Below are 144179 nucleotides of genomic sequence, written 5' to 3' on the forward strand. Positions count from 1 at the left end.
ACATTTGTCAAAACCCACAGAATATTTCTCTTAAAAAAAGGTGAATTTTACTCTATGTAAATCCTACCTGATGAAACAAAAGGAAAGATATCAACATATTATTATACTATTTAAAATATATGGTAAATCTTACATTGAATTTAATTCTAGAAGGAAAATTGAAGGAAGACAGAAAGAAAGCAGAAATTCTGCTTTATTAATCCATGCAGCAGATAGATTTATCATTTTCTAAAAGATAATTTTAAGAATAAGAAAGTAATCTATGAAAAATTGAGAAACAAGTATCAGTATTGTTTTTGGTTATGTTTTCACTGGACACCTTGCAGACTGACTCCCAGCAGTGAAAGATGAGAATATTAATGCTCGTGCCACTTTCTTCATTTACCTCCTCTTCCTCCTCCTGATTTTGTTAATTATTTGTTTCATATTTTCAAATTTTCCTTTGTTTTCATTCTATAACAATAAGCTGCAAGATTTTTAGAGTTAATTCAGTATTAAAGAAGATTCTATACACAAACTCTCTAAATCTTATCTGCCTCAATTCTTTATTCAGTAATTTCACCCCTCGTTTAAATTTTGTCCTCATATGAATGGGTTTGGCTCTGTTTTGCTGTTTTTAAGTTACTATGAGCACTGGACTGGGTTCTGTAGTGGTAATCCCTGAATTTCTTTCACATTCTTGAATGCAGCCTTTTGCCTTTAGATTTGAATTGCATCATTCTGGGGCTTCATTTTCTTTGTCACAGTTTCTTTCATCCAGAACTTTGTTGAAAAATATCTGACTCTCCTCACTGAACATGGCTGAAGAGAAATCTGTTCTTTCTTCTTGGAGGTCACTCATTTTTTTCTGTCAGGGTTACAGAGGAATTCTTTCTTTTTCCTTGAAGTCCAATACAGTAAGAGGTGTCTTGACTTATAGTGTGCCTTTTTAATTTGCAAACTTAGAAATTTTTTCCAAAAGAAGACTTCTCTTAATACTTTTGAATGCATTTTCTTCTCAATTTGTTGAGTTCTAAAAATCATGGATGCTTAATTACTATACTTAGGATCATTCTTCTCTGTCTTCCATTCCTATTAGCTTTTCTCTGTTGCCTTCATTTCTACATTTTTTTTCTATGAGCCTTCACTGTACTTACCTCAGACATTTCTCTTTGTAATTGACAATTATGTAGGTTGTGGTTCTTGCTGTTTCTAATTTATTTGTTAGTTCTTTAATGATATTATTTTTGTCCCTCATTTGTTTTTGTAGGCCTGGAATCTCTTTCCCTTTCCATGCTGTATATATTAAGTTTGTCTTCTTGGGAAGATTTTTTTATGGAACAAAATAGTATATGGAATTATGTAATGTGAGTAAATCTTCTGAGGTAATTTATCAAATGCCAGAGTTCACACCATCTACTGGGAGGTGTGACCCATTCCCACGAGAAGGATATTCTCAGCATCTAGATATCTCCCTTAGATGGACATAAGGCCCTGAAGCCTTGACATCTTTCTTGCAGTCCCTTTGGACCCTTCCCACTTCATTTCTATCTCCTCAGCAGCTGTTGCTACCACTTTCTAGGAAGAGAAGGGAAGTCATAAATAAGAATATCTACTCAGCATAAATCTTTCAGACTTGAGATTACTGGTGACAATGCTCAGATTGAGCTGATTCATCAGTACAATGTTTGCAGGTGAATATAGAAATTACTGGTGCTAAGCTCTTTTGCATTGTGCCTCTATGCCAAGTTCCTCCATTTGTTTCCTTGGTTTTTGCTCCTTGACATTTATGACATTAAGTCATCCTTTCATAATGGGTCAATGTGAGGGATTCCTGCAGTACTGCTTTTAGAACACCATCATTGCACTGGATCCTGCTCCCCAGTCTAGTGAAGCCTGACTCTTTGAAAGACAAAAACAAAACCAAATGAACTGCACAGTCATTTCAAGTGCAAACCATGAGCTTTAATTACAAAATATCTTTCCTCAACAAGTCTCTGGCCCCAACATGAGAAATTGCCCTAAAAAAAAAATCTGTTCATTCACTCCAGTACATAAAATGAATGTGTGGTAGAGGGAACTATTAAAAAATGATTTCTGGTGAAATTTAGAATGGCACTCTGAAAAATGTGCTTTATTGTTGCTGATTCTTATAAATGTCTGGGGACGATGAGCACACCACAAGTAGGTCTTTAATCTAGGAGGTTGTCTGCACCTTAGCTCAGCTCACTACATAAACACATTAGCCAGATGCTTTCTCAGATATTCTCTGCTTTTGCTGTTTTGACATGACCACTGACAAAGTGCTTCTGGCTTCCAGTGTTGGGCCAAAACTTATACTGCTAAACCCTCTTGCAGCTGTATTTCTCCATAGTTGTGATGCAATGTACTTTGAGAAGGCCATATAAATACAGTCTTGTCACAGATTTGGAGGTTACTGGTTGATCTGCATAAGGATCCCATGAGAGGTGCTGAGCCTTGAAGATTAATCTTGTAGAAAACTTGAGAACCCTGAAGATTACATTGGAAGCTGCTGGTCTAGTGTTGCACAGTGTCAGTACTCCGTCTATACTCCATAATTGATTAATTTTCCTTCTGAAACCTTACAAAGGCCTATGGCAAAAACAAATAACAGGATCATTTCCCTTAACCTCACCCTAGTGTGCTTTTCTATTAAGTTTAGAGAAATGAAAACAAACCAATTTATTATTCTTGGAATGAAAAATTCACATTTTTGTTTGATTTTGCTTCTGTGACAAACCAAATTTAAGAGGGTACTTATAATCATAAACAAAACCTGAAATGGATTTTTCAGAGAGAATTACTTTGCTCCTGTCATTATCATTCCTGTCCAAAACAGACTTACAAAATAAAAATTTCAAATAATTTGTTGAAGTTCTTCCTGGTTTTTGAAGATGAAAGAAGAGTTCATTATCATATCTAGAAAGTGTTCTTAAAATCAGCTTGATTTTGTCCAACTTTCTCCTAAGGTAATGGATTTCCAGAGTTGCAGATAGGACAGCTTCGTGTGTGGCAAGCAGCTGCCCATGGAGATGTTGGTGTTAACAAAATGGGTTTATAGCAATAGTTTCTCCTGTCCTTCAGCCTTCTGTCCCCTTCATAACCACCTGATGCTCCTCTACTGGGATTACAAAGAGCAATTGTTGTGGTCAGCAAGATAAGTATTGCGATTTTTTGTTTGGCCGACCTCATAATGTTAACCAAGTTGAAGCTGGATGGAAGTGAGAGAAGAGAAAACAAGAAAAGAATTGCTTCTTCAAGGTCATGCTATGTAGCCATTATCTAAGTTATAGGCTGTATCCACCTGCTTCCTTGGGAAAATTATACCTAATCTCTTTGCATTGTGCTTAGGTCTGCAAACTCTGAGAGAATGGAGATGCATCTTTCAACTAGAAAAAAAAAATGTAGAGGAGAGCTTTTCTTCCCACTAAACAGGAAAGGTCCAAGCATGCCCCAGTCCCTCCCTAGTTTGCGGTGTTCACTGGAATCGTGGGCCATTCGCAGCATCTGGGTTGAGGTAACATAAGAGGGCTGGGCCTGCCTATAAACCTTGTTGAGGAATGGCGGGGGGAGCTGTTACTGCTATAAAAAGAGAAAGAATCCTTCTCATTCACTTCAGAACTGCAGGATAGAAGAAAAAAAATCTTTCACAAGACAACAGACTAAATACAAAAAAAATTGCAATTATCTTTTATTCATTCATATTCCACTTAGTAAGAGAAAGATTATACACTGTTGTGCTTGGTACCCTTTAAATCATTGAAAAATCAATCAATCAAATAAATTAGGTACTTTGGAATTTTATAGCTGATGCCAAGGACATGCCATAGGGATTGCTTATGAATTCAGAACTATTTTTTCTAAGATATATTGTATTAAAAACATTTTGAAATGATTTGAAGCAATACAATATAGTAAAAATAAATGTAGAAAGAGAAATTAAAACAACTGGGCAGGGGCTTTGTATGGATGGAGAAAAAAAAATCTATGGAAAGCTTGGCCCTGTCACATTTCAAATGTGGTATCAGGGCTTTAATTTAAAAAAAAAAAAAAAAAAAAAAAAAAAACCTTCAAATAGGGTCAAGTCTGCTAAAGCCCATGGATGGCCTTGCTGTACAGTGTGGGGAGAGTCTTTGTCACATACTTCTCAGTCTGAGAATTCATTATACAGAATCAACCACTTTTTTCCAGGCAATGTGCATACTCTGGCAATTCTAATGTCAGTCTCTGGTACTAAAGCCCAGGGCAACTGCTCCTTGGACTTAGCTCAATGTGAAGGCAAAATTTGCACCCCTGTGTAATTTTGTCGGTCTCTCCAGATATCTGGAGTCACAATTATTCATTTGTGTGCTTATTGTCACTGGGGGACATTTGCATATATATTTTAACCCACACATTTATCAGTTGCCTTTTGTATTTTCTGCTTTCAGAGCTTTAGTATCTAAAGGTATTTATTAGTTAACACATTTGTGTGCTCTTAATGCAAAACCCAACATACATAAATTGGAAGTACTCTATGATGCTGAAATACTCCTATGCTTTGCAAAAACAAGCAGATTCTATTCAGTGTAATTTTAGTGGAAAGAGTACTTTAGTTATTCTCTAAAATTTAAGAAAAATGTTAACCCATACATGTTACTCTTGGGAATTCTCTTTATCAGATAGCTGATTATTCAAAATCCATAATTTCTTAACTCTTTTGGTAGTAGGATTCATTTTACACCAATGTGATATCTACTTATTTAAGTATTTATGTCTTAGTTATTTATGTCATCCCACAAACAATATCATGATAGTTGAAAAGTGTTTCTGTTCTGTAAGGACAGAGCACAAGGGCTCTTGCTGTTAATATAAGTAGGGACAGTGTGGTTGTAGGAAGGTCACCAACAGAAAAATAGTGAGGAAGAGCAGGGACTCATTGAGAGAAAGGAGAACCCAGCATCGTGGTGGGACACTGAATCCAGGAAGATGAGGAAGATAGACAACATTTCCTAGAGGCAAGAATGTGAGATTGGCCAAGGATTATAAAGGACAAGTAGCTTTCTTGATTGTTCTGTAATGTAATAGCAGTATGTAGCCTTAGGCCATCAGGATTATCTGCAGTACACTTATCTTTAGGCCACTGTTATTCTGGAAATTGAAGGCACCACGGCTTTTCCCATGATAAGGTAGAGTGTTGAAAGGAAGAGCATCTTAAGGAAATCAAGTGTGGAGACTGAGAACAGAAGCAGGATATAAAGCCAGGTAATTGGGAGAAATATCACTCCCCAAGAAATCCTCAGCAATAGTAGATGAGGTGCTGGGTATTCTACATGGTATAGGAGTGTAAGCCAATACTCTAGGTTGTAAAATATTTAAAAGCCTTTAGAAAACCCCCCAAATGCAGGTTACATCAGATTATCTCAACAGCCTTAGTAAAATTCTATTTGGGGAAAATACAAAAGCCTATCAAGGCAGGGAGAAATTGATCACAACTTAAGTAAAACCTCAATTCAGTAAAATCTGAATTCAAGGCAAGGTGGATAGGAGGGCATGAAATCCAGGAACTCTGTGGAAAAGAAGGCTGAAGTCAGCATCAAAAACGAAAGGAGAAGTTATTGGAGAGGCTTCTGGGACCCATTTCTTCTATAAATGTCATTGTGTGTTCATTCTAACTTGAAGATGCAAGAGAAGTGTACCTTCCCACCATTATAATTCTGCCAAAACTTAAGGCACTAATTACTTGGGAGTATGAGATAGTGGTTTTATAATGAAATTATGTTTATACGAGCAAATTGCAATGTTATAACTTCTGTGGGACTGGCCCACCCATGTGTGACAGACACAAGTTACTTACCACTCTGAGCTTCATTTTCGTCAAATGCAAAACAGTATACTAACAGGCAATTCAAACAAATGTTACAGGATTAAATGTGAAAAGTACCTAACCCAGAACCTGATTGAACTGTAATACACTTTAATTCCCTTCTTCTCTCCAAGAGTCATCACAAAGTTTTCTAAAGAGGAGGGTAGTTTAAAGTTCATAGTCCAGGTGGGAAATGGTTTGCTGGGTCGTTGACCATGACTCACGGGGTATTAGTCATCACAGCAGGGACCAGGATGCCAGGGCTAAAGGAGATATGGGAGATATGAAAATAGTAATAAAGTCAGCATGTCCTAGAATATGGTTTGACTTTGGGGCTTTGAAGTCAAGAAAGGTCCCCAGGACTGACCAGTCTCTTGAGAAGCTGCAATGCCTGAAAAGTGCATTTCATTAGAGCCAACTTCAAAAAGAAGCTCCAAATGGTTAATCAATGGAAGCAATACACTTGAATAGGTTTTGAGTCCTTATCAGCACCAAATTGTATCACTACCTTAGGTAACCATCAATATCTCAATAATTTCCATTAAGTCTTCAGAATTACTTTCCCAAATCAACTGCTTCTGTTCCCCCAGTTCTGCTTCATGCCATGCTCCCCTCCTTTAGGCCTTCTAACCTTCTACCTGTCTTGATCTATGAGCTTTCGAGTTAGATTTTGGCTCTATCCTTGAGACTTATATAGCTTTGGTAAGCCCCAACGTCCTGGCCAATGCTATATGATTTCTCAAGGACCAGATGGCAATGATATGCTGGCAAGTGCCTTGAAAAGTAACAGTGTTAGCTAAATAGAAGCCACTTGAAATGGAGAGTTTTGAGGGCAAGTGGTAAGTGAGTTTCTTCCCACAGGTGAAAGAAAGACCTGTTTCTTGTTCACCATCTTCCTCTTTAGCTTTGATTCTCCTTGCTGCTCCCAACTTACATAAATTTGTCCATCGTTAGCTTTGGATTAGTCCACAAGCCCTTGCTGGGAAATGCACATTGATTTCTCCTCCGTATTTCAGTACATCACTAGGAAGGATTGGCAGCCGATTGAAAGCATTACTTCGCTGTGCAGTGATCAGCACACTACAGTCAGGTGTCATCTTTCTTCTCATCCTCTTGTAACAAGGGATAGACTAGACAGGACTGGTTTCTAATGGATCCCAAACATGGATACAGGAAAGTATTTGGCCACTTTAAAGGAAGGACCTTAGAAGCCAATGATAACTCTTCATACATTTATTATTAGAAAATAAACTGGGAAGTGTCCTGGATAACATCAGAGCACCAAGATGTTGAACGCACATTGCTCTCCGAAAAAGTGGGAGAACATTATGATGTGCTCATAAAAATAAATGTATTAAATTTATAAGCAGTCCCTAAAATAACTACTTCTGTTAGTTAAGCCCATATATCTTGGGCAAATGCACCATGGCTTCTTTCAGGAGTTGTATGACCCATGGACAACAGCGTCTGGTGTGTAATAGGTCCTTTATAATTTTTGATAAAGTAGTATGTTAATAAAAAAAGTTTGTATAACTTGGGTCAGTGGTTTCTCATTTCTTGTATTTCATTCAAAATAGTATTATACTTATTAACTGAGAAAATTCTTATATGCTTTTACAGATATCCACATATCTTATCTAACAGTTGGAAAAAGCACTGGCCTACTGTCAGAGAAAAACCTGACTTAAAATCTGGCTGCGAACAAACTGTAAGATTTCAATGTCTTTATCTCTAAATTGAAAGATTCGGCCTGAATATTCTATTTTTCTACATGCCATGTAATCTTATACAAATACATACAAATAAACATATCCTGGCTGTTAGTTAAGGGAAAATCTTGGAGTCTGCAGATGGTATGGGCCAAGTTTTAGGTATGATTCAAGTTCATGACAATCTCTTTAATGCAGAAGAATCTTGGAGCTAATTATATAAAGTGCTATCAGGCTCTTGTTTTAAATCCTGATGGGGGGCCTTGTATTCAATCTTCAACCGTTCCCAATGAACCTTCTATGTCCTGTTACCCGGGCCACAAGGCAAACCTTACACCTCCCACTGCTCGGAGATTTCCTAAATTACAGAGAACTGGAGTGTGGTTTTGCAGAGATAAGGAAATAAAGAGGAGCTGAAGTTTCCCCAAAGAGAAGCAGTGGCTGCTGGGGTGAAGATGATCCGATTAAAGGAAGAGAAATAAGAGAAAGAAGCAGCCACAGCAGGGTGTCTGCTTATGGGATTGGAGAGTGCCCAAATTGAGGGCTCAAACTCTTTAGGAAATCCCATAACCCTATCTCATCTTCCTCTCCTCCTTTCCCAATCTAATCTCAACCCAAAGAATGAGGAGCGATTTCGTTTGCAAACTGGTGAGGGATCTTTGGGATGCAGTGGGCAGAAGGTACTGCAGTGGGCAGAAGGTACATGGTGGTAGCAGCAGTGGGATGGGGTGGGGGCAGCATGTCACAGAAATGTGCTAAATCCCTCTGTGCCACTTCCTGTGGCACATACATACCTTGTCACCTTAGTCTTTTTCAACGTTGTTGTTTTCCTAAGTATTAAATATTTTCAAACACACAGAAAATAATATAACATCACTCTACTCCCCATCCACATTTGAACATATGACTATTAATGCTAATATTTTGAGATTGTTAAAAATCTTTTTTTGAGATGTAGAAATAAAATATTACACACTCAGTTGAAATGCTAGCCTTTCACACATCCAATTACATTTCCTCTCTCTATTCTTACCATTGACCTGAAGAAACAGGGGAGTTGCCTGCCTGCCCTGCCAGAAGCACAGCACCTGAGTGGTGAGTCAGTGGTGGCCTAAGGGTGGCCAGGGAGAAAGGTGCCAGGCCAAGGAAGCTACAGGTGAGATATCCAGGGTGGGGAGTTTCTGAAGAATCCATAACTGTGCCCTGGGAAAGAAAGGGCATCGACTGTGCACCTGCCAGACCCAGCCAGCACCAGTGTCCAGATTATAGTTCTACCAGAAAAGCCAGGCCATTCCTGTACTTATTTTCCTCCCTCCCTTTCTCCAAGAGTCTGCGGGTCTTTTAAATTAAGTCTGTATCACTGATTCAGTCGTGGTCCCAACAGGAAACAGATGGCACTCTCCAAACAGTATAATTTGAGGAGGGTTTATTTACAACAGGACTGTTTACAAAGATGTGGGTAGAGGGAACCGCAAGGGACAGCAAAGTAATCCAGAGCTGATAGCAGCTGGGTAGTTAACCTGCAGGCCCAAAGAGATGAGAGCAGGGAGCCCCTGCTGGAACCCAGAAGCCCAGAGAGTGAAGCAGAGTCTGGTCCTTTGAGAGGAGCAGTAAACTGTGTGGGACAGGGCCAGCCTACCTCTTGGGCTAAACGCCAGGAGAACAAATCCCCTAACATCAATGTCCAAACTCAGTCTGATCCCCTGCTGTGGCTCCACTATGAAGCCAGAGGGCACTGGGACTCATTTACATAAATCTATACAGGTCAGCCATAAATTTACATGTCAATAGTATTTTTCCTAGCATTACAGAGTTTTGCTAGGTGGTATTTCATCATTTAGTACTAAATACTTTGCAAGTTCTATTAGCGCTTCTTTGACCCAAAGATTATTCACCCATGAATTTCCAAAATTTTCAAATTTGTAAATTTACAGCTATTTTTTATAACCCGACGCCAATTTTCCTGCTTTAAAATCAGAATGCATGGTTTCATATAATTTTTTTTGTTATTTTGTTTGTGACTTAAGAGATGTTCGTTCACTACATGGCGGATAAGATTGTGTAGTCTCTAATTGTTGATTACAGAGCTCAATGTAAGTCCACTAGGTCTAGCTTGTCATTTTTTTATTCAAATCTTACGTGTTCTGAATTTGTTTCTCTAAGAATTTCAAAGTTTTATTTGTGAGTTTGGTCCACATTTTTAACTTTTTATTTTTCAGTTTTTATTGCAGTTCTGTCTGCAATATATTTATATTTATATAATAGATCATTATGGAACAAAAATGAGGCTGTCCGTGCCAAAAGAATTTAGCATTGCTATGTAAACCTTGCAAACATTTCCTTCTTTCATTATAGTAATTGTCTTTGTCCTAAATAAATTTTACCTGGAATTCTCTCTAATCTGCTATTAATGTGGCTAACCAAGCTTTAGTTTTAATGATATTTTCTCAGATATCTTTTTCATCCTTTAACTTCCAAACCTTTTGTGTGCTTACATTTTAAGTTTGTCAAAAACAGCGGTTGCTGAGTTCAATTCTATATTATGATCACTGACAAAAAAAATAAGAAGCAATTTAAGTCTATTTACTTTTATTGAAATTACTAATATACTTGGAACCTTTTGTTTCCTGCAACTATGTTTTTTTCTTTGCTATAGTATTCTCCTTTCCTGACTTAACTGCACTGATAGAAATTTAATTCTTTCCTTCCTTCATTCCTTTTTTATCTTTTTGTACTGGGCTAGAATTTATACATTTATTCATTTTATTTCTATTTTCTTATGGCATTCTTAATTCAACTATGCTGAGAGTTAAACAATTTCTCTACTATAGCCCCACAAAACTAAGGACATTAAGTGCTTTAAACTGCATTTTCGATTTTGTTGTTACAATTTTGTGTTTTACTTCTACCTTGTTCACAAACCCCACTAAAACCATTTATTTGAATTATTATGGCTGTTCAGAACCCATGCTTCCTTAGTTTTCTTCATCAGTTTCTTTGCTCTCTGAGCTACGTGATCACTTTTGATTCTTGAACTTTTGCTTCCTCCTTTGGGTTGGATTCCTCTCCATTCTCCATACTCTCCATTCTCTCCATACTCATTCTTCTAGAGTTTTTATGGAAGGGTTAGTGGATAGTAAATTCTCCCAATAATTTTTTTTTTCTAAAAGGCCACATCTCCTTTCTCCAGCATAGGTATTATAACCCCTTTAGCTAGCCGTTTGGTATATATTCTCATAACCTTAGTATTAGCAAAGCTAGAAATTCTGGCTTTGACTTCCTTATTTATTTTAACCACATGAAGATTTCCTTCCTTTTATTTTCAGCATCATTTTGTTATAGCCCATATTTCTGAGGGTTTGAAGGACAAGGCAAATCCACATTTCAGTTCAGGCAACTGTAATGCTTGTTCTTAATATAGTTGACAATTTTGTGATGTAGGAATGCTTTTCATTCTTCTTATAAGCCCTCCTGGAGCATCTACAACATGCAATGTTCTAAATCCTGGGAAGACAGAGGTGTCTCAGGTACAGTCCATGATCAAAGTGACATGCAAATCATCACTGCAATTAAAGGGGAGAATTTCTGAAACAGAGACATGAATTAAATGACACAGGAGCACAGAGAGAAAATCTGGCTCTCCATTTTTTCTTAGGGAGGGGAGAATTGAACTGCAAAGTCCCGATAAGGACTTGCCCAATTTCAAACAGGTATCAAAGATAGAGCTGGGATACACATTCCACATGAAATCTTATGCTGTTGCAAGCAACAATAGCAGCTGTATCCTCAATGTAAGCCGTGGGCATTGGCTCAGAGTTCTGGTTACATATCAGATTTAGGATGAATAAACACTTATTAATTAAATACTCTTCCAAGGATGTAACACCCTTCATCCCCACCCCCATTTGATAGAAAAACAAAAAGCCTTCCACCTAAGTCTGAGCTTTCTCCTGCTACTGCTTACCCAGCACTGAAGACAGAGCTCAGGGACTAAGTGAAAGGGGCTTGTAAACCAGAAATTGCTGTTCCAGAAAGTGTGAGGTCATAGGAAAGAGCAGAAAAGGAACCCTAGTATGCTGAGAATTTAATTCTAGAGTAGAGGCTTGATAAGATTTTATACTCAGTGGGAGGGAAGGAGATAATATGTGGGACAGTTTATAGCCTCACTAAACAAGGACTTCACGTTGGAAACATCTAGGGAATGGCAGCCAAGCCTCCTGCTGTTCCCTCCTATTGATGAGCAGAGAGACTTTTCAGAGAGCTCACCTTCATTTCCTGCCCAGTTGGCAGCCTTTGAATTTTTCAATAAGTTTTACGTTAAATAAAGTTGTGGGGTTTTTTTCCTCTTTAAATGCCAGTTTTGTCATGTGATTAGTGCGTGTTTTTTTATCTTTAAAATGCTCTGAGAGGCATTAATTGTTTCATCTGATATTAATTTGAACTGAAAAACAGAAAAGAAGGGGCGGGCAGATTTGCTACACTGATGATGTTTTGTAGCTAATTTGATTTATTGGGTAGGAAGAAATGTCAGGGAAATCTTAAGGATTCACGTTAGCAATGATGTCTGCTGCCTCCTATTAACCCACCACCACTTTCTTGTCAGAACGTAATATGAGAGTTGAGAAAACTCTGCTTCGGAGCCTCCAACTGATTGTGTAGCCTGTCCATCTTGGCTGAAGAGTTCAACCTCAGGTGACTGTCCACTGGTACTCTGTCTCTTGGGGTCCTGAAAGAATTTCAGTTTTCTTAATGTCTTCAATTTCTCACTATTAAAAATGCAATTCTTTATCAGCTAATAATTCAGGAGTTGACAGCTATGAGGCAATAACAACATGGATCAGAGAAAGGGGTTTTTCCAGAAGGGCAACATGACACAACGAAAAATGAAATGGGAGGATTGTTTTTTAATAATACATGTACTAAGTCGAATATACATCTCAGCCCTCATCTTTCTCCTTTAATTTATATACTAAGGCACTCACTGGACACTCTATTCACTAGTACACATATACCACCAGCTCAGTATGTCCAGAATTGAATCTGCTATCTTGTTGCTCTTCCCTCCTCCAACTACCTTTTCTTCCTATATTCCTTAAATGAGTATCGGTGATACCATTTAACCAATCCCCCAAACTTAAAAAGTTGGGCTAAATTTGATTCTTATGTTGTCCTTTCCAAATCTAGCAGTGTAATATTGTGATTGCTATTATCTATTGGGCACCTCTTATGTGGTAGGCTCTTAGTAGGTGATATATATACCATCTCATTTAATGCTAAGACCAGGCCTCTGCTCAACCTGTTACTATTACATCTTTCCGATGAGAAAGTTGAGGCTCTGAAATGTTAAGTAGCATGCTCATGTCACACGGGCAACAGTCTCAGAGTCATAATGCATTACTTTCAGTTTCCTGAACATGCTTCAAGTGGTTGCCTACAACTGTTCTCCACTTCTTTGACTATTTCTCACCTTTCTTTCAGGATTCAGCTTAAATTTCACTTCCTCCACTGATCTCAGGTCTTCCAAGCCTGATCTGCATGCCTCTCCCACCCCATCCTCCATATCTCTTTCCCTATGATGGCCCCATCTGCACCAGACTGTAGCTTTGCTTAAGCCTGTGCCCACCACTGCATCATAGGCTTGACAAAGATGAAGACCAAGTGATCTCCCTTGTCATCAAATTTCTAGGCCATGGAATACAACAGGTACTACATATTGCTATAAAGAAGGGAAGAATATTGGAAGAATTAGAAACACAAATTCTGCGGACTTCTCATTTATTGCATGAGGCTGGACCTTTAATATTTTCCTTTTTCTAGAACTATTCTTTGTCCTTAGAGCTGTTCCATTTTAGTTCTCACATGTTAAACTCATCACTAGATTGTACAAATTGCTCACTTGAAGAGAGCAAACACGAGTTTTTACCTTGTTTATTTAACAAAGCAATGTTTTGCTTTTTGCTGTTCTAGCATATAAGCTTGGAAAGAACATGGCTTCCTCGTTTATCCTTTTTCATGGTGTCATTGCATAGGATTATGGATTGTCTATGTTCAGATGGAAGCTAAAGACCATTTAATTAAATCTCTTAGAGGAAACAGAGTCCCAGAAAGATAAGGCAATTTACCTAAGATCTTGCTGCCAGCGGGTAGCTTCTTTCTATTTTATGTACTCTGTGTCTCTCCATAGTTTGACCTTTCTTGGGGTTAGGTTGACCTCCCTCTGAGGTGACCATACCTGCTAGTCTGAGTCTATCAACCCACCTCTGGACATTCAAGAGGGCTCCAGTGCTGTGCTTTGCTTCTTTGAGGTCAGCCAAAATGTTAACTTTTGTATTAAAGTCATTATCTGGTATTATAACCTTAGAGCAACCAGCAGACTGACCAGTCACACAATAAGAAGTGAAACATTGAACAGAACAACAGCCAATTCTGTCACCCATCCAAGGATTTGTAGCTCAGCCATGACATCTGGCAGGAGTATTTGCAGAGCCCAGTACTGAACTCACTGAAGCCATGTATTCACATCTGGAGTCTAGACTGAGTGGCTCTCTCATTTGGGCTCTCAGCCTCTCACGCCTCCTGTACCTCTCTCTCTCTCTGGCTCTCTCACTTATCCCTTTTTCACTTTGCCAAAACTTCCTCCCTGCCCCACCCCTCTCTCCTGATTTCTTTTCTTATTTCACTTTTCTTTTCCTAAATTATTTCTTGCTTAAGTTCTCAATTTTTCTTATCTTAAAAATGAAGCAATTGGACATTTGCTGTATTCCATATTCTTTAAGAATCCTTTCTTCAAAAAAAATCTTGTGAGGGTCATTAATATGTACACCAATACTAAAGAAAAAGCTTTTCTGGTTAACATGGGCCAGGGTGTGTGTGTGTGTGTGGAATAACTGTTCTACCCCCAGGGGGTGCTGGGAGCACTAGAATTCTGGAATGCACACTTGGAACCTCCCTGTGGATGAGCGTCAAGATGTCTTCTATTTGATACGTGTGGCAAAAACCATAATGATCATCACGTGCTCTCTCTAGCTCCATATATTCCTTATACCTTGTAGTTAGACATCACATTGTGATTGGTTTTGGCCAATATGGGCAAAAAAGTTTGTCTCCTTTGAGTTGTAACAAAGGAAACGCATATGTGGTTCATCATATTCTCTTCCCTTGCTACTGTGTTTAAAGAGGCTGCCTCTTGCACAGGGTGTAGCTATAAGATTATGGACCCCTTGTCAGCCTGGGTCCTCAAATAACTATATGGGGCAGAGATCCTTGTGGTGCCGTAATGGACATGGTGTGAGTGAAAAATAACCCTTTGATATGTTAAGTTCTTAGAATTTGGGGGTTAGTTTTTATGCTAGAGTAACGCTAGCCTATGTTGTTTAAAGGGGCATTAAGGAGAACAAAATGAGGAGAACAAGGTCAAACTCTTGTGTTTGGTCTTATTTAACCATCTGCATGTGTGCAACCATCTCTTTCTACTGGGTTATATCATTAGACAAAACCAGCAGTCCCCATATTGGTTTATTTGAATGAAATTTAGCAGAAAAGGGGTCTGCTGATTAACATAACTGGGAACAATTTGAATATCATTCATCTAGAACTTTTCAAATTCAAATAACAATTTTTAAACAAAACCCTTTCCCAAAATAGGAGCCCATGCAATTTTACAGAATCCTATACCTTGGAGATAAAATGTTAGAGCTATTAGAGCATCATTGGGGAGGCTGGAACAGAGGCTGTCTTTGCTTTACAATGCATGATGTCTGCTTCTGAGGCCTTTCCTGTCCCTCTTCTTCCTCTCTACCTCTCCTCTGTCCCTACTGACACCCACACCCCAAATGGGGCACTGTTAACTGAGGATTATTGGTGAATATAAAAACTCCAGCTCCTTCCTGAGAGCAAAGGAGAAGTGGGGATAACTCTGAGTCACAGGTTCTACACTGAATCCCGCAGCTCCTCAGTAGGACTAAGCTCCAGAAACATAATGGGTTACTTGGTACAATAACACACTATTTATTGGTTGCCTTTCTTTCTGTCTCACTTGCACCCCAAACCATTTCCTCTAATTGTTGTTTCCTACTATCGCACCCAAATAAACCACTCACACTTGAATCCTTATCTCAAGATGTGAGAGGAACTCAAACTAAGACAACATCATCTAGCCCAACCATTCTGGTTTCCATAGATTCAGATCTTATCACTCTCTAGCAGATTTCTAAATGAACTTAGGAGATAAGTGGCAATTTCAAGTGAGTGGGTCGACTTTTTAAAATGGATGTCACAGGACAGTTAAGAATTTTTCATGGAAATTTAGTTGCACCTTCCACTCTGGAACCATAGGTATGCCTCCTGATGTGTTCTGCAATTAAAGGAGATTTGCTAGAACTCATCTCTCACTTGTTTTTAAAAAAACACACATCTTATAAGAACAGAATACACTACATTTTCCTATTCAGTCTAACATTTCCTTTGGTTCCCAAGTGGAGGCACATTGTCACAGGATCAATATCTCTGAAGTGTTCCGGTTTTCCTAGGTCAAAGTCATTCAGGATTCTTGGAAGAGTGCTGGACTGTAGAATGGAAAGGGCTAATGGGTAGAAAGAAAGGGAGTATATTTATCAGGAGGCTTCATGTCAAGTAGCTTTGTACATTGGGAGCATTTGGTGCATGAGATGTACACAGTGTAGCGTCTGACTTCGTGATTTCAGGAATGGCACAGTAACAAACCAAAATGTAATTGGCAGGTATGGCCAGAGCAGGAGGTGGCTAAAATGAAGGATGAGGATGAAACTAAGAGATCAAAGAAATGTGTAGTCTCCCCATGGATTGTATTTCTAATCTGTGTTGTAAAGAACTTTATGTATCCAAATACAATGTGCACTTGGTCAGTCTTTATTTTGATGGATTTCTCAGAAGGGTTAGCACTGTCTATTTCCTTTCCCTGGCAATACATTCCCCTCGGCTCCATGGCTGCACAATTAATTTTAGGGGTTTCCTTCTTTCCTCTGTCCATTTCTTTTGCAAATACCTCTGTTTGAAATGTTGGTGTTCCACAGGCGTCATATCCTCCACTTTTGGTAATTCTCAGGCAGCAATTTTTCCTGGATGACTACATCTACTCCCCTGGTGGAAGCTCCATCTGCATGCTGATGAGTCCCGAGTCAATGTATAGAATCCAGACTCATTTCCTGATCCCCTTTGGTGAATTTCTACTTGCATACATCACTGGCACCACAAATTCAACATCTCTGAATCAGAATTTTACACAACTCTACCAGCTTCTCTTCTCCACCAAAAAACTCACAAAACACTGTTTCTAATTCTTTTTATCTCTATCATAATCAATGAGAACACTGGGACCCAAGCTCCATGAAACCAGGGATGTTTAGAAATTTGGTCTACTGATGTGTCCTCAATAGAACCATGTCCAAAAAAGAACAGTTATTTAAAAAAATACTTTTAAAAAGATTTTATTTACTTATTTGACAGAGAGAGAGAGAGAGAGAGAGAAGAGAGTACAAGCAGGGAGAGGGAGAAGCAGGCTCAATAGGGAGCCTGATGTGGGGCTTAATCTCAGGACTCTGGGATCATGACCTCAGCTAAAGGCAGATGCTTAACTGATTAAGCCACCCAGGCATTTCCCCAAAAATACTTGAATGAATGAATTATTAACTCCTGTATCTTCTATAAAATCAGTGTAAGTTCTGTTTAGCTCTGGCTCTGATCAATTGCTTCCTACACTTCTGTTCTCATCAGAGTGCAAAAACTTAGTAAGAATCCAATAATAGGAAGTACAGCACATCATTATTAGTGGCACCAAAATTTGGTAACAGCCCTTTCAATAAGGAAATAATTAAGCATATAGTCATAATATAACTATGCAATATCATTTTTTGACAAATAATAGTGCTTGAAAAGAACTTTGATTATTATGGGCAAGAATAATATATAATGTTACATTTTTAAAAGAAACATGGACTATTTTAAATATAGGTTATCTTGAATATGCGTATATAACTATACATATGTTTAGTGCGTAAAGAAGTCATCAGGAGAAAATATAGCAAAATGTTAATACTGATTATCCTGAGAATAATGGGCAGTTTTTATTTTATTCTTTATATTCTTGGCCCTTTTCCAAATTGATAACAAATAAGCAAGGCTTAATTTTATAATAAATATATAATTAAAATATTTTATGTAATAGAATCAAGCATTTTGCTCTGCTCTTTTTTTATTTTTTTCTATTTTCATGGTTTTCTTTTATTATTCAGTGAATTTTACTAAAAACATTTTCTTTTGATTTCTAATAATGGAGCCAAAGGCTTATTTTGCTATAGAAGTATTATTTAGCTTCTTTTATTTTCTATATCTCCTTGTTGTTCAAAGCACCAATATACAGTGGGGTCTGGTATCTTTTTTATTTTATGCAACTATTTACAAAAGAACTGGGCCTTAGATGCTTCTGTAAAAGATATAGAGCCAAGTGATAGATCAACTTTGATTTTTATGTTAATGAAGGGGTGGATGAATTACTGTCATCCTGAATTTTAACTGCCATTCATGAACTTTATGGTTCTTTAGTGAGTGGATCTGTAAGTTGCAAAGCAGTAGTGCCCACTACAATGAGAATGCATTTGTCTTTCCTCATAGATATTGAAATATGACTAGATGCGATATTGTAAATTAAGATGTTATACATATACTATGTGCCCTGAGGAAGGACTTCTTTAAGAGGAAAGTAAAACATGGTTATGCAAAATTTAGAAAGATTGCAAATATTTCTCTGACTACAAATATTAAAGCATACATGGCATCTTTAAATATAACCCACGTTAGGGGTGCCTGGGTTGCTCAGTCAGTTAAGCGCCTGCCTTCAGCTCAGGTCCTGATCCCAGCGTCCTGGGATCAGCCCCACATCAGGCTCTCTGCTCAGTGGTGAGTCTTCTTCTTCCTCTCTCTCTACTCCTTTCCTTCCCCCACCCCCTGGCCCGCTCATGCTCTCCTTCTCTCTCTCTCTTAAATAAATAAATAAAATATTTTAAAAAAGAGTGTTTAAAAAATAAATAATATAACCCATGTTAAACATGGTCCATGTTGTGCACAGATGATAGGAGTTTATATCTTTATTTCAAATGCCTTGAATTTCAGAGTAGAGCATCTGGAAACCAAAAGACTATCTTGTTTTATGAGAGCTCAATTCTGAGAAAGAAGGTGGAATATACTCCTTCTTTATCTTCTTCCCAACCACCTACAAACTTAGCCATACGTGTCAAGGAAGTGGTGGTCTGGAAGCCTCTTTGTTGTTCCCATCATGCTCTCCAGTATACATTCAATCACTCTCCTCTCCAATTTTGGAATCAACAGTCATGGAATTTCATTGAAAATTTCTTACTGTGCCTCTGAGATTAATTCTCACTTGGTGTTAATAGAAAAAAAGTAGAATTTCAGTAGCACTAACCTACTCTATAGGCTGTTTCTTCTGTTGTCACCATCCCATCTCTGTTCCCACATGTGACCATCTGGTTCACTGAGTGAAGCTGTTCATTTGTGTTATTTGCATGAGTACATATCCAAAGAGCAAAATAGGAGATGAAGGAAATCATGCACATGGTGGAAGGGGAGATCTGCATTATGTACCAAGGAGTTCTCATGTTGGTTAATTTCAGAAACTACATTGTACGTCACTGCTGGAAGATGTGGTTGTTAAATCACTGTTCTGATCTCAGAAAGGGGGTGTGAGTGCAGCAACAGGTGTTTGCAAAAGAAATTTGATTTGATATTATATGTCCAAATGACATGTGAGATTTAATAAGTATTGACTTTAGTACATTTTGCTCTAATCATGAGAAATGAAATCTATACAATATGGTGCCTGACATTAAGTGTTAGGTTCATCATGATCCTACATTCTGTGGAATCTTGAGAGCTTCTTGGCCCCTGTAATTTGCCATCATAAGGAAGATCACTGCATTGGGACCCAGAAATCTGTGGTTTAATAAGCACTGTGGAAGATTCTAGTGCATGCACATAATCCTTCAACCATTGACTCTAAGTGATGCTTCTTCCTACTGTATGGTTTTTGTGTTTTTTAACTGCTGCATTTCTTTTGCTTTTCCAGATATTCAATCCCTCTTCCTGGAAAATTGAAATGATCTCTAACAAATTTTTCTGTCTTGATACCCACCCCTGCCCCCGCCCTTGACCTTTTGGTCTTCCTTAAACATGCCTTTCATCATACTCTTATACTTCGAAACCCCAGAGCCTCCCCACAGCCACCGGATGATGCCCAATTGTCCCACCCCATTCTTTAGCATTCCCTATTGTATAAGCTGCTGACCTAACCTAAGAACTTATTTCTCTTTCCTGCTCAAATTGATTCTCACTCTGATGAGCTTTTTTGTTTTAATTTCTATACCATTCCTTGCACTTATTTTTAATCCATGCTTTTGTATAAACTTTTCAAGGTCTAAATCCCACTTCCTTAACCTTCTGTTTTCAAAACCAAGCCATCTCTCAGTGCCCTCCCTCCAGGAAGAATATAATATGTAACATTATCACCTCATCATACCTTGATCTCTACCTTTCTGCTTATTCTTCTCCTTTGACAATTGTGCATATACTATCTTATAATGTTATATACATGTCATCCTCATTGACAAAGAATAACAGAAAAATGTTCACCTTTATCCCAGAAGGCTGATCTATAGCCTGCATGGTTTCTCTAAGGATCAAACATGTGCTGGCTGTTACTCTTAAACGGTCTCATGACTCCCTGTGCATCTCACCAATAGTTAATATCGAACTCAATGATTAGCCCTGGAAAAATCTTGCAAAAGTATTTTTATGAGTATAAATTTGAAGAAGATATTTAGGATCTAGTACTCCTTGCATGTCCTTTGCCCCTTGAGCACTAAGCATAGAACCACCAGCAAAAGTGTACCTCTTTCTGCCCACAGATCTGTCCCCATGCTACTTAAATAAACTTACTAAATTACACCACACAAGTCCCAAAAATTCTTTCTTGGCTGTTATACTTGGCTATCCCACAATACTCATGAACAAAAATAATTGATTTCTACATCTCTGAATCTTTTCATTCAATAGCTTACATGTAACAGACATTCCTGTGTATTTACCTTTGACAAATGGACAAAATGCTTATCTTCAGCCAAATTGTTATTCAGATGATTGAAACATTATTTCTTGATCACAATTCACTGTACTAAAAGAAAATTACTATAGTGTACTTGGATGAAGGTAACTGTGATGGGTGGTCATTCTCTGTAGAGAGGGAAGAGCTATGATGCTCAGTGTACTGAACAGCTCTGAGGCTGAATTATTGGACCAGGATTAGGAAAATGGACACTGTTTCCAGGGTGTGTTAGAGACTTACAAATAGTCCATAGGCACAAAGATAACGTTCGGGGCGGGAGGGGGGGGTTTGCCAATGGTATAAATACTGGAGAGGAAAGAAAAGGAAAAAGAAAGATAAAAGAAAAAGGAGGGAAGGAAGGAAGGAAGGAAGGAAGGAAGGAAGGAAGGAAGGAAGGAAATAGGAAGGAAGGAAGGAAGAAGGAAGGAAGGAAGGAAGGAAGGAAGGAAGGAAGGAAGGAAGGAAAAGAAAGAAAGAAAGAAAGAAAGAAAGAAAGAAAGAAAGAAAGAAGAAAGAAAAAAAAGAAAGAAGAAAGAAAGAAAGAAGAAAGAAAGAAAGAAAGAAAGAAAGAAAGAAAGAAAGAAAGAAAGAATACTTCTTTCTGTTTGCCTTTGCTGGGACAGATGAAAAGTGTTTTGGAAAATCAGAAAATTACATCAAATATTTAAGTCATATTATACATGATACTGTACATAGAAAACCCAAAAGACTCCACCCCAAGATTGCTAGAACTCATGCAGCAATTCAGCAGTGTGGCAGGATACAAAATCAATGCCCAGAAATCAGTGGCATTTCTATACACTGACAATGAGGCTGAGGAAAGAAAAATTAAGGAGTCAATCCCATTTACAATTGCACCCAAAAGCATGAGATACCTAGGAATAAACCTAACCAAAGAGGTAAAGAATCTATACCGTAAAAACTACAGAACACTTCTGAAAGAAATTGAGGAAGATACAAAGAGATGGAAAAATATTCCATGCTCATGGATTGGCAGAATTAATATTGTGAAAATGTCAATGTTACCCAGGGCACTTTACACATTTAATGCAATCCCTATCAAAATACCATGGACTTTCTTCAGAGAGTTGGAACAAATCATCTTAAGATTTGTGTGGAATCAGAAAAGACCCCGAATAGCCAGGGGAATATTGAAAAAGAAAACCAGAGCCAGGGGCATCACAATGCCAGATTTCAGGTTGTACTACAATGGTGTGGTCATCAAGACAGTATGGTGCTGGCACAAAAACAGACACATAGATCAATGGAACAGAATAGAGAACCCAGAAATGGGCCCTTAACTCCATGGTCAACTAATATTTGACAAAGCAGGAAAGACTATCCACTGGTAAAAAGACAGTCTCTTCAATAAATGCTGCTGGGAAAATTGGACAGCCACATGAAGAAGAATGAAACTAGACCATTCTCTTACACCAGACACAAAGATAAACTAAAAATGTATGAAAGATCTCAATGTGAGACAAGAATCCATCAAAATCCTAGAGGAGAACACAGGCAACACCCTTTTTGAACTTGGTCACAGCAACTTCTTGCAAGATACATCTATGAAGGCAAGGGAAACAAAAGCAAAAATGAACTATTGGGACTTTATCAAGATAAAAAGCTTCTGCACAGCAAAAGAAACAGTCAGCAAAACTAAAGACAACCTACAAAATGGGAGAAGATATTTGCAAATGACCTATCAGATAAAGGACTAGTATCCAAGATCTATAAAGAACTTATTAAACTCAACAACAAAGAAACAAAGAATCCAATCATGAAATTGGCAAAAGACATGAATAGACATTTCACCAAAGAAGACATAGACATGGCCAACGAGCACATGAGAAAAGGCTCAGCACCACTGGCCATCAGGGAAATACAAATCAATAGCACAATGAGATACCACCTCACACCAGTGAAAATGGGGAAAATTAACAAGACAGGAAACAACAAATGTTGGAGAGGATATGGAGAAGGGGAACCCTCTTGCACTGTTGGTGGGAATATGAACTGGTGTGCAGTCACTCTGGAAAATTGTGTGGAGGTTCCTCAAAGAGTTAAAAATAGAACTGCCCTACGACCCAGCAATTGCACTGTGGGGATTTACCCCAAAGTTACAGATGCAGTGAAACACTGGAACACCTGCACCCCAATGTTTATAGCAGCAATGTTCACAATAGCCAAACTGTGGAAGGAACCTCGGTGACCATCGAAAGATGAATGGATCAAGAAGATGTGATATAGATATATATACAATGGAATATTACTCAGCCTTTAGAAGAGACAAATACCCACCATTTGCTTCGACGTGGATAGAACTGGAGGGTATAATGCTGAGTGAAGTTAGTCAATTGGAGAAGGACAAACATTATATGGTTTCACTCATATGGGGAATATAAAAATAGGAAAGGGATTATAGGGAAAAGGAGAGAAAATGAGTGGAAAATATCAGAGAGGGAGACAGAACATGAGAGACTCCTAACTCTGGGAAACAAACAAGGGGTAGTGGAGAGGTGGGCGGGGGCTTGGGGTGACTGGGTGACGGGCACTGAAGGGGTCACTTGGTGGGATGAGCACTGGGTGTTATGCTATACGTTGGCAAATTGAACTCCAATAAAAAATATTTAAGTCATGTTATAAAAGATGTCCTGATTGTAAATACCACATAAAGCTTTGGCTTGCTATGTGGTATTAGTGAAGCTACCTTACTGAAGATCTCAGATCTTCATCAATGAGACAAAGGTCTATAGTCCAAGTGCCTCATTATAAGCATTTTTAATTGTAGTGCAAGTGCCTGGCATTAAGCTTTTGATTGCTGAACCATCCATTTCAAGGACATCCATCTCAAATAAACACATTGCCATTTAGACAACTAGATAAGAGCCAGGCAGCTCACCATAAAGTTTCCCTTTTAGGAAGCTCTACATAATCTAGGTAAGTGACCCATGCCTTAATTCCCACTCTTATTTTTTTTAAATTCACCAATAAAGAGTAACCCTGTAAAAGCCTAAGCCCAGTCCCAATACAGGTGAACTCCAGGTCCATTCTCTCTCACTCTCTTTCTCTCTCTCCTGTCTCTCTGTCTCTCTCTCTCCCACCATGATCTCCTTGAGTGGCCTCTGTGTGCTGGGTAGCCTCCAGGAATTGTGAGTAATAAACCTTGTTTGCTCAAAGTTCCTGATTAAGGGGGAGGTGGGGAGGTGAGCTTGCCACACGTAGTATGACCAGATGAGTGCCCCCAGGCATTCCTAGTCATGGCATCATTATGAATAGGCTGAGACAAACACAAATGAGATCATATGCCTTTTCCTTGAGGTTCTTATACAAATTCAAAATGACAGTGGCTATTCCTGGATCAAAATTTGAAAATTAGGTCCTTGTCATCCTGGGGCTAGTTTTGGGACAAAGGTATGCATAGTGGTCTTGGGAAATTTGGGGTAGAATCTCAGGCAATGATTAGTCAACTATTAGGGAAACATGGGAACAAGCATAAGACAGGTCCTGTAGTCCATCCTCTGGTCCTAAGCATTTATGTGGAGACCTCCCTGCAGACTTCATTTGGTCTATTTGCTTCAGCATGCCCCTGGCCTTAGAATATCATCTAATATCCTGAACCTATTTCTTTTTCCTACTCTGTCCTCAGGTCCTGCCAACACTAGATATTTTTTAAGGTCCTAATATAAAGAGCTCCTTCATGCCTTTCCTCCTGCCAAAGAAGAGAGGAGATTGATGGCCCATTTAAAAAGGCCCAATAGCTATAAACGCAGAGCTAGTCTTTTGTCCAGCTTGGAAAGCAGGTGGGGCAAATCCCTGTTATTTGCTCCTGATGTTTCACCCCTCAAAAGACCAACAAAAAGGTTTTTTTGCTCTAGCGGTGGAAAATAAAATACAAGTTAAAGCCTCAAGGCACACCCTAAGACAAGCCTTTGGCAGCATGCCCTGCTTAATTTATATTTCAATAGAGCCTATTTTCCATATTAAAATGAACACAGGGAAATCAGGAGAAGGAAAAGGAGAGGAAAAGATGGATGAGGTAGTAAAAAAGGATGCAAAAGGAAAAATTTAGATCTCAGATTAACAGTATATCTCTGAAATTTTGTTCTGTCAGGGCTTAATTTGTCCATGTACTATCAAGGTAAACACGTGCTTCTCTAACCTTGACATTTCACGGACTTAGAGTAAAAGCAAATCTTTAGCCCCATCACCGTCAGTACACATAAGCCTTTGGGAAACGCAGGGCACTCTGCTCCACACAGTCATTCAGGAGCCCAGCTCAGATTCTTCGATTATGTTATTTTTTTGCCCTCAACAAAATGAAAGAAAATCCAGCTGGAGTGGAGAACATAGCAGGAAGTTCCTAAGAACCAGGAGTGAAAGGGGCCTATGTTACTTCCTTCCACATTCTGTTGGCCAGAACTCAGACACCTGATCTCATCAATCCGCAATAGAAGCTGAAAATATACTTTGGTTATGCAAATAGGAATAAAAGGAAAGAGCAGAGCATTTGGAGACAACTAGCTTTGTCTATGTAACAGTGTGGGACCAGAGCTAGGAGTGTTTTCTTCCCCAAGCAGCCCACCCCTGGCTGGATGACAAAGGAGTGCCCAGCCAACCTATGGGAGTCTCTAGTCAGCTTTCCTCCATTCCAACTGCCATGTGGTAAAAGGAATTTTAACCCTCTTTTGCACTCTGTGCAAACACATAAAGTACACTATTAATTAATCTTTTGAACGTAGGTGAAGAGGTTTTATAAATTAGTTTGTATCTTATAAAGTTGACTGCTATGAAAACATTTGATACAGTGTTTAGATTTGTGCTGGCTTAGAAATTTAAGAGATTTGCATAGAAATGCATTATTTAGAATGTACCTGGAATAGAATTCTTTTACTAGATGATTTAGTAACTTTAAACTATCAAAAACAAGCAAACACCCTAAAAGAAAAGAACTGGCATGTTATTTTCTTCCCCCCAAATTCCTTTACATAGAAATAGAAATAGATGGTTACTGTCTGGTTAAAGTACAATTTACAAATCCTTTCAGCAAAATATGTTTCCTTGGTTCACTCAAAAATACATAATAGCAAATACCCAATCACTAATTATAGTTCCACGTCATGGCAAGAGCTGGGTTTGTTGCAATGAGCCCAGTTCTCACCTAGGTTGTCACTATTACAAGGCACTAAGAGAGCCTTCAACATGTTATTGATGGTCTGATGAATGTTATATGCATAGAGGTGGATAGGTCAGGGTTTAACCAGAAATGCAAAACCGGTTCAAATATTTACTTTCAGGGAAATGGTTATACAGGTGGTAGAGGACCTGAAAAACCAAACAAGCAACAGTGAGGTAACCCAAGAGATTTCAACAGCAGGAAGCCACTCCCACTCAGAGGCTGGAGAAACAAAGAGAGGAGATGGTGGTCTCTCCGCCCAGGGACCAGGTCACAAGCTGAAAGCTGGAGCCTGAGCAGGTGTCTCCCCCAGGAGCTGGTGATGTGGAGTGTTTAAAGCCAATGCCCAAGAACATGCCTGAGGCAAAGAAGAAGAAGGAGGAACACATGGCTTTTCCCTCTCCTCACTTCCCACAGGGTCCTGCCCAAACAGGGCCAAAGGGCCTGCCAGACAGACTGGTAAATGCTCAACACCTGATTTTCCTCTGGAGGCAAGAGGACAGGGGAGGGAAGAGGAATAATTCTCAGGGTGAGCAGGCCCAGGATCAGCAGACGTAGTGAATGTACCAAGGAAGAGTATCACGTATGGCTTACGTTCTCCATTGAGCTACCTCCCACAACACAAAGTGGTGGTCTCCCTCCATGTAGCTGTTTATACAATGCTTGCCAATTCAAAAGGATTCCAAATCCTTCCAGTTATGTCTTTGAGGAAGAGTTATGTTCAGTTTTAAAAATTGCTACCTAAGACCTCCAAGCATGTCTAATTAGTTTGAGACTTTTAGCTTTGTGTCCTTGCTGGAGAAAAACAAACCAAAACCAAAGTAGTCGGACAAATGCGTTTACATTTAGCATGTAGGAGGTCTTCTCAGAATATATCCGAGAGATGAATGTAGGAAGGAGACTGTCTCCTTGAGAATCAGAGTGGTGAACACTTTCAACTAAATGTCAAACTGACAGAACAAGTTAATAAACCCTGGGAATTCATTCTCCTGTCAATAAGTAAGAATTATACAAATAAATCCCCACACTTCCTACACACTTCTGAAAATCCATAACCTTTTTTTTTTTGGAGTTAATTTGTAGCAATGAAAACAACCTAAAAAAATAATAAATTTCAGCCATGCAGCTCTTTGAAAGGTGATAAAAATGAGACAGAAGCAGCAAACACAGAAGAGTTGGGTGCAGAGAGGATCTCAGGGCACTAATGAAAATGACACATTTTCAACCTAGCAGCGCTAAACCTGATTTAAAAAATGTCTGGAAACATGTAAAACGCTTTAATCGTTCATAAATATAATTAGGGTTCTCAGCAACTTTAGCCAAATGGATGTCATGGGAATTCTCTAAGATGGTGTCTACTGTGTACTTTGTGAAAGGCTGTTTTTCAGAAGGAAGTAGGGTCTAATAGAAAGAGACTGAGCTAGATGGGCAAAACCACATAAAATTAAAATTCTGATTTAGGCGTCTGCTAGCTGTATGGTCCTGGAACAAGACATTTTACAACTTCAACTTTCAGTTTCTTTCTTCATTAAAAAGGGGATATTACTTCTCCCATGGTTAATAATAAGAAATGGCAATATTGCCAACAAAGGACATTGACACATAGTAAATTGATGTTCCATAATTCTTGATTGTAGTTATTACCTTGTATTTACTGTTTGAGCATCTGCTTACCACATATTGACAAACTATCTTTTTTTAGTATTATGATACCATTTTTCTCATCAAAAAAGGATACTTGATTTTCTTGGAGACCACTTAAAAAATGAAAACACCCTTAAAAAAAATGCAAAGCCTCTGGGAGAAGTTACTCCTTGAAATAGTATCTGTGAACACTGTGGCTATTTTTAATACCTCTGCAAAGATCAATAGACAGCCACCTAAGAGCAAATTTGGGAAGGGTAGTTAGGTAGAAAAAAAAGGACTTAGGAAAAACTTTTACATATTAATTGAATCATTTGTCGAAAATGCAGACAAGTAAGTGCCATGCCCAGCCCACCAGAATTTGGAAATCTGCATAATTAATAAGCAAGCCAGTTGAATCTGACTTACGTGGTATAGGATCCCATGTTGAAGATAATTATTCTAAAGACAATATGAGGAGTTGTCAGGCAGGAGGGCTTGAGAGGGGCTGGTGGTCATCCCACACACACTCCAGCTCTTTACGCAGTACTACTGGGTTAAAGTTTGCAAAGCTTTTTTTTAGCCCTAGTTGATGACTAGGTAAACAAGAATAGGCTAAGAGTCACCCCGAAGGTTCATATGGCTTGATGCTTATTGCTGTGAGTTCAGAGATTTCCTTTGGGATGGGGCACTATATCTATAATTGCACATTTATAATTGCATTTTGGTAAGATAAAAAAAATAGTCACTCTCTGCACAGTATATTGAATTTATCAGTATAGGTAGTTTGAATTACCAGAGAGAACAGGCAGGCTCTCATTTTTTATTATTATTATTATTTTTGTTTTCAGGCCCTCATTTTGGGCAGAGATGGAGACTGGGCAAGCCTGACTCACACCTGAGAAGTGTGCTTCTGGCTTGCTGCTTGACCTCAATCTTTCTTTCCTTGCTTTCTCCATTTCTGACTTCTTTTCTACATTTTGGTCTCTCCACACCTTTCTTCTTATCTGTCAACGGCTTGAGATGGCCTATAGTGACATGGGCCTGCTCCTCTCCTGTACATGAAATGAAAACTCTTTGTGTAACACGTTTAACACCAGGTTCTATAATAATTATTACCAGTATTAGCAATTCATAAAAAAAAATCACGATCCTTTCCTTTATGCATACTCCCACCACTCCCAAGGATATAAAAAGTAAATTTAAAGTACGCTAGAAAATTAAAAATAATTTTTAATATGAGATTATTGTTCTCTATATCTTGTTATCCCCATTAAAAACTTGAGAAATATATAAGTTCATTGTTACAATGGCATTCTTCGGGGCCAAGATCGTGAGCTGTAAGTAAATTCGTGCCAGGTTTAAAACTCGTGTCCATTTGTTGCTTGCCCCCCTCCCCTCCAATATCTGTCTTTTGGTAACAGAAAAAAATTCACTTGCCAAATCACAGCATAAATATGCAAGCCTCCTTTGTGGCAGTTTCATGAAATGTGTTCCTCCTTCTTTTTCAATTTCTGTGCTGGAATTCATTCTGGAATCAAATACCTTGTTCTTGGATGCAGTTGACAATCAAGAGATGTTCCATAGATTAGTCTGAGTTACTCTGATTGCTTCAGGGCTGGGTGGATTATGGAACTGAAGGCAGACCTTCAGAATCAGAACCGGGCTAAGGCCTAAGTTCTTATTTAAGCCGATTTCACAGAAAGATCTCTTTTCTTTTTGGTTCACAGACGTGCTGTGAGGTACAAAACGTGAACTGGATACCGATTCCAGTTGATATGGGTTAGTCAGTTCTTATTCCACGATCGGTTTCATAGCTGATCTCTCTTCCTTGGCCCAAATCTAGAGAAATGGTAAATTTACAGACTCTGTTTCTTATAAAATAAGAAGCAGACATAGCAAATCTACACTGAAACATGACTTATGATATTAGGTATTAAATGTAAGGATTAAAAAAAATAAATGTAAGGATTAAAACCCTTAAAGACAAATATAACTGCTAACTTTTCATCCTTTGTCAGAGACACAAAAGTTTCACTGTGGCTTGATTTATAATTATAAAACTACCACTTATATATATACATATATTCATTCCTCCCCCAAACCCTATGAGGTGGTTTTATTAATATCCCCATCTAACAGATCACACATGAGTGGGGTTCTCCCCCAGGCAGATGGTAAAATGACTATCACAGTTCTGGCTTTGACATTTCTTCCAGTAGTTTTTTTCTTTTTAATCAATAGATCTTTTTCTCTGATCACCTCATAAACTGCCTCCTGCCATCATCTCACTGGCCCACCTGAATCATGCCCATTGAGGCGATTCACATGCCATTCCTAAGAACATCCCAGTGGGCCAAGGAGTAATGACTGCTAATTGGTTCTGGTCTATGTTCCTAAACTATTTCCTGACAAGGGAATTGAAGTGATTCCAGAAACAGGAAGCCCCTTCTGCTGGGGATGATCAGATATATCTGCATGGGATGGTGATGATGGGAAGTTACCTACTTGGAACAAAAGTGAGCTTTGAGTAAACAGCCAATGATTTCCAATCCATACTTTTCATATCATGTCCTAACTTCCAGCCTTGTTTTCTGTGTGCTTTGCTGCCTTTAGTTACATTGAACTATCACCATTCCTAAACATGTTGTTGGTAAGCCACCTCTGTGCCTTTGCTACTCTGGAGAGCCCTAATATGAGCTTTTGAGTCCAAGACATCTGGTTTCAAATTCTGGCTCTACTTCATACAGACTGAGCATCTTACACTCTCCAAGTGTCAGTTTTCTCTGTGGGGAAAAAATAGGAAAAATATTGATTTCATAGATTTATACTCGGTATCAAATCAAAAGAAGAATTTATCACAATGTCTGTGGTAAGAAATAATAAATGATTCCTGTCTCCTTGACGTTTTTTTGAAATACTTCCTTGCTAAGACTGCAGAAACCTCTTCTGGCTTTTTATCCTCATCTTTTGCTTCTCTTAGCCAAGAGTTGAAAAATAACCAAAGTATGGGAAGAAGGGGATACAGCACCACAAGTTTATTTCCTTAAAGTTTGATTTTAGATGTTGGCAAAATGGTCTTCTAAAGTATGTCCTGAGTGCTGGCAATGCACTCTAGACATGGGAAGACACTGGCTTCTTACCTCATCTAACATCCCTTACAAAAGTGGCTTATGCTGCTAGAAAGCCTGATTATCCCTCCACATCTACTTCCCATCTGGCCAATTCCTGTATTTCTCAGAATGGTCAGCACTTCCTTAGGAAAAACGTTTCTGATCCTCCAAGCTTCCAGAGTAAATTAAGTCCTCTCTCATTAATTCAAAAAACACCTCATCTTCCCCTATTGATTTCAAGTACTCTCTGCCTGACTCTCTGACCTGTGATCCTAAGGACCTAGATAGTTCTATTTCAATGCCATTGCCCCCATGCCTATCTGGCTCTTGGCACAGACACAAAGCACTCAAAAATTGCTCTTAATTAAATCAGTGAACAATTACAACCTGGACTGGAAGGTGTCAATTCTCAGAATCCAGAAAATTCAACGTATTTATTTGCTGTCATATGTCTGGGTAAGAAGTAAGAAAAATGAACAGAAATAACATATTTCTAAAACAGCATGCAGATCTCTCTATTGCCTTGTGAGAGTGTTCAAGGTCCATAATGTTCTATGAAAAGTAAAAAGAAGACTACATTGGGCAAGTGTTACTTCTGGTTGACAGACACATTTTTATAGAAGCTCCATATCATTCTTATTGGATCAAACCATATTTCACAAATGTGAAAAAGCAAACAAAAATTGGAACAAAGAAAAAACAGAATAGAAGAGAAAGTGGAGGCAGATATGGCAAAAAGTTAATTTAAGTTTAAATAAAGCACGGAAGGCAAAATTCCTTCAAATACCTTTAAAAATTTCATGAAATTATTAAAATGAAAATAACTGAAGTCCAAATAAGGTACTTGATTTTATTAATATGCCATCACATTTGGCAATTAATTTTATTTGTGTTTTTGAAAATTGCCACATGCAAGTCCTGCTATAAGACTTGGTGATTTATTTTTAAGGCATTTTCAATTCTCCTTGAAAGGGGAGTGAATGTGAACCCCCTAAGGTGACTCTCATAAAGAGATCAGTAAGCTGTAACTAGCATTAACTTTGTATTTTGAAAAGTTGAAGCCTGGGTGAAATGTATTCAGAAAGCATTTGTGGTGCAAGGGGGGTGGTATGGAATCCACGTTTTGAATTCAGATTTTCCTGGGTTTACATTCTAATTTTCTGTCTGATTTTCAGTCACCTGTTTCATTGCTAGCTAATAGCTCTGAGATTGTGTTTGAAGCTATTCAATATGGGGAGTAATAATAGTAATAATAACTCCATATTGTTTTTATTTGACTTAGAAATAATGGACACCTTGCACCTGACACATAAATAATGTGCACAGCAAATAACAGGTTTAATTTTGTTGTGTAGGATGATAAGAGGCCACCTCTTGTCAACAAGACAATAGGCTGCTTCTTTGCCTGGAACCCAGTTCATTTCGACATTATCATTGAAACCACCAATGGTTACAAATACCCAAGTAAAAAGCAATATATTTGGCAGGTATAGAATAAAGAAACAGCTCTTGTCTGCTGCAAGTTACATTTGTCATAAATCCTGCTGACAGCTTTGGTGAGAAGGCTTCAAAAGGAAAAATATTTTCAAAACTAAGAAATGCATTGAGGACTCCAAAGGAGAAAAGGACACTATTGCCAGAAAAAAAAAAAAAAAAAAGCCTGCAAGAAGGCTTTGTTTTCACTTGACCTTTTTCTTGCCAATCTCAAAACCACCAATTTCTTCTACTAATTTGCAAACATGAATAGAGGAAACAAAACTGATGGATGAGTTCAAAGCCAGATTTCTCGGAGTCTGTGATGACAGGACAGGTTCAAGGGTAAGGATTGCTCCTTCGAGTGATCTGATTTCTTGAACTTAATTTCCCAGTCTATCGGCAGACTGAGAGACATTATTTTCTTCAGCTTAGTCAAGTTAAAAGCAAGATTTCGCAGACATAAATAAAGAGAGAGAAAAATGTCTTCTCTCAAGGGAATATTAATCCTTGGAGACACGAGCCAACTTATTATAGTTTCTCATACCTTTGGTGTTTTCTGAGACATTGGTTAAATATGGCACACTTTTAATAGCTTTAGCTTCTCCATGTGGAAAAAGAGGTCCAGCAATATCTTAAGGGTGAGAATGAAGGACTTTGCCCCAGTGGGTAACTATAACCATAAGATTGGCAATATCCGTGATGTTATTTTTAGGTATATTAGCATGCTCTTGACATATTTCTCTTGAATAATTTGAAAAACAGACTTCTTTGGCTAGTAGACACAATACCAAAACAAGTAAGCAATTTCCAGAAGATATTAACCGTCTTGTAAGGTTTGTGGACTGTGAAACATAAGATCACTAGTGGTGGAGATTTTGATGTATTTATATTTGAATTCATTTTTATGTATTTATGTCTTGCCTTGTTCCAAAAAGGATTTAAGATGTCTAAAAACAACATCATATGATTTTAAAAAATGAAGCCTTAGTGAGGATATTCAGGGCAAGTAAGAGTAAGATAGATAAGATATATTTGAGGTTAGAACAAAAGCTGCTGGCCATGTGGTTTTTATATAGGTGTTATTTTTGTCTCTAATCCAGAACTAGTTTCCAGTGGGTAACCAGACGACTAAAAATCTATGGACCTAGCCGAGATTTTACTTTCGAAGACTCAGAAAAGAGAAATCAGTTCCTGGAAACTCTATCTTGTCCCCCCACCCTGCCATAATGGTTGGTATCCTGGTCTGTGTTTTTGATGTTACTCTGTAAATAACGAAATTTCAACTTCTGTTTCTAACACGCTCTTCACCCTTCATGTGGTCATCACAATTATGCCTGCCAGAAAGGCATCGAAAGCTTCTTGAGGCAAAGTCAAACCAGAAGAAAACCTCAGAAATAATGTAAATGGCAACTACTAGTGTAGAGATGACCATTTGAAACTATAGAGAGATTTCCAAGGTCATGGGTATCTGTAACTTTGCTTTCCCTCTGATTCTCACTCAGGGACCTTCAATATCAAGAATGACAAATAGATTTTTACATTGAGTTACAACTTGGATCAATTGTCAATTGCTGGTAGATAAGTTGAGAACAATTTTTCACCCATACCTGGGCCCAATGGAAAAGAGTAATGTGGTTTACTAACAATATTAGCCAAGAAAGTAAGAGTGGTGACAAATGTATTTAGCATGTCTGGTTTCAAGTGCTTTCTGGTCTTTTGATTCGGATTATATCCCAGAGTTGTAGGGAATTAGCTGTTTGGTACCTATATTCCTTTTCTAAGTCCCTATCAGGAAAGCTAATCAAGTGTGAAGCATTTTTGTCTCTCTACCAAACATGGAAAGACTGTGATTGCCTCTATGTGTTTTTATTGTTGTCAGGAATGGGGCAAGATGCAAGACAATATATATTCCACATATTGAAAAAATTCCGTAACTCAAACAGAATTGATTTAGAATGCAGATGAAGAGCAAAAAAAAAAAAAAAAAAGAAAGAAAGAAAGAAAGAAAAAAGGATTCCAAGGGCCCATATATCCAGAGCTATGTCTTTTGTTCATTACTTTGCAGATCCTTCTATCATATTAATTTACTCTTGAGCTAGAAATATGCAGTTCTGACAATCTTCTGCTTCCTGTATGTAAGTGATTTCCAATTTTAGATTCTTCCTATTATGGATGGTAGGATAATTTCAGGTCCGACATAAGTCATGTTTGTCTTCTAAGATTCTGAAGGTATTACTCAATCCTTTAGGAATATGAAAAGTACTGTGGGTATTGTCATGATTAGAAGGGTAAACACAGATGTGTGTTGCCAGTGAATATTTCAGCATGCATAGTGTGAGAACATCATCAATGGAATTCCAAGAACTTTAAATGCTGTGGGAAACTGGCTTCTAAAAAGTTCTACGACATCTGACATGCAACTGTCCTTGTACTAATCATTTCATTAAAGAATCAAAGTGTTCATAAGGCTAGTTGGTCGTTGAAAAGTATTTATGGAAGAAAATTTAAACTATAGTGAAATTATAATTGTAGATTGAAATTCTTAGTTGAGGATAAACCTAATAGAATCTTAGCAGTTACTGCTAATTTTCATGTATACGTATATAATGTATTGCTCCAGTACTAAACTCATCCACGATGCTGTTGCAAAGGATCAAACTTGTTCAGAGAGCTAAGGCATCCCCAAATTGGTAGGTGAGTTTCTTTTACTGATATTGGATGTATTTACATTTTAATTACGGGGATAGAAATCTGTTTGGTAGGATATGAACAGGTGTCTCTGAAGAGATATCACAGTGGGAAATGTTCATGGAATTTCCATACTTGGTTTCAACCCAATAGTACATATTTCATAACATTTCAGCTAAATTAGCACATCCATTTTTGTGTTATATGGGGGTGGGAAAAAACTAACCTTTTCTAGCTCTTGAAAATTAATCAGACGTTTTTAGCTTTCGTTTTTGAAATGAAAAATGTTGCAAATTTGAACTTCCACCTTGGCAGAATTAAAATGCTTATTCAAGCATGGAGAAAATCAATGCCAAATTAGGAAAAAAGGAAATGAGAAGACTCAATTTTGAAGGTTTGAAATGTAACTCCTGTACACATGAATCCCATCTTTTAAATGTAATACCTGGTAGTTAGCTGATGATCTCTACAGTGGCATGGACTATGAATCAGGGGGTGGAATAGAGCATGGTTGACAGGAGACTCAGAGGGAGGGCCCCCTGTATGGTTACTGTGCTTTTTGGGAATCCCATAGTCATCACTGGTACCTCTAAGGTGGGCAGTTAGAAACTCGACTCTAATGTTCATGCTGCACATTCCTTCCAGTGAAATTATTAGGACAGACTCAGAGGCTGGAGTTGAGGTCTATAGCTGAGATTTTCAGTTTTTTGGACACACGGCTGGACTACATTTCCCAGCCTCTGCTGCGGTTAGAGTTGGCCATGGGAATGAGTACCTGGCAAGGGGATAGGGTACTTGTAGACCTGATCTACTGAGAAGGAAATCCTTCCTTTTTCTTCTCCTTTCACAGCTTGATGCTAAAATCTTTGTGTCCTTTATTATTTGTTAAAGTTGTACCCCAGGATTAAAGGGGCCTGGGCCAGGAATGAGTACTTGGAGAAAATCCACTTGACCAGGAAAATACGGTAGGCTTTTATATGAATAAGAAGTGAACTTGCATTGTGTGAATCCATTGAGATTTTAAATTTGTTAGTTTCAGCTGCTAGCATCACCTTAAATAGTATAGACAATTATAATCTCCAGAAATCTGTATAAGACTTCTCAAAATAAACATGCAACTTAAGTAAAATGATGTGCTTGCTAGATAAAGCCAGTTTTCAAATAAGTACTGATAACCCCACATCCCTTTTACTTAGAAATCATATAGAAGACCCCCTACCTCCCACATGCTTCCACTAAGGGTTACAAAAGTGAAGAAAATGTCAGATACAAAGGTATCATGTGCATGGATTACCTTATGAGTAGGGCCTCCAACTCAATTCTAGGTACTGCTTTTATCTTTATTTTTTTTTAAGATTGTATTTATTTATTTAAGAGAGTAAGAGGGAGCACAAGCAAGAGGAAGGGCGGAGAGAGAGGAGGAAGCAGGTTCCTTACTACGCAGGGAGCCCGATGCAGAGCTCGATCCCAGGACCCTGAGATCATGACCTGCGCTGAAGGCAGACGCTTAACAGACTGAGTCACCCAGGAACCCTAAGTACTGCTTTTATCTTTCTAAAAAACAAACAAAACACCACAAAAATGAGCACTGTCTTAGGAAAGTTTAACCAGCTGAAAGCCTAAGATAGTCAAGATGCTTTGTCTAAGTATAAAATTCCTGGATATTTTATCTGTTTTTGCCTCTTTTCCTTACATGACATGAAGATGGAAAATCCTCACGTCAGGCTAAAAGTGTGGCTGAAACATGAAATTCGTGGAAGTAGTAAGAGCAATGATTTATGTTCTAAAGGTAAAGGGTAACTGCATGATCCCAGACTAGCAGAATCAAAAATCAAAACCGTTGTCAGCCCTCTGGGGTCATCGGATGTTTGGCAATAAGTAAACAAAAGATTTTGTAGAGTCATTGATTTTTCTTTTAAACTTCTGGAAAAGTTCTTTTGATACATAACATTAAGCTTTAATTGAGATCATGCATTTCACATACACATTATAACTGTATAACAACGTAGTGGTTGCTGCTGTGTGAAAACCTTTAGGAATAGCTTTAATAAGACAGTTATCCAAAAATACTTTACATGTTTTTATGGTCACAGAGATTCTGCTCATCCACGTATAAGATTGTCTCGCCAGAGATATGACAATGGAATAATTTGGCTGAAAGATTTCCTATTAAGGTTTCAATGTTTCCTACTATATTCTGAACAGGTATATGGAAGTGTGAGGACTGATATTCATGGGTGGTATTACCCAAAGAGCGGAGTTTTTGAGGTTCATCCTCCAGAGTAGGATGTTCATAAATTAGGGAAGGGTTAGGAGCCAGAGTTCTGACCACAAATAGACGAGAACAGGGAGGAATCACTAGTGGAAATTTGCATTGATAGAATCTTCCATTAGGTGAGAGTGTAATTTACCTTGAAAAGGCAGCATCCAGGTATTGTGTTTTTTTGTGCCATTTTCAGCAGATTTTTTAGTTCATAATTTTCCTCTGGCCCTGGTTGTAAGATATTTATGCTTGACTGTGCTCATTGTTTTTTGTGAACTTATAAAAATTGCTTTTTTATTAGTCTATAAAAGCCATGTTTGGAGACAGCCTAAAATAAAAATTAATGCAACTTATCACCCTACAGCCCGGAACAAGTGCCTGTTTCGGTCTCATATTTAAGCACCGCAGATGCATTGAAACCTAATAAAAATTGTTCCCTGGCCCATCAACCCCAACCAGGGAGCAAGAAGCTGAAATCTGTGAATTGCCCACAATCCAAAGGGGAAGTCTTTTGAGAGCTGCATGTTAAGCTCAGAGCTAGTATGTTATGACTAGAGGCATCAAGTATGAGCTTTGTGGAGAAGTGTATGTTTACCACTTAATAAACTCTTCCTCCTCCATCACTTTGGCTTTTTCTTTCTTTTTTCTTTCTTCCTTTCTTTTTTTTTTTTTTCTGAGTCCTTTTGTGATATGCCTCACTGTGGCTTTGAACTCCACCTTATCAAACAAAATAGCTGCATTCTCTCTAGTGCTTAAATAATAATCTCAAGGAGTATGACATATGGGATTTGCTAGCTCAAAGCATGTCCCATCTCATGTCCAGGAGGGCATTCTAGCATGATAGGAAAGACATCAAATGGGCCAATTTGACAAATCATAGCAACAACGACAACTATTCTTGTCACCATTATTTTATGAGACTAAAACAAAAACACAACTCCCAGCCCTACAGATGCGACCGTTTTCTGGGAGATTCTTGCAGCCTCCCTGTTCACTTCTGGTGTCCAGAGATGCGATGCAGCTTGCCAGTGCTTGCAGCATGCAGCTTGCAGGCCACCAGCACGCAGAGAGCTGCAGGATGAGAGGGAAAGATAGCAAGACACAATCGTTTTGCCAGCGCTTCCCTACCTAGTCTCCTCACAAGAGACATAGGCCAACAACCTCTAACAGATCCATGGTCCCTCGGGCAATCCTACCTTCCCTCAGCTTCCAGCTCTATATCCGGTCAGGATTTTTTTTTAAATATTTTATTTATTCATTCATGAGACACACATAGAGAGAGAGGCAGAGACAGAGGCAGAGGGAGAAGCAGGCTCCATGCGGAAAGCCCGATGTGGGACTCGATCCCAGAACTCCAGGATCATGCCCTGGGTCAGGAATCTTAACATAAACATCAAGCCACTGTCTTCAGCAAAAGCAGCCCCAGGGGCACAGATAGAAATAATTGGGAAATACCCGCCCACCCCCTCAACGTTTTTTCCTTAAGGTGCTTTCAGCAGTGTTCTCAAGGACAGACCCATCTTTGAATGAATATTTTTCTTCCCAGACCCCATTCTTTTTCATCTGGCTCTCCAATCCCTTATTTGAACTGTGAGGATCAAAAGCCATGTCTGGTTAATCTTCAGGAAAAGCAGGCCTTCCCAAATATGATAAGAAGCCAGTTAAAATGGTCTGGGTGTTAAAGCAACCGCAGTGGAAGGATTCTAGCTAATAGATACCATCCGTATCCCCAGAGTGAGTGTGTCTTGTCCAGCTTTCAACCCCATCATCTCTGTGCTATCGGTCTTGTGGCTCATCCCTGAGTACATGCCTGGGGTTCCCAGGACACAGACCGATTGGTTGTGCAATAAAGACGTTATGAGAAACTCTCTCTCTCTCTTTTCCTCAGGGCCTGAAATCAGCAAGCCAAAAAGCTTTTTATCCTAATATAGAAAAGAATTAGGCAGCAGATGCTTCTTCACAGCAGCCTGCATGCTGAGGAGAGGGGGAAAATATGGCGCAGTCCTCCTTTGGCAAGAGTTTAAGGCTGAATCATCATGGGAGTGTTTGTGGTGAAATCACATTTTTCTTTCAGATAGTGGAATGATTATCACTGGGCTATGGACATCTAGTCCGGAGTGATTTTGGTGAGATCTACTCTTTTTCACCACATAAAGAGTCTGTCTTTGGCTCCCAGGAAACAAAACATCTAAGAGTATTATTGTGGGAGGAGAACAGATAGAAGGAGACCCTGGAAAAAAAAAAATTGGCCAAGATCAAGAAGTGAGGAGAGCCAACCAAGTAATGAAGAGGATTTGTTTTCTTTTTGAACTAAGGGTGGGGATTGGGTCATATGTCCATAATTGTGAAAACAAAAGGTCACTCGAACGAACACTTTCCCAGAGGCCCCCATGAGACAAGCTACAAAATCAATTCTGTGTCATCTGACTGAAGACCACCAACGGGGGGTGGGATCATTGTTTAGGCTTGATAAGTGAAAGTACAATTTTATATTACCTCATTACTCAGAGGCTTCTTGAGATCAGGAAGGGAAAGGGGGACAACAAAAGGGAGACTGTAATGAGGAAGACCCTTCAATATTAGATTTTTCCATTTTACTGCTTTAGGTCCTCATTTATGCCTGACAATTGCAATAGGTAACTAATTTGACCCTTGTAATCCATCTCATTTTTTAATTAATCAATTCTTCCGATTGGCCCTTGTTCAATCTTTCTAAAAGATTAAATTGTCTCCCATAATCTTTTCCCATTGCTAGCTCCTATAAACTATCAGGAGAAGTCGATCCTCTTCAGCCTGGGTATTTACAAAATACGCTCCCTGACTCTTCCAATACTACCTCCCTCTAGGGCTGCAAATTGTCCCTCTGATCCAAAGTTACTTTCTTCTCACTCTTCTTGGGAGATGTCACCTTCATTTCTATACATCCAAAACCTCGATCATCTTGTTCCTGTCAACAGTTTGCTCTGCCTTCTATACATCTGTCTATTGAGAAGTTTATTCTCCGAACCTCTTCTTCAAGGTTATCTTCAGTGCTTCTCCAGTTGTAGACCATGTATCTCTGATTTCCTACCATGGCCAATGTTTACGCTTTTGTAACATAAGCATTTCATTCAGCCTTATTTGGATTCTTGCAGCATTAGTGCATATTTGTGCAGCGCATCTTCTCCAAGGAGAGTGAAACTCCTCTGCGACAAGACTGTGTCAATCGAGATTCTTATACTCCACATAGTATCTCAAGGACTTCATGCAAACATTCAAAATAGTTTTTCTCCAAAGCCTTTCAGCTTGTGGCCTTTAAAACTTCACCTCTAGGCTTTGGGAATGGAAAAATAAGTCCAAAATAAGTCCTCTGGAGGCAAACCTCCAGAAGCCCTTCTAGGGTCATCATCAACAACTTTATGCCTCGACTTCTCTCCTCCTCACTATTCTAGAGTTCATAGGATCACTGAGCTAGCCAGGACACTGGATAACATCCAGCTGAACACTCTCACTGTAGGGATGAGTCTGCAGCAGGTGGGAGAGGTCATGCACCTTGACTGAAGTCACACAGCGTTTAGAAGAGAGACTGAGAAATGACATGTCCAGACCCATGGTTCAGTCATTTCTTTCCTGTTTGTGGTATCGTTTTACACCCTAGCCTTCCCATAGCTGCCGAGCCAATAAATACTGTTAATTTGATTTCAGGAAACAAACAAACAAAAATGAAAAACAAAAACCTCCAAGCAAACTAAAGCAAGAAGGAAGGAAAATAAAATATAGGGTTTGTCTAAGCAAGCCTTCTGCTTTTCAGTTATGTCTGCCATGCTTCAGGCCCCTGGTACGTGCTTGTCAGTTCTGATCATGTTTATTTGCACTTTTATTCTGTTTCAATCTTTTCTTTTTGGTGTTTCAGAAGTTGCTTTGGATCTAATTAACCACTTTGCTTATATCACTAATAATGCCCCATTGTCAACAAAGGGTCACGTTCTGTCCTCTGTGTAGTTGAGTTGCTGTTACACTGTTCTGGCCCCTCTCAGAGAGTGAAAGCCAAAATGCAAGGCCTAAGGGAAGACACTACCTAAAGGCCATGCCTCTGGAAATGGAGAAATACCCAAAAGTAGACAAATGCTTACCCTGAAAGAAGAAGAGTAGACATTTGATGCACCTCAGAAATGTTCTAAGTCACTACTTTCATGCTTTGGATGCCAAGAGGCATTTCTTGGAAGAATAAAATTAAAATATCAAAATAGTTTTAAGGAAAGAGTTCTAAAATAGAATCAAAAGTCCTGAAATCCAGTTCTTGATGAAGCCTTTGGTCATTAATTTCCTTGAGTGTCAGTTTTCTTGTAAGATGAGAATTACTCTGTTCAGCACAACTCATATATTCGCTCTTATTGTCAGAAGTATACATACAAGGGCACAGAAATTTTATTTACGTATTACATTTACTTTTTCTGGGCTTAAAGAAGATTGTTCCCTGGGCTAGGGTTTATTTTACTGGTTGTGCTGTACATATTTTCCATGTGCATTAGCCAGGAAGAAAAGAATAGTAAGAGTCCCATTGCTGAAATGTGGGACTTACCAAGCAAGCTGCAAGACAGACGGAATCTACCATCGAGTGTGCAACTTTTGATTCTTTATGATTCTCTGCTGCCTTTCCTCCATTTCTCTCTGCTCCCCACATTCCATCACCCTATTCTGCTCATTGTCAAACAGGCCACTTGTTTTATTCTCCAACCAGTTAGTTCCATAACTGATACGAATGACTTAGGAGAGATACAGCACCTCACCACACGCAACCATATATGAACCTGACAGCCTCTGTGGAGATGGATGTACACAAGATAATGATAGAGCAGTAGACAAATAACTAGCAGTTTGGCTTATTTACACTGAAGGAGTTTTGCACGGCGGGGTAGTTATGTGCCCACTTTTTGTACCTTCATTGTAGCCACTGATTTAGTCCACTTAATGCTTCACTTTGAGTTATTCTGAGATTGCCACACACAGTCTCATGGTAAGAGACAATCTTAGTGTGGAGCAAAAATCCTCACTTCCTCTCTCATTACCTTTAGGATTACTATGGGGCAAATAGTTAGTGTCTCTGCAAAGCACGTTTTTCTTTTCATATGTACAAAGGTTGTCCTATTAACAAAATAGTTACTTGTAATCTAAGTAGGTCTCAATTTCCACTTTTCTTTTTTTAAAAGAAATCTTTTTTCAAAAAAAATTATTTATTTATTTGAGAGAACAAGAGGGAGAGAGAGTGTGTGTGTGTGTGTGTGAGCAGGGGGAGGGGAAGATGGAGAGAGAGAGAGAGAGAGAGAGAGAGAATCTCTAGCAGACTCCCCACTGAGCATGGAGCCCAATGTGGGGCTTTATCTCAAGACCTTGAGATCATGCCCTGAGCCAAAATAAAGAGTCAGACAGAAGCTCAATCCACTGAGCCACCCAGGCACCCCTCAATTTTCACTTTTGAGTACTTTATAGTAGACTAAATTGTTCAGTGATAAGATATGGGCAAAATGAACCAAATGAAACAAGTCATTATAAAATTTAAAATATAATATGTGCGTGCCATTTGCAATAGCTCAAAAATTGTCAAATATCTTGAACAGATGTGCAAGACCTCTGCACTAAAAAACTAGAAACTGTTGACAGAAATCAGAGTCTGTAAATAAATAAAAGCAGATTCCATGTTCACAAAAAGTTTTCTTGTTGCTGGGGTATTGCTGTGGTGGGGTTGTCAAGTTTATTCAAAAACATATATGTCAATGAAATGCTACCTTAAAAAACAAAGTCAGAGGACTTGCACTACCAGATACCAAGACTTATTGTAAAGCTGTATAATTAAGACAGTATGGGATTGACTTACTGACAAATAGACCAATGGAACAGAATAGAGAATCCAGAAATAAACCCACAAATATACAGTCTCTTGAAATATATAACAAAGGTGTCACTGCAATGCAGTGAGGGAAAGGATTATATTTTCAATGAATGGTGTTGGGTGAGGTTTATATTTATAAAAGGAAAATCAGTATGATTTATAATTCAAGGTGGTATATAGATCTGAATGAGAAAAGTATGAACCCTAAGGCCCCAAGAAGATAGCAGAGTATTTCCATGCAATTTGCATAGGAAATTATTTCTTTTTTTTTTAAAGATTTTATTTATTTATTCATGAGAGACACACAGAGAGAGGGGCAGAGACATAGGCAGAGAGAGAAGTAGGCTCCCTGTAGGAAGCCTAATGGGGGACTCGATCCTGAGACTCCAGGATCACACCCTGAGCCAAAGGCAGATGCTCAATTGCTGAGCCATCGAGGCATCCCAGGAAATGATTTCTTAAATAGGATTCAGAAAACACTGCTTATAAGGAAAATTTTGGTAAATTGGGAAAAATTAAAATTAAAACACATGTTCATTAAAGGACCATTAGAAGAGTGACGGGGCAAGGTACAGAGAGGGGGAGTCTAGTGACAATGCATATATATCACAGAAGACTTATACCAGAAAAACATAAAAAAAAAAAAAGAAACTCCTGGGTGTTAATAATGAAAAGACATGTCAGTAGAAAAATGAGCTCAGGATTTTAACAAGCCCTTCCAAATAACACATCCAAATGGCCTATAGACATATGAAAATTGTCCACCTTCATTAGTTGTCAAGGAAATTCTAATTAAAACTAAAATGTGAAAGCCCTTTCCACCCATCAAATTGACTAAAATAACAAAGGCTGACAAAAACCAAGGGATTATGGGGACACAGGACAACTAGAAGCTTCCCACACTTTGGATGGGCGTGTGAATTGATAAAGCCACTTTGAGAAACAGTTTGGCAGTATCTACAAATGTGTACAAGGCACATACTTTATGACCCCAAAGTAGGTGCTAAGCAGAAATGATTATGTATTTGTGACAAAGCAATGTTGGTCATGGTGCTATTTGTGAGAGCCAAATATTAATGGCCACTTGATATATTTTAGATATATAAATGGAACTCTGCAAACACACTGTAGAGCAAAAAGAAGCCAGACACAAAAGAAGACATGCTGTATAATTCTGTCTAACCTGGACAATGGAGAAATAAGCCATAGAGTGATTACTTTGGAGAAGACTGCATGTATGGGCAGGGCCAGGGAGTCTTCATGGGTACCTGTTAATATTCTATTTCTTTAAAAAAATTTGTATTCATTCATGCGAGACACACAGAGAGAGGCAGAGACATACGCAGAGGGAGAAGCGGCTCCCTGAGGGGAGCCCCATGTGAGACTTGATTCTAGGACCCTAAGATCACGACCCGAGCCAAAGGCAGACACTCACCACTGAGCCACCCAGGTACCCCAACCTTCTATTTCTTGATCTGATTGATGGTTAGGGGGCTGTGTTCATTTTGTGCAGATTCACCAAACTTTTTTTTTTTTAACTTTTCTGTGTATATATATATATATATATATATATTATACTTCTGTAAACATTTTTTTTAAAAACAACCAGATTGCCTATTCCTTAATTCTGCTATTGACTCCAGATTATTTTGTCCAATTATTGTTGCTTTCTAAAATTGTTGTGCAAGATTGATGCAGTCTATAGAACTTGGCTTGAAGTAATCAGGAAATTCCAACTTTAAAGGTTTTGTGTTATTGTCTTTTAAAAAACAACACACATACAATCAAGCTGTCAAGGACCCTGCTTGTCTACCAGAGATAGGGAGATTCAGATCAAGAAGAGAATTTTAATATGGTCATGCATTATCTATAACCTGTAGGATGAATAAAGATAAGAATTAGAGTGAACTTGGCTGGAAATAGCCTTGCGATAAAAAAAAAAAAAAATCACTTTATTTCAATGACACTCACTTCAACTGTGATTTTTATCTGGGTTTATTTAATTCCTCAGCCCGAACCAAGATGGCTTGTTTTTTTGTTTTGTTTTGTTTTGTTTTTCCTTTTTTCCTTTCCTCTCTTTTCATTCTTTCTTTATTTTTTAGGTTTTCTTTTTTTTTCTTTCTTTCTTTCTTTTTTTTTAAAATTTCTCTACTTCTGCAAGGTCAATGTAACCTATGGAAATGGAGTTGCCCTTCTGGTTTCTTGCATGATGTCATTGAAGCCACAGCTGGGACAGAAAGCAGATGTGAGGCTAACAGTACTGGTAGCCTGAACTACTTGTTCCGAACTTGAATTTCGAAAACACTGTTCGAAGTGACTCTGACATTATTTTGATTTACTATTCTTACAAACAGCTCTTTCTCAGACTCACAAGCTAGCCACATAAATTAAACAAAGCCATGTCCCCTTGAAGGATTGATGAGGGAGACAAGGAAGACACATATCACCCCACTGGTAAGCACTTGGTGTAGGGTTTTTACAGAAAAGGTTTCATTTCTGGTCATTGCCAGATTGAAAGCTTTTGTCCTTAATTTCTAAGCGATGCTCTCCTCAGTCAGTTTAAATACTAGGTGAAGTTCAGTTTATTTGCAGGCATCCCCTACAATAATCATTGGATTGCTCTTTCATTCCCTTCCTGTTTCTCTTGTCTTCTTGGTCCTCAAAGTATAAGGACAGAGATACTTTGAAGCAATATCCCAAAAAGGAGAATAGACATGCAAGCATGTTTTAGTGTCATCTTGAAATTTCTAGGTAAGGAAATATAAACCTGAAAAAGTGAGTGATGAGAGGGAGACCCATTGTTCTCAATGTAATCTTAGGCTATAGAACCAATGACATCTTGTAACTCAGATTTCTTGAAGCTGTAATAAGGGTGAAGGGTGGATAAATGGGTGGCCACTGTCGTTTAACCAAAGGTCCCACTGTAGTTTAATGAGTGCCTGTAGAAACTTCAGTTTCCTGGAAATGGGGGTAGGTATTAACCAGACTGTGTTAAATTTACTGTGATGAGTCAAGTTACTCACTGGAGATGAATCTGGAACTATTGTCCTCTGATTTAGCAAGTAATAAACTGAAGTTGTTAGAGGAGGACAAAAATGATATTTAGTAAAAGACACTTCACAGAAGGTTCATAAGAAAATGCAAATTCAATTTCTAAAAATTGTCATAGCTATAATTGCATTTTTTTAATGCAATGAGCTGCCCTAGTAGAAAACTCACACCCACCAACCTAGCCTAGCTCACTAACAAACCAGTTTCCACTGCCTTTTAAGAGACAATAGCTGATTCTTTCGATCTGTTGGTTCCTGGACAGGAGTCTACCTTCTCTGAATTTGTTCCATATTTAGGTTCATAGCATTCTTTTCAAAGTCTTACCAGACAAACCTGATATGCCGACTCACTGCAATGTATATCACCATATGGCCTAAAACTAATAACTGCCTCTCCGTCACCCATAACACGACAGTGTTTGATCACATGGCACAATGATCATGAAGGCATGAAGAAAGGCACAGGTGCATTAAACTATTGACATGAAACACATCCTCACTGCAGATGGAATGGTTACGCCAAGGTTCAAACCAGATTCTGGTTAGGTGGAGATGTTTGGTGTACTTTTCCCAATTCTGATAGAGTTATTAGGAGGCAGTGCTGGTACTTTGTGGAGTGTTCATGTATTTGAGTGCCTTTGCCTGAGTACTTTAACCAAGATGATTGGGCATTCATTGTGTTCCATTCAATTAAATAAGGAATTGGGAAAATCATGTGCTCTGTTACATTGTGTATCTGTCATGTAACATTTTAACCAAGTAAATGACTTTATGAATCTATATTTGCAAATAATTAGTACTATTGGTGAGCCAGAAAACTTAGAAGTAACTTTCATCTTAATGTATTTGTAAATTACATGTCACTGAAATTTAGACATTACTGAGGGGTTATTGTCTAACCCCTAGTTATTCCTTGGGTGGAAAATGAAGAGTCCCTGACTCTGACCCCAGGTTTCTAATACTGCACTTGGCTTAGTGCACTTGGAAGCAAAATCACATATACTGTAAAACTCACACTTGCATCTCATAATCTGTCCGTTAGTAAATAGTTTCCAAGCAAAATGAAATTTGGTTTAATATTTTACAGATTTTATTTATGTAGTTGACCGAGAGACAGCACTGGGGGGGCGGAGTGCTGCAGGCAAAGGGAGAAGCAGGTTCCCTGCTGAGCAAGGAGCCCAACGTGGGGCTTGATGACGGTACCCTGGGATCATGACCTGAGCTAAAGACAGATGCTTAACTGTCTGAGCTTAATATCCAGGTATATTAAAAGCTTAATTTTTAATATACGCTTGCAAAAGGCAAAATGACAAGAGTATGAGCTGGTGCATCAGAGTAGCAAAGCAAAGGATTATATGGATTTACAGAATCCAAAGATGGAAAAGAGAGTTGTGGTTTATGTCACATTAAGAGACTGAAATCTGGGCAGCCCGGGTGGCTCAGCGGTTTAGCGCCACCTTCACCCCGGGGTGTGATCTTGGAGTCCCAGGATCGAGTCCCATGTCAGGTTTCCCCCATGGAGACTGCTTCTCCCTCTGCTGCCTGTGTCTCTGCCTCTCTCTTTCTCTCTGTCTCTCATGAATAAATAAATAAAAATTTTTTTAAAAAAAGAGAGAGACTTAAATAAAAATTAAAAAAAAAAAGAGAGAGAGAGAGACTGAAATCCAAAGAAGTTCAATTACTTGTCCAAGTTCCTAGGACTACGGTTATCTGCCCTTGCTCATGGTTTCACCTTCTATGATTTCAGTGACCCATGGCCACCCACAGTCTGAAAATATTAAATGGAAAATTTTGGAAATAAACAATTCATAACTTTTAAATTGTGCATTCTGAGCTGCATGATGATAATCTCGCACTGTCCAGCTGTATTCTGACCAGGACAGGAATCATCCCATTGTCCGGCGTCTTAAGAGACTCTGTATCTCCACTCTGCATCTGTTGCCATCCCTTAGCGACTTAGCAGCCAGCTGAGTTATCAGATCAACTGTCACAGTATCACAATGCTTATGTCCAAATAACCCTTATTTTACTTAATAATGACCCCAAAGACCAAGGGCAGTGATGCTGGTGATTCAAATATGCTTCCATTAAGTGGAAAGAAAAATGTTCCCCATTTCACAACAGTTGAAACAACAGTTTATGTTGAGGTTGCCAAGATCTATGGTAGCTTTTACTACAGTATTTTGTTATAATGTTCTATTTTATTATGAGTTATTGTTGTTAATTTCTTACTGTACCTAATGCATAAACTTTATCATAAGGAAAAAAAACAGTATATACAGGGTTTGGAACTAACTGCAGTTTCAGGCGTCCACTGTTGTTCTTGGAACATATCGCCTGCAGATAAGGGGGCACCAGTGTAGGCAGGTACAAAACCAAGAATAAAAGAGAGATCTTTTCATTTCCAGTCTCTTTTCTTACTCTACCACACATGTTTCCCTTAGAATATTAGATTTTCATATAGATAGATAGCTAACACATCTTAATCATATAAAATGGACTTTCTTCCTAATGATTGTTAGGAAAATACATTTATGTGAAAAAATAACACTATTTCACTGCAGTGGTTCTGGGCTTTGGCCGAAAGTAACAGTCTCCATACTCCCTTGCAACTCAAATTCAGAATGTGTTATAATCCCTTGGAGACCGGTTTTGCTGTGGGGCCTTAAAGAATTTAGATGGTCAGTAATGAGTCCAGAAATAAACTTGGTAACTAAACTATGGTACACTGAATCCCCACATAATGTGAGGCTATGGGTCCTCTGCCAAGAGTGGGGTCTGTGATGTTTGGCTCTGTACGTTTCAGCACAATGAAATCCAGGGCAGGGAGGACAACTGAAGCCCTCTTAAATTATAAATAGATCCCAGTTGTGGAGAATCCTTCTAAAGTTTCTGGCAATTTCTTAAAATATATTATTCATATTGCCACATGATATGGGTAGAGTCCATTTCAGCTAACTCTTACATTAAGTGCTAGAAAGCTAAATGAGGCCACAACTCTTTTCTTCAATTACAAATACCAATTAGATGTATTTTACTCATAATTACCAAGTGGTCATCTACCCAGATGGCTTGGATTCATGCATTTATTGACTCTAAGAACCGGCTATACCTTGTGATACGGAAAAGGAGAAGCAGTTCAGTGTGGAAGAACTGTGAATGGGCCACACTGGTGGCTAACTAACCTAACTCACACATTCATTCATCCAGTTAATATTTCTTAAGTAAATACTGTTTTTTCACAAGGAACTCACAGCCTAATGACAGAAACAGATAACCAAAGAGTCAAAGAAACAGACAATTATGTAAAGGTAAGTACCCTGGTGGAGCTTCCCAGAAGACAGGTTGGAGATGCTGAGCTCAGAGGTGAATGAAATATTTTCAGGTTTGTTCATATGGGAGAGAGTAACCAGAAATGTGACAATTCTTGCAAATGGTACCAGAATCCATCTTTAGGTGGAAATTATGGTTTTTGGAAAATATAATGTAGGTTCTTGGGGAAGAAGGTTCTTATTGATTGGAGCCAAGGTTTCCAAAAATAAAGCTAGACTGTTCTGGTTTTTGGGGTGTGTGTGACTCAGTGGAGGGGAGGGGTATGCAGTGTGGGGAAGACAGTGAAGATTCCAGAGCACTCTGACGTATGGTCTGTAGAATTCTAGAGGTCCTTGATACTGCCTCGGGGGGTTGAAAAGTCTAAACTATTTATAAAATAATGCTTAGATTTTATTTATTTTTACTCATGGCCTTGTCATTTATACTATTGGAACAAAGGCAGGTGTGGGTAAAGCTGCTGGTGCCTTAGCATGAATCTCAGCAATGGCACCAAGCATTTTTTTAAGCCGATTTCATTTAAAAATGTCTTCAAAGAGGTCATAAAGAAATGTTAATTTTATTAAATCTTGATTCTTGAGCATATTTTTCACTTTAAGCGTGTATCTCTGGGAATGGCTAGATTTTCTTCATAAACTTCAACCAAAACTATTATAGTAGATAGGATCCAGAAACAGATGCAAGAATCAACCATCCTCTATTCATTATAATATATGTGAGAAAGGTGTGCAAACATGTAAAATAATGCCACATGTCATATGCCATAGAGCTGTTGTGTTGCCCAAGGTAGAGGACATTACATGTGACTGTTCACATTTAAATTCATCATTAATCAATAAAACAAATAAAATAAAATAATCAATTAGATATTCAGTTTCTCAGTCTTCCTAGGCTCATTTCAAGTGCTCAATAGCCACATGTGCCCAGAGGCTGCCTATATTAGTATTCCAGAATTAATTCCCGGTGTTCTGGAAACATTCCCAGTTTGCCAGTATTCTGGAGAGTTCTATTGGGCAGTTCTATGTGTATGATGGTGATTTTTTGGTCTGTGTTCCTATGTTAAAGACAAATTTTTAAGGAAAAGAAACTGAATCATATTTCTATTGGAATGTATAAAAATCAACATCATTTCCATGCAGCTGGTCTATGTTCTCTCCAACTTCTCTTCCTTTGGGCACTTGGAATCTCAGATTCCCACTGTCAGGGCCACTTCAGATCAAGGTGTGGAGAAAGCAGGCTCTCTTTTCCTTACCCCACAGCTCAGAGGGTGCCCAACTCAGGGTGTCCAGAAGCAATATAGTTATCTTAGGTCAGGAGTCCCTGGATTTAAGCGACCCTGATAGCAGCAGAGCTTTTATGCCGACCGGGGTGAGAGGGTGCAGGAAAGCAAGGAACTATTGCCTTCCAGCATGAATTCAAACGGCCCTCTCCATGGAACCTTCTTGATGGCATACATGTTCCCAAATCCACAGTTACCTCCTCTACCGCCAAATATTTTCAACACACATTTCTGATAATATGGTTCTACCCTGGAGTTTGCAAGCTTGTTAGAAGCTGGGATGAGAGACTGCCTGTTAGCAGATGCCAATGCTTTACTTCCTCAATATTTTCCCTTCCTGTGATAACAACCATCATCATTCTCTTTTTAGGAGACAGAAACCCATGCACAGAAATTTGTGTGCTGTTATTCGCAAGGTAACGATATTTGAGTGTTTACTCTCACGCTGGTGTTAATTAGTTCACAGCATATTTAAGTCTGGGAACAACGCAAGTCAGCTAACATCTCCGAAGGACATCTTTTACACAGCTACATTATGTTCTGACAACACCCAAGCAGCTTTGCCAAGACACCAATGGTGACTGGTAAACACGGTTTTTGGCAAAGAACGCAGAGGAATTCCTCTCAACTGGCAACCCGGCAAATCCAGGTTTACAAATGTGCCACCCTTGGTTAATTAGTGACAGTGCTGGCTTTTAATTTAATTTGAAGCAACATGAGAAAAAAAAAATCAGGAAAAAAAAAAAAGGTGAATAAACAAGCCCACTAGTCCCGCTGCTGGAGAAATGAAGTCACACAAGCATGAATGATCCAGTCCCGCAAAGAGGTTGATGGATGTGGTTGCTTTTGAAACACAAGAACATCTGGCTCCCCAGCACAGCTGAGGGGGGGGGAAAAAAAGTAGGGTCCAAATTCATGGACACATTTCTGTCAGAGACATCCGGCAAACAGATGGCAGTGGTTCCAAATAAAGTCCCATAGATGTGCTGAGAGGTTTTTGAAAACCTGTGTGTTCATAAATGCATTCTTTTTACCCTTTGGTTTCCAGCTCCTTCACTTATCATCAGGCCTTTCTGCACTTGCTCGCTGTCTTCAGAGCAGTGATGTTTCCCAAGGCAGATAACCTGTAGAGGCCTGGACTATATTCTCGACCAAGCCTGGCCTGGTGTGATATGGCATGTGGAGTCTCTGTCGGGTGACCCCCGACAGTTATGAGAATCAGTAGCCACCCCCACCCCCGAAATGCTAGTTAACATATTGTAAAGGCCAGCATTCAGCAGACACTGTGGGCAGGGCTCTGGACTAAGTGCTCATCTCATCTTATGTGGTCCTCATTGCAGTCTTTGGCAGTAGCCGCTCTCACGGTCACGATTGTAAAGATTAGGAAGTTCAGGTGCATGTCTGAAGTTACCCAATTTGCTGGTGGCAACCACAGAATTCATTCTTAGGTCCCTCTTGGTGAAAGAATAGGGTCGTATCCACTTTCCTGCACTGCCTATAAAGATTTTGGGGGAAATAATGCACTCCTTGTTTGAGGTGGGTGAGCCTTAGGCAATCAAAAGACGAGATTTTTGAGTTGTTGTAGTCTCTTGAACAATGAATAATATATTGTTTGGAGAATACCTCCAGAATCTAAATTTTAAGAGCGATTTTTCCTTTTTGCTGTGGCCTGCTTCTAGTCTGGTAGATCCCTGTGAGAAGAAGGGGACAGAGTGCAGAGCTGAGACTTCTGGAAGGCACAATGGAAATCTGTGTCTACTGGAGGACTTGAGCCTCCAGTGGGTAGGAGCAGTACCCTGGGATCTCATGAGGTGCCCCCCACCCACCCCGGGGCTGAAAACAAACAGGAACAGAATTAATACTAGCAGTTAAGAACATCCTGAGGTTCACTCGCTCTCTTTCTCACAAACAGGCAATCACGAATGTCTACAAACATCAACATCATCCATTCAGATGAGATATGAGAGAAATTCAAAGCATGCATGTAGAGGGCTTAAAAATAGTCACACTCAGTGATGTCTGAGGCTATCAGGCAATTCTATGGTTCTTCAAATCAGACAGGACACTGGCCACTAGCGATGCTGAAGCAATGCCTACTTTCATTAAGTGAGACTCTAGGAATCTAATTCTTTCATTGACCAAAGAGGACCTGGTGCTAAGACCTTCTGCAGAAAAGGGGTGATGGAGGCAAAAGTCGTGTTTATAATTATTGTATGATGTGTGTCATACAATTTTTGAGACACAGACATGGCTTAAATGGATAATGGAATCGATATTAGGCAAAAGAGTATTTTGCACATTTTCTGATTTTTGAGGCAGTGCAAAAATCCAGGGTAATTTGGTTCAAATTTTAGATGCACGCAGCTATGTCAGTCGACTCAAGTGGCAGCAGGCAGAGGATTCAAAGACTCATATTTCTGAACTGTAAGAAAAATACTTTATTCTCACAGGATTCATATCGTTATACGTGTGACAACACACGTGAAGGCAGGGAAATTACTTTATAAATGTACATGGCGTGGACTCAGTATCCTGGTTAAGTCATTTGTTGAGTGTGTTTGTAATTGTTACTTGTATTTCTGTCCTCACTTCAGAGTGTTTCCAGGAGCTATTGCTGATTGCTGATGAACAGATAGTGAGCTTGATAGGGGAATGAAGCCACATGGCTGAAAGATCTTTAAGGGTACTCCTTACTGCGGTGGAGCCTTGGCACAGGCAAAGAGGCACTCCCTTTGGAACTTGAGGAGATCATGATTTTAAATAGTCACACCTTCAAATAAACCCCAGTCTGGGAAAGTGCTCTAGATGGGGATGACAGAAATAATAAGATTATTAATAACTGGTAACACTTATTGGGTGTCTCTGTATGTTCCAGGCAAAGTGCTTCAACTCTTAAGAGACATCACTTTACTACAGTAACTCTATTCCGAAGGTTCTATTGCTTTTCTTATTTAGCATTTTAGGAAACTGAGGCCCAGGGAGGTTAAAACTTGCTCAAGAGTAAATCTTGCCAAAAATAATTTTAGAAAATAATGGAATCTGGGACAGTTGGATGGCTCAGTAGGTTGAGTGTCCAACTCTTCATGTCAGCTCAAGTCATGATTTTGGGGAGCTATGGAATCGAGCCCGGCCTCTGGCTCCATGCTCAGTGGACAGCCTACTTGAGATTCCCTTTCTCTCTCTGCCTCTGCCCCTACCCCTGCTCACTTTCTCCCTCTCTCAAAGGGAGTCAGCTTGAAGATTCTCTCCCTCTGCCCCTCCCTCATTCTCTTTTTCATAAATAAATAAATAAATAAATAAATAAATAAATAAATAAATAGTTAAAAAAAAAAAAAAAGAGGGAGCTGACCTAAGAAGTATACCTGCCTGAGAATGATGAATCTTTAACCACTTGGTATTTTAAAAAACATTTTATTTATTAATTTGAGAGAGAGAGAATATGTGTGTGAGTGAGAGAGAACACAAGCAGTGGAGGGGGGGAAGCAGGGTATCTATGGAGCAGGGAGCTTGATGCTGCTTGATGCCCAGAACTTGGGATCACAACCTGAGCTGAAGGTAGACACTCAATGGACTGAGCCACCCAGAAGCCCCTGGAACCACTTAGTATTAACATCTGTCAACTCAGCCTGAATTTCAGCAGCAAAATTTACAAAAGGGAGACTGTTACTCCCACATAGGCAACTTCCTCTCATCTGCTGGAGATGCATACCTGTTTGCCTTTACCTAGTTTTTAACACCTTACTCTTGGTTTCATTTTGTGCTGTCGTAGGCTTTTTTTTTTTTAATAAAAAATTTTGCTTTTAAGGTATTTATTGCCTTTCTAGCATAAGTTGACATTAAAATGAATTTTTTAATGAATTGTTTTATATAAAGAAACTAAGGCGGAATTATAAAATCTTTGCACCCAAATGACCAATTTCAAATGGTTGGTTTGTGAAGTCTAGGCTTTAGTGAAAATGTGCTCACAGCGTTTGGCTGAAGATGTTAAATATCCCACTACACAGGAAGCTGACTTTGGGGAAAATATCAAATAAAGCAGTACCACTTTTAGTTCTTCTCTCTTCACACACTGCCTGCCCCAAGGCAGTCTGCTTAGAAAAGTGGTATATCTTTTGAGCAGGACTCTAATATCAGAACCTCTGGCCACATCTCGCACTGTGAACCCGTCATCCTCTGTTTTCCTGAAACTTCACCCTAATGACTTTCTAGCACTTTCTTCCTCCCTGTCTTTACCTGTTCCTCCCCTACCTCTTCCACCTTCTCTCCAACTCCCTCCCAATGTCACCTGGGTCTCACTATTGGCTTGCCTTTTCTTGTTTTTCTCTAAACCTGGTGTCATTTGACAATCTCAGCTGCAATTAATATTTCAGCGTGGTACAAGACTTCCAAACTTTTATTTTCAGCTCTGGCATGCTCTCCCAAAACTATAACATTCTATCCAAAACTCATTCTTATCAATATATCCTTCATGCATCTCAAATTCAATGCACCCAGAGTTGGTGTCACTAGCTATCTCTCTCTGAAGAACTGGGCATATCTGTCTATGCCCTCTCTTTTCCAAGCATGTCTGCTTCCTTGAATTTCCTCTTTGCAAATGATACAAGTTACCTAGGTGAACAATCTTTGCCTCCTTTTTCTTTTTGCCATCTAAAATAACATCGGTTGACAAATCCTCTCAGGTCCATTGCTTCAATACATCTCAGATCTACCCATTTATCTGAATTTTCCTAGATAAAATTCTTCAGACTCACTCTTTCTCACCTGAAGTATGCCAATTGGTCTCTTCTAGTCTTTATTCTTCTCTTATACGCATCCTGTATAGCAGCAAGATCAAACTCCTTCTTCTTCTTCTTCTTCTTCTTCTTCTTCTTCTTCTTCTTCTTCTTCTTCTTCTTCTTCTTCTTCTTCTTCCTCCTCCTCCTCCTCCTCCTCCTCCTCCTTCTTCTTCTTCTTCTTCTTCTTCTTCTTCTTCTTCTCCTCCTCCTCCTCCTCCTCCTCCTCCTCCTCCTCCTCCTTCTTCTTCTTCTTCTTCTTCTTCTTCTTCTTCTTCTTCTTCTTCTTCTTCTTCTTCTTCTTTCTTCTTCTTCTTCTCCTTCTTCTTCTCCAAGCTCTATGCTTAACGTGAGGCTTGAATTCTAGATCTTGAGATCGAGAATTGCATGCTCCACTGACTGAGCCAGCCAGGTGACCCAAGATCAAACTTCTTAAAGAACAGTCCAGATCATATCACTTCTTTGTTCAAATTTCAATGCAAACATTACATAGTTACATCATTCTATGCTGTTCAAAAGTCTCAGCCTGGCATCCAGGATCCATTGATGAGACCATACATCATTTTTCAGGTCCTACTTGGCATGACATTTCCTCTGGGAGTCCTTTTTGGAGTCCACAGAGCCCTGCTCTGAGCTTTCACAGAGACTATCCTTGCTTCTTACTCTTCATCACACTTTATTTTAAAAATCAGTTTAGTTTTTTATCTTACCTTAGACTTAGAGAGTTCACAAGAGCAGAGAGAATAGAAAATTTATTTATAGTTATATTCCCAGTCCTGGTCCTTGGGAGATATTTAAAAAAATGCTTGTTGAATTTACTAACAAATAAGTGAATCTACTCATTTTAAGCAAGTAGGTCCATTCAACTCTAAAACTCTGTGGCTCTGGACCAAGTGACTTGCTGCCTCTAGTTTAGATAGCCTATTTCCTATCTCGATATGGTCCTTACCTGGCCCTACATACCAGTCCCCATAAAGCTAAAGTCAGCCTACTTTGACAAAGGCATAACTCAAAATGCTTCCTCCATCTTGAAACATTCCTTGAGTCCCTTAGATATGAGTGACCTCTTTCACTTCTAAATCCTTGTAATATTTTCTTTGTCCCTCTTTTATAATACTGAATATGTTTTTTAATTTTTTATATAAAAATTATACATATTTAAGATGCAAACACAATGATTTTATATACATATACATGGTGAAATGATTGCTACTAGTCAAACTCAACTACTAGTTTAAGTCAACTACTTCTTTAAGAAGTAGTCAAATCATCTCCTTACATAGTTACCTTTGGGGCATGAGTATGACATCAGCACCTGACATCTACTTTATAGCAAGCATTTCTTAGCTTCCTGATTACTCTGCAGGCTCTGGGAATACAGGAGTCTTGCTTGTGTTATTTTTTCCTAAGTACTCATTGTAGGGCCTTACAGAAAGGAAAAGCTTAATAAATCAGCATTTATTGGGGTGCCTGGATGGCTCAGTAAGTTAAGTGTCCAACTCTTCATTTTGGCTCAGGACATGATCTCAGGGTGGGAGACTGAGCCTCACATTGGGCTCTGCACTGGGTGTGGAGCCTACTTAGGATTCTCTCTCTCTCTCTCCTTCAGTTCTCTCTCTCACTCTCTCTCCAAATAAAAAAAAAAATTCAACAAAAACAAATAAATAAATCAGCATGTATTGCCTGTAATGACTGAATGAATGAGTTGTATCAACAGACAATGGCATTCTTATCTCCAAACTTCAAATCTGTGTTTCTCAGAACTCTTGCAAGTTTTTGTTCAGACAGATTTGTAATTTGAGAAATAGTGAAGTTTCCTCAATTGGTGATTAAAAGACTTGCCCTTAACCTCTCAGTCCACCCCATTGTCTCAGGGACCATTTTCATGCTGGCTTTGTCCAGATTTATGAAGGAACAATACGCAAAGCTCTACCTTAGGCTAGGAGTATACATTTCACACTTTCCATCCTGGGACTTCTCTAATGCCAGGGTATGAAATACCTCCTGGGAACCCACTCAGCATCCACACACATGCAACCCAGAAGGGCAGATGAGAAAACACAGAGGGGTATCAGGTGCTGGCGGCTAAAGGCTTCGCTATCCTGTACTTGACTGAACAGTTTGAGATGTATCTCTTAATGATCCTGAGAGGATGAGATTCTAGTCACCCTCTCCAGTACCCAACACACATCCTTGGATTGGCTTTTCCTCTTTCCTATTTCATTCCCCCTGCCCCGAACACTTCTCCTTGCCATCACATTATCCAACACACTACCTCAACTACCTCACATATGACATCTCATATCTGCTTCTGGGTGAGCCTAGACTAAGATACTTAGTTGCTAAAGTCAGGACCAGATGCAAATCTGATCCTCTGCCCCAGAGAGTGAGAACGTTGCAGTGAATCATGAATGTTGTCGTTTTATCGTCTTTTTAGCACACATCACGCCTAGAAGTAGGATTTGAAAAACAAAAACAAAGAATTTTACTGGTTCCTATGACTTCTTTCCCCAAGGAAAACTTTAAATAACCATTGTTGAGAAAGCTTACAAGCACACATGATATCCAATATACCCACATTGCTCCTCGAATGCTTTTTAGTTGAGGTAGAAAAGGAATAGTTTGTAGCATTAAGGACAGACTTTGCTATGATTGTGGGTTTAAAAGTTAAAAATGCAGTTGACAGTTAACTGTGGCTAGTGGTGCTAAACTTATATATCAATGCAGAGAAAAAAAAGGAAAAAATGATGGATAGAGAAAATGAACAATGCCCTAAAGGACATGCACATACCACCGTAGATCATCGGGAACAGACAGCAGTGAAAGTGAATGGACTGAAAGCCCAGTCTGCAAATAACATGGCCAAGTCATCATTTTAGGAAAAGGCGTTTAAACTACCACTTTTACCTTTTCCCTAGTATGTGCCAGCCCTGGTCTCATGTCCTACTCTCCTATACTGTTGGTCCCTGCAAGCATCCCTTTAAAGGATATGAGTAATAACGTAATTATAACAATTGCAGCTGTCCTCTATTAAATATGAGCCAAGCACTATTCTAAGCATTTAAAACCATATGGCATATAATATTCACCACAAGCTAATGAGATAAGCACCCTTATGATTCCCATTTTTCAGACGATGAAATGAAGGCTTAGGAGAGCTGCCTTAACTTACCTAAAGTCACATAGCTGGTAAGGGATGGAAACAGATAATGAGCTCAGGTCTGGGACTCATGATTCTGAGTTCTTAACTTCAGATGACTTCCAGAACTCCGGCACCCTTCCCTCCTTTTATAGACCCCCAGATACTGGTCTTCCCCATATCAAATCTTCTGCTCTAAGCCATTTTAGTCATGCTCCTTGCTGCAAAATTGTGCTCTTCATCTACCTTCTCACCTGACCCCAGGGTGGTTTCACCATCTATTTTGTGATGTTTTCCACTAATCTCAACTATTTTCTGGCTTGTCCCCTCTTCTGAAATATCACCATCATCAGGAGTTTTTGGTGAAAATCCACTCTGTGAAATGCGCAAACAGACGTTCATTCATCCTGCACAGAAGTGTTTTAAACATAGTACTTTTTTCCAAGAAAGTCTCTTCAAGATGGAGAAGCCTAAGATTTGCACTTAGAATGCTTTATAGATTGTTTGTGCTCAGGTTTCTTGAGAATCTATCTCCATCTCTAAGATCTCTATTACGATATGTCCTAAATAATCTCAAATATCACCTTTATGTACCATTTTCCCTACTACAACCAAACATCACATTTAACAACTTTTTAAAATTTTAGAATGGTTTTGTGCATGCAGAAAAATTGTGACAATGGTACAGCAAGTTCCCACGTACCCCACATGCAATTTCTTTTCTTATTAACATCTTATACTAGGATGACATGTTTGTTACATTAATGAACCCACATTGATACATTATTATTAACTAAACTCCATACTTTATTCCGATTTCTTAATTTTGGCCTGATGTCCTTTTTCTTTCCAAGATTCCATCCAGGAAATCACAACACCATGAGTTGTCTCATTAGGCGCCTCATGATTGTGATAGTTTCTTAGATTTCTCTTATTTTTTGGTGGCCTTGACAGGTTTGAGACTGCTCAATTATGTTGTAGGATGTGCCTCAATGGGGAATTGGCTAATGCCTTTCTCATGCTTAGCCTGGGGTTATGGTTTTGAGGGAGGAAGACCACAGAAATAAGAGATATGCAACACATCCCACCAAATGCATGTAACGATCAACACGATTTTTCACTGTTGATGTTGACTTTGATCCCATATGTAAGCTAGAGAATCAAGGTCATACATCAAGGTCATATAGCAGGTTTCTCCACTGTAAAGTTTTCTCTCCCTTCCCATTTTCTGCTCTTTGGTAAAAGGGACTACGCTTTCTCTACTACACTTAAGGACTGGGCAACTCTGCACACCCTGACTTAAGATGGATTATTTAAATAATATATTTGGAATTCTTGTGCATGGAAAATTTGTTTCTTCTCCATGTATCATTTATTTATATCAATATGGACTTGTGGATATTAATCTTATATGTTGGTTTTTTAACTCTATGATACTTATTTATTTTGTTGCTCAAAGTTTTCCAGCTTTGGTCACCGAGATCTCTTCCAGTTGGCTCCTACATCCCTTTGGCACACTGTCACTGTGAGATTTTGTTTCTTTGTTTTGCTTTCAGCACTACTTTACTTTCTGGCACTAGAGATGCTCCAGGCTCTCATCTTCTCATCTTGTGTATTTCTGTCCCTAGTTCTAGAAATAACCGTTTTCTGAAGGAGCTCTAGTTCCTTTTATTGGAGAATAGTATTAGAAACCAGGATCTGGGTGCCAGCTGTGCTCGTTGTTACTGGTTGCTTCTAAGCTGACTGAGCAAGGAAATCTATGACTGCACGCTAACCCCTGTTTATACACATATCTATAAATATTTCTATATGTAGCCATCTATGTCTATATTAAGCTAAACATGAGTTCATACCAATGTCTCCAACTTTAATCTGTCACTGCATGGATCATTCTAGCCTCCTCCCCTTGCTTATCTATAAAGTCCCTCTCCAACAGTGAGAAACCTGGCTTCTGCCATCTGCCATCCATTTACTCCATCCTTCTGTTCCAGGATACATGTCTAACAATATCAGAATTGTTAACCCAGACCCTGTGGGGAACAACTTTATCATCTGGAGTATGGCATAATGCCACGCTTCTGAAAGTTACGTATGAAAAAAATAATTCTAAGAAGTTTTCTCCACACTTTTGTTTGTTTATGTCTTCCTATTGATTTCTGCCGTAGGACCACTTTGTAGGGCGAATAAAAACCACAGCCTGGAATAAAGCAGAAGTTTTTGGGAACAAGGCATAGGGACGTATGAAAATGAAACCCACAAATACAAACACAGAGTCAGTAGAGCAGGGCTATGAGAGGAGTCAGTGCAGTTTCAGACACGATTTTGACCAAGCCCAGGGCAAACAGGAGTGTCGCTAACTTTGGCTGCAGACTATGTGAAGGTTGGTGGCAGGCGACCATAGCCTGTTGCATCACCTCTTTGGTACTGGACCTCAGAAACAACTCTAGGCCTGACCCTTTTGGTTACTAGGTGAAGCAACATGGAGAGGACAAGCTATTTTTGTTGTTGGTTGGTTTTTAAATCGATTTTCTTTTGTAGAACAGTTTTAAGTTCATGACACAACTGTGTACCAAGTACACAGAATTCCCAGTTGCTCCCTGACCCACCTCTCCCACAGCCTCCCCAGCTACCCACACACCAAAGCACAGTGGGCATTTGTTAAAGTCCACGCACAAGCCTACACCGAGACATCATTATTGCTCCATCATTTACACTACAGTTCATTTGTCCTATTGTATATTCTTTGGGTTTTGACAAATGCATAACGACACGTGTATATACCACTATAGTATTGTACTGGGTAGTTTCACGGCCTAAAAAAATCCTCTGTGCTCTACCTGGTTATCCCCACCCTTCCACCCCCACCGATCTTTGTACTGTACAGCTCTGCCTTTTCCAGAATGCCATATAGTTAGAATCATATATAGTCTGTAGCCTTTTCAGTTGGCTTCTTTTACATTCTTTACTTAAATATACATTTAAGTTTCCTGAATGTCTTTTCATGGCTCATTTCTCTTTCGTTATAATAGCTATAATATTTAGCTATAATAATATTCCATTGTCTGTATGGACTGCAGTTTACGTATCCATTCACCTACAGAAGGATTTCTTGGTTGCGTCCAGGTTTGGGCAATTGTGAAGAAAGCTGCTATAAACATCTGTGTGCAGGTTTTTGTGTGGGCATAATTTTTCAGCTCATTTGGGTAAATACCAAGGACCATAATTGCTGGATCATATGGTAAGAGTATGTTTAGTTTTGTAAGAAACTGCCAAACTGTCTTCCAAAGTGGCTACACCATTTTGCATTCTCGCTAGCAATGAATGAGAGTTTCTGTTGCCCTACATCCTTGCCAGCATTTGATGTTATCAGTGTTTTGGATTTTCACCATTGTAATTGGTGTGTAGTTGCAATTTGTTTTAATTTGCAATTCACTAAAGACATACGATGTGAAGCATCTTTTCATATGCTTATTTGCCATCTGTATATCTTTTTTGGTGTGTCTGTTCGGATCTTTTGCTCCCTTTTTATTTGGGCTGTATAGTTGGGTTTTTTGTTTTTGTTTTTTGTTTTTGCAGTAGAGTTTTAAGAGTTCTGTGTATATTTTGGTTAAGAGTCCTTTATCAGAGATATCTTTTAAACATATTTTCTCCCTGTTCATAGTTTGTCTTCTCATTTTCCTGATGGAATCTTTCCTGGGGGTAGAATTTTTTTTTAAGATTTTATTTATTTATTAGACACACACACAGAGAGAGAGAGAGAGAGAGGCAGAGACACAGGCAGAGGGAGAAGCAGGCTCCATGCAGGGAGCCTGACATGGGATTCAACCCTGGGTCTCCAGGATTACACCCTGGGCTGAAGGCAGCGCTAAATCGCTAAGCCACCAGGGCTGCCCAGAATTTTTTTTAAGTCCAATTTACCTATTATTTCTTTCATAGATCACGCCTTTGAGGTTGTACCTAAAATGTCATTACCAAACTCAAAAATGTCATCTGGCTTTTCTCCTATATAAACTTCCAGGAGATTTATGATTTTTCACTTTACCCTTAGGTCTCTGATTTATATGGACTTAATTATCGTGAATGGTGTAGGGTCTCTGTGTAGATTCCTTATTTTATTTTATTCTATTCTTTCTTTTATTTTATTCCTATTTTAATTTGTTTTATTTTTTTGTGGATTTAGTCCTGGGCTCTCCATTTTTTTCCAGTGATCTATTTGGCTATTCTTTCCCTAATACCAAGACTTTATTTTTTTATTTTTTATTTTTCTAAAGATTTTATTTATTTATTCATGAGAGACACAGAGAGAGAGGCAGAGACACAGGCAGAGGGAGAAGCAGGCTCCATGCAGGGCTGAAGGTGTCGCTAAGCCACTGAGCCACCAGGGCTGCCCACCAAGACTTTATAAGTCTCAAAGTTGAGTAGTGCCGGTCCTCCAACACTGTTCTTCATTACAGGCTTGTTTTTAGACAAGTTCATTCTGAATGTAAGGCAAAGGCACTCAGTCTTTTTTGTTTCATGTGCTTTCTTCTGGCTTTCCACTGTTCCAGCAGAGCTCACCTTGAGAATACTTGACAAAATAGCCTTCTGCTCTTTTTTTTCCCTCTTGCTTTAAGGAAATTTGATATCAGAGGCATTTCTTATTAATTCTCTGTCTCCTGAGGGAAAGAAGTTGGTCTTTCTATCTAGTTAGATGACTGGGAGGGATGAAGGGAGGCTCCTGGATGCTTCTGGAATCATTCCAGACACCCTTCCTGGAAGATGTCTGGCAAACAAGCCACCACTGAGCAGTGTGACTCAGTTTTTTCTTGGGCCAGACCCTCTCCTGTGATGACCAGGAATGTAACAGATAGTATTAAACACTGACTGAGGCAAAGTACTCTTTGCAATATAGGGTTCTAAAATAAGGAGGTGTTGCAAAGAAGATGCCAGACATACTAAAGATTCTGGATTTTCTGAATTATATTTTTCTAATGTTGAAAACATAAAAAAGAGTGAAAATGTAGTTTTTTTTGAAAAAAAAATAAGCATAACATATATACTGTTCCAATTAGAAAAATTTCCTTCTCATGTTTAGTAGTGTTCAAATTAGGCTGAAAAAGAGAAAAAGAAGATTCAAAATGCTTGAGCAGGTATTTTGGATTGCCTTTTGTTATAGCAATATGATTTGTTTAATAATTCATATTTTAGAATACATTAATGTAAATGATAATTTTAGATTGTCATCAAATTTTTAAATATTCAACACAGGAAATTTTCATTTTTGTTAATTTTCTCAGATGAAATTGGACACTTCAGACATATGTGCAGTTTCACTCATGGAAGTACATCCGAATTGTTTTGTTTTAGTAATATAGAACTAAGAAAGGTTTTCATATTTTATTTAAAATGAATAGTGCATTTCTGGATATGGGAAGCTGTTGAAATAGGAAAGGTAAGAAATATTGTGTTTTATTTTCTAGAATCCCCGGAAGAGCAGAGATCCCCACAAATGATCTTGTCAATATTGTATTTTCTGGTTTCAGAAATGAAATAGCCATACAAAGAAAGTCTCTTTAATGTGCCTAATGATAAAAACAAAAAAAGACCAGATAGAATCATTCTGGAAGAGTAGTGATCAATCTAAACAAAAACACTTCGGACTATTTTAAAGCACTGCTATAAAATGCATTTTCTACTTTTTCGATACTTTAGTATTATTTGGAAAATTTCACCCCCTGATACTTCCTAAGTCATGATCATCACATATACAATTATCCCCTATAAATGAAGAGAATCCCCACAATATTTTGTTGTCATTGTTATTATTATTAATGTGTTGCTGTTCTTTTGATTGTTTTTGGTTTAGTCTTCGGTCCCAACAACTTTGCTACTCTTCCCCCTCAGGTAAATCAGACATGTTTTATACTCTACACACATTGCATTCAAGGAGAGGATGATCTTGTGGTTTATCATTCACATGGGGACAATTTTGAGTATGAAAGGAAGTACATTAAGTGATTACTTTGGTGCGACAGGCATAAACTGGACATTTCAAATAAATGAAATCATAGACTGTATGATTTTGAGTGCCAAGTTGTTTCACTTAGCATAGTGTTTTCAAAGTTTATCCGTGTCCTAGCACATGTAGGTGCACCATTCTTTTAGGGCTAAGTATATATTCCATTATATGATCATACGTTTTGTGTCTCCATTTATCAGTTGATACACATTTGAGTTGTTTCCATTTCAGGTTATTATGGATAATTCTGCTATTAAACGTGGCAAGTTTTTCTGGGAACATCTATTTTCAATTCTTCTGGGTACATACCTACGATCGGGATTTCTGGGTCCCATGATCACCCTGTGATTAATTTTTTTAAGGAACTGACAAATAACTTTCCATAGTGGTTACATCACTTTACATTCCTACCAGCAATGCATGAAGCCTCTAATAACTTCCCATCATCACTATATTTGTGTTTTGTTTCTTTAAGATGATAAGCATCCCAGTTCATATGAAGTGGTGGTGCATTTTGGTTCTGATTTGCATTTCTGTATAAGTAATGATATTTAGTATTTTTCATTGGCCATCCGTATATCTTAGTTGTAAAACTGTCTATTTACATCCTTTGTCCACTTCTAAAATTGGCTTTTTTGAGTTGTAAGAGTTCTTTATATATTTTAGATATTTGGCCCTGATCAGATATATGATTTACAAATATTTTATCCCAGTGTCTTCTTTTTGCCTTATCGATAGTGTCCTTTGAAGTACAAAAGTTTTAATTTTTTTCTGTTCCTTTGTATTCCCTTGTATTTTTATAAATATATAATTTTAAAATTATTTTTTTCAGTGGTGCCCTGGGGATTACTATTAACATCTTAAATTATAACAGTGTAGTTTGGATTAATACCAACTCAATCTTAATAGTATATAAAAACTTGCTTCTATAAAGCTCCCTTCCCCCCTTTTTTAATGCTGTTATTGTCATAAATTATGTCTCTTTAGGGACTGTGTACTCATGAAAATAGATGTATTATTTTTTATTTATGCAGTTGTCTTTTAAATCAGATAATAGAAAAAAGGGGGTTACAAACAAAATGTATTATCTTTTTTTTTATATTTCCATATATTGATACCTTTACTGTTGCTGTTTATTTTTTCATGTGTTCTAGTTACTGTCTAGTGTCTTTTCATTTCACTTTGAAGAACTTTTTACAGTATTTCCTGGAGAACAATTCTGCTAGCAGCAAATTCTATTTTTATTTACCTGGGAATGTCTTTATGTCTTTTTTTCTTTATTTTAAAAAAATTGTCTTGTTGAATATACAATAGTTGGTTAAAAGGTTTGTATCTTTTTCTTCAAACCTCTGAAATGTCATTCCACTGCCTTCTGGCCTCTGCTTTTCCGGTGAGAAATAATGCTATTAATGTTATTTAATATCTGTTGTATGTGATAAGTCTTTTTCTTTTGCTGTTTTTGATTTTTTAAATATTTTAAATTAATATTTCCTTTTTGAATCATGGAATATTTGGAAGTATGTTGATTACTTTTGAAATATTTTGAGATTATAGTTATCTTTTCCTATTTAGTTCTGCTTTGATAGCATTTGGTATAGAGAACATACTCTGCATGGCTCTAATATTATACAATTTGTTGAGAACTATTTTATGCTCCAATGTATGATCTGTTTTTATTGATGCTCCGTATCTACTTGAAAAGAATATGTATTCTGCACTTATATTGTACAGTGTTTTATATGTTTCCATTAGGTCAGGTATATTAATTCTGTTGGCTAATTATCAGTGTCTCTACTAATTTTTGGCTGCTGCTTATTTTATTAGTTATTAAGAATTTCTATTAAAATCTTCCTCTATTTGTCTATATCTCCTTTTATTTCTCTGTTTTTCTTTATGTATTTTGTATATTTTAGGTGCATATGAATTTAGAATCTTATTTCTTTTAAATTTATTTAAATGATAATGTTAGTAATATTTATTGCTTTAAAGTCTGTCTGATATTATCATAGCTTTATAAAATTTAATGTTTGTAGGATATGTTCTTTACATCCTTTTATTTTCAATCTATGTATCACTATACTCAGTGTTTACCATATAAGTGACATATATTCTTTCTCTGCCACCATTCTTTCATTTTTATTTACATTTATTTTTATTCTATTTACTTTTAATGTAGTCATCAGTATATATTTAAGTTTATTTCTATTATTTTATCACTTGTTTTCTTTTAGCTCAACTTTTTCTTTATTCCTTTTCTTTTTTCCTTTATTTCAAATTAATTATACAGTTTCGTTTCATTTTTTCTCCTATATTACCTTTGGGTTTTTTAATTATTATTTTTAGTGATTATTCTGTAAATTACAAGGCCTATTTATGCCTTACTAGAAAAAAAAGTTTGTTTTCCTTTTGCTTCATTCTACACAAGGTAAGAATTTTAGAACAGTTTATTTTCTCTTACTATCTTTCAGCTTCTCTGCTACTGTTTTTTTAGTCTCTTAATTCAGTGTGCACTTTAAACATCAGGAGATATTATTTTCATTATTGTTTTATACAGTCAATATTAATTTATATGTACATACATCTTCACCTTTCTGTTTCTCTTTTGTTTTTGCATAGAGATGCTTTCCATATGGAGTCATTTTTCACTGCTTAAAAAAAAAAACTCTTTTTAAGATTTCTTTACTTCAGATGTGCTGTCAGTAAATTCTCTCGACTTTTATTCTCTGAATAATTTTACTTGGGTTTTATTTTTCCACATATTTTACTGGGTATAAATTTCAGGTGGGCGCTTTTTTTCCCCAGCTCTTTGAAGATGGCATCTTATTGTTGTTAGGATTATTTATGTCCTCCAAAAAAGTATGTTGAACACTTAACTGCTAGCATCTTAGGATGTGAACTGACTTTGGAAATAGGGTCTTTATAGAGCTAATCAAATTAGAATGAGATCATTAGGGTGAGCTCTAATGCAATGTAACTGGGAGTGTTTTAATAAAAAGGGGAAATAAGAGATTGGAGTGACCCATCTATAATCTGCAGAATGCCAAAGATTGCCAGAAAACCACCAGAAGCCAAGAAAAGTTCAGGAAGGACTCATCTATAACTTTCAGAGGGAACATGGCTGCTGACACCTGGAGTTCAGGTTTCTATCCTCCAGAACTGTAACACAATTCGATCTGGTTTCTTTCAGTCAGCCAGTTCGTAGTACTTTGTTGCAGTAACCACAGCAAATGAGTACAATTGTCCTCTGACTCCTCTCTGTTCCTGTTGAAAAGTCTGTTAGTACTTTGATGTATTGTATAATTTTTCTCTGTTTTAATTTTTTTTAAAGATTTTATTTATTTATTCATGAGAGACACATGCAGAGAGAGAGGCAGAGACACAAGCAGAGGGAGAAGCAGGCTCCCTGTAGGGAGCCCAATGTGGGACTGGATACTGGGACCCTGGGATCAGGCCCTGGGCCAAAGGCAGGCGCTCAACTGCTGAGCCACTCAGGCATCCCTTTCCTCTGTTTTTAAATTTTCTTTTTGTCTTTGGTTTTCAGCCACTTGACTCTACTGTATTTTGTAATTTTCTTTGTATGCATCCTATTTGGATCTCATGTTTCTTTAAGATTTATTTATTTTTTGCAAGAGAGAGGCTGAAGGAGAGGGAAAGAGAATCTCAAGAAGACTCCCTAATAAGCGTGGAGCCCAACACAGGGTCTGATGTGGGGCCCAATTCTATGACCCTGAGACCATGTCTTGAGCTGAAGTCAAGAGTTGGAGGCTTTACTGACTGAACCACCCAGGCATACCCAGATGCCATGTTTCTTTGCCCTGTGATATGTTTCATAAGTTTAGAAATAGTCTTTAAAATATCTTTTTAAATAATATTTTTCCACATTTTTGTCTCTGTCTTCTCCATATGAGATTCCAAATACACATTGTGTTAGTCTTATTTACCAACTTCCATATGTTTCATGTCATTTTCTGTGTTTTAATTTTTTTTGTTCCTCTGAATACTACAATCTGGATCTCCCCTCCTGTTATACCTTCTAATTCACTAATGTTCTCTCACTTTCCTTACTGTTAAACTCATATTTTGAATCATCACTGTTAGGTTATTTTGGTTTTGGTTCTGGAATTTCCATCTGATTCTTTATTATATATTTCAATTCTCTTGTGATAGTTACCATATTTCAGAAAACTCGATCATTGACTATATTAATCACAGTTATTTGGAAATCTGGTTTGGATAACTGCAATATCTGTATCATCACAGATATGTTTTATTGTGTAAATCTTCTCTTGGCTTTCTGTCATTTGGTCTCGTTTACTGGCAAGCCTAGTAATTTCAGATAGTCTGCCAAACATTGTATATGAAAAATTATAGGTGCTCTGGTTGAAGTTGTCTTTCTCCAGAGAGAAGTTAATCACCTTCTGGCAGCAAACAGATATGAGAAAACCATTTTAATACAATCAGGCATTTAGATCATTCAAGGCTATGCTGTAGCTTTCTGCTGTTCTGCTGTTTCTAATTTGCCTCTATTCCTATAATGGAGCCCTCTGGAAGTCTCAACCAAAAGCCTGCAGTTTTACTGTGGTCTCTCCTTCATGAACAGACTTCAATCCCAAGTCTTATCTCTTCAGAACTATGAGTCAGGTAAATCCTTAGTCTGCTTGTTAGCCTCTTATCAGCTACTTTTGCTTAATTTCTTAACTCTTGCCCCTGGCCTATGGAGCTCAGGAACTGGCAAATTTCTTGAGAACAAAGTTGAAGACAGAACGTAGGTCTAGTTTCACTATTGTTTTCCCTTCCCCAGGATTCCCTTTCCTGAACATAGGGTGCTTAATTTTGTATCTTGAGGCTAGCAAGTCTGCCACAAGCACGAGCTTTTCTCCTTAGGCTCTAGGCCTCTCCATACAAATGAACAAAGTGGAAAATAGGTGGTTGAGTATAGACCTCCATTCAGCAATTATTCCTTTTCTCTGAGATTTTAGCTCATGACATTTGTTGGTTTTAGTTGATCTCTACTGTCTTCAAATATGTTTCATTGAATACATATTTTAATCCCATTTCTACCTGTTGTTCTCTAGGAATTTTTTTTTCCTTTACACAAACTTTTTTATTCAGAAAATCTTTTAAAAATATTTGTATCTTAATTTTTTAAAATTTTCTCCTCACTAGATCTTTCCACAATTTTCCCTCAATTTCATTATGTTCTTCATTCTATTAGTAATAAAATGATCAAATAATAGAGATAAGCATAGGATTGGTACTAAATTTCTATGTGTGTGTGTCTGTGTGTGTATTAAAGAAAAGGGTAGCCATAAATGTTGAAGAAATTTAGAAAGAAAGCCATCAGACCTACCCTAAAATTATTTATTTTTTTCCACAAACCTTCTGACCCCAAGCAATACTTTTTGGACTGCTCTACACATCAAATCCACCACCAAAAAGTAGTATTTTCACCACTTTTAGGCTTTCTATCATGATCTTTTGGTTCATGTCCTTCTTTAGATTTTCTATTCATCACTAGAAGTATTTGCTTTCAAATATGTTCAACAATTTTACTCTATCTCCATCAGGGGGTTGACCACTGAGAACAGTTCTAGTTTTTGCCAATTGTTCCTCAGTGATTAGTAGTAGTAGTAACTTTTTACCCTCAAAATTATTCCTATTTGGGGAATTATTATATTGCTATCCTTTAGTCACACACATGACAAGATCTCAATTCTGGCTATATCAAATTACATAAATCCTCTATTGAACTACAGACAAATTTATCTGAATGACTCTCTGATCCTTGCTCTAAAAGATAATAGTCCTCTCATAATTATTTATTTCTAAATAGAAAGTTTGCCCTCCTCACACTGTCTCCTTAAATTAGCCATCTTTCTGAATTCTAACTTTCTATCAGGGACACTAGCATCCACTTGGGTTACTAAAGAAATGAATTTGAGAGTCACCTTTAATTTCTACCCTACCCGCTTCCTAAGAAACATATGTTGAATCCTTTTACTTCTCTCTACCACCACAGCCACGCCTTTACCATAACATCAAACCTGGATTGCAGAAAGAGCAAAGACTCAATCCATTCTCTACCTGGTTCCAACATTAACATTTTCAAAATGTAAAGGTTGTGCATAGGAGCTGAGAATAGCAAATATAGCTTGGGAAAGATAAATAAGCAAAAAGTAATCCAAGCATTACATTTTTTCATGAGTCAGGAGCTAGACAAGTAAATGTTCTGTAGTAAGAAGTGGCCTTGCATTCTGGTAGTATTACTGCCCTGCTGAAAGGCTTTGTACCAGAGCTTTGGTAGCTTCTCATTGTGCTCATCATAAACTACTTACCATGGCCCACAGAACCCTCTTTGATCTGCTTATTACCCCCCTCCTTATCCAGCACCAGCCATGCTGGCTTCTTTTCTCCTAAGGTTCTTTACATTATTATTCCTTCTCTTCACAATTCTCATAGCTTATCTCCTACGTTTCTTCTTTTAAGCATCAATTCAATAATTATCTCTCTGCTCCCCATGTTATGTCTCTATCTTAAGTGACCCCCAGTTATTCTCTGTCATAGCATATAGCTTATTAACTTTGCAATGCATGTGACAATGCAAAATTGTTTTTTGTTTGTTTATTTTCATTTTTGTTCACTTTGTGTATTGTTACTTCCACCACTGTAATGAAGTTTGAGGAACCTTACCTTGTTTACTTCTGTAGTTCTCTGAGCAATACTGGCTTAAAGTAGGTGCTTCCTGAATAATTATTGAATAAATACATTTTTGAAAGGGTTCTAAGATTTCCTGCAAAGTTCTGAAAAGGTCTAATTAATCTATTATTTTCTCGAAATAAAATATAATTTCTCAAGCATTAGCATCTGTAATAAAAATGATTTATTCTTTGGCTTTATGTTTTGATTTCATATATAGTATAGCCAATTATATTTTATTGCAAGTCTAAAGCAGTTCTGTTATATCCTAGATCAAATGGGCTTTATGAGTCTTCCAGGGAGCCTAAACGGTATTTATTACCTTGTTTCTGTATGAAAATGTGGTCTGTAGTCCAAGTAACAAAAAATTTACTTTCCAACAAACTTTGAATTCAAAATTAATTTTGACATTGATGACAGTCTATATATAGAGTTCTGAGCAATCATTAAAACGTTGGACCAGAAACCAAGTTTCACTAATAACATCTTAGTATCCATGCAACAACCACATTAAGCCCTGTTTTCAGAAGTAGGGAAGATGTAAATGGTAAATATTTAAATGTAGTCCTTTATACGGAACAAGAAAGGTGTTTAGTACATAGTATATACAGTAGATGTGAGTGCAATACTCCAATGTCTGGACAACCAGAAGGAAAGTTGTTATGTGGATTTCTTTGCTAAAAAATGATCTAAAACCATTTAAAAAAAAGAAAATATTTATTGGTACATTTATTGGTAGTTGTTTAAAGCAATATTAGGGTTGTGTATCATTTAGTTTTTTGAAATTTATCTTAGAGAAGATAGGGGGACAGCAATCTCTTCTACACTAAAATAATGTTTGTTTTGCATTCATATTCTCTTTGATATTTAATTAGTCCATGAGATTATTAGAGGGCTATCTTCTCTACTACTTCACACAACTATTTTGTTGTTTTATTTTATACAAGAGCTTTTTGTTTTGTTCTGTTTTGTTTTAAATGAATAGGAACTTATCTGTTTTTCTGGCCAACAATTACAATCTAATTTACTGAAACACAGGTAATACCTGAATTTCTATATTAACAGTAACAAAGTCAAAGTGTTGTTTCAATAAAAAATTATATAAATTTAGTGGCTGTCAGGAAAGAGTTGAAAATCAGTCCATATCTATATGTCAGCTGAACTCCATGCTTATTATTCTTAAATGGGTCTCATTTTCACAGAAGTTCAGCAAAACAATAGAATTTTTAAAAATATTAAAGAAAAAATGAGTTATACCTGTTTTATGATAAATGAATATTGCCAGTGAAGATTATGCGTTGTATGTATGTTCCTCATATTATTGAAATGTGTGTTTTTCCTCCTGCAAGACTAAAATTAGACATAAAACTTCCCATAACAGGCTGTATTGGTCAATGTGTCCCTGGAAGAAGGTGTTTTGTGTCTCAGAGGTAGCATAAGCCCCATTAGATGTGGTGTTGCCATGGTAACTGCTCTCTCTTTTTTAATTGAATAGCATAGTAAGTAGTCTTATAAAACCCACCAACCCATAACTTTCTGGTGCCTCAAGGCAGCTTTAACTTAACCACCTTCTCTTTGTCTTTATTTTTTCAGTCTAAGGGATTCAGGTGTTTGGCTCCACCTGTTTTATGAGTCTGATGTGCCTTGGTACTAAAATCCTTGGGTTGTTGACCACAGATAATTTCTAAACAAGAGCTCAGTGTAGTTACAAAATCAAGAAAAGAATACAAAACTTCAATTGCAGAAGCGAAAGCAAACTTCTACATAAGACTGTGTCTGTAAAACTCAGACTGAATAAAGCCAAGTATTTGATCTGATTTCACAAGAACTTATCTATACCTGGCAGGGTGCAAAGAGATCATACTAGAAACACAAGAACCACAAAGAGTGTTGCTTTAAAATAAGTCTTCAGCAACAGGCTTACATATTTTAAATTAAACAGAAATTCTCCTAGGATCCAAGAGTCCTATTTTCCATTCTGGCTCAAACACACACCTCATAAAATATCTGTGCCTTAGTGCAGAGATGTTGCAGGGGTCAAATAAAATCTATTGCAACTCCCTTCCCACCCTCTTTCCTTCATAGAGATAATAATTCTTTCTGGTTATTTTGCTAGTTATTTATGTTTAAACCGTTAGTAAATCTCTTTTAAAATAAAATTGAATATATGGGAATTGCTAGTGTTTGGTAGGAAAAGAGGGCTATTAGAACTTGTTCTGCTTGTGGAAGAGGGTATTAAGATATGATAAACAATATCATTTTGATAATATTAATCTAGTGTCACCAAATACTTCCTTCTGAGTAACATTATGATTTTTCAAAAAACTGAGTGGGTAAGAACAATAACAGGTATCTGTGAGTTTATATTAGGTAGTGCCCCTTCATAACATCAAAGAAACACAGATTCTAGAGCTTAGAATTTACCTTATCTAACTTCCCATGCAATTAGAGATTCTCTTTACAATATTAAAAAGTTAATTTGAAAACATGTTTCTATCTAATCTTTCAGTACTCCTAAATTTTGATGCAACTCAAATATAGTTGATGATTGCTTTCTCAACTTTGCTAGCATCTTTTACAAGATGAATAATTTAGTTTATATTTAGGCAATGAATAAATACCATAGCAAAGTGGGTAATTATAGCAGCTTACTCTTTTCAGAGTGTTCCTCTGCCTAACTCAGAGAAGTCCCAGAGGAAATAAAGGAACTGGAAAGAGGAATTAAGTATAAGAATGAAATATACCTACAGTATCTTTGGAAGAAGCACATCCCATTGAACTGAGGCTATGGAGATCTCAAGGTGAGAGATATTGGGGATGCTACTCCCTAGGTGTCTTTTGCTTCTAGTGTGTTGCTGAGTATGAAAAGAATTGGAGGCCCTAGTTGCTCTTTACCTGCCATTTCTCAATGTTGTGTTTGTAGTGAGCAACCTTAGGGAATTCAATAATGCCTCCTTCTGAGACAAAGAGCAGACTTGCCTACTGTCTGCTATAAAATAGCAGGTTCCCAATATCAGTGTCCCTTGGCTATAAGGTAAAGCCATTGCAGATGTAGCATCAATGTGGAATCCTGCATTACCCCTGTGAGACACGGTGGACAAGGGGGAAAGGATTCAAACATGCTGGTGCTTATGCTTCTTGCTTTGCTGTAAGTAATAAAGTCCTTTGTCTCTGATCCAGGAATCTTGTGCCTTTGACAGCATCCATGAAACTGTAGCAGGCTTATTTATTAGCTTGTAAGTAGGATAAAATACCACACCAGATAGGAGGAAGTTGTTAAATTCACCCCTACATCCTTTTGGAGGTGGCATTAATATACTATCAAAACTGTGATCTGATTTTTGCTGGAAAAGAGAGTATAGTTTAATTTTTCTAAATCTGAAGCCATTACCTTGGTAGATGTCCTAAAAGCAAGTAAAACATTTTAAAGCACATACAAAAAGGGCAAAAATAAAATTGTCCAAAGGTACATATTAGCTCTTTCACAAGATGAGGGTTTCTTTTTTCCCCTAGGCAGAAACATTTTAGACTAACATTATTTTGCCAAACTATTTAGAATAGAATTTGTGTTTATAAGGTTTAAAATAATCTTAATCTATCATACGCAGAATCATAACATGGTTTATAGACTTTGTCATCTTATAGCAGAAGAGACATTGGGGTCCTTACTAGCTCTGTTAGTCAACTTGGTTTTCAATACAATGCCAACTGCATCAGTTCACGTATATCTGTTTGGAAAGAAGTATTTGTATTCAGTTGGTGACATACTAACTGTACATGTGATTGGAGTTGATATTCTATAGCTATCAAATCCACAAGTGGGATAAATAATATCTCTGAAGATAATCCAAAGAACATGAAGTCCATTTAATTCTCTAAACCATTATTTCTCAACTTTTTATTTTTTTAACGGCCCCCTCACAGAGCCTTTTTTGGCATCCCACCCCCTTCAATTGCTTCCCTGCCAAGCTTCAAGGGAAATTTGAATACCAGAGATATACTGTATATATATATATATATATATATATATATATATATATATATATATATACATATTTGTGTGTTGCAGCCCTTGGAAGGCCACAACTATTGTAATATCTAGGAATTTTTTGCCTCTCAAGAACCAATCATTACCCCCTTGTGGATGATATTGCCCACATTGATAACTCATGTGTTAAACCCTCTAAAATCTATCCCTGGACTCAGCTATATACTTCCCTGCTTACCCCATTACATGGTCTCTCAATAGCTTTTTTTTTTTTTTGACTGCCTTGTACTTTGGAGTGATGGTTATATTTAGTGATGCTATAAAAAAAATAGCACATGAAAGTACTTAAGGCTACTAATAAAATTGTCATTGGGGGCACCATAATGCAATTATTACAAGTCTCATCTGGTATCTGAATTTAAATTTTGACATTTCACTCACTACTCTGGTGTCTTAGGCGTGTTGACTAGCATCTCTGAGTCTCAGTTTGCTCATGTGTCAAATGAGGATAACAACAGTACTCAAAGCACAGGCTTATTATAAGAAATAAAGATAAAAAGTATGTAAAGTATCTGACTGAATAAAATCTTCAGAATATTAGCTCATATATACACACAGTTGTGCAGGGTCCTCTGTGCAAAGAGTCTAAGAATGTTCTTACTGGTCACTGTCAAGAATAATTGATTTTATCCTAGGAATCAATATTGAGAGTTGTGGTTGACAGATTTCCGTCTTTTCAGCATCTGATAGAGTTTAAAGCCCAATTTGTGTTCTTTCCCAAATCATAGTAATTCATAGTATATATTTGTCTCCTGATTCCAAATCATGATTTTGCTCTTATTTTCCTTTCTGTTTTAGCATGAATTTTGGAGTCATACAGAGCTAGTTTGAGTCCTGCATCCATTACTGATTAGCTTGTTAACTTCAAGTGAGCTCTTTTGCCTCCTTAATTTTCTTTGTTCTCATTTATAAGATGAGGTCAATATTGATACCTAGCTAATAACATTGTTTGGAGGAAAGTATATGGCACGTGATGAGTGATAAGAATTCAATCATTCTTATTCAATTATGTTTATGACTTATGTTATCTTACCATATTTTTTGTATCTGTGCAAACCACCATAGTTTTTTTTTCAAATGAGGAGATGAATAAATACAGATAAAACTAGAACACTGTTGCTGTGATTTGAAGGTTTGTGCCCCTCAAAATTCATATGTGAAATCCTAATGCCAATGTGATGGTATTAGGATGTAGGGCTTTGGGAAGTTCTTAGATCACAAGGGTGGAGCCTTCAGGAATAGACTTAGCACTCTTAGGAAAGGGAGCCCACAGAGCTCCTGAACCGCCTTTGCTATTTGAAAACACAATGGCAAGTCTGCAACCCAGAAAAGAACAGAAAAGGACCCTCACCCAACTGTGCTGGCACTCTGATCTTGAAATTCTAGCCTCCAGAACTGTGAGAATTAAATTTCTGTTGTTTACAAGCCACTCAGTCTGCAATATTTTGTTACAGCTGCCTGACTAGACTAAGACAGTTGCCATGATCACAATGCCTCCTCTATCAGGTCTTAAGGTCTTGGATATTTTCTCACACTGTCACTGGAGTCCCCTTGACTGGGAAAGAAGCAATGATGTTCACCCAGTACTACTCCAGTCATCATTGCAGACCCTTATGTTCAAGTTCCTCAACTATGACATTGACCTATGACCCATGGATTATTGAGAATGAGAGTTTGCCCAGGATGATGGATGGTTTAGGAGGTTCAATCCTGAAACTAAATTTAGATATCTAGACACTTGCCCTGCAGGTCAAAATAGTTTTGTGTGTGACGCCAGGCAAAGCAAGTCAAGCATCATCACACTCAAGTCTCTCACATCAGCTAATCAAAATAGTTGTCTTTCCTTTTTTGCTTGCACCTCAGAGCTTGTACCAACATCTGTAAAATCCTCAGCCTAGATTAAAGTACTAGCTTCTTTGCTGTGTGGTCTTGAGCACATCACTTTGCTTTCTTGGTTTCTCATTTATAAAATGGAGATAAAGATATTCAGAGATCTGTGAGAATGATGCAAGTGAACTTAACATATAAATATGGAAAGCTCTATGCCTATAGTAGACACTTTGTAAATGTAAACTCGACTCATTTCCCTTCCCTTTCTTAGTGGGAAAGTCAGGGTTTCAGATTGACTCTCAAGTTAAAAATAGGAAAAAAAAAGAATTTATTTCCCCAAGTGTGTATATTACATTTATTTGGACTAAAAAAAATAGACCCAAATACAAAGCTTAAAGGCAAAGTCCTCTGCCCACAATTGTTTCTTGCTTATCTCTTTTCAGAGTAGTTTGGCTGTGCATGGGTTAAATTGATAAGGATAGATATGAATGAAGGAAGGGGGAGAGAATGGAAAGATAGATATTGATATTTTCCCTCTTTATTGGTAGTGGTACCATGGAGGAAATAGTTTCTGAGACTCTACAGTAGACAGAATTCAAAGATGATCTCCAAGGATCCACTTTCATATACCACTGTCCCCTTCACTGTGCGAGGATCCCTTGAGTATAATAAGACATCATTCCCATTAAGTTACATGACAAGAAAGGTTTTGCAAATGTATTTTCAATTATTAATGTGTTGACTTTGAGTTAACCAAAAAGGAGATTATTTGAGTGAGCCTGACCTAATCACATGAGCTCCTTAAATTTGTATCTAGAGGATGAGGATAAACAAAGTTAAGGATCTGAAGCATGAGAGGCTCTGACTTATCATTGCTAGCTTGAACATGGAAGGGACCACACAGCAAGGGATATGGGTGGACTCTGGAAGTTGAGAGGGGTCCCCTGCTGGCAGCCAGGAAAATAAGAGAGACCCACAACTGCAAGAAACTGAATTCTGGCAACAACACGAATGAGCTTGGAAGTGCATTTTCCTCCAGAGCCCCCACATAAGATCTCAGGGTCCAACTGGCATCTTCATTTCAGACTTACGAGATCCTGAGCAGAGAAACCAGCCATTCCATGCCTGTATTGCTGACCTATAGAAACCATGATGTAAGAAATTTTTGTTGTTTTAGGATGCTGGGTTTGCAGCAATTTATTGAGCAGCAGTAGAAAACTAATACATGTTGGGCGATATACAAGAGCTTACAGAGATACCCAAGCAATACCTGGAAACAGCCAGAAGTCTCATCCCATCTATTTAAGCATTAGTTCAGTTGCTGTTGCTGTTAGTCATTATCTTCTTAAGCTACTAGCAACCCAGGTTTAGCAACTTCACCCAACCCACTCATAGCTTGGGAATGAGGTACTGGAAGTCCTTCATTGGCATGGCCCCTAATTCATCAACATGGCAGGCTGTTCCAAAGTAGTCAGTTCATATCTTTGAATCTGTATCATTCACGACCTGCTCATTTATTTCTTCCTGACTTTAAATATCCTTGCACTACACTATTATTACTTAAATCCTACTAAATTCTAAGGTCCCAGAGTGAAGACATTTTAAAAATCTACTTTAGTACCTACTAGTTTTTGCAAACTATGAAAATGTTGATTAAATGAATAAGATAATGATGTAAGAATCTTGCTTATCTTTCAAGTCCTATTCCAATCAATAAGGTATTTTCTGACCCACCATCCTCCTGAAATATGGAAAGGAAAAGGGATCATACTAATGAATAAACTATGAAGACAGTGCTAAAAGGTACATCAATAGCTGCAGTGGAAGTAGAAACTCTTCTTTCTGGCAGAGAAGGGAAAGAGAACTTAAAAATTATGATTTTGGTATTCTCAGAGATATTTGAGAAGCTATCTTATTCAGAATTACACAGGACCAAAAAACTAGAAACAGTTCTTGGAAATAATAAATATGGTCATCAAAATAAAACATTGAACAGGATAACTGAAGAATAACTTGGACACATGTTAACAAAGTTTGTGTTCTGAAAGATTCATATTTATTCCTCTGTGAACCTATGTCTAAGGACACAAAGCAAAACAACAAAAAGATGAAAAGCATGCAAGAAAATATTAAGACATGAATAATATTTATTAAAAATATGTTAAAGAGCACCTGGGTGGTTCAGTCAGTTGAGTGTCTTGACTCTTGATTTCAGCTCAGGTCATGATCTCAGGATCGTAGCCTTGTGTCAGCCTTCTCCCTTTCCTTCTCCCTATGCCCCTCTGCTCACTCACTCTCTCTTTCTCTAAAATAAATAAATAAAATCCTTTTAAAAACACAAAAATAGGTTAAATAAAATGCTCAGAAACAAAGTAAAACAAATTGCCAATGTAACAGAGGAAAATTTTTCTGAGTGGAAGCAATGGTTAAATCTTCAGATTCAAAATGGGCTATAAAGTTACTGTGTACTAATTTGTTGTTTATTTATTCAGCAAATAATTATGGAACTCAGTTTTTTAAAAGATTTTATTTGTTTATTTGAAAGAGCACAACCAGGGTGGGTGCAGAGGCAGAGGGAGAAGCAGGTCCCCCAATGAGTAAGGAGCCCAGACTCAGGGCTCCATCCCAGGACCCAAGGATCATGACCTGAGCTGAAGGCAGATACTTAACAGACCAAGCCACCCAGATGCCCCTCGAGCTCAGTTTATTCAGAATGTTGTGGAAATGGAAATGAGTATTAAGAATGAAAAAGAATTTAAAAAATCTGTGGTAGGCTATATTTTTAAGTGGCTCTCAAATTTCCCATGTCCTATATAATGACCTCCCATTGAGTATGGGAAAAGACCTAAGACTGTGATGGATGTGACTTCTATGCTAGTTTATACTATATAGTAAAGGCAAAGAGATTGTCCAGTTATAACTAAGGTCTCTAATCAGTTTGCCTTTGAACTGTGTTATCCATACCTAGGATAATTGCCTAGGTATGCCTGACCTAATTAAGTGAGCCCTTTTAGAAGTGGTTCTAAGGATGCCTGTGTGGCTCAGTTAAGCATCCAACATTTAATTTTGGCTCAAGTCATGATCTCAAGGTTGTGAGATCAAGCCCGGTGGCAGGCTTCATGCTCAATGCAGAGTCTGCTTAATGTTCTCTCTTTTTCTCCCTCTGACCTTGCTCATGCACTCTATATCTCTCTAAAATAAATAAATGAAATCTTAAAAAAAATAAAAGTGATTTTAGGAGGACTTTCTTGTGCTTAGAGACTTCTTAGAAGGAACTCTTTCTGTTGCTGCAATTGAAGAAGCAAACTGCCATGAATTCTATAGCATCAAAGAAATAAATTCTGTCAAAACCTGAGGGACTATGGAAGTAAATCCTTCCTTAAGTCAAGCCTTCAAATAAAACTGCAGCCCAGTAAACACCTTGATTTTAGTCTTGGGATACCCCGAGTAGAGGATTTAGTTATCTTTCTTGGACTTCTGACCTGTAGAAACTATGATCTAATTAACAAGTGTTGCTTCAAATTGCTAAATTTGTGGTACTCTGTTAAATAGCAGTAGAAATCTGATACAAATTCTACACATATTAGGGTGAAACTTCGGGACTCTAAGTATAAAGGAAAGTTCCTTAATGCTTTCAAAGGAGAATTTTAATATTATTAAAATAAGAATAACTTTAGACTTTTCATTAACACTGTGGTGTTCTAGAAAACAATGGGACAGTTCCTCCAATGTTCTGAGGAAAAATAATTTGGAGCTAACCAATGGATAAAATGAAAGAGTGAAATAAAGACATTTTCTGACATGCAAGGACATTGAGATTACAATGTCCATATGGCACGATTTTGAGAAAATCATAGAATATACAATAAAAAGAATCAATTTGACCTTTACTCTTGGAATAGTCTCCTTTGAGAGGTACACAAGAGTATGTGTCAGATGTGTCACTTGGACCTGGTGCATATGCAATATCATAATATTATAGACGCTGCTGGTCTTTTTACATTTTTATTGAAGTAAAACATATACATATTAATAAGCCTCAAATTCACTAATCTTGATAAGGTTTGGGGAATTTTATAGATGTATACACGCAGGTAATGGCTACCAAGATGAAAATATAGAACCTTTCCAGACCCTTGGAAAGTGCCTTTACCCCCTGACATGACTACCACCACCCCCACTTCTACCCTCGTTCATCAGTTTTCTCAGATCTGGAAGTTCATCTAAATGCAATCCCACAATGTGTACTATTTTGCGCCTGGTTTCTTTTGCTGTGACAGCCATTCTTATCATTGTGTGGGCCACTAGTTCATTCTCTTGTCATTGCTTCCTAATATTTGATAGATCACTTCATTTATATGCCACAACAGAGCCATTGTCGCTTTGGATGTTTCAGTTGGTTTTGAGTTTTGGCTACCATGAAAAAAGCTGCTGTGAATAACTCTCCACGGTATTTTTCCACTCATCTGCATGTGGTCAAATACCTACAAGTGGATCGCTGGTCCATAGGATAGTAGATATTTTTACTGCTTTTAAACATTTATGTTCAAGCTATAAGGAAAACATTGAAGACTCATGTATAGTACTAAAGTAAATGAAAATAGCAAAAGTCTTGGTAATTTAACAGCAGGGTTAAAGACAAAATTCAATGGGAGAAAAATAATACTCTGGCTCATTTACTCATATTCACCAACGAGAATCAGAGTAAACTTTTCAAAATTCTATTCTGATCGTGATCTTCCTCTGCTCCAAAACCATTCCTCTGGTTCTTAAGATAAAGGCAAAGTCCCTTGATAAGGCCTGCAAAGCTCTGTATGGCTGGTCTCTACTTATCTTCCCTGTGTTAACTCTTTGATCTTCTCCACTTTTTTCCACTTAAGTCCCAATGGCTCCTATCACATCATTCTTGCCATGACTTCCCTGTCACAGGGCCTTTGTAAGAGCTATTCTTCTTCCTAGGATGCTCTTTTCTCCCAGTTTCCACATAGTTAAATCCCATTCATCCAGCAGATCTCATACCAAAGGTAATCACTTTGGAGAAACAATCCCTGATCTCCTTAATATAAATCCTCATAATTCTATGAACTTCTGGGCAGCACTTGTTATTGCAAATTATTTGTTTGTGTTATTATTGATTGACCTTTGCCTTTTTCATTAGGTGGCAATTTCCATGATGACAGAGTTTATCTTCATTTTTATTCACCATTTTATTGCCAGAATCTAGCATAGCAGTTGGTCATTGTAGGCACTAAATACATATTTGTCAAGCTGAAGTAAAAACCTTACATGGTAAAGATAATTTTGAAATTGAAGAACCAATGTCATTTAAAATTATGAAGGCAAGCAACCGAGGAACAGAAAATAATAATATAATGCAAATTGAAATAGAGGAGAAGATTCTAGTAAGTAAACCAAATTTCCCTTCTTTCTAGAATGGACTCAAAAGCCTAGTACTTATAGTGATAATCAAGAAAAGAACTAAAATTAGAGACATTTAAGTATAATTATCTCTGGGAAACGAGGCTAGGGCTGGGGAATGGAGTTGGGGAGGTAGACTTTTACTTGAAATATTTTACTTTATTATTTTTTAAAAATACTTTTTTAAGATTTTATTTTATTTATTCATGAGAGACATAGAGAGAGAGAGAGGCAAAGACACAGGCAGAGAAAGAAGCAGGCTCCATGCAGGGAGCCTGACATGGGACTCGATCCCAGGACTCCAGGACCACACCCTGGGTCAAAGGCAGGCACTAAACCTCTGAGTCATCCAGGGATCCCCTAAAAAGATTTTTTAATTTAAGTGTGTGTGTGTGTGTGTGTGTGTATGCATGCACATGCGTGTGCATGCATTGGGGATAGCGAGAGGAATAGAGGGAGAAGGAGATAGACAACCTCAAGCAGACTTTCTGCTGAGTGTGGACCCCAATGTGGAGTTTGATCTCATGATCTGAGCTAAAATCAAGAATAATTAACCAACTGAGCCACCCACTTTTTACCCTTATTTTTAATTTATTGTACTACAAAACATGTATTATAATAAATAACTGAAAGATGAAACCCAAGGTTACTATACATACACAGTTTGGGAATCCTTTGGAAGACAGCAGAAGCTAATTTGCACATCTCCCCCAGTTTCAGGGGTTGGGTGTAGAGTAAGAAATTTGTTGACAAATTTCCTAGGTCTATGACAAATTCAAGTCTCAAGTAAAGTGAACTAATGAAACTATAAAGTGATTTGAAGACTATCAAGGGTAATAACAGGTTTTGAAAATTCATAGAGCAAGATGTCCTTGTTCCTTGGAGTTAGTTTAGGCAGTCGGGGACCAGGGCAAAACATCAGTGTCCTGGGTGGTCTCACATTTGCTCCTGTGGTAGCAGTACCAAATCAAATTAGTCACATATCACAATGAAAGAATAGAATAGAGGGAACAAAATATTAGTCATATCATAGGTTTCAAATAGAAATCCCAACAGCAAAACAGGAGCAAATATTTTAAACCAAACTGGTGAATCAGAGCTAAGGATTAGGATTTTTCAGGAGAGAATTTGGTAATGGGATATGGGGATTTGGAGACAGGGCAATCCATATTAATTCTGATTCACCACAATTGGCTGACTTTCTCAGTAACCCTCTCAATGGGTCAGGATCTTGTCTTCTGGGCTGTCACTGAACATATCTACTCTACATGCCAACCTGTCCTGAAAGTTCCAGCAAAAACTTAAAAAAAAAAAAACCTTTATAGTGCCCAGAACCAGAAATAATCCCTCCCTCCTTGATCTCCCAAAGCCCTTTCTCTAATTTTCTTATGGCATTTAGCCCTTTATATTATGCTTTTATGTATATATATATATACACACACACATACATATATATATACACACACATACACACACATACACACACTCTGGTTATACTTGTGCATTTCTTACTTCCCTTATTAATCTAAGATGTCATGACAATTTGGGATACACATTCGTCGTAGGGACCAGCCATGGACCTTGCACATCGTTAGTGAAAGAAGGTTCAACAGCAAATCAAGTGCTATGTGAGGACCCCAAGATGACCCATTTTGCCCACCTCATTGATTTGTCATATGCAATGTGCCTTACAAGTGTGTTTTGGTTAGCGTCACAAAATTCAGAATGTGTATTACCAGATCATGTTATAAGTATATATTGTTATTTCCATTAGTACCATTTAGGGGAATGAAAATGTTTTCTATCTATATTGATAAGCACCGCACCCCCTTTTGTATCAGATGTCCAAGTCAGGAACTAGACATCAATTTTTAATTAACAAGAACTGAGAAGGTATTTGAATATTTCTGCTTTTAATAATAACAATAATTCATGCAGGCTATGTGGTTTAAGCTACTTCCTAAGGTTATATCATTTAAGTCCTCATAAAGGCCTACTATTCTTCAACAAAGACAAGCTAAGGCTCTATTTATCCATTGTCTATAAAGCTAAAATAGTAATGAAAATGTCTTAACGGGGAGAAATAGAAGCAAAATTCATTCTACATTCAAAGCAAGCCATTTTCTGTGATTTTAAGTATATGCAAAGAAATTCAGAGTAACCTACACATTCAAGTCGTGATTTCTGAGAAATAAAGATGTGAGGCCTACTTATGTTCCAGGGAATTCCTTTTTTCCTTTTCTCCTAAGGCTGTTATCTCTTTTTGTGTTATTATGGATGAAATTGGTTTAAACATAAAAAAAAACCCACAATTGATATTTCATCCTTGAATAATGCAGGAGGTAATATATGCAGGAAAGTTTTTCCAAGGCATGTCTGAGTATATACTTTTGAATTTTACTGGAAAACATGTCATTCCGTTCAGAACTCTGAATTAAGATGCACTATTTTTCGCTGAAGGCTATTTTAAATTAGGCTAATAAATTGCTACTCTCTGCCTTGCGTGATAATGCATTACATTATCTACTGATGTACATGTATTGTTTGACTCTAATGGTGTGGAAATTAAATGTTAGACATGGGCCAGATGTTCCTATAGATGAATATGAAGTATGACTCTGGCATAGTTATGTCTCATTGGAACGAAGGGGAAGGCATGATAACCAATAACAGTAACAACCACCTCGAGAAACATCCTCTGATCCCAGTTTCCCATAAGAACTAATATCACGCACCTCTACATCCTCTCAGTCCTTGTCTTTGAGGAATGCTCTAAATGCCAGCAGTTATTTGCACCTATTTGTTTCCTAAAATGCATAATAAAATGAAATTATGAATGAAAAACTACCTGGAGGGGTGTCCACAGACAGTAAATATTTGTCATCTTTATTTGACAGACAGGAGCAGCCTGGAATGCTTCCCTGGATTGTGTACCTCGACATGGCAGTGAGATTTCCACGGGTCATTCCTCTGCCCCTGCAAAGAGTTCACAGCGGGTAGGAGGGATATGGGAGTTGGGGGAAGGGAAATGGCAAACAAATGGGCCTTATGGTGAATTTTAATGAAGACCCCCTGCTGTCTTTAGCCCCAATGGAAAAAAAAGAAAAAGGGGAAAAAAAAAAGAGAAGAAAGCAAGGAAAAGAAGGAAAAGAAACCCATAATCTATTCAAGAGGCTAACATACAAATGGGATCCTAATTCCAATCACAGAAATCTGTCACAGGAGTGGGATAGGGGTGGGGGAGGACATAGGATGTTTGCTGTTGCCACTTCTACTGTGCTACTCAGACTACAAATATGTAGATATATTTTTGAAAATCATCAGACGTGAATCCATTACATCATCTTACCATAAGTCACCCCACACACACACACTCACTGAGAAATGTTTGCAGATCTGTTCTGATGGATGTCAGAGGAGGGCTTCTGGAAGCTCTGAGGAGTGTATTTCAGTTATCAGGAAAAAGGGTAAAGAAGGAAATATGTGGGCATGTTCCATGATATCCCAGAAGAACTGGGGAGACAGACAAATGTAACTCAGTGAAAGGCTAGGCCAATGTTTGCAAGTATCTTCTTTTTAAAGAGCTGCTAGTTCCAAGAGGAATATGATGAGAAAATGTAACATGGAGAAAGGGAAAAAATACATTCTTTCAGGCACGGTTTCAGCTGCAAGTGTTACTGTGAGGTTTTCCCTCTCGTTCGCTGTCTCATGGTTTGCTTGAAAGATGGCATACTGAGGGATTTGTTGTTTTGTGCGCCAGTGGTTTTTGTCTGTGTGTTTCTCTCCAGATAGTGAGATCTTTTCTTTCTGATTTATGTGGACTCATTTTTTAAAATTTAGTATCATTTCTGATTTTTGGTCCAATCAACTTTGAGCTCTCAGGGGTAGCTTAACTCTTCTTCTTTGCCTTGTTTTTCCTTATCTGCAATTTCTTTATTGTGTCACTTAAAAAAAAAAAAAGTAGGGTTTTGAAAGTTCTTTTCCTTCCTAATCATGAGCGTAAGGTCATTTTTTTCTCTCGCATGAATTTTCTACACAGATGAATGTCTTGCCTTTCTGGATCTCCCTCTCAGGCCTGATGGGAACAGAAACCTATGTTTTCTCATCATAAAGTAGTAGACTAATTATATATCCAATATATCATGGTGTCATCAGTTCCGGACAAATTAAAAGAGTCTATTCCTGCCTTCCAGGACCATTGAGCTGCATGAAATGATGAGTAGCAGTCTGGAACCCTCACCTTTTGGAAAAAATTACTCCCATTTCTCTGAATCTTAGAAGTTTTGCTTTCTTATCATTGAATCAAATGGATTCTTACAATCCCTGAGACAAGTTTGCGGGGTACCCTTTGATGGATTGATGTCAGCATTTTTGTGTTGAACAAGCTTCCTGGTCATTATGCCAAAAAAAAAGGAAAAAGTAGAAGAAGAAAGAAGAAGAAGAAGAAGAAGAAGAAGAAGAAGAAGAAGAAGAAGAAGAAGAAGAAGAAGGAGGAGGAGGAGGAGGAGGAGGAGGAGGAGGAGGAGGAGGAGGAGGAGGAGGAGGAGGAAGAAAAAAGAAAAGAAAACCTCTTAAGGGCAAACTGTCTTGCTCATTTCTAACATATTCTTGCTCATTCCTAACATATTGATTTCTAACACACATTCTATGTGTTAGAATATATTTTTAATCATGAGACCTATTTAATACAGTCACCAACGGAGAAGGGCAAAAAGGAGGAAATGAAGGAAAACAAGAGAGAAAACATGAGTTTCTGATGGGCTTGCTCTCAGTTGGTCATTTCCTCTAGACTTAGGCTTCTTCAGCATTTGGCATAGCAAGTGGCTGGAATCAGGAAGAAAGGAAAAAGGAGGCCACTTTGGTCAAATGAGGCTCTATAAGTAGGGTCATCACAGAACCAAGACTAGTTCAGCAAATATTTTATTAGGATTGGAGACTAAACCTCTAGCTAACTGACTTAGTCCTCAGGACATACAGTTCCTTTGAGGACATAGGTTTCCTTTGAGAAACAAACTACCATGGCAGGATAGCATGGGAATCCTGAATTCTTGGTAATACTCAAATATTCAATTGAATATTCAATATTCAATTCTTGGTATAGCTAATGAGAACGCTATTATTAGTAAAGAACATGAATTTGGGAGTTAGGCTTGAAGTGAAATGAAATCATATCTTCACTACCAACTATCTGTGTGGGCATGGACAGTTCTTTATGCTCAGTTCCAATTTTCTCATCTGTACAATATGTGTGATTATAGCACCTACTGCATAGGATTATCATGATTATCAAATGAGATAATATACATAAAAATGTTTAGCTCCATGCTCCTGGCATACACCTTCAATACATATTATCTGCTACCAATAGAACATTAATAACAAACACAGTCATATTAGTAAAGGCTAGGCAGAGGGATTCTTAGTATTTTTAAGAGTCCAGTCTGACTCCCTTCTGAGATTCTGGCTGTCTGAGACTGTCAAATGAACTCCATTCTCTATTTTATTCTTCATGTCAGATTTATTATGAACCCTGTGAAATTAGTTCTCCATGTTTTATTTGATGACTGTGACCATTCAGTTTGTTATTTTGGGTTTGGTCAAAACAGACCCTTAATATTTTTGGAAAATGAATTTTCACTTGTCAAGAACTGTGTAACTGGTCATTTTATCAATTAAATTAACAAAATCTATCAGGTGCTCAATCTCATAAATGTTAGAAGTTGTAGGATAAATACAAGCATTCTTTCTAAATCACAGTGGATGGCACTCTTGAAGTCTTATTGGGGACTTGAGGCCAACATGTAGGAAATAGTATGAATGCAGAGATAAAAGCAATACTATATAAGAACTTAACCTTTAAGACCATGATGAGGTGCACCTATTCTCTTAAGTCTTGTGGGTTTTATTTTGTTGCTTGTTTGCTTCCAAGACTGGAAGGACATTTTTTATGTAGACTCTGGAACTTCTATAGTTGCTTGCTTGCTTGCTTACCAAACACTGCTCGCTTGAAATCAATTTGCTCAGAAAATGCTAGATTTAAGGTGTTTCTTTATGTAAAAATCCAGAATATGCAATCTCAGATCTCTGACATGGCTACTATTTTAAGGACTTCTTTTGGCATCCAGGGCAAGCTTTATCCAGCTTCTGACTGTATACCTCCAATTTTGGCTTTGCTATCCTTAATTTCACACGGATTGGGCCAAAAGGCTGTCCAACATGCTGCCATGATATTTTTACTGTGCTTTACAGTGTAGCCAGTATTTGCACATGTAGCTGAATTATTTAAATATCTGATTAGGTACTAAGATACTTAGCACATAATGTGTGGGTTGCAAGAGTGCAGGTAAGACAAATCAGTAAAAGGTTGAGGAAGACTTCATATAACAGAGGAAATGGAACTGGGCATTGAAGATGGAATATAATAGTGTTTGTCTCTCATACTTTCTAACTTCATTCATTTTCTTTTGTTTAGTTTTACATAATATATAAATATATTCTTGTTACATTCAAAGGATGCAAAATACAGAGACAATAAAAAGTCCCCCACATTGAAATCTCCCCAATACAATTATTTTTATATTACTCCAGTCCTTTCTCTATACATTTTTATATATAAACCTGAAAACAGATCAGCATACATATTCAATAGGTGGGGTTAGAGTCTATTTCATCCTGTAACTTTATTTTCTCTACCAACAATTTGGCTTCTTAATTTTTTTTTCTTACACGATATTTTAGTCCGATACAATTCATGTACGATTAAATCACTCATTTAAAATGCACGATTCTGGGGCACTTGGCTGGCTTGGCTGTTAGAGCATGTGATTCTGGATCTCAGAGCCATGAATCTAAGCCCTCCACACTGGATGTGGAGCCTACTTAAAAATGTCCAGTTTAAGCAATAGTTTTTAGTATGTTCAAACAGTTGTACAACCGTCAAGGATATTCATTCCAGAACATTTCATCATCCCAAAGAAAACCTCTTACTTATGTGCAGATACTTTCTTTCTCTCCTGCCCCAATCCCCGGAAAACAATCTACTTTATGTTTCTACATATGTGCCCATTCTTGACATTTTACATCAGATAGAATCTGTAGCCTTATGTGTTTGCCTTTTTCTCGTGTAGCATAATGTTTTCAAGGTTCACCCATGTAGTGTGAGGCATCAGTACTTTATTTCTCTTTGTGGCTGAATATTTCATTGTATGGTATATACCAACTATGTTTATCCATTTCTCAATCCATATTTGGTTGTTTCTATTTTTAAGCAATTATAAATAATGCTTGGTCAGTTTTGGTAGTTTGTGTCTTCCTACGAGTGAATATAACACCATTCATGTACAAATTTTTCTATAGATGTATGCTTATATGTTTACAATTTTATCATCCCATCAACAGTGTATGAGGATTCCAATAACTCCACACCCTTACTATTGTCTGTGTTTCTGATTGTAGCCATCCTAGTAGGAGTGAAATGGTATTTCATTATGGTTTTGGCTTGCATTTTCCTAATTACTAATGATGTTGATCCATCTTGTCATGTGTTTTGGTCACTTGTACATCCTCTTTGGACAGAAGTCTATTAAAATCATTTCCCCATTTAAAAAATTGGATTGTGTATTTTTGTTGTTTAACTGTGTTCTTTATATATTTCTGAATATCAGACCCTTATGAGATATATGATTTGCAAATATTTTCTCATGTTATATGGATTGACTTTTCAATCTCTTGATAATGTCTTTTGATGCACAAATTATTTTAAATTTCAATTATGTTTGACATCTGCCTTTTCTTGTTGTAACTTATATGTTTTTGTTTTATTTGTACTTTTGATGTTATATCTAAGAAACCATTGCTTCATTCAAGAGGACAAATGTGGCTATGTTTTCTTTTAAGAGTTTATAGTTTCAGCTGTTATACTTATGTCTTGATCCATTTTGATTTAATATTTGTATGCGGTATATGGTAATTTTAGAATCATATTTTCAGTTTCTGCAATTAATCATCTTGGATTGTGTAAGGGACCATGTTAAATGAATGTGCAGATAGATTTGAGCAGTATTTCCATCTTAACAGTATTAATTCTTCCAACTCATGAACATAGCATGTCTTATTATGTAAATGCAATAATAATTATTTCTCACTTCTTTTAATTTCTCAGATCATTATTGTTTAACTTCATAACTGTTTCAGTTTCAGGTCATGTGAAAGTGGTAATATTAAGCATTCCCTGAATTCTGCTTTATTGTCCTCTTCCTGAATACACAGGAATACCGTGTTCCCAGGCTCTCTTGCAGTTAGGACAGGGCCATGAGCTAGTCCTGGACAATAAATTATAAATAAACTGTTGTTTTTACTTTTAGGTCAATAGGCAAAAAGTGCAAGCACAAGTTCTCTCCATTCTCTCTTGCTTTATTTCAGTGATTGTTGGGATCATCTGTCAAGATGGCAGAGTGACAAGATGGTACCAGTCTGGCTTTCTGAGTCAACAGCTTGAAGACAGCTGCTGGTAGATGAGCTCCCTGACTTCATTGGACTTTGTTGCACTGTCTTGAGATTCTGGGATTAAAGCAGCACCCACTTTATCCTGACTAACACAGATGAGTATTCACTTACTCCCCCAATCCGTACCAACCTTCATTTATTTTGTTTTCTTCTTCAATTTTTTCTTAGACAATATTGTAATCCTACAGCCAATAGGTAGGTAGTGAGCTAAACAATTAGCCTTGATGACAAATAGTTGTGAGAGTTAAAAAAATAATGAGTGAAAAAGGAAAAAAAAATATTCTGGAAGTAATAAATGAGGTAGCTGCAAATCCCAGTATTTTTGAATTGCTTCAGGAGGCTCCTTAAAGCTGATTCCTTTTGTCCATTACTGCACAGTAAAAGGCCAGTCTTTTGTAACCTGGTCTTCCCACTGATTTCCTACGGACTTTCAAAAATAAGTTCAATGATTCAGGTGCCTGGGTGGCTCAGTAGGTTAAGCGTCTGACTCTTGATTTCAGCTCATGTCTCGATCTCGGGGTTATGGGTTCAAGCCCCACATGGGGCTCCATACTGGACATGGAGCCTACTTAAAATAATAGTAATAATAATAATAATAATAGCTTTAATGATTAATTTCTTGAAAAAGTTTAAATTGATGCCATGATTGTTTAAAGTGATGTTTCACATTCAACCTAAATCTGGCCACACCAAAACAAGTAAGATTGTAAAAATAAATTACTTAAAATGGACATTATTACTCTGAATTATTTAAACAGTCTTTCGGTAGACATTGAAAGGAAAATATAGATAAAAAAAAGTAGATAGATGAGGAGAGGAAGAGGCAAAAATAATTTTAAGATAGAATACTTGGATAAATGTTATTATAAAATAGCAGCTGGTAATGTTGATGTGAATTTAGTGACCAGTAAAGCAACTAACGTAAATGAAAAAATTATAGAACTTCAGTTTTTCCATTGTAAGAGGTAATACATACTAAAAGACACCTCTAAGTTTCAGGAAAAAAAATTGATTAAAACCATCAATACATTTCAGTCAGCATAGATATATTTAATTTACATATTTTAAGTTTAGTCACCATCACTGATTAACTCCTTCTGAGATAGATGAGGTAATTAGTAACCTCTATGTCTCCTTTCTTCTGAGTTTATTGCCTCTATAATACTTAATTTTTAATGGCTTATATCTGGTATAATAACATTTACTCAGCTGTTTTATCTTATAGTTATATTTAGGTGAATTAAGATTTGAACTCCTGTCCTGTTATCATGGCTTCTTAGTTTCTGTGTTTTTTATTTTAAGTCACTTCTTCTCCGGTTGCATTTTCTTCAGTAAAGAAACTTCAACTTCGATAAAATTTCATTGCTCCTAAGTTTCCTCAAACCTATTATTTCATATATGAAATGCTTTTTGTTTGTTTGTTTTTATATATGAATAACACATTAACTTGGTCCAACGGAGATTTTGTTACCTTGTTTTGGAAACTTGAGTTTTTATTCTGAGACAAATTTCTTCCACATGTATGTTCCTTGCTTTTTCTTCCCAAAAACTTAAGGGAAGCTTTATTCAGTAACTTAACTAAATGTGTTTTTATATCACCAGCTTTGTATTGATTTTTCTTAGTATATGGAATGCTCTATCATCTATTTACTTTAGGTGAATTTTCCTATATGATATCTCTGATTATTTTCTGTCCTATTTGCCAGAGTCTACTTGAGCAATATCAATCACCCTTATGGTGGATGGACTAAGAGTTTCCATAAGTTTCCATATCTATTGCCTTCCTAAGTATGTATTTTAAACTTGTTGTCTCTTTAGTTTCATTCAGTATAAAGCCTGATTTACATGATAATTTTTTGCTTTTTGCTGCTTCTAATTTATCTGTACTGATTTTGTTTTATCTTAGTTTTTTTCTTTATATCTCCATTCTTCTCCTTCTCTCTTTTATTATATTATTGTGTTTTCCTTGGGTTACTAAATCCAGTTCTCATTGGATCATTCAAGAGATTAAAGTACCAGCAGAGAATCTGCTTTTATTTCTTTTATTTCATAAACTATATATTCTTTCCATTGAATCATCTGTGCTATCTTTTAAACTCAATGTCTTCCTCCACTTACATATTTTGATGGATTTTTGGGTTTTTTTTTTTTACTGTAATGATTTCATGGCTCTGAAATCATTTATTTTCTTCCTCCACCTTCGTTCAGATTTTAGTTTTTCTCTGAAATAGTTTGTGTGATTTTTTTTCCTGGATATCATCCCTACCTTGTCTGGAATCATCTGACTTCCCTTCTGAGTTAGCGGGCACCAAGAGCAGGATGTGGAGAAGGGGCAAGCACAGCTGAGGCCAGCTGCAGTCCGAGCTGAGGTCCTGAGTTCACTCTTATTGCTGATATCTCAGCAGATGTCCTCTATTATACTCCATTCCACCCAGCTTGGCATGCATTCAACTCTTGAGGTCTTTGGCTCACTCCCCTGACTTAGCACTACATGCTGGAGCAAGAGAATCAGGAGCCCTTTCTGCTTCTGCTAAGGTCCAGATGTGGTTTGTAGAGCATTTTCACAATATTTTATCTTGATTTTCCCAGGGATATCTACCCATCTCTTTAGCCCACTCCTTTTCAAGTAAGAGAATATGCAGAAGTTGCAGGATTTCTGCAGTTTCTCATATCTTCCGTGCTGCTTTCTGGGGTTGAAGCAAGCTTGGGAATCCTGTCAGCCTGGCCAATAGACCAGAATTTTCTGTCCTTTCACCAGTCATAACTTTTTGAAGTTTATAATTATTCTGTATTTCTTTCTAATGTTGGAAAATTCTTGGCAGGGTTGTTCTATTTTTACTTTTGTTTATTGGAGGAGGGAAGTTCTGTACCACAACTTCATGGTATCACTATTACTCAGACTCAGAGTTATATCCAACGGTATTTATGGATATGCATCTCAAGTAACTAGAGTGAAGACTAATATATTAAAATGAATAAGTAGATGGGACATCTGGGGGCTCGGTCAGTTAAACGTCTAATTCTTGGTTTCAGCTCACATCACGATCTCATGGGTTGTGAGATCAAACCCCACATTTGGCTCCATGCTCAGTGGGGAGTTTGCTTGAGATTCTCTCTCTCTCTTCCTCTGCCCCAACCCCTGCTCTATACTTTCTCTCACTCTCTATCTAAAATCAATCAATCAATCAACCAACCAATCAATCTTTTAAAAAAATGAGTAAGTGGATATGTGGGCTTAACAGCCTGGACTATCCTAAATAGGTGAGTTAACTAGGATCATGGGAATGGAAAGAGAAGCAAATACGATTCTGATCATCTTCAAGGGAGCATTACGTATTCTCAAATCATGTGAATAGATTACTGATCCTCATTAGCATGAATCTAGCAGGAAGATAAAGACTGAATCTCGAGATAGTGGGGAAATGCCATGGTAGGTATCATGAGACAGGCTTTTATTCCAGCTTTTTCACACCACTCAGATGTGTGAGGTAAAGTGAGTTATTTGCCCCCTCTTTGCCCCATTGCTCTGTCTATAAAATAAAGGTGATGAACTTGCTCTCCAATAGCACAGCTCTGTATATTGTAATGGGGAAAACATGGGGAATTTGAAGAGTTTTTAGTATGTAGTAATGATTTTTGTACAAATAAATGGGGAATGAATTAAGGCAATTGGAAAACTGATAGAAAACATTTTTGTAATTCAAGGGAATTTGCAGAGGTAGGATCGAGAAGTAGGAGAAACTGCATTTCAGGATGATTTCAAGTGTCTTATTTTGTGTTATAGAAAGATATAGGTGATTTTCAGAAGTGTGGAAATCATGCCAAGGAGGTATTTTTAAAAAGATCATTATATCAGCATAGGATATGGGAGGGTAAAGTAGTGATGCCTATATCCAGTGATGATAAATTGGCAGTTAGAAATGGAAATCTGACACACACAAAAAAACATAAGTTTAGGACTCAATCTTATAGAAGTGATTGGTGGAACTCTACAAGGGGCACATACTCTGTGTGTGTTTGTGTGTGTGTGTTTGAGAGGAAGAATAGAAAACACAGCATAAAGTTAACTCTCACAAGATTATTTGTTAAAAGTTAAGATCAACTAGGTGAAATATAAGGGGTAGAGAAATAACTTGTTCACGCATTTAACAAATGGTACTTACTGAAAAACATTGAACTGGAACTTTAGGAGGTTTAAACCTACATTCCATCTTTAAATGTGACAGAGATATGATAAGTATTTGTTTTATTTTCTTGGTTAATTATGTATATCAAGAGATTTGTAGATAAAAACCTTGAGAACTCTGAAAGGGATTTTGCTTTCTACTGGGAAATACATGAGAATATTATTTTATATAGCAAGTAGCATTTGGATCTTAAAGGTGAGTAACATTTTCCAATGGAGAGAATGCTGTCATGGAGATTTGGCAGATGGAAAAATTGATATTAGCCGCGGTTCTATAATAGTGGGGACTTTAAGGCACAGTCCCATGAAGTTCTGGAAAGGCTTTTAGTGACTGATTCCAGGGACTATTTATATACGACCTAGTAGGCTTAAGGGATGGACAAAGATGTTGAGGGCCTGGGGACACATACAGATGTTGAGGGCCTGGGGACACATAACACATAACACATGAGAGATTACACCTTACAGGCTTCTGGTTTTGGAATGAATAAGTCAGGGGAATAAAAGGCACAACATAAGGAATACAGTCCATAATATTATAATGGCAATGTTACAAGACAGATGGTAGCTATGCTTGTGGTCAAATAGCATAATGTATAAACTTAACAAATCACTAAGTTGTATACCTGAAACTAATGTGACATTGCATGTGAACTATACTTAAAAGAAGAAGAAAAAGGAGGAGGAGGTGAAGTGGAAGAGGAGGAAGAGGAAGAAGAGGGAGAGGAAGAAGAGGAAGAGGAAGAGAGAGGAGAAAGAAGAGGAAGAGGAAGGAGCAGGAGGAGGAGGAGAAGAAGAAAGAAGAAGAAGAAGAAGAAGAAGAAGAAGAAGAAGAAGAAGAAGAAGAAGAAGAAGAAGAAGAAGGTGGTGGAGGAGGAGGAGGAAAGTTTTAGGAGTTGCTGAAGACTGGAGCCATGGAGGAAGGACCACCTCACAGAGCTGTAGTCTGGGAGGGGCTAATCACTGCAAGAGCCATGATGTTCAAGCAGGAAGACAACAACAGGAAGAAAAACTCCCGAACCCATTCCCTCCCACTCTCCATCTCGTGATGTGATGCCCATTGCTGGTCCCAACATGAAGCAAAGGAGCAAGGTAGTTAGGTGACTTCTCCAGGAACAGCTCCCTGGAGCACAGCTCAAGGTAGAAAATGGATTGGGATAGGGGCCAAATGAAAGACAACTGCCATAGCTATGGAGCTGGGAGAGAATAAAGCGTGACTATGATAAAAAAAAATCAAATGATTCATTTTGACTAGAATAACTAATATATGAGAATGAGAAGCCAGAGTGTGCATATAAATAAAAGCAAGTGGTTGTTGAAACTCATGAGAATAATTACAAGGGAAGAGGCGGGAAAAATCTTGTCCACCTGGTACTTAACTCATCAGGAAAGTTTGTTGCCTTTCCTGGAAATCAGCAGATGACAGCAACAAGGATAGAGAAATGACATTTAAAAAAAAGATGTACTACAAAAAGGTAAGTTAGCTTTAGAAATACTACTGTAGGGATCCCTGGGTGGCGCAGCGGTTTGGCGCCTGCCTTTGGCCCGGGGCGCGATCCTGGAGACCCGGGATCGAATCCCACGTCGGGCTCCCGGTGCATGGAGCCTGCTTCTCCCTCTGCCTATGTCTCTGCTTCTCTCTCTCTCACTGTGTGCCTATCATAAAATAAATAAAATTAAAAAAAAAAATTTAGAAATACTACTGTAGGGGTGCCTGGGTGGCTCAGTCAGCTAAGCATCCAACTCTTGATTTCAGCTCAGGTCATGATCTCAGGGTCATGAGATCCAGCCCTGCTTACGAGTCTCCCTCTCTCTGCCCCTGCCCCCCATGCCATGCTTGTGCACTCTCTATATATTAAAAAAAATTAATATCACTGTAACAGCAGCCCAGAAGAGGCAGGAGGGAGAAAGGAGCTCTCTGATTCCTTCTTTTCACTTTATAAGGTGAATAACAAGAATGCCATGTAGCTCACAACTCAGAGTTCCTGGCAAATATCTGTGGGACTGGCAGACAGGAAGGTGGCAGTGGAGTGGCAGAGATGGGACACTGCAAAGAAGAAGGAGATATTAAGGATGCTGCGAGGTGGGCCTGACAGCCTACGGTGCTAATTTTTCAATAGCAGCACGAGAGAGGCCTCTTGCCGGAAGGTTTTCCAAACATAGATGAATTCTGTGGGGGTTCTGTAGGTAAGAAAACCCACCAGGAGTCCTTCCTAGGTCTACAGTCTTAAGAGAAATTTAGCTGTCTGATCTCAGAGGCCCACATGAGAGTAGGTTTCCAGAAGGACCCAGAAAATGATTAACATCAAATGTAATGGTGTGCTCAAGTTGGCTCATACCAGCTCCTGAGAGTCAGCTGTGCATGTCTCTCTCCAACTCTGGGTTCAGTGGCTTCATACTGGTAACATGAAACAGGTTATACTGGTAACATGACACAGGTTGTGGTGGATGTGTTCATGCCACAGAAATGAACAAATGCTGCAAACCAGGGTCCCACCTTCACCTGGGCGTTGTTGTTATTGTTGTCAAACCTTTACCAGCATAATACTGATCTCCTTTAAAGATTCAACTGGAGAGTATGCCGCCGTTGCGCTAAGCAATGAGGATGGTGTCCTGCAAGGACATTTTTATGAGAGGAGGAACCCCCCCCCCCCCCTCACCAGGGGTGAGCACCCACTGAGCAGGTTACAGGTGTGCTTTTCCTGAAAAGACTGAAATGAATGGAAGCTCATCGGTCAGGACTGTCTATTGATCAGTAGGAGAGAGTTTGAGATGATATAGCTCAGAAGAGATTGAGCAAATAAAAATAAATCATAAACAATTCATGAGGCATGCAGAATTCAGTGAATAGAAAATTAACGCATTCCTTTGAACTGAACAGGCCTGATTTAGCTGCAGTGAGCCTTACAAGTTAAAGCTGGTGCCTTCTTCCTGTTCACGCCCACTGCAAGGAGTAAAATTACATCCCACCCACCTGAAGCCTGTCATGGTCACCTGTGTTTCTTTAGGAATCCTTCCTACTGCGGTCCTGAGCCACCGCTAGCTGTTCCAAGCAATTGTGTCTGTGTTTGCCCGTTCGTGGAGGAAATAAATTCTCTCCATGCCCATATGTGACACTTTCCCACCTTCTGATGGCTCAGACTGGGCTCAGGGGGTTCAAATGAACTGCTGCTGAATGAAGAAAACTTTACTCCAGAAATATGGTGCCAAGTGACAGAAGAGAATTAATCAATTTTGTCTTTATATAATTTTCTGGATGCTTCTGCCACCTTTTCCCCTTGACTTCCCTTTCACATTTATTTTTCTAGCTGGCATGTTTTCTATACCAGTCTTATACACCCAGTTTCTTAGGGATTAGAAATGCATAAGAAGTTTCACAAATGGAGATTTACTTACTTACCAATATTGCTCACATAGCAGAGTCATCCATCATTCATTAAATAATATTTGTTAGTCACCTACTATGTAAGAGACGCTATTCAAGGAATCTTATATTGTGCAAATCAAGGGCTCACCAGGTACAAGCTGAAGCAGAGATGCAATCTCCAGGCATGTTTGGTTTTGAATTAAATGACTTTGTATTCATAACTGTATTTACTTGAACGTCCTTGAGTCCATGTGAATGCCTTTTACTTTCTTTATTATTTTAATATTTTTCATCTTATATCTTGGAAGTATTTAGTTTCCAGAGTGGAAGCAACTCAGTTTAGTCATACTGTAGGAAATATGCTGACATTGCTATAAAGGGCCCATGTGGGGTAGTACTGTGGATTTCTTCTCTCCAGGTCAGCCATACACATGGGAGGGGGCGGGTGGCAATCAAAGTATTATGGAGGGACACCTATAGATCTTAGTGCATGAAAATGTCACCTCCATAAAGTCTGTCACCATGGCTGACACCTCAAACCTTTGGTCACTTATTTTTCTAACATAAGAAAAACCTTTGTTAAAATGTAAACAATATTAACCATCTAAGAAAATTTCAGTATCCTAAGGAAAGTCCTAATAGAGACCTGAGTGAATTTGCCAAATCACATGTATATCCCCAGACAAGAGGGTGTTTAGGAAATACGTGGGGTGTATGTTTTGCAGAGGAAGATCTACAGAGGAGGCCAGGAGGTAGGATGAACATACTCTGCGGCGGGGGGGGGGGGGGGTGTCACTGAGAAAGAGAGATATCAGAATACAAGATCCATTAGCAGAGACCCATTATAACACTGGCTGGTTAGAGATTACTACTTCTCACTGAATGGCATAAGGAGAGTTGGAGGAGGCCAGTACTGTGGGGTGGCTTCATGAGGCCAGCCAGGGACCCAGGCCCCTTCCATCTTTCTCCTCCCCATGCCTGGGGTCTTGCCCTGCCTCAGTCTCCCTGTTAATAGCTAAGAATTCCCAAGTGTTGATAGACATGTGCTTTCATACAAGTCTGCTCAGCTGAGCTCCCCGGCTGTTCTACCTGGTAACTACGACATCCTTGTTGTTCCTGCTACAAATCCAGTGAGTTGTAATGCTGGGACTCATGGATTTACATGTTCTTCACCACCCACCAGGGGTTTGTTTCACTAAATCTGCAGGGCTATCTGTGGCTACATGGAAGGGGGAATGCATTTTTTCCCTTTGGTTACACTCTGGCCTAAAGTTCCTGAAATAAGATTGCTCATGTTCCGTTAGTCTGCAATTTCTTTTAGAAAAAAAAAAAACAAAAAACAAAAAAACAAGACAAAACAACAGCATTTAAGCTTTCATGTAACATCTCTGCTCTCTGTTGCTCTAAATATGCATCCAGGGGGAGCTAGGTTGCAAGATGCACCTAGGAGACTACAATCATGCTGCACTCAGAATCACTTCCCCTCTTATAATCAAATCTATATTATAAAAAGCCCATCTACCTAGGGTCAAGTCAGTCCGCCCCCACACAGGACCTTTTATTCTCGTTTCTCTCTTTAAATACCTTTCTGGTGGACCAGCCATACCAATTCAGCAGATATGCTTAATCACTCATACCTAAAGTGGGGTTTAAGGAGGCATAGCATTTATATAGCATATAAATTGGGGTATAACACCTTGAAAATCATGACACATGAGAAATAGAACAACGAATTTCTTTACTGGGAACCCTCCATAGCATGACACATGCTATTCAATACAATAAAAGTGTCTGAAATTGCAACATTTGTATTCATCAAAAGAGCCAACTGTTGGGGTGCAGGATCTCACTTTGCATTGATCATTGAGTCTGACTAAAAGTTCTCTTACCATTCTAAAGTGGATTTAGTCTACCATGTTGTAAATGTCCGTGACAATGAATTTTGAAGCAACAAAATATAGAGCTTTTATGATCCAGCAACTGTGTTCATTGGGATTTACCCAAATAAGTTAAAAACTTATGTCCAAACAAAAATCTGCACATAGGTGTTCATAGCTGCTTTATTCATAATATCTAAAAGTTGGAAGCAACCAAGATGTCCTTCAGCAGGTGGATGGATAACAAGACAATGGAATATCATTCAGCATTAAAAAGAAATTAGCTCTCAAGCCATGAAAACACATGGAGGAATCTTAAATGAATATTAATAAGCAAAAGAAGCTAGTCTGAAAAGGCTACATACTGTATGATTCCAACTCTATGACATTCTGGAAAAGGCAAAACCATGGAGACAGTGAAAAGTTCAGTGGTTGCCAGGAGTTCTAGGGAGAGAGGAATGAATATGTGGAGCATAGAAGTTTTTAGGGCAGTGAAGCTATTCTGCATGATACTGAATTGGTGAACACATCCCATTACACATGTGTCAAAATCCATAGAATGTACATGACCAATAAATCTAAATGTAAACTGTGGATTTTGTATGATAATAATATGTCAATGTAGGTTCATCAGTTGTAAAAAAAAAAAAAGGATTTCTGTGGTGTGGGATACTGATAGTAAGGAAGGTTATGCATGTGTGAGGAAGGGGGTAAATAGGAACTCTCTGTGCTCTCTGCTCAATTTTGTTATGAACCTAAAACTACTCTAAAAAAATTAAGTGGGGTAGGGATACTCAGAACTTTGTGGAACAAGTATTAAAGTCTTCAGTGCAATCCAGAAACCATCAGCATAAATGCACCCTTACCATCCACCTGTGTGTATTTTTATTTTTATATTCATGAACCCCAATAGTTTGTCAAAAATAATGAATATGAATAGAGATAAAAAACTATAGAGGAAAGAAGAGAAAATGAGTGGGAAATATCAGAGAGGGAGACAGAACATGAAACATTCCTAAGTCTGGGAAATGAACAAGGAGTAGTGGAAGGGGAGGTGATCAGGGGGATGGGGTGACTGGGAGATGGGCATTGAGCGGGGCACTTAACGGGATGAGCCCTAGGTGTTACACTATATGTTAGAAAATCGAACTCCAATAAAAAATATACAAAAAATTTTTAAAAATTTCTGAGTAATTAAGAGAAAATGAGAAAAGCCTCTTACCCTTCTTTCTTTGGAACCATATGAATATATCCCATATGTTCCAAACCTGAGATACTAAATACTACTAACAATCTGGATGAGATCCATATCACAGTTCCTTGCCCTTAGGGAATACAGGGGAGGCAGATGCCAAAAGTTGGGATGTGCCAATGTATGCCAGCTACTGGGGATGTATAATTTCACTGTACTCTCTATGACAACTTTTAAGTAGGTATTATTTTCCCCTAATTTATTAATGTTTTGCATGAGTCAGTGTCAGGCTGTATCCTTACAGACATGTTTTGTTTGGGAGTCCCTAATTCTCCAGGTACCCAGTCTTCCCAGTTGGAGACAGGAGCACCAATTTTCCCTGGGTTATTTGCTCAAATTATATGAGAAAATTTAGCAACTGAGCCAGAGGCCTTGAAAAGGAGAAAACACTGGAACACTAGAGAAATGGTCCTGTGACTTAATAGTAAAAGACATCAGAAAACGTAGAAACTAGTTTGAAGCAGACAGAACTGGGCTTGAAGAATCCTTGGGAAGGAGGGCAGCATTACAGATCCAAGGCAGGATAAGAAATGTAGCCATTGGGGCACCTGGGTGGTTCAGTGGTTGAGTGTCTGCCTTGGCTCAGGTCATGATCCAGGGATCCTGGGATCGAGTCCCGCAACAGGCTCCCTCTGTCTATACCTCTGCCTATCTCGTGAATAAATAAATAAAAACTTAAAAAAAAAAGAAATGCAGACATTTTTCTTAGTCTGGAAGGGAAGGTAGAAGGTGGATAAGAAAGTGATGGCTACAGATATTTAAAAATATACATATGAATCTGAAAATGGACCAGAAATAGAGGTACCCACCAAGAGGGAGCCAGCAGCGGTGAATGGGGAGTGGTGGTGATGGATGCCATAAGCTGGAGGATGGAAGAGATAAGAATAAAAAATATGTATTTCTATTGAATTTTGTTTGACATGCAATATTTCATTGGTTTCAAGATAGTGATTCTTTATTTTCATACATTACAAGCTGATCACCACAATGGGTCTAGTAACCATCTGACACCATATAAAGTATGTGCAATATTACTGACTGTAACCCTTATCTTGTACATTACATGCCTATGACTTATTTGTTTTAGAACTGGAAGCTTTTATTTCTTAGCCTTCCTTACCTATTTTTCCCATCCCTCCACCCCTATTCCCTCTGGCAACCAGCAGTCTGTTCTGTTTTCTGAAACGTTATGTTTTGTTTTGTATGTTTCTCTCTTTTGTTTTAGTTTTCTTAAGAGTCCACATATAAGTATTTATGCAGTACTTGTCTTTTTCTGTCTGACTTATTTCACTTAGCATAATACCCTTTAGTTTCATCGATGTCATAAACAGCAAGATCGCATTCTTTTTCATGACACAGTAACATTCCGTTGTATATGAAAAAAAGTTCATATACAATTTTGTATTTTTTTTTTACCTCTGGTTCCCCCAGCTCTAGCCAACGTGAGGTTGACCTCATACTCATGGTTCTGTGCATATTATTGGAAATAGCATCACTAAAGCAGCAATTCTACTAAGCTTGCCTCTGAGTCTTTGTATCTGAATTAACGGGATGGTCCTGACATCAGAAACCTAGGCACTTGCTCAATGCCAGGGGCAAGATCTTTCCATTATGCCATGTAACTGCCATGGAGTAAGAAAATTAAGTAATAATTATTTCCAGTAATTGCTGGTGAGCTCAAATCTAACTAGTATCTGCCTTCCTTTGCCTCTCTCTCTCCCCGACATCCAGCTGCTACTGCATGTTTCCAGCCTCCATGTCTGCCCTGCATTCCGTTGATGAGTGTCCCCCCAAAGCAGTGCTCAAGCCTAGCTGCCTATTGTACTCACCTGAGCAGTTTTTAGAAATAAAAAGCCCAAGCTCCATCCAGAGAAACTGAACCAAATCGTTGGGGCGGGTCGAATCTGCTAGGTTACAAACAGACCCGAGGGATTCAAATGTGTAGCCAGGCTTCAGAAATACTGAGACAGAGCATCTTTCTCTCTGAACTGCTTGTGAAATGAAACAAAGGATTAGATGTTATTTATCGACTTTTCAAGCAGGTTTTTGATTCTTATATGGGAGATAGGCTCTTTGCTGTGAGATAATTTGTCATTTGATAAAACTACCTTCAAAATGTTTTAAAGATTGGGACTTCCTGTTCTTAGCACAAAGAACAGCAAATGCCAGTATCAAAGTACCAACAGGAATTTGGATTTAAACATATCTGGCAGTTTTTCTTTATATCTTTGTGTGTGTGTGTGTGTGTGTGTGTGTGTGTGTGTGTGTGTGAATTCATTATTTTCTCCTAGAGAAACAGCAAGAAGGGAGTATTTCCTTTGGGTAATCACTTGAATATGAACAATAACTCTATTCTATCTAATTCTAGATTTGCAACTAGAATCTCCTAAGCAGAAAATGAAATTCATCAAATTCTCAAGAATGGCTTCAAAATACTGAATCTTCATAATAACTCCAGATTATAGATCACTGTTATATCTGAGATGTGGCTTAGCAACAGCAGAGGCTATAGGATCTTGAGAAAAGTGCTCCAGCTGTAGACCATAAATGACAAAACAAAAACAAAAACACCCCCACACAACCCTGCAAAGGATTCCTTGCTCCCAGAAACATGGATCTTGTCAAAAAATGTAAAAACTATTAATTTTCAGAAGGTACATTATTCCCAGGATTTTCTGTCTTAGAACTATAGTGTCTGTTAACTTAATAAGAGTGAAAAGAACATTGAATCTCAGTATTTGATGGCACAAGCCAAAGATGTGTCCTTAGATGCTGTCTACATTTCTACCCACCAGCACTCTGCCTTAAGGATTGCTGAGAACATATATTTATGCTGATGTGCACATCTGGTAAAATGACATTATGTGTGACCTTCAGTATTTTCCACCTGCGTGCAGCCTGTAGACTGCCTTTGGTGTTGACTTTCCGTTGTCTAGGGCTTGCAAGAAATTTCCATAGTTTTTAGGTCATTTGGCAGTTTTTCACAATCTCTGTTTTCAATTTTTATTCATATAGACAACTGTGTCCACGATAGGAAAAAAAACCCTAAACTCTCACCTTCTTTATTATTGATTTAAAAAATTAAGTTCTTAAGCTGATTCAACATGTTCACAAGACTCCAGTGGTTATTCTCTACCAGCAGCTCTTTTACAGACTTGCCTCTGTTCTTCATCCCTTCTATCCCCCTGTTTGATTAAAGAGGCAGGACAACTAGACCTGTCTATATCAGGGAAGGACTTTCAGACACATGAATTACAGGCTCCATTATGGTTGGTTTCACAAAGACCCTGTGCCAGATCTAAAAATATTTGCAGAAACGTGGTCCTTGTAAGATGGCAGACAAGGGAACAGCAAACTCCAAAAGATGGATGATTGCATAGTATATTGGTGGATGATTGCATGGTAGAAAATGAAATCATGCTACTACAACAAAGAAATAAGAATAAATGAAAAAAAAATAAAAAAAAACAAATGTAAGAAATGTATTATGTATGCAGAATGGACATTTTAAAAAGTTAAAAAGGATGAAGAAATCACAAACCCACCATATGGGTTTTGCTAAACAAATAGACCTGGGTTCAAGTCAAGATTCTGTATTTCCTTCTTGTGCAATATTCAGTAATTTGCAAAACATCTCCAAACTTTAGTCTCTTGTCAGTAGCATGGCCATAATACTCCCTGCTTCACAGTTTGCTGGAGGGGCTTGGGTGAGCAACGGTGAGTTAGATGCACCTAATGTAGCATTTGGAATATATGATAGAAGGGACATAATAAATGTCAATTACTACTCCTCTCCCCTTTGTCCTTAAAAATGTAAATACAAAGGTAGTATCACTACCCAGGACTTCAGAAGAGCTGAATTCTGAGGCTTGATCTTAATAGTTCATTATACTATTCCCGTAGATCCTGAAAAAGTACAGGGCGAGTCCAGTTCTTTACATCTGAAAAGTAAAGTAAGACCCTGGTAGAGAAGCCTGAGTGTGTAATTCGGTGTTGCTGGGTTGCTTTTACCTGGGATCATGATAACCCATTATGAGTGCGCTTCAGCAATCTTGAAAGTGGATAGCAGCAAAATGCAATTCACTGTACAAAAGCAGTATGAGACAATGCACCTTTCAGAAATGTTCTGAAATCCTGATCACGGCAGTGTCACAGAGATTAGTGGTAAATTATAAAATAAGTGCATGATAGCAGCACATTTTTAAATGAAAGTGGGGGAGTGTGAAAACATAATAGGCATCTTCTTTCTGAAGTTCTTATTGCTGTGTCTTTAGTGAAAGAAGAGACATGATCAAAAGTAGATTAGAAGCAGAGCTCAGAAGTTGCTCAGGATAATGTGCCTTTAAAGGGTGAAGGTCATGTCACCTTCTCCACTTTAGCCTCTATTACACTCATGAAGACAAAGATAAGCATGTTTCTATTTAATAGAGTAGCCACAAAATCAATACAGGGAAATTGTTAATACATAGTGTAAATGCCACTAGAAGCAAATGCCCTCCAGGAAAAGAAATTTTCAGAACAGTAAGGGACTTCAGAAACAATGTTGTCTAACTATATCATTTCTCAGGCGAGGAAAAGGAAGCCCAGGGAAGGGAGGCAGACATGGTGGTTAGTTTGAAAGCCTGGAATTGAACTCAGAATCTCTAACAACATAGTGGTTCTCTTATCATACATCCTACTGGATCTAAGAGTGTGAGTTGGAAGCATGTAAGTACAGCTACAATTTCTACTCTATAATAGGGTCCAGAAAAGTCACAAAATGAGTAAAAGACGATTTTCACCAATGAAAATGTTTTGATTCTAATGTAAACTTTTATAATCTAGAATTCTGGCCTCAAAGAGAATAGACTAGAGAAAGAAATGGATGGGCTTTTCACATGAAGTTTAAGTGGAAGTGTTTGCATGTAAACAAATTATTTTATTTTCTGTTTAGGTTGGAACATTTGACAATCACATCCATTTCCCTAAAAGAATGACCCCTGAATTCCACAACCTGGAAATCAGGAACTCATGCTTCAGAGTCTCCCTTCTTTTCTGCCCAAATCCCATTTAAATTTGTCTCCCGGAAACAAGGGCCCTGGCAAAGTCTTGCGCAGACTTGAAAAAACCTTATATTAGCTTGTAAGGAAAAACAAGGCAAAATAATATAAACAGAGGAGATGAGAGCTCTTGTGCTTTTTCTGGCTGCTCAGTCAAGATCTTGATGCCTGTGATGAATAGATTGCATGTGTGCAGCAGAAGATAAAAATGATCTCTGTTGGCCCTTTCCCAACCACAGATGTCATGGCCTTGATCTTAAATATCTTATTCCAGCCCCAGTTTGCTGAAATGCTCCAAGGCAGAATACCCTGTGTCACTCTGCCTCAGTGTGGCAAGAGGCTCCCAGGGCCTGGGAATGTGCTCATATTTGGTGATGCCTTCCTGCGTCACTAAATTAATCAGATGGATCCAGCTTGAGAAGACAATAAGGGCTGGACTAAAGCCGAGAGGGCAAACAGATGGGTAATAATCCCCTCTTTTATCATTCGTGCCTATGGAGAATTATTCAGCAGAATTGAATTCTCTGATGAACAGAGCTCAGGACAGCTTGATGCAGTTAAAATTACAGGATTCTTCCTTTGTATTTGCTTCTGTGCTCTGGGAGAGATGGTAAGATGATATTCTTATTCATAATAGTGGAGAATGTTTGTAGAATAAAAAGGATCTACTGGTGTTTGGTAGTGATCAATAGTGCGATGCCAATGAGTGGGGCTCCGTTTAGCCAGACTCCTTTATCATGGATCAGGATATATATGAGACATCTGTCAACACCCTCCATAAGTTCCCAGGGTCTCTGATCTGCAATGGACAGGACTCAGGAAAAGGGATGGGACATCTGCTATTCTAAATTGACACTGAAAATCAGAACCATCTACAGGACCAAGCAGATAATAACCACTCCCTCCCCCATTTCATAAGTTTTGAGATAATTCAGTAAACTATAATTTGGACTTTGGAAAAAGAAGTGCCCCCATATTCCAGAACGCAGAGGCTAGAAAGCAGGGAAGTATTTACTGAAATGGGAAGGGGAATGGTGACTTCAACACTCTGTATGCCCTACCACACCTTTATTCCAGGTGCATGGCTCTGAGAGGGATGTAAGTGGACAGCTGGGCTGAGGCATAAAATTTGGGCTACTTGCCACCGCAAGGATGCCCTAATCTACTGCTACTGCCCTCTTGCTGGACGTAGGTCTTGTGATCATATTATCCCCCCTGAAATATAGCAGGACCAGACTTCCAAGCTGAGGTTTAGAACTTGACCTGATAGCAATTCTTTCAGACAAGATGAGTGACACATTTACCTTTGCTTCAGGTCTGCTGTTCAATAGAGGCTTAACAAAGAATAATGGGTGCAATATCCTATTTTATCTTTTACCTGAAGAAAATAAATATATTTCACATGAAAGATGTTTTGTTACAGAAACAGACAAGTAATAAATAAATAACAGCTACTACTTATTGAGCTAGTGTGTGTGTGTGTGTGTACATGTACATAGTGGTATGTCTGTGTATATCTACTATTAGAAGTTAAGTGGCTTCCTTGAGATATTACAAGTAGTAAACTTTGGGGCTCAGGACTGTGTGATGCCAAATCCCAAACTCTTTATATAAAAGCAGACTACCTTGGGGCACCTGGGTGGCTCAGTCGTTAAGTGTCTGCCTTCAGCTCGTCATGATCTCAGGATCCTGGGATCAAGCCCCATATAGGGCTCCCTGCTCAGGGGGAGCCTGCTTCTCCCTTTCCCTCTGCCCCCCTCCCCCACTTGTGCGCGCGCGCTCTCTCTCTCTCTCCCTTCCAATCTCTCTCACCCTCTCTATCAAATAAATAAATAAATAAAATCCTTAAAACAAAACTAAAACCTAAAAAATCCTACCTTATCTCTAGCACTTAGTTGCAATTGATTCTACGCTGCCTGACCCTCTTGACTCTCCTTTCACATCTCCGAAACTATGCTGCAAGTCTACTGAGAGCAGGAGCCCCATCCTGCATTTCTTTGCCTCCCCACACAGCCAAATGGGAGTCTACAGAGCACTCTTCTTGACACAATTAGATTTCCTTGTGATGAATGTCTGTTGTACACATCTAGTGATTATTCCTTAGTTTTACGAGACCTCAAATCCTCATTTCATTTGAAAAACAAAGTAGAAACAGTTGTGATCAGAGTATTTAGGGCCTCATCTGTCATGTGGTAGAGACAGCTGCTCACTTGATCTCCATGTGAGTCCCTACCTTCCCCAGGCTCCTCCTGCATCAACTGCATCTGGGATATTGGTCTAGTTTGAGGAACGGATTGTGAGCAGAAATGACATGCCCTATCTGGGCCATGGCAATTAAGAATTCATTCCCTTCATTCTTTTTTCCCATCATGGTGACACAAGATGGTAACAACACAAGATAAACATATTCTGAATTTCTTAGTGATCAAATGGATGGGAACTACTTTTTCATCATACTTTTCTAGGGAAAGAAATACGCTTTGCTATTTCTAAGCCCCTGAGGTGTGGAGATTTACATGTTACTGCCGCAGATCCTATGCTTGACTTCTTTTTGTATACCATACCCTAAGATTTGGGCTTTATATTTATGGCATCAAAACAAGAAAAGTTTTTATAACAGAGGAGAACAAGAACAATTGAAAATATCCTAACTATCCAATCAGCTCTTTTTAAATCATTTCCTCATATTTTTCTCCTATGCACATTTTCCAAGGTCATTTACATTCATTCAACAATTGATTGTTAATTATTTTATTTATCCACTTAGTATGTGTCTGGTATGGGACATTCAGAGATGATGATCTAGTCATTCATTAAATATAAAAACAAAGCAGATTATGTGCCAGGCACTTCTCTGGTGCTTGTCAAGTATTTACTTATTTAATCCTCATAGCAGTGCTACAAAGTACTATCCCTATGCTCATTTTACATAGTAAGGAAATTGGAACACAGAGCGATTCAGTGACTTGCCTAAGGTCACAGAGCTGGTGGTATAAAAAAATGGACCTTGAATCCAAGCAGTCTGGCTCCAGAATCTGGGCTCTCAAGCACCAGGCTGTGTTGATGACAGTATTATAGTTTGTTTAAAGAGTGAGTGAGTGAGTGAGTGAGTGAGTGAGTGAGTGAGTGAATGAGTGATTTTAGAGAGAGAGAGAGAAGTGGTGAGCACAAGAGGAGGAGGAGCAGAAGGAGAAGGATGAGGGACAAGCAGGCTTCATGCCCAGTGCAGAGCCCATCACTGGCTTCATATCACAACCCTGAGATCATAACTTGAGCCAAAACCAAGAGTTGGATGCCTAACCAACTGAGCCACCGAGGTGCCCCGATCAAGTTATAGTTTAATCAGTGCAGAAAATGGACTCCCAGCAGACCACGATGGCCCTTCTATAGTTGTGATAAATATCACCTAGGGTTTAAGACTAGGAAGTTCTCAGGAAAATGCTGAGAGAACTAGCAGGGAAGTCATTCCAACTCTACATTCTCTTTATATATATATATATATATATAATATATATATATATATATATATGCTTTACATTCTCATTGAGCCACTGCTGATATCATATGTTTATTTACTTAGTTATGCACAAGTTTTGTCCATCTTGGAATACATATAGTATTTAATGCACTACATAAATGTGCAAAGTAAATGTCAGGCAGATGATATAAACAATAAGTAAACTAATTAATATAACCTCAGCCATATCTGTGACTAACATTTTAGCATCTTTGGCTATTTCTGGTGAAATGGTGCGGTAGATGACCCAACAAGTCCTAAATTCTTTTTGGCCTCATTATAAACTCTATTTACATAATGTTTGGGCAAGGGTTAATACTGAATATTATTGTTTCCACCTGTGGAGTAATCTCTTGCTGTTCTAGTCCTGAGAAATAATACTAGAAGACATCTACTGGGCATTGCCTCTGAGCTAATCGTTTGCTATGGACTAAATGTTGCATGTCCACCCCACCCACAATTCATAAATTGAAGTCCTAATCCCAAAGTAATGGGAGGTAGGAACTTTGGAGGTGGGAACCCTGGGAGGTGATTAGGTCACAAGAGGGTGGAAACCTTATGAATGGGATCAGTGCTCTCAGCCCTTAAAGAAGAAACACAACAGAAATGATCTCTCTCTCCATCATGTGAGAATACAGTTAAAGGGCATTCTTCCTCAAAGTAGGAAGTGGCTCCTCAGTAGGAACCTAACCAATCAGCCCCTTAATCTTGGACTTCTCAACCTCTAGAACTGAAAGAAATGTTTACTGGTTAAGCCCCCCTAGTCTGTGGTGTTTGTTTTAGCAGCCCGAACTGACACAGCAGTCTCACAAGGCCATTGTATATAATAATTTATCTAATCCTCATCATAGCCTAATGAGTCATATGCAATCAATTCTATTAGTCATGGTAGTTATGTTCTATAATACTGAAGTGCCGCTCCTAAAAGAAATAAAGGGTGAGGTTCCTATAAGTCTCAGTGTTCATCAACTGATTGAGACATAATCTTGTTTTATGTGTGTTTCTGTTAAGCGACACTTTATTTAATATATAATGTTGATTAATTTACATTGAACTCATGAATAAGAGCATGCAGACCTGAACTCATGCCTGAATAAAGCTTATCTAATACACATATTTTCTCTGTAAGGCACATGACAGCCCTTTTGCATTTAAGAACACTAGATAGCATTTAGCACTATGCTTTGGGGCAATTTTAAACAGTGAAATCACCGACGAAAGCACACAATGTTAAACACATGTCACTAAATAGACTGTGAAAAGGATATTTGTTTATAGCATGAGAGCTGAAATAAGAAGGCAGAGCATTGCCCTGTTCAGTCTCAGCTGGGAACGTGCATGCCAGGCAACTCAAATTTTTCACCTTTCTTTGCAAGTGAGCAATTGACCACAAAAGTGCTATGAGTACAGATTTTGGAGACATAAATAAATTGTAGAGTAGGCAAATTCACAAATACAGAATCTCTGAATAATGAGAGTATCAGCTGAATATCTATTTCCCCCAAAATTCATCTGTTGAAGCCCTATCCCCCAAAGTGTGACTGTATTTGGAGATGGGGGTCTCTGAGGAAGTAAATTAAGGTTAAATGATGTCATAAGGGTAAGTAAGACCTTGATCTGATAGTTAGTGCCCTTATAGGAAGAGATGCTGGAGAGTTCTCCAGTATAGCTGACATACATTGAGGAAAAGCCATGAGGACATAGTGAGAAGGCAGCCATCCACAAGCTAGGAGGAGGGCTCTTAACAGAAACTGAATCACCTAGAGCCTTGATCTTAGACTTCTGTCCCCTGGAACTGTGAGAAAATAAATTTCTGCTATGTAAGCCAAACGGTCTATGGTATTTTATTATGGCCGCCCAAGTAGACTAAAACAATGAGAACCAACTGTTATAACTCAGCTATAAGGCTGAGGAACCTCAGGCATGAAGGTAATATGTAACCAGCACAGGATTGTAATATCTATGATTTAATGAACAAGGTTTCAAACCCAACCAGTCTAACTCCAGATTATTTGTTTTAACCCCTGGAACACGATGCTAGACTACCTCCCCTGATGAGACCACATGATAGGCTGCCCTTTTCTTTTTGCTAAATTGGGATGTGGGATCATCAGGCTGAGGTCTGAAACACAACTCTTCCCTTCCTAACTAAACAGATTCTCCTGCATCTCTCAGACTCCTTAGTGCCTCAAGACTTGAAAAAGAGAGGAATGGAGACATGACATCTTTTAGAGCTGGAAAATGATCCTTCTGTCATGACAGAACTGGAGCACCAGTTCTCTCGGCTTCCAGTACAATATCTTCTTGAAAATCTCTTCTCCTTGGCCATCTTGTATCCATTAACCAGCAAGAAAGCCTTCCAGCACACTATCCCTATTATTGTATTGTCCTAATCAAAACCATTCTTTCCATATGTCTGAATGTGGCCAGCATACTTTACTTGGTGACACTTTAGTTCATTGGTTCTTTTTTTAAAGGTTTTATTTATTTATTCATAGAGAGACATACAGAGAGAGGGAGAGACACAGGCAGAGGGAGAGGAGGCTCCCTCCGGGCAGCCTGATGCAGGACTCATGACCTGAGCCAAAGGCAGATGCCCAACCATTGAGCCACCCAGGTGCCCAGTGCATTGATTCTTAATGCATTTGGGGTCATGGCCCGTTCTGATAACCTGGGGATATTTACAGATGTATTTCTCTAGAAAAATTCACATGCCAAATGATATAGATACATTTGTAAAAATTCCAGAAGATCAGGGACCTTTTCCCTCCCCAAAGCCTTTGCTATATTGATAGTCATCCCATCTACACAGGAAGGACGGAACCATCCTGGTTCCCCTCTGCATGGTGGTAACCACAGCAAATGGATAACCTACAATGTAAGAATTGGCAAGAACGTGAAGGTGCATTTCTGGCCATTGTAGAACTTCTTGTTATATTATATCGGGCTTATCTTTATGTCAGATTTCCAGACCTCATCCGCATTCTCACAGTCCTTTAGCCACTTGCAGGCCTGTCTCGCTAAGAATCCAGGGCAAAGCACAACGTGTTTTTGTAAAGAAAGAAATGCTCTGCTTCTCTTTAGAGGGGCTTCAGTTTCTGGACCTTGGGAAGTGGGTGATGTTACCACACAGAAAGGCAGAGTTTCCAGTGGCAAATGAAAGCAGAATTGCAGGAAACCAGCTCAACAGCTGACACCAAAATGCTTTTCCATATGTAAAGCTGTCTTAAACCCACAAGAGACATTGAGAATAAACTTTGTGCTTTCTTTTCTTTTTGCTTAAAACCAAATGGGTCAGGGAGAAGCGCTGGATGCTTTTAAAAATGCACTTATAATATTGAATCCAAGCTGTGCGAGTACCCATTGGAGACAACTGTTCTCTCATGGCCTGCTTTGAATAAACAATCACAGCTCTGTGTGATATTACTTCTTAACCAGATTCTAGCATTGAACTGTTGGCTCGCCATGGTTACTTGCATTTTAAACCAGTGTCTCCTTTTCCTTCCCTTTGGCTGAGATTCCTGCTTACTTGGCAGTGGCTCCTTCTCATTTGAACTTTTGCCCTCTTTTAATGTCCACCAAATTTTAGTCTAAAAGAACCTTTCATAGGCACCTTTTGTGACTCTGAGTTTCTTTCTCGTGTGAGAACCAGCTTAGAGAGCTGGTTACTGGAAAACACTCAAGGGCCTGTCTTCCTGCTCTGTGAAACCAGCAGTGACAGGCTGTTTTGTGTGTGAACTTTCCTTTAAAAAAAAAAAATTAAGGAAGCACAAAATGCAAGCTGTTTGCTGAAAACAAAATGTTTGCTTTCAAAAGCGAGTGAACACACACATATTTGCATATGTCTATGTGGCTTCACTCTTGTCCCTTCTAGGCCTGCTCCCCTTTTCTGCCTTAGTATATCACACTGTGGAAACTTACTGCAGTTCGAAAGCCAAATCAACGAAGGGTTTAATTCCCTCCTGACTTCCCTTACCAGTTACAATTTGGTGAGGTCTTTCAAGGCACAAACAACCATAGAACCTGTTTCCCTTTTCCAAAGAATAACCAGTATGTCACCCGCTCCACTCATTTTACAGTTAGACAATCTGCTTCCCCTGCAAACAGAGCCTGTGCTTAGAGCCTTGTACTTCATCCGGTTTCCTCCCTGGACTGTGTACCCAGAGGGAGCCCATCGACACTCAGCTCTGCTCAGTTCCCCCCACTCACCCTGGCCATCCCGAACCTATGTCAGTGTTTTTCCTGGGTCATATGCACCATATCCCTACATATTTCATTTCCTCGGCCTCACAACTTGTTGGCCTATGCAGAACCACCAGCCCCACACACAACCTGGTGTCCAGTCATAGCTGGAACCTACCTTGCAGCCTGGTAATAACTCAGTTCTACAAATTCTCTCCTGCCCTTTGTTGAATATTTTAGACCTTTCTTTTTTCTTTTTTTTTTTTTAAGATTTTATTTATTTATTCATGAGAGACAGAGAGAGGGGGCAAAGACATAGGCAGAGGGAGAAGCAGGCTCCTCACAGGGAGCCCCATGCAGGACTCGATCCAGGGATGCCAGGAAGACACCCTGAGCCAAAGACGGACCCTCAACTGCTAAACCACCCAGGCATCCCTAGACCTTTCTTTTCACTCTGCCACTCTCGGGATCTATTTGACTCAGAAGACACAGCTCTCTGGTTTAAGCTACTACTTTTGCTCACACTCTTTTTTCACACGCTGGTCAATACTCTGATGTCACCATTCAGTCTTAGAAGGAAGTGAACTTGCTCCAAAGCCAACCCCTCCATCCATATGAGCTCTTGACAGAGTCCTTCCGGAATCAGAGGGACTGTGCTCCATGTCTCCCTTTTGGCCACAGCCACGTATTTCCTGCCAACTCCTACTCTTCTGCCTTCAGATACACTTAATGGATTAAACAACAACAACAATGAAAACTTCCAATGAAGCTTTCTTCTCCCACACTTCTTACTACCACACAACTTCTTTCCATCCTTGTGCTCCACACCTGAATGGTCTGTGTCATCCACTGTCACTTCCACATCTCTGCTTTTTGCTCTCTTATCCCTCTTCTCTTGCTTTCAACTTACAAAGGTCATCAATAAACACAGGATGTTTCCCTCACCTTCAGTCTCATTGTCTTCTCTGCTATAAAAGCCCTCCTTTCAAGATAAAACTTTTACTTTGGGGTTATCACACTATCTTGATTTCCCTCTCTTTGTGATTTCTGCTCTACTGCTTCACCTTCCAAGTCTCCTTCCTTAACTCAGTAAAGCTAATTTTATCAAACTTTTTAATTTTTGAATGTTGCTTCCATCACAGCCCAGATGTAACGAGATATGAAATAAGACTTTTCTTATTGCCTGAGAATGACAGCTCAAGCTTTAATCCCAAGGATAACAGGCCATAGGAAGGGCTGATAATCACCTGGTTAATTTATAGAAATACTTCCAGACAGTTGATAAATAGCCATTTCCCAGGGCTTTGCCACTCAACCACCCTGGCCTCTTCTCTGGAACCCTCTGATTTCCTAATAATCTGGAAATAAGATTAAATCCTGGATCATCAAGGCCTTTCCAGAATATTGTTTCAACATTGTGGTCTAAATCCACTCCTGTGGTCTACCATAATGGCTATTAAACACACTGAATATCACTTCTGTCCATAAGTGCCTCTTTGGTCTAAAGAACAGCTAAACAGATATCCTCGAGTGTTTGCTAAGTGATCAGACTGGAACTTCATTCTCCCACTTTCCTTCCCATCCATCCTATAAAAGCAAAAAGCAGGAGTTCCTGGAGAGAGAGATAAGTTGTAGGAGAGAATTATCTGCCTAGTAACAAGTGTGGTTACCGGGAGGAATACACATGAGGAACGGGAAGAAGGGCTCTCTCCACCTAACCAAGTCAGAAGGACTCCAAGACAGCCCCTCTTGGTGACTTTGAATGTCTGCAAAAAGAAAGCAGATCATCCTCTCATCGGACACTTGCAAGATGCAAAAATTTGTAGTCTTACTTGGTGCATTAAAATTTGATCAGGAAGGCCTTGGGAGCACTTGACATTTAGGAGGAATTTATGCGTGTCCCCTGAAGTTTGACAGAGTACATAAAAATAGATACTTGGAGTCTGTTGCCAAACTGGAAAAAATCAGAAGATAAATGGCTGGCTGCAGCTGTCTTCCATGGCAAGACAAGAAAGAGTGAGTGGCTAGGGGAGCAGACTACCCACAGTCTGGCACAAAAGCAAGGCATGAATTTCCTTTAGAACCAATGTGCCTGAATTGTCATGATGGGATCCTACTTAAAAAAAAAAAAAAAAAAAAGCCTGCTGGGGGTCAGGGAATCCCACCAGGATAGATCCTTTGGGACAAAGGCTGAAATGATGTCATTCTAGGTTAGCTGGAAAGTATACCACCCATGTCATAAAGCAATGATCTGGAACAATCTCAGTGAAAAATGTTTGGATATTGGCTGAAGAACTCAGGACAAAAAATGTTATATATGAGAAAGCAGCATTTAGAAGCTTACTCTAATAAAAAACCCACTGGTCATTTTCTTTTAGTCAAGGGACAACTATACAAAACAGCAGCAAAATAAAGGCTTGACAGAGGAAAGAGGAAATCTCTAGGCTGAAAGCATGGTCTCTTCCCTCCTGCAGGGCCAGAGGCATGGATCTGCCTTGAGCTGTGAAAAGAAAAGACACTCAGATCAAATTAGATGTGAGACTAGAATTTTGATTTAAACTTGCCTAGAATTTTTTTTTCTTTTTACTCCCTGAAAGTGAGTGATATGTACCTAGATATTCTTATAATGTAGAATCACAAGGAAATTATGGAATCATCTCAAAACATTGTAGGATGGAAATGAAGCTATGACAAGCCATGTTAGAAGACAGAGGCTAAAAAAAAAAAAAAAAAAAAGATATTTTCTCTGTGTACCTCTGCTTGGAATCTAGTTATTCTTGTTTTCAACCATTTGAATTACCAATACATTTTTATTATGGTGATGTTGTGATTGTTTCTTTTCTTTTTTAAAAAATAATTTTTAAATTTACTTATTTGTTTATTTTAGAGAGACAGTTTGCCTGAGCAGCGGAAGGAGATGAGGGGGAAGGAGAAAGAATCTCAAGCAGACTCTGCACTGAGCAGGTAGCCCCACTCCAGGCTTGATCTCAGGAACCTGAGATCATGACTTGAGCTGAAATCAGAGTCAGATGCTCAAGTGAGCCCTCCAGGTGCCCAGATGATTTATAATAAGAAATGGGTATTTGGTCTTTGTCCACTATTCCTGGCACATAGTTCCTTAAACCTTTGGAATTTTCTAAATGATGAGAGCCATAAAAGATGTCTTTTGTTATGTTAATGAGATGACTTTTGAACCCTACCTGAGGATGGCACCTGGTTGCCTGGAGAACAAACCATGTGCTTAGAGGGTTGTAACTTTTGGTCCCTGACCTCTTGGAACTTTGGGGAAGTAAGAGGGGCTAGAGGTTGAATTAATCACCAATGAACATGATTTTAATCAATCATGTCTATCTTATGAAGCCTCGGTAAAAACAAACAAACAAACAAAAACAGGACAGGTTGTTGGTGAACGCATGAAGATTTGGGGAATGTGGCCCTCTCAAAGAGCATGGAGCTCTGAACTCCTTTCTTTATGTGTCTGTTCCATTTGGCTGTTCCTGAGTTATATCCTTTTCTAAGAAACAGGTAATCTAAGGAGTAAAATATGTTTCTGAGTTCTCTGAACTACTCTAGCAAATTAATCAAACCCAAGGCAGGGGCTGTTGGATTCTAATCTATAGCTCATCAGCCTGAAACACAGTTGACAAGCTGGAATTTCAATTGCTATCTGAAGTAACAGAGGGGGGCAATCTTGTAGGACTGAGCCATTAACCTGCGGGATCTGATGCTATCTCCAGGTAGGCAGTGCCAGAACTGAGTCGAATTGTAAGATACCCAGTGGGTGTCTGAGAAGTGCTGCCTGTGGGAAACCCCTGCCCTGGGATTGGTGACCAGAGCTGTAATTACCAACTGCTGTTTTGTTCAGGGTTTTTACAGTTGCAAGAGACAGAGTTCTGACTCTAATAGACTTAAGAAGAGGAACAGAATGGCTCATGCAGTAAAAATGTCTAGAGTTAGTTTGGGTTCAGGAATAATCTAGGACCTCAAAATAATGTTATCAAGGCACCAGCTTTCTCTGATAAATGAAATCCATTTGTCTCTCTTGGCTTAACTTTGTATTCCTGTTCTTTCTCAGCTGTAGGCATAAGGGATCACACTGTTCTAGCTTAATTAATCTTGAAAAAAAAAAATACAGGGAAGCACAGCACTGAATTTTCACTGAATTCTCTAACTGACCTATCTTGGGTTATATGTTAACTTTTCAGAGTCTATGGTACCCTAGTTGGTGAGATACACCATATGTCCATCCATGTAGTTGGGAAAAGTATGTTAGCATCACGTGAACCATGTGACATGAGTTACTACAAAAAAAGGGACTTTATTAAGAAGTGGGGATTTCAAACCAATTAAGTTAACAGATCTCCATTAGAGCATCCTAATTTATAGCCTCTTCCAAAGTGTCACTGTCTATTTTTCCCATCAGTTCTATTAATTTTTTATATATTTGGGAGATCTCTTATTGGGCGCATAAATTGACACTTTCATTATTAAGAAAAAAGTCCTTCTTTGTTTCTTATTATAAAATATACACTGTTGTCTCTAGTAAAGATTTTGATTTCAAAGTCCATTTTGGTATTATTGTATCTAAAGAATGGGGTGAAGAAGTCCAAACTACAGAACCTGATGGTGCATTAGATTTGTGGAATGTTAATCAAACATATTGATATGATTTCAAGATTTGGAGCTTAGTTGGCAGATACGGTTATTTGCCAAGAATAGGAAAAAGGAAGACACAACAGATGTGGAATATAAAGAGAATGAGTTTCATTTGGAATATTATAACTTTAAAGATAATGAGAGAGGGCACCTGGGTGGCTCAGTGGTGGAGCATCTGCCTTGGCCCCAGGGCATGATCCTGGGGTCCTGGTATCTATTCCCTGTATCAGGCTCCTTGAGGGGAGCCTGCTTCTCCCTCTGTCTATGTCTGAATCTCTCTCTGTGTCTCTCATGAATAAATACATAACAGCTTTAAATAAAATATAATAAAGATGATGAGAGAATCAAGATATCTTTGGTGGCTAGTTTGGCACATATTTGGCATATGACTCCCTTTTGAAATTTTTAATGTATATTTTTTATTGGAGTTTGATTTGCCAACATATAGTATAACACCACTGCTCATCCTATCAAGTGCCCCCTTCAGTGCCCGTCACCCAGTCCCCCCAAACACCATCTACCATCCCTTCCACTACCCATTGTTCATTTCCCAGAGTTAAGAGTCTCTCGTGTTCTATCATCCTCTGATTTTTCCCACTCATTTTTTCTCCTTTCCCCTATAATCCCTTTCACTATTTTTTATATTCCTCATATGAGTGAAACCATATAATGATTGTCCTACACCAATTGACTTACTTCACCCAGCAAAATACCCTTCAGTTCCATTTACGTCAAAGCAAATGGTGCGTATTCATCATTTTTAATGGCTGAGTAATATTCCATTGTATATATTTACCACATCTTTTTGATCCATTCATCTTTCCATGGACACCAAGGCTCCTTCCACAGTTTGGCTACTATGGACATCACTGCTATAAACATTGGGGTGCAGGGGTCTCGGGTTTTCACTGAATCTGTATCTTTGGGGGAAATCCCCAGTAGTACAATTGTTGGGTGCTAGGGTAGCTCTATTTTTAACTCTTTGAGGAACCTCCACACAGTTTTCCAGAGTGGCTGCACCAGTTCACATTCTCACCAACAGCGCAAGAGGGTTCCGCTTCTCCACATCCTCTCCAATATTTGTTGTTTCCTGTCTTGATAATTTTCTCCATTCTCACTGGTGTGAGGTGGGATCTCATTGTGGTATTGATCTGTATTTCCCTGATGGCAAGTGATGCTGAGCCTTTTCTCATGTGCTTGTTGGCCATGTCTATGTCTTCTTTGGTGAAATGTCTGTTCATGTCTTTTGCCTATTTCATGATTGGATGGTTTGTTTCTTTGCTGTTGAGTTTAATCAGTTCTTTATAGATCTTGGATCTTTATAGATCTTTATAGCCCTTTATTTGATACGTCATTTGCAAATATCTTCTCCCATTCTGTAGGTAGTCTTTAGTTCTGTTGACTCTTTCTTTTGCTGTGCAGAAGCTTTTTACCTTGATAAAGTCCCAATAGTTCATTTTTGCTTTTGTTTCCCTTGCCTTCATAGATGTATCTTGCAAGAAGATACTGTGGCCAAGTTCAAAAAGGGTGTGGCCTGTGTTCTCCTCTAGAATTTTGATGGATTCTTATCTCACATTTAGATTTTTCATCCATTTTGAGTTTATCTTTGTGTATGGTGTAAGAGAATGGTCTAGTTTCATTCTTCTGCACGTGGCTGTCCAATTTTCCCAGCAGCATTTATGGAACAGACTGTTCTTTTACCAGTGGATAGTCTTGCCTGCTTTGTTGAATATTAGTTGACCATAGAGATGAGGGCCCGTTTCTGGGTTCTCTATTCTGTTCCATTTATCTATGTGTCTGTTTTTGTGCCAGTACCACACTGTCTTGATGATCACAGCTTTGTAGTACAAACTTGAAATCCTACATTGTGATGCCCCTGGCTCTGGTTTTCTTTTTCAACATTCCCCTGGCTATTTGGGGTCTTTTCTGATTCCACACAAATCTTAAGATGATTTGTTCAAACTTTCTGAAGAGAGTCCATGGTATTTTGATAGGGATTGCATTAAAAGTGTAAATTGCCCTGGGTAGCATAGACATTTTCATAATATTTATTCTTGCAATCCATGAGCATGGAATATTTTTTCATCTCTTTGTGTCTTCCTCAGTTTCTTTCAGAAGTGTTCTGTAGTTTCTAGGGTATAAATCCTTTACCACTTTGGTTATGTTTATTTGTAGGTATCTTATCCTTTTGGGTGCAATTGTAAATGGTATTGAGTCCTTAATTTTTCTTTCTTCAGCCTTATTGTCAGTGTATAGAGATGCCACTGATTTCTGGGCATTGATTTTGTATCCTGCCACATTGCCAAATTGCTGTATGAGTTCTAGCAATATCGGGGTGGAGTCTTTTGGGTTTTCTATCTACAGCATCATGTCATCTGTGAAGAGGGAGAGTTTGACTTCTTCTTTGACAATTTTAATGCCTTTTATTTCTTTTTGTTGTCTGATTGCTGAGGCTAGGACTTCTAGTACTATGTTGAATAGCAGTGGTGAGAGTGGACATTCCTGCTGTGCTCCTGATCTTAGGATAAAGGCTCTCAGCTTTTCCCCATTGAGAATATTTGCTGTGGGCTTTTCATAGATGACTAAGATCCTGAGGAATGTTCCCTCTATCCCCACACTCTGAAGAGTTTTGATCAGGAATGGATGCTATATTTTGTCAAATGCTTTCTCTGCATCTACTGAAAGGATCATATGGTTCTTGATTTTTCTCTTGTTGATATAATCTATCACGTTGATTGTTTTACGAGTGTTGAACCACCCTTGCATCCAGGGGATCATGGTGATTAATCCTTTTAATATACTGTTGGATCCTGTTGGCTAGTGTCTTGTTGAGAATTTTGCATCCATGTTCATCAGGGATATTGGTCTATAATTCTCCTTTTTGGTGGGGTCTTTGTCTGGTTTTGGAGTTAAGGTGATGCTGGCCTCATAAAATGAGTTTGGAAGTATTTTGTCCCTTTCTATCCTTCAGAACAGCTTTAGTAGAACAGGTATTATTTCTTCTTTAAACTTTTGATAGAATTCCCCTGGGAAGCTATTTGGCCCTGGACTCTTATGTCTTGGGAGGTTTTTGATGACTGCTCCAATTTCCTCCCTGGTTATTGGCCTGTCCAAGCTTTCTATTTCTTCCTGTTCCCATTTTGGTAATTTGTGGTTTTCCAGAAATACATCCATTTCTTCTAGATTGCCTAATTTATTGGTGTATAGCTGCTCATAATACATTTTTTAAATTGTATTTCCTTGGTATTGGTTGTGATCTCTTTCATTCATAATTTTATTAATTTGAGTCTTTTATCCTTTCTTTTTAATTAGGCTGGCTAATGGTTTATCTATCTTATTAATTCTTTCAAAGAACCAACTCCTGGTTTTGTTGATCTGTTCTACAGTTCTTCTGGTCTCTATTTCATTGAGTTCTGCTCAAATCTTTATTATCTCTCTTCTTATGCTTGGTATAGGTTTTATTTGCTGTTCTTTCTCCAGTTCCTTTAGGTGTGAGGTTAGCTTGTGTATTCAAGTTTTTTCCAATTTTTTGAGGGATGCTCATATTGTGATGTATTTCCTTCTTAGTACTGCTTTTGCTGTATCCCAAAGATTTTGAATGGTTGTACCTTCATTTTCATTAGTTTCCATGAATCTTTTTAAATCTTCTCTAATTCCCTGGTTGACCCATTCATCTTTTAGTAGGATACTCTTTAACCTCCACATGTTTGTGTCTCCTCCAAATTTCTTCTTGTGATTGAGTTCCTGTTTTAAAGCATTGTGGTCTAAAAATATGCAGGGGACAATCCCGATCTTTTGGTATCAGTTGAGACCTGATTTGTGACCCAGTATGTGGTCTATTCTGGAGAAAGTTCCATGTGCATTTGAGAAGAATGTGTATTCAGCTGCGTTCGGATGTGAAGTTCTATATATATCTGTGAAATCCATCTGGTCCAATGTATCATTTACAGCTCTTGTTTCTCTGGAGATGTTGTGCTTCGAAAACCTGTCATTTGCAGAAAGTGTCATGTTGAAGTCTCCTACTATTAGTGTATTATTATCTAAGTATCTCTTTACTTTGGTTATTAATTGATTGATATACTTGGCAGCTCCCACATTAGGGCCATAAATATTCATGATTGTTAGGTCTTCTTGTTGGATAGACCCTTTAAGTATGGTATAGTGTCCCTCTTCATCTCTTACTACAGTCTTTGGGATAAACCTTAATTTATCTAATAGGATTGCTACCTCAGCTTGCTTTTGAGGACCTATGAATGGTAAATGGTTCTCCAACCTTTCATTTTCAGGCTGTAGGTGTCCTTAGGTCTAAAATGAGTCTCTTGTAGACAGCAAATAGATGGGTCTTGCTTTTTAATCCAGTCCAAAACCCTGTGTCTTTTGAAGGGATCATTTAGCCCATTCATGTTCAGAGTAACTATTGAAATATATGAATTTAGTGTCTTCATAATATCTATTCAATCTTTTTTGTGGATTATTTCTTTGGGCTTCCTCTTCCTTTTACAGGGTCTCCCTTAATATTTCTTGCAGAGCTGGTTTGGTGTTCACATATTCTTTCAGTTTCTGCCTATCTTGGAAGCTCTTTATCTCTCCTCCTATTCTGAATGAGAGCCTTGCTAGATAAAGTATTCTTGGCTGCATGTTCTTCTCATTTAGAACCCTGAATATATCCTGCCAGTCCTTTCTGGCCTGCCAGGTCTCTGTGGAGAGGTAAGCTGTTAATCTGATATTTCTCCCCATTTAAGTTAAGAATCTCTTATCTCTTGCTGCTTTAAGGATTTTCTCTTTATCTTTGGAATTTGCTAGTGTCACTATTATATGTCGAGGTGTTGGGCAGCCCTGGTGGTGCAGTGGTTTAGTGCCGCCTGCAGCCCGGGGTGTGATCCTGGAGACCCAGGAACGAGCCCCGCCTCAGGATCCCTTCATGGAGCCTGCTTCTCCCTCTGCCTGTGTCTCTGCCTTTCTCTCTCGTGTCTCTATGAATAAATAAATAAAATCTTTAAAAATAAATAAATAAATTTCAAGGTGTTGAATGGTTTTTATTGATCAGTGGGGGGGACCTTTCTATCTTCTGGATCTGAATGCCTGTTTCCCTTCCCAAATTAGGGAAGTTCTCAGCTATGATTTGTTCAAGTATACTTTCTGGCCCTCTGGCCCTCTCAACATTTTCTGGAACCCCAGTTATATGTAGATTCTTCCTTCTGAGGCTATCATTTATTTCCCTTAACCTTTTCTCATGGTCCCTTATTTGTTTTTCTCTTTTTTCCTCAGCTTCCTTCCTTGCCAGCAACTTGTCTTCTATGTTGCTCATTCTTTCTTCCAACTCATTAACCCTTGTCATTAGGACCTCCAGTTTGGATTGCATCTCATTTAATTGTTCTTTAATTTTTGCCTGATTAGATCTAAATTCTGCAGTCATGAAGTCTCTAGAATCCTTTATGCTTTTTTCCAGAGCCACCAGTAGCTTTATAATTGTGCTTCTGAATTGGCTTTCTGACATAGAATTTTAATACATATTCTGTAACTCTGTGGCAGAGGGTACTATATCTGCTTCTTTCTTTTGTGGTAAATGCTTCCTTCTAGTCTTTTTGTTCAGTGCAGAGTGGTTGTATGAGGGGGCTGAGTCAAGAATATCAACCACACCTAAGTAAATTTCACTCTAGATGATTCTGCCGAGGTCAGAGATCAGAAAATGAAAACAAAGATCAGAACAAAACAGAAGGACCACTAAAGTGAAAAACAAATTTTTAAACAAAGTAGTAAAAAATTAAAGGCCAAGAATCCCAAAGAAAAAGAAAGAAAAAGAAGAGAAAAAAGAAAAAGTAAAGAGAAAAAAGAATAAAAAAGAGAAGAAGAAAGGGGAGGACTGGGACATGGTGGTGGTGAAGAAGTTGTAGTAGAGGGAGAATGTAGTCTACCTGAGGGGTCCTAGAGGGTGATCCTCTTGGTTCTGAGTGTATTAAGTTCTGTATGTTAGAAGATGCTCAGTCCCAAATTTATATAAACCAGCAATACTTGTAGAAGGCCCCAAATTGACCACCAAAACATAAACGAGATAAAGGAGAGGGGACAGAATGGGAATGAAGAGAGAATATAATCTTACACAATGGACCAGCAAGGTATTCCACTTGGTTCTGGGAGCATGCTGGTCATGTTTAAAAGGTATTAACTTCTACCAGTGTAGAACAAAATGAGTCAGAGAAAACAAAAAACACAAAACAAAAAACCGTATCTTGTATATCGCTCAGAGCCTTTCCCTCCGGGAAGAATCCAGTAAGGATTTTTAACGTTCTCACTTCTCCGGGTCGGGGCTTTCCTGTCCCAAGGCTCCCACCATCCCCCTTAGCCCGGCTCCTCACAGGGCCCATCCCCCACTGGATTCTCTTTTTATTTTTTTCTGCTTTCCTACCTTGTTAGAAGGGAAAACCCTTCTCTCTGTAGCATTCCAGCTGTTCTCTCTTTAAATCTCAGGTCGGATTCGTAGGTGTTGAGGATGGTTTGAAAATTATCTAGGTAATTTGGCGGGGGGCGGGGGAGCAGGTGAGGTGAGGACCTTACTCCTCCACCAGCTTGCCCCCTCAATCCATTCTGAAATCTCTTTGCAATCCCATCAACCTGATACAGAGTTTAGCTCAGACTAGATAAAATTCTGTTACAATAGTTCCCACCAAGTAGGTCCCACTAGTAACGGGACCACTGTACATTGAAGGATTGATTTGGAAAACTTGACACTGTCATGCACCTCTAGCCATTCTAAACAAAATGTAGTTTCCCGAATACACCGTGGTGTTTTGGGTTTGTTTGTTTTTTCCATTTGAATCATGGGTCTTTGAACATTGTGCTTCTTTCCTTGCTGATTCCTACTTCTTTATCCTCTATTGTTTTTTTTTTAAATAAGTTAATTTTTATTGGTGTTCAATTTACCAACATACAGAAAAACACCCAGTGCTCATCCCGTCAAGTGTCCCCCTCAGTGCCCGTCACCCATTCCCCCCCACCCCCTACCCTCCTCCCCTTCCACCTCTATTGTTTACTTGACTAACTGTATCTGTCCTTTAGGTCTCAGCTTAGAAATCACCGTCTACAGAAAACTCTTTCTAATAACTTAGGATTATCTGTGTAATTCCTCTCACTTCCTCACTACAGATCTTGCTGCATTGTACTGTTTAACAGCCTATTCTCTGAGGGTAAATATTGCTTTTGTTTACTATTTGATGATGGGTATGTAACATAATACATAGAAATTCAATAAATGCTTTTTTAAATTAATTCACTTTTAAATAAATATATTTAACCATAGGAAAGAACAGTCTGTCTCATTGCCTAGTGTACATTTTACACCAGCACAATCAAGAATTAAATGGATAGTCTCTAAGACAAAACTAAGGAATGAGACAGCTTCATTAAAAAATAATAATAATAATGGAATGGATTATTCCAAAATAGATGTCCAAAGAAAATGAAAAGAATGGTTTCTTTATCCCCACCCATCAACTGAATTCTTTTCTGGAATCAAAATCTGCCTTCCAAAAGTGCCCAATAATGTAAAATAAGTCAGTTTGGGAATGATTGGGTGATGGATGATGACATTGGCTAAGTTTGGTAAGTTTGGGATTCATGTCTCAATTACACAGCATATTTCATCAAATCTAAGATGACATTAATTACAATCTACACCATTATTTTATATACCTTCAAAAAAGAGAAGTAAAACATTCTGATTATGCTGTGACACAATGACTAAGGAATATCTATTTAAGATACACTTCAATATCTGAGATATTAAAATGTGAAAAAGATGTATGTCTTATACTCAATTAAAGATGTTAGATAAGATTCAAAATTATTAATTGAGGAAGGATCCAAGACTTCATCCACTCTAAGTTTCCTCAATTTAGAAATAAACTGAGAACCCAAAGAATTTAAATATACACAGGTACATGGAAATTGAGCAAGTCAATCAACTTGAAAGACCAGATGGGCTGGTTATTTCCAGCATTAATATGTCACAATTTTTATGCACTAATATTAATATTAAGAAAGAGACCTCGGGGAAATACATGTCATCGTGAAATGACAAATGTCTTGTTCCTATGTTAGAGGGAGATAATGCATCTCAACAAAGAAGTTACTTTAGAATTTTTAGACACAAATACCTGAGTCCTAGCATCTATCCCCAATGAATCCAGGGTTTGCCCTGAGAGACTTGAATCCACTTTTTGTTAGTCAAGAAAATACTTAATGACATGTGTGCTTGTTTAATGGTATATTGGACTTTTTTCTCCTCTGATATTTGAAAAGCTTTCATTTAATCAAAGATCAGTTTCTGTGGCATTAGGATATGCAATACTCCACATCGAAGAATACATAAAACTAGCCCGAAGTATGGTAAATTTTAAATTCATTATTTCTAATGGCAACTTTAAACTTGGCTTAGTAAATTTTCACCTTCTTGCCACCCAGCGCTGTAGGTTTTGTTCTAAAAAGACACTTCTCCCCTCTCTCTTTCCTTCATTTTCTCCTTTCCTTAACACCGCATTGAAAAACTCCCCCTCAACTCCACCTCCTCTCAAGTTTCTCTACCTACCTGGCACCTAGGCCCTCCTTTCATTACCTTGCTAATAACAAAAGCATCTTCATTTTCTCTGGAACTCATGCAGAAGAAACATTTTAAGCTCAACTAAATAATTATCCACCTACTTGCTATTTCTTCCCAAGGAAAAAAAAAATCCTGATTGACTGAAAAATCACCAGGTTGTTGTCACCAGAATCCTTAATGTGAAACCCTCCTTATAATCTTCCTTCTTCAACTTTGTTTTTGAGGTGGGAAGTGGCAAAATTAAGGGAATTTGTGGGCTGCAGTAGAAAATGCCACTAGATAAATGAAGGCACATTTAATTGAGCAAGTCATCGTGAATGCATTTGCTATCTGACTGGCATGCTGAAGGGAACCATGTGCATAAGGGGTGTATAGCTCTCACAGCAGCCCTTGAGGTCCCTGGAGGAATGTGCTCAAAGCAGGTCTCTCATTGCAGGCAAAACAGCTGGGAGGTTGTTCAGGGGCTGCCAGCTAAAGAATGACTCACCAAAACAAGTAAAGACAAAGCTCCTTTGGGCAGACCTAAATTCTAGTTACTTCCTCATATTTGTTTTGCAAGAAACACTCTCTGCTTAGAAAGGATGAGAGATTTAAATCATGATTAAATGGAAGAAGGTCTCTGCCATTACAACCTCAAGACTGCCAATTAATTTTTGTTGCTTATAAATACATACATATGCACATGAACATCTGCCCATATATAGATATGTACAAGCACATACAAAGGCAATTTTTTTAATTGGTAAAAACCCTTTCAGAAGTCAGAGTTGGCCCTTGAGTAAGACATGGTTTAAGAAAGCTTGATTTGCTGTCCTCTCCCTTCTATTCATGTTCCCTTTCTCCTCTTTGTCCCATTCCAAAATTTCTCATTTCTTTTGTCCCTGACAGGTTTAGATTCTTGTCAGAGATAAGTATTTAACAAATGCTACCATGACTGAGACCTTTTAGGAGTAGTGAAAGGATCCTCAAAAAACTGAGTAATTCAGTTTGAAAGGTGGACTTGGTCACCAGGAATATGAAAATCATCGCATTATTTCCTGGCCTTCTCAGCATGGTGGCCAAGAGGGGTCTATTTTATATACCAATTTCTGCTGCCAAAAGACATTATCCATAGATATTTTCAAAAATTTAGGAGGTGGAAAAGATCCTAAATTTTTTGTGAAGATCTCAAACGTTCTTCACATTTTATATATTTGGAAACTGAGACCCAGAGAGTCAAGGTAGTTATTGCTAGAGGTAATCTCCACCCCTAACAGATTCCCCAGATGGTAGTTTTGAGAATCCTGCCTTGGGAAAACTAACACTCCTCAGAGGCCCTAAATTTTGGGCACTTGGCAAGCTAAACAACTTAGCATATGTCATTTGGGAAAGCTGAAGGAATATGTCTAGCTTATGTACTCCCACATTTGATGGGATATCTATATTCAGCTGATTTATGTCTATCAATACATCAACTGTTGCTTAAAAGAAAGAAGTCTTTTAACTTAATCCTGTGGAGCCACAAAGCCCTGGATAAAATGATATTGAGCATCGATGTGAAGGAAAGAAACTACCTGTTCTAACCTCCTAGATGAGAAAACCTTGATAAAATCTCTTTGGCTATCTTCTTTTAACATTATGGCTGACCATTTACCCTGAAAGCCTTCTGTTGGTAGTACAGCTTATATAGGATAGAGTCTTCAAATGTAGTTTACTATTTGAATAGGTGGAGATTTTCAGATGCCTTCTCCTAAGCCCTGCCCATGTAAATTACAGCAGTGAACTTGGGATAGTTAGGGGTCATCAGGAAGAACAGGGTGTAACAGGATGGCAGCACTGCTGTTGTTGGGTGCTGAGTGTTGAGCAAACATCAAAGTAAGGAAGTTGAGCCTAGGATTCTTAAACTGACCCAAGGCTGTCAAGGTAAATAGAAATTTTCATCTATAACACCCAAAGCCATAGGAACAAAGCACACTTGTGTTCAAAAAAAAAAATTCTCAATTTTTGACTTGCAGGATTCTCAATAGATAGATCAAGTAATGTGATCACAATTAAAGATCATTGGCAAACAATAAGGTAAACTGTATTCATTACCTACTGCTGTATAATAAATTACCCCAAAACTTAGTAGTTCAAAATGATAATAAACATACATTATTTCTCCTAGTTTCTGAGAGTCTGGAATTAAAGTAGCTGAAATTTGAGTCCTGACTCAGGGTGTCTCAGAAAGTGGTAGTCATCTGAAGGCTTGACTGTGGCTGGAGGATCTATTTCCAAATGCCCTTAATCACTGGGTTGGCATACTGGTGTTTTTTGTTGGTTAGAGGTTTCAGATCACTTCCCTATGAATCTCCCCTCAGGCCAGCTAAGTGTCCTCATGAGACAGCAACTGGTTTTCCCCAGAGTGAACAATTCAGGAGAGATCAAATCAGGTGGAAGCTATTCAATTTATGTGCTAAACTTAGATGAAAACATGGGAAAATTTCTTTGTAATCTTGGGTCAAAAAAGGTTAACCATGAAAGAAAAGTAATAACAACAAATTTGATAATATTAAAATCATAAATAAACAGAAAACCCGAACAGACTGATTATTAGTAAGGATATTAAATCTGTAATCAAACCCCCCAACAAAATCCAGGACCAGACAGTTTCACTAGTAAATTCTACAAAATAAAGAAAAATTATTTCCAATCCTTTCAAGCTCTTCAAAAAAATAGGGGAGGGAATATTTCCAAACTCACTCAAGCAAAGCTGGAGGCATCATGTTCCCTGATTTCAAACTGTATTACAAATCTATAGTAATCAAAATAGTATGGCAATGAGGTAAAAACAGACACATAGGTCAATAGAACACAATAGAAAGCCCAGGAATAAATGCACGCTTATATGGTCAATTGCTTTATGACAAAGGAGCTAATATATGATGGGGAAAAAGCAGTCTCTTTAACAAATGATGCTGAGAAAACTGGACCACTAACTTAAAATGGATTAGAGACTTAAATATAAGACCTGAAATCACAAAACTCCTGGAAGAGCATATAGGCACTAAGCTCCTTGACATTACTCTTGGTGATAATTTATTGGATCAGAAGCGAAGGCAGCAAAAGCAAAAATAAGTAAGTGGAACTACATCCAACTAAAAAAAACTTCTGTAGAACAAAGTAACCTATCAACAAAATGAAAAAGCAACCTACTGAATGTAAGAAAATATTTGTAAACCATGTTTCTGATAAGGGGTTAATATCCAAAACATATAAAGAACATGTACAAATCAGTAGCTAAAAAACAATCCAATTTAAAAATGGGCAGAGGATCTTAACAGACATTTTTCCAATAAAGACTTATGTTCGGCCAACAGACAAATGAAAAAATGCTCAAAATCACTCATCATTAGGGAAATGCAAATCAAAAGTACAATGAGATGTTACCTCACACATATCAAATAATATATCTTTAGATATTACTTCCTTATACGTATCTATTAGTTGCTAGTATGAACAATAACAGATTTTTTTTCCTTTATTTTCTTCCTGTGCAAGAAACAACAGGTGTTGGTGAGGATGTGGAGAAAAAGAATCCCTTGTACACTACTGGTGGGAATGTAAATTGGTGCAGCCAATATGGAAAACAGTATGGGAGATTCCTCAAAAAATTACAAATAGAACAACCATATGATCCAGGAATCACACTACTAAGCATTTACCCAAAGAATACAAAAATACTAATTTGAAACAATATATGCGCCCCATTTTCACTGCAGCATTATTTATAATAGCTAAGACATGGAAACAAATTAAACATCCATCAATAGATAAATGGGTCAAGAGTGCATGATGGAATATTATTCAAGCATAAAAAGAATGAAATCTTGCCATTTGTGACTACATGGAGAAACCTCAAGGGTATTATGCTAAGTGAAATAAATCAGAAGGAAATACATAAATGCCAATAGTCTCACTGAGAAGTAGAATCTAAAACAACAACAAAAATGGGGGATCCCCGGGTGGCTCAGCGGTTTAGAGCCTGCCTTTGGCCCAGGGAGCAATCCTGGAGTCCCGGGATCAAGTCCCACATCGGGCTCCTGGCATGGAGCCTGCTTCTCCCTCCTCCTGTGTCTCTGCCTCTCTCTCTCTCTCTCTCTCTGTCTATCATAAATAAATAAATCTTTAAAAAAAAATGGAGCTGATGCATAGAGAGAATAGCCCAATGGATGACTAAGGGGGAAGGTGGGGGGTGAAGGATGGGTGAAATCAATAAAGGGGGTCAAAAGGCATAAATGTTCAGTTATACAATAAATAATAAATCATGGATGTAATGTATAACATGGTAACTATATTAATAATACTGTATTGCATATTTGAAATGAGTTAGCAAAGTAGATCTTGAAAAGTTCCCATCATGACAAAAAAAAAAAAATACATTTAGCTGTGTGGTGATAGATGTTAACTGAACTTACCATGGTGATCATTCGGCAATACATGCACATATCAAATCTCTATGTTGTACATCTGAAACTAACATAATATTATGGCAATTATAGTTTAGCAACAGCAAACAGAAACTAAAAAAAAATCTGGTCATCAAAAAACATCACAAAAAGAATGAAAAAACAAATGACAAACTAGAAGAGACATTTACAACTCATTTAATAAACAAAGGATTAGTACCCTGAATACATAAATAATTTCTACAAATCAGTAAAACAGAAGATCAGGCGAGGTGCCAAACATAGGCACTTAACAGAAGAAGAAATAAGTGTCACCCAAACAGAAATCAGAAGGCTTTCAATCTAGTTAATGATCAAGGAAATAATCAAATGACCACTATCATGAGATGCCATTTTACACCTATTTAGCTGCTTCACATCGGAAGATTTGATAATACCAAGTATTGGAGAGGAAGTGAGTTAACAGGAAAGGCAGAGGACATTAAATTTTTATAATCGCCTTAGAAAACCGCTTGGTATTCTCCTGTAAAGGTGAATATTCCCACACCTAATCTCCACCCAACAGCTATATTCCTGGGTCAGTGATTTTGACCTCTAAGGAACATGTGGCCATGTCTGTAGACATTTTTGATTGTCACAACAAAGGGATACTACTGGCATCTGGTGGGTAGAGGCCAGGGATGCTCTTAAACATCCTACAACGTCTGGGACAGACCCCCACGACAAAGAATTATCTGATCCTACATGTGCCACAGTCAAGAAACCCCATCCTAATTAGAGACCCTAGAGAAATTCTTGCTCATAGCTATGCCAGGACTTAAATAAGAATATATTCATCACAGCAGCAACAAAGTAGAAGTAATATTTCCCCTTTGACAAGGAAATAGGCAAATCAACATGACATAGCCATTGAGTGAAATGTATGTTATTGAATGAATGACAACATGAAAGAATTTTAGTGATATGATGCAAAAGAAAAACGAGTCTCCTAAAAAGATACCCAATGTGCTATACTTAACATAATGCTCAAAAACAAGAAAAATTGAAAAATGTCTTATTTAGGCATATCTATAAGCATATTATCCAACTATAAAAATAGGCTAGGCCACAATAAGACAAAATTCAAGGTACTGATTAGTTTTTGCGCAAGACAAGGAGATTATAGGGAGTACGGGGTAGATAAGCAGAGGGGAGTTTGTTAAGACTTTATTTATTAATGAGAGACAGAGAGAGAGAGAGAGAGAGAGGTAGAGACACAGGCAGAGGGAGAAGCAGGCTCCATGTAGGGAACCCGATGTGGGACTCCATCCCAGGACTCCAGGATCACGCCCTAGGCTGAAGGCAGATGCTCAATCACTGAGCCACCCAAGCATCCCAGAGGGAAGTTTTATGACATGTTGAAATTTGGATTGGCTAATTGGGTTCACATTTGTTTATTGCATTATATCACACTTAGGCACAAAGTTATATAATACGTACATATATCTATGTCACATATATCCTTTTGTATTGAGTACTATATTAAAGAATAAATAAACTGAAAAAAAATCAGGGCAGAAGTTGTGGGGTGGTTGTACAATATACACAAGTTACACAAGTAACTTCTTGAAATTAGGACAACCAACTCACTGTCATCCTTTTGGAAAGGAGCTGCTGCTATTTCTGTGGAGACACAGGCTCCAAATGAGGTGTAATTTGTCCAGTGTGTTCCTTCCTGGCAGTCCACTAGAATAGCATCCCCCAAGCAAACACCGTGGACCTAAGCGCCCCTTACCTTTGAGCTCTATTGGCAACAAACACAGGGCAAATGAAACTTGGAAATTGTAAGATCTTTTTTTTCTGGACACTGTAGCCATATACTGATGGAAGCACAGGATCACTCTGTAACCCCAGTGAGAAAGTGGATGGATGATCCATGGCATTCCTTGTCCCTGAAGGAAAACCTCAAAGCCTTTTAAAAATCAAAATTTCAGAATCATGTGCCTTTAAACCCTAGGGTGGCAAATGAAGGTGGCCTGAATGATCTGAAGTTCTCTGACCAGTTGCCGGTCTTAAACAAAATTGTAAAGATCCCCTTTTTTTTCTCTTTATTTTTCTTTTGTTGTATTCTAAACAGGTTTCAGGTACCAACCCCCCTCCCTTATTCCTATTCTCAATTGACTTTGAGTGTTAATTGAAAAGTATGGTATTAACTATTATAGCTTAGCATGATTCTTCCTGGGGTGGTTTTTATTTTCACAAGAGACTCATAAAGGTTGGTATGGGCAGCAGGGAAGGCAGGGTAACAGATGACCTTCAAGAAGCTATACTAACTCCAGCACCTGAAGAAGCAAATAAATATTTGTTATGCAGCCTCTGAACGGTTGGCAAAACCTTGCTTCGGGCTCTGTTTAAACATCCAGGCTCTGTCCACTACTTTTGGATCTGAGCTGCAATAAAACCTCTTACTTCCCGGTCCCAGGAGGAAATATTTTATAAATTAGAGTGTAGAGAATTATTTGGTCAACATTTGGACCTGAAATACCCTGAGGAGTGAGAAAGTGGTGTGGGGAGGAGGGGATAGATTTGGAGAAAGGACAAAGGCCAAAATCCATCAAGAAAATGCTTAATAGTGTAAAGAGAAGAAACTTTTCAAGCATCCAAGCATAAATGTCAAGAGAATTTCAACAAGCCCAAAAGGGTTGAAGCTGAAGTATGTTGGAGAAAAGAAAGGAAAGGAGGGAGGGGAAGGGGGGAGGGGAGAAAGGGGGGGCAGAGAGGACTGGAGAGACAGGGAGAAGGAGACAGGAAGGAAGGAAGGAAGGAAGGAAGGAAGGAAGGAAGGAAGGAAGGAAGGAAGGAAGGAATGGATAGAGAAGATTATTGAAAACAGTGAGGTGGGATGTGTATATTTACAAAATGATCGTTGGGCCCCCTTCCTGTTTCATAGTAGGTGGTAACAGCAACAGCTTTGCCTGAGGAAGACCAGTCTCAGCCCTTTATACATAAATGCCAGTCTGGATGTTTAAGCCAACAGGTCCTTGCAGCCCAATCAAATCCAAACATGCATCTCTCTCCTCCGGTGCTGCAGCACAGAACGGTTGCAGGACCCTATCTGTCGCATGGGCACCAGGCACAAAGCTGGAAACATATTGGGGGGAGGGTCACACTCCGAGGAGGCCTCCTTGACCAATGGAGGCAGGGGTCAAAAAGTAAAGATTCTCATTTTCCATCCCTTGGGTGCACCATTTTCGGAAGCTCATTCTATGTGATTCCCCAGAGGGTCCAGGCAGGAAGATCCCCAGCTGCCTGCAGGGATGACCAGCCCTAGAATGCCCTTTGCTCTTCCTCTTCCCTCCTTCTCAGTCTCCTAATGCTATCCCCTGGGATCTTATCCAAAAGTCAACTAGCTATAGGCAAGCCTTTGTGGCAGCCTGCTTACTGGGGAAAATCCAGACTGAGGAAGGGTTCTAGAAGGACATCCTGAGGGACTGGGGCTGTCAGTAGCAGTAGAGCCTTGGGTATTTTGTCCCAATGCTGCTTCCTCCAAGGGGCCCCACTTCAACCCGTTTGTATATTATACTTTCTCATTTTGTTTCCCTTAAAAATAAAGTTCAGAAGAAAAACACACTTGGAAATAATCTCATAGAAAAAGCTCAACACTTGGAGTCAAGGGCTAGAATTTCACTACTGGTATAGCCTGCGAGGACCTATAGTTCATTATTGCAAAATTGAGTGTGTGTGTGGGAGGGTTGGTCTGTATCACAATTATTGAGCAAATAGCACACAATTAGTATTAGCTGTTAATATAACATAAAACTGATAGCAACGAGCCCTGCAGCCAGACCCAATCACTCTATCCTTACAGTTGTCATTAGGGGCTTTGTGTGACCAAGTGAGGGCTCATGCTGAGTAGCTGGATGCAAACACCCTAGAGGTGATTGAAATCTTAGGATGTTATTGCAAAATTTGACTTCGTTAGTTGGTGCTGTATCAATGTGAGTCTTTATAATCACAGGGAAAAGGAAAGGAAAGAAGGAAAGAATTTCTTTATAAAAAAGTATGATCAGAGGACTCCTATGAGCTCCCCAAGATGCAGGCACTGCATCTGATCCACTGATGCTGTCTTTTCCTCCAGTTTCTTCTTCTGATTACCTGGTAGTCAGCTGTCCTGGCACTTGTCTTACTATAACACAAGGCAACCCAGTAGATTCTTCGTGGGTTCTTCTGACATATACAAATTTGATATAAAAATAAAAGCCTTATTTGTTATACCATAAACTATAACACCATGTTGCTGGACTCACAGACTTCTCTCCATTTGCTCCCAAATTTTGCTTTGCAGAGAAACACACAAAACAGAACAAAAAAAGAAAAAAAGAAAAAAACTAACTATGCCTCAGGTACTACATGCGCATTTTCTTTTTTTTTTTTTACATGCACATTTTCACATAATATTTTTATTGAAGTGCAATATATATATATAAAGGTACATAAATCATAAATATACAGCTTGAGGAATTTTCACGAAGTAAATTCTCTTATGTGACCAGCACCCAGGCCAAAGCAACCAAATAGTCTCCCTTTTGCTACACCTGGTTTTTCAATCCATCCCAAAGAAAACCAGTGTCCTGACTTCTAATACCATCACTTTATTTTGCTGCTTTCTGAAGGTTACACAAATTGAGTCATGGTACTCACATGTGTCTGGTTTCATTCATCCATATTGTCAGATTTACCCACATCATTACTTACAGTAGTAGTTCATTTTTATTGCTGTATATTTTCATTGCACTCACTTGAATTAATATAGAACAATTTGTTCATTCTCCTATGGTTGAAAATTTGGATTATTTCCAGATTTTTGCCCAATGCAAAGAGGACTGCTAGGAACTTTCTTGTATATGTCTTTTGTTGCACTGCGTTTGCATTTTTTTGAGGAATGTACTTAAAGTGACCTCCCTGGGTTCATATGTTCAGCTATGCCAAAATGTTTTCCAAGGGGATTGGAAATGAACACGATAATTTAACATGTATGTGTTAAAACACAGGGCCAAATGTAGCCAGGACATTCTAGGGGAAAAACCTCACCAAAGTAGAAAGACATACAATACCAAGTTTGATTTGTTAAACTACAATATAATGACAATGTGATACTGTCACAATAGGCAAATAAATGATGAACTAGAATATGGAGTCCAGAAACAAATAGATGAGTAAATAATTCTGTATCTGTATCTGTATCTACTTGATTCACGACTAAGGTGGCACAGTTGAGGATTGTGGAACAGATGGTCTTTTCAACCTATGATGCCATGTCGATATTACACCCATATTGAAAGAAATAAATGTTGATCCCTATCTCACACAACACACAAAATCAATTCCACTGTCCACCCAAGGCTTTATCAGGTGTATTTCTCTACAAATCTAATCAGTGGTATATGTCTTTTAAAAAGTTTTATTTTCATTTGTATTGAGATCAGTACCTTGGATACACTTCTTTACTAAGATTAAGATGAAATCTTTTTTTAAAAAAGATTTTATTTATTTATTCATTAGAGACACACAGAGAGAGACAGAGACACAGGCAGAGGGAGAAGCAGGCTCCCCTATAGGAGGCTGATGCGGGACTTGGTCCTAGGACCAGGGGATCCTGAACTGAGCCTAAGGCAGATGCTCAACCACTGAGCCATTCAGGCATCCGCAAAATGAAATCCTTATACATATTTTGGAATATTTATTTTCCTCCCTCTTCTTTTCTCTGTGCTCCTCTCTCTTTCCTCTTTAGCTCCTCCTCCTTGACATTCTTCCCTCCCCACATCTGCCCTCTCTTTGGGTTAACTACATGCATCAGAAGGCAAGGCAAGAAATTAGCAGCCCACAAAGCAATGCTGACCTACAGAGCTGTTTTAAGACTAATCATGTTAAAAAAAAATCCTGTTGCCAACACGATTGTGAGATTTTATGCAAAATCCAATTATGGGACATTCTTTTGAAAATTTGGCAGACGTAGCCACCCTGGGCCAGCAGCAATCTATGGCGACAGCCTCCTGGATTTCGTGAAGCACTTGCCTGCTGAAGACAGGGAAGCCCTTATAAGGTTCCCCTTAATTCCTCACTAGGCCTGCTTTCTTAGCGCACATTACCTTCCCGACCCCTGCACGATCTGCACTGAATACCCCTGTTACCATTAATGTTCTAAGAGGAGAGCTACATGGAAAAACATGTTTCTAAAAAATTAGAGATGCACAAATGTCAATATTGTTTTCTATTTATACACAGTTTTCAGTGTTCTACATATGGTAGCTAAAAAGATTTTTCTTCTTTAGTTTTTGGGCATAAATCCCTTCTTGTTTTCACAGGAACATTAGCTCAAATTTGCAGATACTGTGTGCTGCAGATAAAATTGTTGCGTTTAAAACCATATGTCACACTGAACTGTTCAAGAGGCACCAAGCCTTTCTTACCCACAGATCCTTAAAGATATAATTTTATGCTCAGTTAAGATGGAAAAGAGCATTAGGCTTGAAGATAAACCTATTTACTGTGGACGCATTTTGCTAAATTATTTCACCAAATGACTAGGTAGAGAGACATTAGTATAATATGTTAAAAGACAACTTTCTCAATTTACATATGTCTTTCTCTATATTCATCAGCTGTTAGGGGTTATAATGTTGATAGCAGCAGGATCGGTGAGGATACTCCAAAGGATCTGCCTCCCATTCATTTACACATCCATATTTACTTTCTAAAAGTTGTAATAAGGATCTCAATTCATAAAGTGGCTGTGAACCATTTGACATTTTATGGGAATTTTGTTCTATTTCAGGCCACCATTATACTATGGTTATAGAAAGGCATAAGACTCTATTACTACTTCATAGAGGTAAAAAAAATCAACTTGAATCGTCTAAAATGAGTAGTTCATAACTGTAAAAAGTCCTTCAGGAATAAGATGCATTTCACTATAACTATTCTTCATACTCACACACATAACTTGTAGGTTTATTTTAAGACACAGAAATACATAATGGGAGTGTCTTTGCTTTAAGAAAGTATGACCCTTAGGGCCCTGGCCTCTTCAAAAGGACATTTCAATACAGAACACAATTTAAATGACAATAAAACTGAGTTCATATCTCAGCCTTGCAAAATTAGCTTCATTTGGCTCTCTCTCCCTCTCTCTCTCTCTCACACACACACACACACGCACACACACACATGCACACACACATATGCATGCACATTTTTTTCTCTTCAAATGAATATTAAAAAACTGACTGAAAATATAGAAAATTGGAAGTGACTAGAGAAGGCATCATTGAAAAAATGTTTTACCTCAGGGGTGACCAGAGCCCCAGCTCAGTGGTGAGTAGAATCCTGGCACCACTTAACTAGTCTGTCTTGGAAACAGTGACACTAAAATTCTAATATTTTATATAAAATATTTATGATGGGAGCAAATAAAAGAATGAAGTCAATATGAGGTACATACATACACATCCAACATAAGGCCATTTCTGACTAGGAATGCCTGAACCAAAAACTGTTCCCATTGTCTTTGACACTGAATCACTTTTAGAACTGAGACCTCATTTCCAGCTCTTGCTCTGTCCTGTGCTCTCCACTCCCATTCCTGACCCTCCACCCACCCCAGTTGTCTGTTTTTACCCCTGAAGTCAGAAAGAACATATGACAGGGTGCCGCTGGCTCAATCCATTGAGCGTCCTACTCTTGGCTTTGGCTCAGGTCATGATCTCAGGGTTGTAAGATCAAACCCTCCTCAGGCTTCATGCTCAGGGTGGAGTCTGCTTGAGATTCTTTCTCTTCCTCTGCCCCTACCCACCCCCTGTTTAGAATAAATAAATAAGATATTTATTAAAAAATAAATTAGAAATAAGAGAAAGTATGACAATCACTGTTCCCCTGCTCACACCCCCATCTCTGCCTCATCCATTATCCCAGTGTGCTGAGTAAGAGGCAAAAAAGAAGGTGGACTTGAAGCTGGGGATACAGATAGGAAACAAAAAAAGATGAAAAGCCTTTATAAGCTTCTGAAGGTCTGTGATCAGCCCTAATTCCTTCCTTTCTTATAAATTTAGTTCTGAGCCCAGTCATCAAAGCCTGCAGTCCTTAAACATATTTATAGCCTTTCTCTAGCTAAATTTCCCTTTCTCAGGCACCTGGGTGGCTCAATGGTTGAGCCAGGTCGCAATCCTGGGGTCCTGGTGTTGAGTCCCCACATCGGGCTCCCCGCAAGGAGCCTTCTTCTCCCTCTCCCTGTATCTCTGCCTCTCTCTATGTCTCTCATGAATAAATAAATAAAATCTTTAAAAAATAGAATTAGTAAATTTCCCTTTCTCTGGCTAGCACATTTATCTTAAAAGCTGGTCATACTCAATACCCTCATGTCTTTCTCTAGCTAATACTGTAGCTCCCCTTCATCCATGGTTTTGCTTTTCTTAGTTTCAGTTACCCATAGTCAACCACAGTTGGGAAGCAGATGAGCCTCCCTCTAATGAATCATCAGAAGGTCAGTAGCAGCCTAACAGTAGGTCCCATGCCTATGTCATTCACTTCACTTCATCTCATCACGTAGGTATTTTATCATCTCATGTCATCATAAGGAGGATAAGTACAGTACAATAAGGTATTTTGAGAGAGAGGCCACATTCACAGTACTTTCATTACAGTATATGGTTACAATTGTTCTATTTTAGGGGTGCCTGGCTGACTCCGATGGTGGAGCATGCAATTCTTGATCTTGGGGTTGTAAATTTGAGTCCCACTCATGGTATAAAGATTACTTAAAAATAAAATCTTAAAAAATAATTGTTCTATTATGTCATTCATTATTGTTAATCTCTTACTGAGCCTAATTTATAAATTAAACTGTATCATAAGTATATAAATATAGGAAAAAAACACTGTCTATAGAGTTTGAAACTACCTGTGGTTTGAGGCATCCACTGGGAGTCTTAGAACATGTTCCTCACAGATAAAGGGAGACTGCTGAAGCCTTCTAAATTTAAAGCCTTGCTTTATAATTTTCAGAATCCCAATCAATAAATTCTTGACAAATTTCAAACGCAAAATGTCATATGAAAATTTCCTTTTCTAATAGCACTAGAGTGAACCCAAAATAAAATTCAAAACAAACCAGTAGTCAACATTCAATTTCTCTGCTCTTTCTTCTGAGTCATCAATATTAAGGAATATATGTAATATTATAGAATGAGGACCCTACAAATTTATGACTTTCAGCTTTGTAGGACCCCTGAAGCTGCACATGAAGCCTTGACTTGACTTTGGTCAGTTTTCCTGTTTTATCAAGTCCCTTGTTCAGTTTTTCTGTCATCAGACTTCAAGTGTGTGTGCACATATAGATAGATGAATTATAGACAGATGAGAGATAGATGATAGATGATAGAGAGAGAGAGAGAGAGAGAGATGAATCCATCCATGTCTCTTTCTCTTCTGTGTTTTTCCAATCTCTATCTCTCTACCTTCTTTTCAAAAATCACTTGGCCTCTTTATCACATTCCTATTTCCATGGAGCTGGTGCAAATCCAATTTTTCCTGTTCTATCATACACTTCATTCTCTTTGCTGGTTTCTATGCCTTGGTGATAGATATTGTGATATAATTTAAAAAATACATTTGGCCTTCGATTTATATTCCTGGCACAAAGCTCCCCAAACCCTTGGATTTTCCTAACGATAGAAATCTTTTGTTATTCATATCAAGCCCCTCAGGAATGCACCACCGGTGTCTTTGCTACTGAGATGACTCAGGGTGGGGCTTTTATTTTTTTTTAATAAATTAATTTTTATTGGTGTTCAATTTACCAACATACAGAATAACACCCAGTGCTCATCCCGTCAAGTGTCCCCCTCAGTGCCCCATCACCCATTCACCCCCACCCCCTGCCCTCCTCCCCTTCCACCACCCCTAGTTCATTTCCCAGAGTTAGGAGTCTTTATGTTCTGTCTCCCTTCCTGGTATTTCCCACACATTTCTTCTCCCTTCCCTTATATTCCCTTTCACTATTATTTATATTCCCCAAATGAATGAGAACATACACTGTTTGTCCTTCTCTGATTGACTTACTTCACTCAGCATAATACCCTCCAGTTCCATCCACGTTGAAGCCAATGGTGGGTATTTGTCATTTCTAATGGCTGAGGAATATTCCATTGTATACATAAACCACATCTCCTTTATCCATTCATCTTTCGATGGACACCGAGGCTCCTTCCACAGTTTGGCTATTGTGGACATTGCTGCTAGAAACATCGGGGTGCAGGTGTCCCGACGTTTCATTGCATCTGAATCTTTGGGGTAAATCCCCAACAGTGCAATTGCTGGGTCGTAGGGCAGGTCTATTTTTAACTCTTTGAGGAACCTCCACACCGTTTTCCAGAGTGGCTGCACCAGTTCACATTCCCACCAACAGTGTAAGAGGGTTCCCCTTTCTCCGCATCCTCTCCAACATTTGTTGTTTCCTGCCTTGTTAATTTTCCCCATTCTCACTGGTGTGAGGGTGGGGCTTTTAAATAGCCTCAGGATGGGAGGCTGATTACTAGAAAGAACAACTGTAACTAAAGCGTGGAAATTCTCTGGCCCATCCCATCCTCTAGAGGGGAGTGGAGCTACAGATTGGGTTATAAAATCTCTTGAAGAGTGAGATTTGAAGAGCTTCTTAACTGGTGAACAGGTGAACATCCTGGGAGGGTGGCATGCCCAAAGAGGGCATGGAAGTTCTGCCCTACGCACCCCTGCCAGACTCTGCCCTATGCTTCTTTTCCATTTGGCTAGTCCTGAGTTGAATCCTTTGGAATAATCTAGTAAGTGTAAGTAGTGTTTTCCTGGGTTCTTTGAGGCATTCAAGTATATTGGCAAATCCCTCCTCAAGAGATTGAGGAGGTCATGGAAACCCTGAAATTTGTAGCCAAGTTGAACAGAAGTATAGGTAGCTGGAGGCAATTTTGTGGGATTGAGTTTTTAAACCTGCAGAGCCTGATGCCAGCTCCAGGTCATGTCAGAATAAAATTGAATTATTGGGCATCCAGTCAATGTAGAGAATCAGAGAAATATAATCTGCTATATTTCGTTCCTAGCTAGCTCCCTTAAGTCTTTCTTTCTCTTTCTTTCTTTCTTTCTTTCTTTCTTTCTTTCTTTCTTTCTTTCTTTCTTTCTTTCTTTTCTTTCTTTTTTCTTTCTTTTTTTTCTTTCTTTTTTCTCTTTCTTTCTTTCTTTCTTTCTTTCTTTCTTTCTTCTTTCTTTCTTTCTTCTCCTCCCTCCCTCCCTTCCTTCCTTCTTTCCGTCCTTCCTTCCTCTCCCCTTTAACCATGAAACTTCTTGAAAGAGAAATCCACAATAGATATTAACCATTTCTTTCCTCTCCTTTCCTCATCTCTCCTCTCCTTCTCTCTCTTCCCCTGCTCTCCTCTACTTTCCCCCCAATCTCTCCTCCACATCTATATCCCTAGAAGCATATATGATTGTCATTAAAGCCCCAAGCTTGTATTACCTAATCTGCCTACTGAATATTTCCAACTGGAGATTTTATAGGCATCTCAAACTCAATGTGTCTGAATCTGGACATATTATCTCCTCCTTACTCAAATATTTGCTTTTTCCACTATTTCCCAACCCAGTTAAAGACATTGCTTAGATTAATTATCCTTAGTTTTGTCTCTTTATTTTTATGTTCCATATGGATTAAAAGAATTATAAGGCACTGGTTTAGTGCTTGGCTTTCCATTTAGCTGGGATATCTAGCTAACCACAAAGCTCATTCATCTGACACTCAGGAACAGCAAAACTATCGGTACAGAAGTGAACAGAAGTGTAGGTAGCTGGGGGCAATCTTGTGGGATTGAGTTTTTAAACCTGCAGAGCCTGATGCCAGCTCCAGGTCATGTCAGAATAAAATTGAATTATTGGGCACCCAGTCAATGTAGAGAATCAGAGAAATATAATCTGCTATATTTCATACCTAGCTAGCTCCCTTAAGTCTTATATTTATTTACATTTGCATCTATAATTGGGTGTTTCATATTTACATTTATATTTGGATGTTTCATACATGTCCCATCAAGAGAGGGAATTTGTAATG

The 144179-nt window shown here is 38.3% G+C and overlaps 1 long non-coding RNA gene across 1 annotated transcript; it reads left to right on the top strand.

Annotated features, from left to right (window-relative positions):
• Window positions 1–44244: 44244 nt before the first annotated feature.
• On the top strand, window positions 44245–92826 carry LOC140594635 (uncharacterized). The gene is made up of 4 exons (XR_011995676.1): window positions 44245–44359; window positions 73835–73974; window positions 85367–85465; window positions 90891–92826. It is a non-coding gene; the product is annotated as an uncharacterized lncRNA (long non-coding RNA).
• Window positions 92827–144179: the final 51353 nt, after the last annotated feature.

This window comes from Vulpes vulpes, chromosome 12, assembly GCF_048418805.1.
Source record: "Vulpes vulpes isolate BD-2025 chromosome 12, VulVul3, whole genome shotgun sequence".
NCBI classification, from domain to species: Eukaryota; Metazoa; Chordata; class Mammalia; order Carnivora; family Canidae; genus Vulpes; species Vulpes vulpes.